The 129208-nt window shown below is 41.2% G+C and overlaps 7 protein-coding genes across 12 annotated transcripts; 3 read left to right on the top strand and 4 right to left on the bottom strand.

The window, feature by feature from the left end:
* Nucleotides 1–5863: 5863 nt before the first annotated feature.
* LOC117546060 (thrombospondin-4-B-like) lies at nucleotides 5864–40418 on the top strand. Its single transcript, XM_034216143.1, has 22 exons — nucleotides 5864–6107; nucleotides 17920–18117; nucleotides 18627–18874; nucleotides 20923–21025; nucleotides 21163–21245; nucleotides 21351–21402; nucleotides 21917–22068; nucleotides 24308–24445; nucleotides 25233–25310; nucleotides 25405–25557; nucleotides 27547–27651; nucleotides 27782–27889; nucleotides 28410–28569; nucleotides 30867–30985; nucleotides 32037–32089; nucleotides 33895–34088; nucleotides 36052–36230; nucleotides 37075–37123; nucleotides 37212–37408; nucleotides 38697–38869; nucleotides 39444–39583; nucleotides 39823–40418. The coding sequence occupies exons 1-22, from the start codon at nucleotides 6029–6031 to the stop codon at nucleotides 39879–39881; spliced, it is 2820 nt and encodes a 939-aa protein (XP_034072034.1). The 5' UTR covers nucleotides 5864–6028; the 3' UTR covers nucleotides 39882–40418.
* Nucleotides 40419–54034: 13616 nt separating this feature from the next.
* Nucleotides 54035–67008, top strand: LOC117546055. 6 transcript variants are annotated; one of them, XR_004568933.1, is made up of 5 exons: nucleotides 54035–54801; nucleotides 54954–55081; nucleotides 55327–55546; nucleotides 56440–56634; nucleotides 66950–67008. XR_004568933.1 is itself a non-coding variant. In XM_034216137.1 (4 exons), the coding sequence occupies exons 2-4, from the start codon at nucleotides 54978–54980 to the stop codon at nucleotides 56524–56526; spliced, it is 411 nt and encodes a 136-aa protein (XP_034072028.1). In that variant the 5' UTR covers nucleotides 54035–54801; nucleotides 54954–54977; the 3' UTR covers nucleotides 56527–59095. The 6 variants fall into 5 exon arrangements, 3 of the variants coding, with proteins under 3 accessions (XP_034072028.1, XP_034072029.1, XP_034072027.1); XR_004568932.1 differs by having other exon boundaries at nucleotides 66947–67006; XM_034216137.1 differs by lacking the exon at nucleotides 66950–67008 and having other exon boundaries at nucleotides 56440–59095.
* Nucleotides 67009–71310: 4302 nt separating this feature from the next.
* On the bottom strand, nucleotides 71311–73845 carry LOC117546059 (tripartite motif-containing protein 16-like). Its single transcript, XM_034216142.1, has one exon. The coding sequence runs from the start codon at nucleotides 73545–73547 to the stop codon at nucleotides 71799–71801; it is 1749 nt and encodes a 582-aa protein (XP_034072033.1). The 5' UTR covers nucleotides 73548–73845; the 3' UTR covers nucleotides 71311–71798.
* A 3294-nt stretch (nucleotides 73846–77139) lies between these two features.
* Nucleotides 77140–80762, bottom strand: LOC117546061 (serine/threonine-protein kinase Nek7-like). Its single transcript, XM_034216144.1, has 4 exons — nucleotides 80732–80762; nucleotides 77920–78027; nucleotides 77635–77729; nucleotides 77140–77265 (listed from the first exon to the last, which is right to left on the bottom strand). Exons 1-4 carry the CDS (start codon nucleotides 80760–80762, stop codon nucleotides 77140–77142), a joined length of 360 nt encoding a protein of 119 aa, XP_034072035.1.
* A 12252-nt stretch (nucleotides 80763–93014) lies between these two features.
* On the bottom strand, nucleotides 93015–100975 carry LOC117546056 (serine/threonine-protein kinase Nek6-like). Its single transcript, XM_034216139.1, has 5 exons — nucleotides 100917–100975; nucleotides 98434–98597; nucleotides 98148–98242; nucleotides 97665–97778; nucleotides 93015–93540 (listed from the first exon to the last, which is right to left on the bottom strand). The coding sequence occupies exons 1-5, from the start codon at nucleotides 100973–100975 to the stop codon at nucleotides 93430–93432; spliced, it is 543 nt and encodes a 180-aa protein (XP_034072030.1). The 3' UTR covers nucleotides 93015–93429.
* Nucleotides 100976–105198: 4223 nt separating this feature from the next.
* LOC117546057 (tripartite motif-containing protein 16-like) lies at nucleotides 105199–107881 on the bottom strand. The gene has a single exon (XM_034216140.1). The coding sequence runs from the start codon at nucleotides 107432–107434 to the stop codon at nucleotides 105686–105688; it is 1749 nt and encodes a 582-aa protein (XP_034072031.1). The 5' UTR covers nucleotides 107435–107881; the 3' UTR covers nucleotides 105199–105685.
* A 9448-nt stretch (nucleotides 107882–117329) lies between these two features.
* Nucleotides 117330–127291, top strand: LOC117546058 (urea transporter 1-like). The gene is made up of 6 exons (XM_034216141.1): nucleotides 117330–117443; nucleotides 123532–123721; nucleotides 124101–124229; nucleotides 124790–124919; nucleotides 126504–126572; nucleotides 127039–127291. The coding sequence occupies exons 1-6, from the start codon at nucleotides 117332–117334 to the stop codon at nucleotides 127225–127227; spliced, it is 819 nt and encodes a 272-aa protein (XP_034072032.1). The 5' UTR covers nucleotides 117330–117331; the 3' UTR covers nucleotides 127228–127291.
* Nucleotides 127292–129208: the final 1917 nt, after the last annotated feature.

The following is a 129208-nucleotide window of genomic DNA, read 5'->3' on the forward strand; positions in this document are numbered from 1 at the left end:
TGGGATGGAAACAGTGAGTCATGTAACGGGTAATCAAATCAAAGCTAACTTTATTTATAAAGCACTTCTCAAACACAAAGGTGACTCAAAGTGCTGCACAAACACATGGTGGAGAATTCACCAAATACAACACAGAGCTATGGGGATAAAAAATGACTTTGAATAAAACAATTAATTAAAATAATAATAAAAAATAATTACAAAATAAATACAATTAATTAAATTTAAATATATACAAATTAAAAATAATAACAGGAATAAAATAAAACACAATTTAAATAAAAGCCAAATTAAAAACATTGGGTCTAGAGGTTACCGTATTCTCTTACAGTTACATAAAAACAGTTGCTATAGATACTTGTGTTTTTCCTTCTAAGTGGGATCTTGCAGCCACTGACATTAAGCTTTTACTGAATTGCACCCAATGGCAGAATAAGGCTCTGTTAACTTTAAAAATAGGATGCAGCACTCGTGGAAAAACAAACATCATTAAGGCTTCCTCATCTCTTCCAAATGTGGCAGCTCGCGTGGTGCCAGACTTGCTGACGACCTGAAGCTCCGCTGGCCGGTTGTTAAGGCGGGGGAAATGTGCAGGACGTTCATTTCCTTAATTTGCACCAAGACGGCCGGGGGGAAACGAGGGCAACTGGGAAAGGTGTCACAGATGGCAAAAGTACACACATCCTTCACTCAAGTAGAAGTACAGATACTCGTGTTTAAAAATACAGTAGAAGTACTGACTAAACTTCTTTACTCAAGTCAAAGTAAAGAGGCTTTGAAATGTACTTCAGTAAAAAGTACCCATAACTAGCAGCTGTTTTAAAGAGTACCTGACCTCCCTTTATATTAATAGAACAATAATGTCATTGTTAGCTAATGAATGTTTCCATGCTGAACAACGGCAACATGACAACGTTTCCATTGGTCCCTCTTCTTTAGAGAAGACCAGGAAATGATGGATACACGGATCGTGTTCAAATCAATAGGCACGCAATGACTCTAAAGAATAATGATCACGCATCAAACACACATTCAGACTAAAGGAACCAGCTGTTTGGGAAATGAGAGAAGTAGAAAGTACAGGTATTTGAGTTCAACATGTAAGAAGTAGAAAGTACAGGTATTTGAGTTCAACATGAGAGAAGTAGAAAGTACAGGTATTTGAGTTCAACATGAGAGAAGTAGAAAGTACAGGTATTTGAGTTCAACATTTGAGAAGTAGAAAGTACAGGTATTTGAGTTCAACATTTGAGAAGTAGAAAGTACAGGTATTTGAGTTCAACATGTGAGAAGTAGAAAGTACAGGTATTTGAGTTCAACATTTGAGAAGTAGAAAATACAGGTATTTGAGTTCAACATGTGAGAAGTAGAAAGTACAGGTATTTGAGTTCAACATGTGAGAAGTAGAAAGTACAGGTATTTGAGTTCAACATGAGAGAAGTAGAAAGTACAGGTATTTGAGTTCAACATGAGAGAAGTAGAAAGTACAGGTATTTGAGTTCAACATGTAAGAAGTAGAAAGTACAGGTATTTGAGTTCAACATGAGAGAAGTAGAAAGTACAGGTATTTGGGTTCAAAATGTAAGAAGTAGAAAGTACAGGTATTTGTGTTCAACATGTGAGAAGTAGAAAGTACAGGTATTTGTGTTCAACATGTAAGAATAGAAAAGTACAAAGGTATTTGTGTTCAACATGTAAGAAGTGAAAGTACAGGTATTTGGGTTCAACATGTAAGAAGTAGAAAGTACAGGTATTTGGGTTCAACATGTAAGGAAGTAGAAAGTACAGGTATTTGAGTTTCAACATGTAAGAAGTAGAAAGTACAGGTATTTGGGTTCAACATGTGAGAAGTAGAAAGTACAGGTATTTGAGTTCAACATGTAGAAGTAGAAAGTACAGGTATTTGAGTTCAAACATGTAAGAAGTAGAAAGTACAGTTATTTGAGTTTCAACATGTAAGAAGCAGAAGTACAGGTCTTTGAGTTCAACATGTAAGAAGTAGAAAGTACAGGTATTTGGGTTCAACATGTGAGAAGTAGAAAGTACAGGTATTTGAGTTCAACATGTAAGAAGTAGAAAGTACAGGTATTTGAGTTCAACATGTAAGAAGTAGAAAGTACAGGTATTTGGGTTCAACATGAGAGAAGTAGAAAGTACAGGTATTTGAGTTCAACATGTAGAAGTAGAAAGTACAGGTATTTGAGTTCAACATGTAAGTAGAAAGTACAGGTATTTGAGTTCAACATGTAAGAAGTAGAAAGTCAGGTATTTGTGTTCAACATGTAAGAAGTAGAAAGTACAGGTATTATGTGTTCAACATGTAAGAAGTAGAAAGTACAGGTATTTGAGTTCAACATGTAAGAAGTAGAAACGTACAGGTATTTGAGTTCAACATGTTAAGAAGTAGAAAGTACAGGTATTTGAGTTTCAACATGTAAGAAGTAGAAAAGTACAGGTATTTGAGTTCAACATGTAAGAAGTAGAAAGTACAGGTATTTTGTTCAACATGTAAGAAGTAGAGTACAGGTATGTAAGAAGTAGAAAGTACAGGTATTTGGTGTTCAACATGTAAGAAGTAGAAAGTACAGGTATTTGAGTTCATTCAAAACATGTTAAGAAGTAGAAAGTACAGGTATTGAGTTCAACATGTAAGAAGTAGAAAGTACAGTTATTTGGTTCAACATGTAAGAAGTAGAAAGTTACAGGTATTTGTGGTTCAACATGTAAGAAGTAGAAAGTACAGGGTATTTGTGTTCAACATGTAAGAAGTAGAAAGTACAGGTATTTGTGTCAACATGTAAGAAGTAGAAAGTACAGGTATTTGGGTTCAACATGTAAGAAGTAAGAAAGTACAGGTATTTGTGTTCAACATGTAAGAAGTAGAAAGTACAGGTATTTGAGTTCAACATGTAAGAAGTAGAAAGTACAGGTATTTGAGGTTCAACATGTAAGAAGTAGAAAGTACAGGTATTTTGTGTTTCAACATGTAAGAAGTAGAAAGTACAGGTCTTTGGTTCAACATGTAAGAAGTAGGAAAGTACAGGTATTTGAGTTCAACATGTGAGAAGTAGAAAGTACAGGTATTTGAGTTCAACATGTAAGAAGTAGAAAGTACAGGTATTTGGGTTCAACATGTAAGAAGTAGAAAGTACAGGTATTTGTGTTCAACATGTAAGAAGTAGAAAGTACAGGTATTTGAGTTCAACATGTAAGAAGTAGAAAGTACAGGTATTTGAGTTCAACATGTAAGAAGTAGAAAGTACAGGTATTTGAGTTCAACATGTAAGAAGTAGAAAGTACAGGTATTTGGGTTAAAAATGTAAGGAGTCAAAGTAAAAAGTCATCAGGAAAATAAGTCGTGGAGTAAAGTACTGATACCAGAAAAATGTACAGTAACGAAGTATTTGTACTCCACTACTTCCCACCTCTGGTGCTACCTAGGAGGAAAGAGAAAACATCCCCCTTTTAAATGTGTCATGAAAGAACGCCTTTGGTCTGCGTAATGGTCTGCAAAGCCAAGAGGACTCTTTAAAGTAGAGACACTACATACTGATATACACCTGAACATCATCAGGAGAGGACTCTTTAAAGTAGAGACACTACATACTGATATACACCTGAACATCAGCAGGAGAGGACTCTTTAATGTAGAGACACTACATACTGATATACACCTGAACATCAGCAGGAGAGGGACTCTTTAAAGTAGAGACACTACATACTGATATACACCTGAACATCAGCAGGAGAGGACTCTTTAAAGTAGAGACACTACATACTGATATACACCTGAACATCAGCAGGAGAGGACTCTAATGTAGAGACACTACATACTGATATACACCTGAACATCAGCAGGAGGAGGACTCTTTAAAGTAGAGACACTACATACTGATATACACCTGAACATCAGCAGGAGAGGACTCTTTAAAGTAGAGACACTACATACTGATATACACCTGAACATCAGCAGGAGAGGACTCTTTAAAGTAGAGACCACTACATACTGATATACACCTGAACATCAGCTGGAGAGGACTCTTAAAGTAGAGACACGACATACTGATATACACCTGAACATCAGCAGGAGAGGACTCTTTAAAGTTAGAAAACACTACATACTGATATACAACCTGAACATCAGCAGGAGAGCACTCTTTAAAGTAGAAACACTACATACTGATATACACCTGAACATCATCAGGAGAGGACTCTTTAAAGTAGAGACACTACATACTGATATACACCTGAACATCAGCAGGAGAGAGGACTCTTTAAAGTAGAGACACTACATACTGATATACACCTGAACATCAGCAGGAGAGCACTCTTTTAAAGTAGAAACACTACATACTGATATACACCTGAACATCATCAGGAGAGGACTCTTTAAAGTAGAGACACTACATACTGATATACACCTGAACATCAGCAGGAGAGGACTCTTTAAAGTAGAGACACTACATACTGATATACACCTGAACATCAGCAGGAGAGGACTCTTTAATGTAGAGACACTACATACTGATATACACCTGAACATCATCAGGAGAGGACTCTTTAAAGTAGAGGCACTACATACTGATATACACCTGAACATCATCAGGAGAGGACTCTTTAAAGTAGAGACACTACATACTGATATACACCTGAACATCAGCAGGAGAGGACTCTTTAAAGTAGAGACACTACATACTGATATACACCTGAACATCAGCAGGAGAGGACTCTTTAAAGTAGAGACACTACATACTGATATACACCTGACCATCAGCAGGAGAGGACTCTTTAAAGTAGAGACACTACAAACTGATATACACCTGAACATCAGCAGGAGATGACTCTTTAAAGTAGAGACACTACATACTGATATACACCTGAACATCAGCAGGAGAGGACTCTTTAAAGTAGAGACACTACATACTGATATACACCTGAACATCAGCAAGAGAGGACTCTTTAAAGTAGAGACACTACAAACTGATATACACCTGAACATCAGCAGGAGAGGACTCTTTAAAGTAGAGGCACTCCATACTGATATACACCTGAACATCAGCAGGAGAGGACTCTTTAAAGTAGAGACACTACATACTGATATACACCTGAACATCAACAGGAGAGGACTCTTTAAAGTAGAGACACTACAAACTGATATACACCTGATCATCAGCAGGAGAGGACTCTTTAAAGTAGAGACACTACAAACTGATATACACCTGAACATGCTTATAAAATGAGGATGATAATTATAAAATTCCATCATCATTACTCATTAAGTGGTTTCTTAAGTACTTTCAGATTGATTTAAACTAAGTATTTTCCGTAAGTACTTCTACTTTTGCTTGATTCCTGCATCAACAATTATATCCACGATATAATTTACTTTTTTTCTGAGTTCTACACATGGTAAGAATTAGAATTGCATGCTAACACTTTTCTCCTTCAGTGCATTTAAGATTACAGAAATGTTACTGAGTATTTCTTTCCGGGGGGATTTCTACTCAATCTCTTAGCACTACTGCGGGAACGAGGTCACATGTTATAAAAGTTAAACAATCTCCCTGTGTCTCAGACATTCTCAAAGAAATACTCAACGACGTCTCATTTTTCTAAAGTGGGGAATTCACCTCAAGCGTGAACTCAAGGGTCTAAAAATATTCATGACTTCAGTTGCCAAACATGAGTTCCTACTCTGCATCATTAGCTTCTCACGTCCAGCACATTTGTGTTAGAGCCTGTGGGAATGGTAGCAGCAGAAGGAGCCAATGCAAAGACTTTCTGCAGGTCACTCCTTCTCTGCATGGGGCCGTCTGAGGAAGCAGGTTGTGGCCCTCATGCTCCGCCCTCAGAAAGACTCCTGTGATCCTAACATCCTCACACACTATTCAGACCAAGACAGACAGCAGCAGTAGCAGCCATGTCTCACGTCTGAGTCAAGAAGGAGGAAAACGCAGACATACAGGAAACTGTGTGATCAGTTACTACAGAGAAACTGCTGATCTGGGACCAGCTAAAAAGGGACAAAATGGGTGTTTGGACAGCCCTGATTCTGGCCTCACATCTGCTGTTAAATCTCAGCCTACGTGTGGAAGCCCAGGCTTTAGGTAAGTTGCATAAATGCTTCTTAACAAAACGTGTCATTGATTGGTGATTGCTACGGATGACAAGTCAAGAATCTTCTTTAAAGGTTGTCTGTTTGAGTTTCAACACACGCACAAGGAGGAAGATGTCTTTGATTTAATTTGCACTTTTTCTTACAACCTGCCTGTGATGTAATCCTCCATTTTCCTTATCTGTCAAATAAGACTTAATGGCTCCACTCCACTGGGGATTTGAACACACTATGAGTTGTGATGCATAATGGATCAAGCAGAGCACTGAAAGAGAATATCATGCAGAGGCACACAAAGGATTAGACATGGTGTGATACTCACTGAACAAAATGCTAAATATCCCGTCAGTTCGGGGAGATATGAAGCAGTTTAATACATATTTTCTGAAGTAAAGCCACCCTGCTTTACAGACAGATCTGTGTGATTACTGCAGCGTCAGGAGGCCCAGCTTTCTGGCTCGCATTAGTTCAAACTATTGTCCCAGCTGGGTCACACATGGGAACCATCACAGATGATCTGGGGGCAATATTGCACTTGAAGTCACACAAAGTGTATGCACAAACTCTCCTACAGTCTCACGCACATCTGTTCAAGGTCACACACACATTGGAGCTGCAGACGACATGGAGACACATTGTGGTGTGGTGAGAGTTTATCAGCTCCTTTGATAAATGGAATACCTTCACGCAGCCATTAATCTCTGCAAACTCTGGGCTGCGGACGCCTGATGGTATTTATAAAACAAGTCCAGAGTAATGGATTTCATCATCTATCATTTCCCTTGCAAATGACTCGTTGTATGCACGACTCAAACGGAGCGGGAACGATGTAAAACAGCAGGACGTTGGACAGCAGAAAGCAATATAAATGGCTTTACCTGGAGTTGAAATTAAAGGAATTCAAAAACTCATTCTTATTCTGGGCACAAAGATAAGACAGGGCCACCCTTTGAATCAGATATAATCCATATCTCTATCCAGTGTGAAAGGAGTTGCATTTAGTGATAAGCCTGCAGAGGATTATCAGCTTTTCACTGTAAGAAGCTCTTTAGTTTCAGCTCTTTGTTAAGCATTGCAACATCACTGTTTTCCGCTCTTATGGCATCTGTTGGCAGTGAGAAAGCTTTAAAAAGTGACTACACTACCCGGTGATCACTATACAGCAGACAGACACAGTTATAGTGAACATAGTGAAGCATTTAGAGCACATGTGTCAAACTCAAGGCCCGGGGGCCAAATCAAGCCCGTGGTGGATTTAATTTCGGCCCGCAGGATAATGTCTAATTCCTATTAGATCTGGCCCTCCGGTATATTGCACGCACACCTTCACTCCATCCTGAGGGTCTCCTCAGCTCAGAGCCTGAGCCCAAACATTGATGACCTTGCACCCGAGATGAGATGCCAAGTATCTGAGCTAGCATCACAGAGCAGCACACTGAGTTCAATGGATGCTTCCTTCTGCACTTTCTCTCAGGACAACAGGGCATGTTTGGTTTTCTCTTTGAGGGAATAGTTTTGTTGAAGCTGTTGTTGGCCTGTGGGAAAATGTACTCATAAGAAATCACTCTGGAAAAGCTGCAGATAGAGCCATAAGAAATGAATGCAGCTGATTATTTAATGTTGTTTTTATAGGCAATCATTGAAGCTTCGTTAGTTCCAGGTTTAATATGTGCAATAAGTTCATTTCAATACGTTCTGCAATAAACATTGAACCAGTCCGGCCCTCCACTAGCACCCATTTTTTAATGTTGGCCCACTGTGTGTTTGAGTTGGACCCCCCTGCTTTAGAGGCTAAAGAGACACATGTTTCCCTAAGGTGGTGGTGGAGACCAAAAACTGAGCAAAAATGGGGGAGACCCTAAAACTCTAAATAAATGGAAATGTCTCTTTAATTATTGGAGATTTAATTTAGCAACTGTTTGTCAACAAGGTGGGCGTGTTGACTTTAAAGAAAAGATGATCACAACTCGTTCTGCTTTCACCGAATGGCTAAAACTAAACGGTTATTTGAGATGTTTTTGATTTTACATCTTGAACTTTAATGGATGTTTGCTCCTGATTGGCAGATTAGTTATTAATTAATGTCAACATGTGACTTCCTGTTGTGATTAATTGGCTGCTGATGATCATTACTGGTTGAGGTTTAATTAAGTACGTCAAGTGATGGGAAGAAACTGAGAAGCAAGAACTGCACAATTGTGAGTTTTCCTGAGTATTTCCATACCTTTATAATTCTGTTTTACTTCAACTTCGAGGCAAATACCTTGGACTGCACTTCATGTATTTGCTTCCTTTAGTGGCTTGTCACCTTTCAGATTCAACTAAATATTCTTAAAACATAAAATAGGATGTAGATATTTTTTTCGTTATTGTATTGTAAGTTACGGCCAGATTGTTATTGATCTCCAACAGAAAATGTCCATGCTACCCATCAAGGGATAAGTATGAATAAATAATTATAATCCAATAGTATGATATACTTTATTCTGGAGTGGGCCGTTCTGCATATTGAACACTTAAGCTTTTGGTACTTCTCAATGTTCTAATAGTAATAATGTTGTTCTTATGGAGAAAAGTTTAGATTGCATACCTTTTCGTGTCAATTATTTACACTGGTGTGCCTCGATTTTCGATAAAGATCTGAGTACTTTTTCCACCACTGGGTACTTCTAAACATGAAAGGTATGAGATATATCAACTTGACCGTGTTGGATTTATATTCAGGAGTTAAGAAGAGGACAAGACACAGCAGTATGGCTTCAGCTGAACTTTATGAAGCTTGAAATGGAGGTTAATCAGGGGCTGAAATGAGGCGTTTTCTCAGGATCTCTGGGGTGAGAGGACCCTGACCCCCACAAAGCTCTCAGTCCTCAAGATGTATGATCTGCAGGACCCAGTGTGTCCGCCTCATTTGTTCTCCTGATGATCTGCTCAGTTTTGGAGTTTTATCAAATGAATGGACTGATGAGTTAAAGGTCCCATGACATGTTTTCCGGTTATCACCCGTCCCCTTGTGTTATGAAGGTTGTTCTGCATGTAAACGGTCTGCAGAGTCACAAACCCTCAAAGTACACCCTGTAGCGAGTAAAGCTCTAACACAGAGAAGACCTGTCTGTGCTGCCCCAGAACGGCTCGCTGGAGATTTCTCTTTTCCCATTGTTTTCTTCCTGGTCACAGTGACGTAACGACGACCAAATGGACCCAAATGGATCAATCCGTGGTGGAGCTCCTCACACTCACATAGTCACTCAGCCGTATATTTTCTCAGCCGCGCTACTCCGCGGAGTTTCGCCGGCACACACACTCACTCAGCCTTATGTTTTCTCAGGCTGTGAGTGTGTGTGTGTGCTCAGGCTGAGTTCTGAGGTGTCTCGCTGTCTCGCAGACCCCACGCAGCAACCAGGAAACGACACCAGGGTTGCGTTCCAATAGTCCATTTATCTTAGGAACCTTCCTAACCGAGTGAAATTACCCGGAAGTCCCTCAGTGGCAGCTGTAGAGGAAACTTCTGTGTAGCTATGCAGTGGGAGTCACCGACTCAGGAAGGAGACACGGGAAGAGCAGTAGCTTTGATGTCAAACACATGATGGTTTATTTGGAGTTAACGGCCGGAGGATTCACATCACAAGTCCAAGAGTCAGAGGTTCTGACTTCACGGTAGAGTTGCCACGTCAATTCTGAAGAACTCTACCCCAGACCCATGTATTTAGCTAGTTCAGAGAGCATCATCAACATGCTGCATAACAAGATAGAATGATAACACCTCTATCAGCTGACGCCAACAGGCAGGAACAGGGAGACAAAACACTGAGAGCACAGCAGCCAAGGTTACAGGTGCCTGTGCTCAGTCAGGACAGTTTGAACTGATACACTGGGTCAAAGTTATGGGCCTTGGAAAATATTTCCACAACAGCAGCCATGATAAGTGCCGTTCCAATTCTCTCGAGATGATAGGAAAGGAGGTTTCAAACTTCCTTTATAACCTCCTTTAGCTTAGGAACCACTGGACCTCCCTAACCGAAAGGAGAGGAGAAAATGCTGCCCCACAATGCATTGCAGCCGCAGCATTTGCCGTCACACAACAGTCAACAAACGATTATGACGGAGAAATGATATCATGAAAGTTACGGTGCTTATTAAGCATTTTAAAACGTATGTGGTAAGTTGCCAAAGTGCTTTGTTTTGAACGTTCATCAGTATTATAATCAAAGAGAGAAATATGAACGTTAGTTTTTACTGAAATGATCAAATAAAGTCAACATCTCACAGTCTTTACTGAGCTGTGTGGGGTTTGTTCAACTTTTAAAAGATGTTTGACTGGTGATATACACAGTGATAGATGTTAAGGACTAACGTTTATAATAAATACATTTGTGTTGATTTTAAGATCTTTTCATCAATCATACGTATTGGGATCATTTGTATTCGTGACGAGCAGAAGCTTCACTTTCCTTTTTTATTTCAATTCCAACTTTGGTCCTGAAGAATATGTTTCTCTGTTGTCCCCGTTCATAAAGCATAAAGCAGCAGCTTCAGAGCAGAGTCTCTAGATGAGTTTACAGTAGTCCCTCGTTCTTATTAAACATCCATGTTGTAGTCCGCTGTATAGAAACTAGTTTCCATAGTTTCCCCACAGCAGCAGACGCACATTCATGACGTCCGCTGGCGCATCATAAACACTCAGATAGTGAAAGTGCATTCGATTCTCTAAAGTACCGCGGTCTCTTCTCCTAAGTCCTTTTGAATTCTCCTATCCACTATCCCTTAACCCCGTGACGTTTCACTCAGAGGTCAAGAAATAGACGATAGGGTTAGAATTTAGGAGCTGATTTTTGGATTATCGGAACACAACCCAGTAATGTAGCTCACACTGTCCGCTCCTCGATCCTCAAAGGGCGGAGCAGCGAGCCCCGCAACGTCCCGCCTACACGGCACCCAGACCCCACGCAGCATTCTCATCTGTTTGTCATTACTGGTGTCATTTTCTGGTTGCTAACAAACGCCATGGTAACACATAATCACTGATGTTCCGCTGTAACGGTGGTGGACTCATCAGAACAGAGTGGGCGAGCTGACCAATCAGAGCACAGTGGGCTCACAGGGAGGGAGGGGGGGAGGGGCAGGAGCTCCAACAAGCCGTGTACAGAGTGAATACACACACTATACAGAGATGCTGTATGAGAAAGTTTGTGAGTTTGGAAAATTGCACAATATACATTTATTTTAGTAGACCTCAACAATGGAATTATGATCAGTAGAAATGGCCATGACATGGGACCTTTAAAAGGAAGTATTCAGACCCTTAACTTAAAGGTCTCCTATCATGCAAAATGCACTTTTTGATGTCTTGTATACATAACTATGCGTCCCCGGTGAGTCAGGGAACTCACGCAGCGTCAGGAAATAAAACCCTCTCTTTTCCTCCGTACCCAAATCTCTAAAAACGGGGAACAACGGAGCTGATCCAGATTTGCGTCCGATATGACGTAATATCTGAAATGTGGACCCACGGCCCAATCAGAAACGTTGCTATCAGAAACAATGCCCGACTGGTTTGGACGTAATATGGTCAGTGTTTACATTAGCATCGCTAACACTCAGAGCTAACCTGTACTGGAGAGCATGTGTGTGAAGAAGCAGGAAGTAAAAAGGAACTCACCTTGTGGTATAACCGGCAAGAGAGAAAGCCTTTGAGCTCCAAACTGTTTCAGAGAGAATCCTTGATAATCCATGATATGGCGTTTCATCACGGCAGCATTTAGTTTAGACGGTAGCTGCCGGGTCCCGCATGAGCTCAGACCCCTCCTCTTTAAAGCTTTATACCCGAATCAGCACTTTAGAAACAGGAAGTGAAATAGAGGGGTATGAGGCATGGCTAGAATGATCTGTTTGGTATTTGGAGCAAAACACTTCATAGACATGTTTTTTATATATTTGTATACATCTGAGACCCAGTGGCAGAGCCAGGATATTTTCAGTGGGGTGGCCAGGATGGAACCAGTGATCATTTTGGGGTGGCATTGAAATCACTATTATATGAACATAAAAATACATCGCACTATAAAATAAGGGGTTATTTAAGGCACCTACAACACACCTCTATATTATTTGGGATTAAGCTAGTGGTGGAATAGATCAAATAATATTCAGTATATCTAACTATTTTTTTCGTATTCCCGCAGGCAAAGTATCAACGAAGCTTACATTATACAAATGTAATGCAATATACAGACTGTTTAGCTTATGGTGATCAGCAGCACTATGAGCTCATTCTCTCAGTGTATCATCAGGAATACAGAGACACACACACACATCATTTAAATAAGAGTTTTTAAATCAAATGATTGGTTAAGAATAAACATCTTAAAGTAAATAACAATAAACAATAGCGGGTTGTAATTTTACAACATTACTTTAAGCTATCCAAAAAAGTCAGTAAATGTTTTTGTTTTTTTAAAAGACTACATTTACATAGTCAACAGGTCCTTTTGTTCAGCCTCAGCATGCTATTGGGTAGTAAATGTGTTTATAGGTCCTGCCCTCTGGCCATACATATAAGACTAACATTCCAGACAATAGATTTCAATAGTCATCTTTTATGGTGTAAATGCCTTTTTAATAATAACATTTTTGAATGGAACATTCTCAACACAAATTCATCAATCCAAATAAATATAACTTAAATATGTGGGAAAATACAGTATATATATATATTGTATTCCAGTCTCCCTTCAGATATGTTAAGTGGCATGCAATTCAACACAATGCAGCTCACCTCCTTCAAAGTGAAATTAAAAACCTCTGCATTTTCTTTATAGATATTAACAGTACTTAGTAAAAAAAAAAACATAACAATTATTATTTACAATGGACTACGCTTAGCTAACAGACTAATTTCCACCACTCATGGACCACACTCACCTTTTCTCTTGAAATACTGGGTGACATACTGTCGCCCTTTAGTTCCTCTCTCTTTTCTTTCTCTCCTTTCTTTTCTTTTTCAAAGCATGGCTTTGTGAGTCGTTCAGACATGGTGTTGTACCCTTAAAAAGGGAAATAGTGAGTGAGAGAAGTGAAGACATACAATCACGCAGCTCCCGCCTTCACTCGTCTGAATCGAGCCATCTTTATAATGAAGCTTGTACATTTACAATGAATACCTGGCATGAAAACGGGTCAGGGGTGAAAAAGGTGAGAAGGATATTATCCCTCTAGGGGGGTCCGGGGGCATGCTCCCCCGGAAGAACATTTTGAATATTCCATATTTTAAAGCATTGAGATGCATTTTTTTGCCAACCTGGGGAGAGCTGGAGAAACTTAACTTCAGCCATGAGTCAAAAATATGATGGCCTCCTTACTAAGTATTATCAGGGATGCAAACTCATCAGGTATGGAAAAGGTGACAAGGACCCGAGCCCCCCGACCCCACGGAATATCGGCTTTAAAATGAGGAATAACAGGATGTTATCAGTCAGAACAACTAAAGCAGCAGTGGTAATAATAACAGAAACGCCAAAGAGTCACATCTAATAGAAATATATAAAAGCATTTATTTTAATTGTGTAGCAGTCAGTTTATAATTTTGGCAACACTGTTGAGCATTTTGAAAATCTATTTTCATGCCTCTTTTCAAGGCTTAGTCTTTCTATCTGTATAGCCACTGGTGTAAAGTAACTAAGTTAATAAACTCAAGTACTATACTTGGGTAAAATGTTGAGATACTTGTACTTTATTTAAGTATTTCAATGTTTTGCTACTTTGTTCTTCTTCTCCTCTACAGTTCAGAGGTAAATGGTGTACTTTGAGCCACTACATGTATTTATACCTTTAGTTACTTCACAGATGTGGATGAATGATGTGAAATATAATCAAGTGTTAAATCAGACTTTAGTTCCACCTGGAGTAAATCCACCAGCTACCCTGCAGTATACAAAGTCATTCAGACTAGCTGCACCTTTACCAGCTTTGAGAACACTTTAATGATCAATCATTATAAAACATATCATATATATTATTCTGAAATGGACCAATCTGCACAACGACTACTTTCACTGTCGCTACTTTCACTATATTTTGATGAGAATACTTTTCTACTTTTACTTGAGGAACATTTTGAATGCAGTACTTTTACTAACAGAGTATTCACACTCTGGTACTTCTACTTTTACTCAAGTACAACATCTGAGTACTTCTACTTTTACTCAAGTACAAGATCTGAGTATTTCTGCTTTTAATCAAGTACAAGATCTGAGTGCTTCTACTTTTACTCTAGTACAAGATCTGAGTGCTTCTACTTTTACTCAAGTACAAGATCTATACTTATACCACCTCCGTTTATAGCCTATGAAAAACTATTAGAAAACGAAGGCTAAAGCTAACGTTAGCAGATAGTGACAATGTATGCTAGCTAGCTAGCTCAACGATAATATTGCGACAGAAAAACTTTTCAGTGCACATCACACTCTGCGCTCCGACAGGGAGCTCTGCTCTGAACACCTGAACGGCCCGTTCTAACAGCTGTTCACCAGCGGTCCAGTCTGTGCCACAGTGACTCCGGACCGCACAGTTAATATTAACGAACGCACCCGTAGGTAATGTGGCTGCTGAAGCTAGAGTATCATCGCGGAGCAGCAGAGCCGACAGGCAGGAAGACTCGAGCACACAGCTCGCGCTGCATTATAATATATAAAAAAAGAACACCATGCGTGTCATGATGGCACATAACAGCTCGCGGCCGCAGATTACTCCGGGTCCCAGACCCCCTCATACCCCAAACATATTTGTATTGCAGATCTACATGAATCACACAAACGACCTATTTTGGATTCAAAACGGCGAATTTCGCCGAAAGGTGAGTGATTTTCATGCCTGGCAATACACTCAAATTTTAGGACCAATAATTATGACTAAATTCTCCTTTATCTTTAGCTCTTTAACAGTGGTAAAACAACATATGTATGGACATGTAAATGCAACAGTGCCTAGCTTAGCTGCTAACAACATGACAAACGACCAGATTCAGCGGCACCACGAGGTATACAGCAGCTAGCTTCAATGACCACAAAGTTAGCCAGAATTAGCAAGAACCTTCAAACAATACAACAAAGTGCAAAATACACACTTTCCTCTGACAACGAACCACGGTGATGTAATACGGATTATATATAACATGGGTTGATAGATTTATAGTGCTTTGTATACTGGAATTACCTTAAAAAAGGGAAATAGTGAGTGAGAGAAGTGAAGACATACAATCACGCAGCTCCCGCCTTCACTCGTCTGAATCGAGCGAGGAAGAGCGCAGTGATCCCTCCCACTGGAACCCCAAGGCATTACCAACAGATTAACCCACAATCAGCCCATACAGTAGGATACATCTATCTCTCAGGATTGACTATTCTTGTCTGTCACAATGGCACACACGTAAATACTAGCATCCCTGCTCACATGCTCTCACTCTCTGCTAGAAAGTGCTGTTTGGAGGCGGAGGCGGGACCAAACCATTACATGTAAATAGAAGGGGGTGTACAGAGGCTTTGGATAATTAACTTTTGGAAGAAAATAAGTTAAATGAATTGTAAGTTTAGTGAGTACATTATCAATATAACGTTATATTTATGTTAATTATTGATGAAAGGTTACTTAAACATTTTGTTCTTAATGTTCTAAAATTGTTTGGGCCCCCGTGGTGAGGGTGTTTGGGGTGGCCAATAGGGTGGCCAGGATTCAGCTGGGGGGTGGCCACGGCCACTCCCAGCCACCCCCCAGCTCCGCCACTGCTGAGACCTATGCTATTGCCTAAAAATAGCATGATAGGTCCACTTTAAAGTAGAGACACTACATACTGATATACACCTGAACATCAGCAGGAGATGACTCTTTAAAGTAGAGACACTACATACTGATATACACCTGAACATCAGCAGGAGAGGACTCTTTAAAGTAGAGACACTACATACTGATATACACCTGAACATCAGCAGGAGAGGACTCTTTAAAGTAGAGACACTACATACTGATATACACCTGAACATCAGCAGGAGAGGACTCTTTAAAGTAGAGACATTACATACTGATATACACCTGATCATCAGCAGGAGAGGACTCTTTAAAATAGAGACACTACATACTGATATACACCTGAACATCAGCAGGAGAGGACTCTTTAAAGTAGAGACACTACATACTGATATACACCTGAACATCAGCAGGAGAGGACTCTTTAAAGTAGAGACATTACATACTGATATACACCTGATCATCAGCAGGAGAGGACTCTTTAAAATAGAGACACTACATACTGATATACACCTGAACATCAGCAGGAGAGGACTCTTTAAAGTAGAGACACTACATACTGATATACACCTGAACATCAGCAGGAGAGGACTCTTTAAAGTAGAGACACTACATACTGATATACACCTGAACATCAGCAGGAGAGGACTCTTTAAAGTAGAGACACTACATACTGATATACACCTGAACATCAGCAGGAGAGGACTCTTTAAAGTAGAGACACTACATACTGATAAAAACCTGAACATCAGCAGGAGAGGACTCTTTAAAGTAGAGACACTACATACTGATATACACCTGAACATCAGCAGGAGAGGACTCTTTAAAGTAGAGACACTACATACTGATATACACCTGAACATCAGCAGGACTCTTTAACTTCCACATTTCAAGGACACAGCTCGTGTCAGAAACACGAGGACAGAGTTAAAAGAAGAAACTCATGCTTTGCAGTCTTGGCTGACACCGGACAGTCTCTGGCAGCATTTGGGAACAATGCGAGTCCCTCCTGACTGAAGGCCCGGCAGACTGCTTGTGTATTCATGCTGTGTGCAGATGGTGGACGACACATTCCCTGCACATCCTCTCCTGGTCTGCACAGATCCCAAGTCACTTTATTAAAGCAGGAGGACTCTCCAGCAATGAGTGCAGCGTCCCTCTGGCTTTAACTCGGTCAAACCTCCGCCTGTGAGAAGAATGGAGGAACTGTGAAACAGCTAAGCAGATTTGGAGAGGATACAAAAATAAATACATCATGCAACTAACTAGGGAAAATATATCGGTATCGTCAAAATGTACTTAAAGTACAAAAAGTACTTATTCTGCACAGTGGCTCATTTCAGAATAATATAAAGTTAAGAAGTATAATCAGATCAATATACTTTAAGTATTACAATTAAAACGTGTTATGCAGAATGGATCTTTTCACAGTATTACATTATTATGGTTGTAATATTATCCTTTTTGTGTTCATGGGGGCATTTAAGTGTTGCAGTTTGTCAATGTGGACCAGATGTAGATACTAGAAGTACTGTGTGTGTTTTAGTAGTAAAGTACTGCATTATACAATATCAGCATATCATGTGTTTTTATATGTACAAACTAACTGTGAGGCAATATTTGAGTCGAAGTATGACGTAGCTTTAAATGGAAATAATCAAGTACAAATGTTTTTTTTAAGTATAGTGTAATTACTCATATTCCACCACTAGCCTTTGCCCACTTAGCTGATATATCTTCATAACTGATGATTATTGATCAAAAATGTCATTTGTAAAAACATCAGTAGTCAACCAAACAATGTATTCCTTGATATATGATTTGTCTCTGTATAACCCAGCGTGATTGTCTTAGAAATCCACATTTCACTGAGTAAATGCAGGGTCTCAAAAGATCAACAAACACTGGGTCAACATCATCTCCTCATGTCGACTCAGGATGTGTTTGGGTCATAAATATTCATACATCTGATCCTCCATTGTGCTTTTCTCCCTTCTCCTCCACAGTGTATGATCTGCTCACCTCACCGGACTGCCTGCCGGACCTTCTGCAGGGCGGCCTGGTGGAGCAGGGCGTGAACGAGGCTTTCATCCTGACCTCCTTCAAGCTTCAGCCCAAAACAGGAACCAGCATCTTCGCCCTGTTCAACCCGCGGGACAACAGCAAGTACTTCGAGTTCACCGTCATGGGGAAGCTCAACAGAGGTAAGAAGCTACGAGAGAAGAGGCTCTGCTTTCTCTGGAGGACATTCTTAAGAGAAACTGATAAATGATTCATGGACAAAGTTTTCTTTGTTATATTTAATAAAGTAATAAAGAAAGTCAATATACAAGTGAAATATCTCAAATGTAGGAACAGAGCAACTTGGTGGTGTTCTGCTTACAGTCACACTATATATTCAACTGGTCCCACCCTTAAATTCCCTTCGGCATCTAAAGACCCCCATCATTAAACCATAAGTCCTTAACCATTTGCCAATCAACCTTTTGCCCTCCTGAAATGTAAATCCTAAACATATGTCTCTGTTAAACACATATAGGATTCAAAATACTATTTAAACGAGTAAAAGGCAATCAGAGTAAAAGACATAATCTATACATATTATTTAAATGATTATATGAACATTTGACAAAACACTTTCCTATCATCTAAACCAAACAACACGACACTATAAACAAATAAACTAAACTAAATCTCTTCCTCATCCTCTCAGCTGTGTTGCGTTACCTGCGGAGCGACAAGAGGATGACCTCGGTGACCTTCAACAACCTGGTGCTGGCGGACGGCCAACAGCACCGGCTGCTGTTCCACCTGAAGGGCATGCAGCAGGGTCCGGGGGGCGTGGAGCTGCATCTGGACTGCAGGCTGGTGGAGACCATCAGGGACTTACCTGCCGCCTTCCAGGGTTTACCTGCAGGATACGGCACCGTGGACCTGAAGACCATGCAGGCCCGAGACCAGGTGGGCCGTCACTCACAGTAGAGAGTGGTGCAGGAGTGAGTCCTAAACCCAGGAAATAACTCAGCATTTTAGATCTTTATAAGGTCTGAGGTTAATGCAATTACAAGATTTTCATATTTTGTTCTATGAAGTAAAATACTTCAATGAATTTTAAAACAGCGGTTGCTAACAAGTGTCTATAAAGTGGCAAGCCCAACATTAGCCGCCTTTAGCTTAGCGGTGGTGGCTTGAAGTCATGTGACCGTGCTGTAGTTCCTTTATAGCCCAACATTAGCCTTCTTTAGCTTAGCGGTGGTGACGTGAAGTCATGTGACCGTGCTGTAGTTCCTTTATAGCCCAACATTAGCCTTCTTTAGCTTAGCGGTGGTGACGTGAAGTCATGTGACCGTGCTGTAGTTCCTTTATAGCCCAACATTAGCCACCTTTAGCTTAGCGGTGGTGACGTGAAGTCATGTGACCGTGCTGAAGTTCCTTTATAGCCCAACATTAGCCACATTTAGCTTAGCGGTGGTGATGAGAAGTCATGTGACCGTGCTGAAGTTCCTTTATAGCCCAACATTAGCCTTCTTTAGCTTAGCGGTGGTGATGTGAAGTCATGTGACCGTGCTGAAGTTCCTTTATAGCCCAACATTAGCCTTCTTTAGCTTAGCGGTGGTAATGAGAAGTCATGTGACCGTGCTGAAGTTCCTTTATAGCCCAACATTAGCCTTCTTTAGCTTAGCGGTGGTGATGAGAAGTCATGTGACCGTGCTGAAGTTCCTTTATAGCCCAACATTAGCCTCCTTTAGCTTAGCGGTGGTGATGAGAAGTCATGTGACCGTGCTTAAGTTCCTTTATAGCCCAACATTAGCCTTCTTTAGCTTAGCGGTGGTGATGTGAAGTCATGTGACCGTGCTGAAGTTCCTTTATAGCCCAACATTAGCCTTCTTTAGCTTAGCGGTGGTGACGTGAAGTCATGTGACCGTGCTGTAGTTCCTTTATAGCCCAACATTAGCCGCCTTTAGCTTAGCGGTGTTGACGTGAAGTCATGTGACCGTGCTGTAGTTCCTTTTTAGCCCAACATTAGCCGCCTTTAGCTTAGCGGTGGTGATGAGAAGTCATGTGACCGTGCTGTAGTTCCTTTATAGCCCAACATTAGCCACATTTAGCTTAGCGGTGGTGACGTAAAGTCATGTGACCGTGCTGTAGTTCCTTTATAGCCCAACATTAGCCACCTTTAGCTTAGCAGTGGTGACGTGAAGTCATGTGACTGTGCTGTAGTTCCTTTATAGCCCAACATTAGCCACCTTTAGCTTAGCGGTGGTGACGTGAAGTCATGTGACCGTGCTGTAGTTCCTTTATAGCCCAACATTAGCCACCTTTAGCTTAGGTGTGGTGACGTGAAGTCAAGCGCTATATAAATAGAATGCATTATTATTATTATTATGTGACCGTGCTGTAGTTCCTGTATAGCCCAACATTAGCCACCTTTAGCTTAGCAGTGGTGATGAGAAGTCATGTGACCGTGCTGTAGTTCCTTTATAGCCCAACATTAGCCTCCTTTAGCTTAGCAGTGGTGATGAGAAGTCATGTGACCGTGCTGTAGTTCCTTTATAGCCCAACATTAGCCTCCTTTAGCTTAGCAGTGGTGATGAGAAGTCATGTGACTGTGCTGTAGTTCCTTTATAGCCCAACATTAGCCACCTTAAGCTTAGCGGTGGTGACGTGAAGTCATGTGACCGTGCTGTAGTTCCTTTATAGCCCAACACTAGCCACCTTTAGCTTAGCGGTGGTGACGTAAAGTCATGTGACCGTGCTGTAGTTCTTTTACAACATTAGCCACCTTAAGCTTAGCAGTGGTGAGGTGAAGTCATGTGACCGTGCTGTAGTTCCTTTATAGCCCAACATTAGCCTCCTTTAGCTTAGCGGTGGTGACGTGAAGTCATGTGTAACGTGAAAAAATACATCCCTGCGCCACTCTATTTCCATACAATAATGGAAATCTTTCCGTCCCATAAATGGATCCAAATTGGCTAAGCTGTCCTCTTTGTGTTGTTTTATTCCAACAGGAGAGTTTAGACGAGCTCAAGCTGGTGGTCGGGGACACGTTTGAGAACGTTGCTTCAATACAAGACTGCCATTTCCAACAAAAAGACTCCGTCCAAACTCTGGGTAAGAATATATCTATTAAAGCGGGAAGTCTACAGAGACACCCGAGTGTGTTCTCAGTTTGTCACTTGAGAACAGGCTCAGGAACCCCCTTCTCACCTTTCTTCAGTTTCACAAAGTAAACAGTGCCTTTCTCTCAGGGGTCAACACGAAGCAGCTGTCCAACCAGATGCTGGACCTAACGAAGGTGATAAATGAGCTGAAAGACGTCCTCATTCAGCAGGTGAGTTACACTAACAGCCCCACTGAGACCACTTCATCCCTGCTTCCTCACCCCCCCCGACAGCTTTACTGCATACAGACTTATTTATGCTTCACCTTTTCACAGGTCAAAGAGACTTCATTCCTCAGAAACACCATCTCAGAGTGTCAGGCCTGCGGTAAGACAACTTCTATTAAACAGCAATTTCTTTAACAAACAAAATATCAGATGATGATGGTTTAAATGTGTTAGAAAAATATCACTCGTCACCGGCTTGAGCTTCAACATCAGGATCCATGTATCTGTGATCCTCTCCAGAATGGAAGGAGTCATCACATACAGAGCATCAACTAGTTCCTGAACAGTGTCCTTCACATGCTGATATCCAAGAGAGGGAGTTACACAGTCACAAGATGGAGGAATAGAAAGCAGTATTCAATGTTTACTTCAGATTAGCTCCACGTCAGAAATGAGCATGCTTGATGTCTCTCTCCATAGAGGCTGAATCATGATGTTAATCACATAGCTATCATCTGCATCCAACAGTCCTGATGCTCTTCTAGGTAATCACACATCCTGTCATGTGCACAGCTACAGTTGGGATACCTTTGTTATCATGTGTACTTTGATAGTGGAAGAGTACATTCAGTATTTTCACAACAAAATGTGTTTTTTTTGTCTTTGCTTCAAAGGTCTGGGGGGGACTGAGGTGGTGAAACCCAGGTGTGGTGCAGGTGTGTGTTTCCGTGATGTACGGTGCATAGAGACGGCCGACGGGGTGGAGTGCGGGCCGTGTCCAGACGGATACACCGGGGACGGATTCAACTGTGATGATGTGGACGAGGTAAGGCTCAGGGAGTGTGTGTGTGTGTGTGTGTGTGTGTGTGTGTGTGTGTGTGTGTGTGTGTGTGTGTGTGTGTGTGGTGTGTGTGTGTGTGTGTGTGTGTGTGTGTGTGTGTGTGTGTGTGTGTGTGTGTGTGTGTGTGTGTGTGTGTGTGTGTGTGTGTGTGTGTGTGTGTGTGTGTGTGTGTGTCATATTGTGCTAAATCTGGCAGCACCAACACCCATCTGCCACATGTGGAAGCCCCTCTTTAGTTTCTCACCTGCTGAGCCCAGAGTAAAATGCTTTTGTGTGCACACACTAGAGGGGGGCAGGAGTACGACCACCCTTGACAAAGTTAGAGTGGGGGTGCCAAACCAGGCAGCTGCACCACCACCTGGTCTGCTGAACAAGGGTTGTAGAGAAACCGTGCAGATCTTGACACCAGGATTGTCTAAAAAAAAAAAAGAACATTGTGTGAGAGAGGCACAGATACAATAACAATAATACATTTAATTTGAGGGCACCTTTCACAACATTCAATGTCACCTTACAAATTAATAACATACGAGTGGCATTACAATACAAAAATGTGTTGCATAGAAAACCACAGAGGAAAATTGCATTCAAAGGAGCCATTCAAGTGAACTAATTATTCGTTAGGCTTGATTTGAAATAACACAGTGTCTGACTATATCATATATGTGATATCATTACTTTTATTATTTGTTAGGTATTTTGTATTCGTGGTTAACAAGTATCAGACACTTTGAATGATTGATTGAATAATTAAACGATAAGTTGTCCACCGCGACTATGGCAACACCGGCGGATCTAAACTAATCATTTTAAAACGTGGGGCGGACTTGTCCCACCCTCAAATAATGGATATTTTTAGGATACGATTTGTAAAGTTGGCTGACAATGAATCTTATGAACTGTTAATCCCAGCGCATAGCAAGAAACAGTATATTCAAATTCTTATTTTGGATTCAAACGACATTGTAAAAGGCACTCAAGAGAGCGCAGATCTCAACCAAGGCCATGCACTATCCAACATTAATATTAAAAACACATTTGTGTATCTACCCTGTGATTCAGATCTGCTTCAAAATGTAATGGGTCATTCCTTGGCCCATACCTTTCCCCCAAGTTTCATTACAACCAGGCCCAAAGCCTTTCTGTAATCCTGCTGACAAACAAACCGATACCAGAACATGACCTTCTTTGTGGAGAATAATAGCAGCTTGTTATTCTCACCCTTACCTCTGGTGTTAGCTTCAAGGTCAGGAGCAGAGGGGGTCCAACACCCTCTTTCCATTGTCCAATCCCCCAATTTGATGACTAAAAGAAGATAATTAGCCGTATAATAGGAGGGTTGGTAAAGTGCAAATATCTTTCTAATCACATGACGTCACTGTCGGTCTGAGGCTGTCTGCAAAATGTGTTTATATTTCCACACAGAAGCTGCCATTGTAGACAAACTAAACCAGCCGTGATTATTTTGGATCTTTTTTTATATTAAAGTATTTTGCCTCTAAAACAAGCGTTGGCAGCAGAGAGGTGACAATAAACCAGGTGAGACAACGGGAACAAAACTTCACAGGAGCTGCAGAAATGACAGCAACGGGAAAAAGTTAAAGTTTGGAAATGACGTCAAAGTCTGTTAATTAGGAAGTACAGGAATGTGTGTGTGTGTGTGTGTGTGGTCTAGCATTACTATACTTGTGGGGAACTAAATCTGTTTACACAGTCACGGGTGGGGACTCGCCTCCCTTATGGGGACAAATTGGAGGTCCCCATAAGGGGGATCATTAATTTTAGGGTGAAGACTTGGTTAGGATTAGGGTTAGGGTTAGGCATGTGTTGGTTATGGTTCAGGTTAGGATAAGTCTCCAGGTAATGCATGTAAGTCAATGTCATGTCCCCTGAAGTGATGTATACATGGTATGTGTGTGTGTGTGTGTGTGTGTGTGTGTGTGTCTGTCTGCCTGTCTGTCTCGGTGTGTGTGTGTGTGTCTGTCTGTCTCGGTGTGTGTGTGTGTGTGTGTGTGTGTGTGTGTGTGTGTGTGTGTGTGTCTTCTCCTCTTTGCTCTCATCCCTCTTCATAAGGCCTGACCCCTTTAGCATTATGTATTTTGCATGAGTCAAAGTGTCATCAGCCTTAAAAGCTTTTTTCGGTAAGCAGCCCTGAGAGACACACGGATTTTGCAGATTTTTTTTAACAGTCCTCGTGTCCTCCTTCCTTCCTTCCTTCCTGCAGTGCCAGTTTAACCCTTGCTTCCCTGGAGTGAAGTGTGTGAACACCGCCCCGGGGTTCAGATGTGACGCGTGTCCTCTGGGATACTCCGGCCTGGCGATAGAGGGTGTGGGCATCATATATGCACAGACCAACAAACAGGTAAAACACTGGATCAAATATGGAGGATCTTACCAACTTTCAAACCCCTACTTTTCGTGCTGTAACTCAGAACACACCCAGCTTCAAAATCTGACTTTATTTGGATCTTAGCGACACACCTGAAAGGTATAGAGCAGGGGAGGGCGACATACAGAGAAATATACGAAGGGCTGGGCCGCTCACTAGAGGTATACTGCCTCATCAGTTCAGTTATAAGTTAGCGAAATCAATCAAAAGTAGGTACATGATGCTCGTGAGTGTTGGCAGCTCAGCCCTTAAAACAGACGCCTCCGTTTGATTATAATAAGAGGAAATATGAAGGGTTTATTTCAAGCTTGTTATGGAAATAAGTCATTGGGCTTTTTTCTTATCAACTAAGATACGTTAGAAAATGTTTCCAACTTGAATTGACTGAATTTATTTGAAAAGTGATCTTATTAACACATGAATACTACTGTGTAATATATGTTTACATTTATATTTAAGAAGTACAATATTGGTAGTAGCTGTAGCTATAAAGACAGTGTATGTAAAAATGCTATAAAATACTTTGGCAAAAAGTGTGGGATCCTTCTGGTGATCTAAACTGATATAAAGGAGAACCTGGAACACTAATTCTATCATCAGATAGTAAACGAGAGTGGATTATGTACAACATTTTTGAACAAAAGAACATTACTGTAGCCAATATAATCACTTTGCACCGCTGTTTGTTGTATTTTATGTGGTGGAACTGTCAAATCTGAACATCAACGGAGAAAGACTCATCTTATATTCTCTAATTTAGGTCTGTGACGACGTTGACGAATGCAAAGCAACGGACAACGGAGGTTGCGCCGCAAACTCAGCCTGTCAAAACTCTGAGGTAGGAAAACCATCCCCAACACTTCCCTTTAACAGAAGATGATCTCAATGATGTGGCGATGAAAAGACACCTGCTGTCCTTGTCTCTTGCTCAGGGCTCGTATCACTGCGGCAGCTGTAAGACGGGTTTCTCCGGAGACCAGGTGAAGGGCTGCAAGCCGGAGGTCAGCTGTGGGAACAGCCTCACAAACCCCTGTGATCTGAACTCTCTGTGCACCATGGAGAGGGACGGCACGGCCACCTGTGAGGTGGGTTCCTGCTCTTTAAACTCATATACAGAGACGGCAAAATAACACACATCTTTTACTCAAGTAGAAGTACAGAGGCTTTGAAATGTACTTCAGTAAAAAGTACCCATAACTAGCAGCTGTTTTAAAGAGTACCTGATCTCCCTTTATATTAATAGAACAATAATGTCATTGTTAGCTAATGAATGTTTCCATGCTGAACAACGGCAACATGACAACGTTTCCATTGGTCCCTCTTCTTTAGAGAAGACCAGGAAATGATGGATACACGGATCGTGTTCAAATCAATAGGCAATGACTCTAAAGAATAATGATCACGCACCAAACACACATTCAGACTAAAGGAACCAGCTGTTTGGAAAATGTGAGAAGTAGAAAGTACAGGTATTTGAGTTCAACATGTAAGAAGTAGAAAGTACAGGTATTTGAGTTCAACATGTAAGAAGTAGAAAGTACAGGTATTTGAGTTCAACATGTAAGAAGTAGAAAGTACAGGTATTTGAGTTCAACATGTAAGAAGTAGAAAGTACAGGTATTTGAGTTCAACATGTAAGAAGTAGAAAGTACAGGTATTTGTGTTCAACATGTAAGAAGTAGAAAGTACGTATTTGAGTTCAACATGTGAGAAGTAGAAAGTACAGGTATTTGTGTTCAACATGTAAGAAGTAGAAAGTACGTATTTGAGTTCAACATGTAAGAAGTAGAAAGTACAGGTATTTGAGTTCAACATGTGAGAAGTAGAAAGTACAGGTATTTGAGTTCAACATGTGAGAAGTAGAAAGTACGTATTTGAGTTCAACATGTAAGAAGTAGAAAGTACAGGTATTTGAGTTCAACATGTGAGAAGTAGAAAGTACAGGTATTTGAGTTCAACATGTGAGAAGTAGAAAGTACAGGTATTTGAGTTCAACATGTAAGAAGTAGAAAGTACAGGTATTTGAGTTCAACATGTAAGAAGTAGAAAGTACAGGTATTTGTGTTCAACATGTAAGAAGTAGAAAGTACAGGTATTTGAGTTCAACATGTAAGAAGTAGAAAGTACAGGTATTTGTGTTCAACATGTAAGAAGTAGAAAGTACAGGTATTTGTGTTCAACATGTAAGAAGTAGAAAGTACAGGTATTTGTGTTCAACATGTAAGAAGTAGAAAGTACAGGTATTTGTGTTCAACATGTAAGAAGTAGAAAGTACAGGTATTTGAGTTCAACATGTAAGAAGTAGAAAGTACAGGTATTTGTGTTCAACATGTAAGAAGTAGAAAGTACAGGTATTTGAGTTCAACATGTAAGAAGTAGAAAGTACAGGTATTTGAGTTCAACATGTAAGAAGTAGAAAGTTCAGGTATTTGTGTTCAACATGTAAGAAGTAGAAAGTACGTATTTGAGTTCAACATGTGAGAAGTAGAAAGTACAGGTATTTGAGTTCAACATGTGAGAAGTAGAAAGTACAGGTATTTGAGTTCAACATGTAAGAAGTAGAAAGTACAGGTATTTGAGTTCAACATGTAAGAAGTAGAAAGTACAGGTATTTGTGTTCAACATGTAAGAAGTAGAAAGTACAGGTATTTGAGTTCAACATGTAAGAAGTAGAAAGTACAGGTATTTGTGTTCAACATGTAAGAAGTAGAAAGTACAGGTATTTGAGTTCAACATGTGAGAAGTAGAAAGTACAGGTATTTGAGTTCAACATGTAAGAAGTAGAAAGTTCAGGTATTTGTGTTCAACATGTAAGAAGTAGAAAGTACATGTATTTGAGTTCAACATGTGAGAAGTAGAAAGTACAGGTATTTGAGTTCAACATGTAAGAAGTAGAAAGTACAAGTATTTGGGTTCAACATGTAAGAAGTAGAAAGTAAGAAGTCGTCAGAAAAATGTCTATCTATCATCTTAATATCTCTCCTTGTTGATGTTGCAAATGGAGCTGCTGGGATGCATGAAACATGACTTTGTATTGCACTGTGATGAAAGAGTTTCTATGTCTCTTTGCTCAGTGTGGAATTGGCTGGGCCGGTAATGGATACCTGTGTGGGAAGGACACAGATATCGACGGATACCCGGATGACAAACTCAAATGTAAAGACTCCAGCTGCAAAAAGGCAAGTGCAAACTACACCAAGATTTTATAAAAAGTGATGTCTATTGTCTTGGTTATGTGTAATGCATAAAGACTTTTCTGCAGTTGTTATCTCTTATTTTAACTTGTTTTCCCATCACATCCCTTCACAGGATAACTGCGTGTTCGTCCCTAACTCGGGTCAGGAGGACGCCGACAGGGACGGACACGGAGACACCTGTGATGACGACGCAGACGGTGACGGTATACCCAACGAACAGGTAGGTTTTAAAGGTCACCTATCATGCAAAACACAACAACTTTTTCTAGGTTAATAGTTGAGTTTAAAGGTCAGGAAATAATGAAATATACACATAAAAGTTTCCGTAAAGGTGTTTGCACGTCTTTTGCTTTAAAATGTCATAAAATAACTTGAGCTCTTTGTTGTTTATCTTAAAAGTCTCAAAGAAATGTCAAACCTGAAATCCACAGGTTGAGTCACACTTCCTTTAGGCCTCGTCTGCCAGGAGCCGTCAGTCTTAAATGGACTTTTAATCCAGTTTAAGCCCCATCATCTCACAGGTTCAAACCTCCTGTACGTTGAACAGTAACAGACTCCAAACTGGGAGAAGTGTAAAGCAATGACGACCAAACACTAAATCACACTAAATTACTTCTATTCTAAAGCTTTGGACATCTTATCTGGTTTTCACATTTCTCATATCTCCATTCGGTTCTTTGACCTTGTATTTCTAACTGTTTGATGCAGTGAATGAAACCTTTGTGTCCTCTGTGCTTCAGGATAACTGTCCTCTGAAGCCCAACGTGGACCAGAGGAACAGCGATAAGGACAGCCACGGAGACGCCTGTGATAACTGCCGCATCGTGGAGAACCCGGACCAGAGGGACACGGACAGTGACGGCCGGGGGGACGCCTGCGACGACGACATGGACGGAGACGGTACGGACAGTTACTGAGTCTGACTAAAGATTATGTAACCAGCAGTGAATGCACCCTCTGTTATAACTCCCCTGCACGAGTGTTGCAGAGATGGCAAAGTACACACATCCTGTACTCAAGTAGAAGTACAGATACTGTGTTTAAAAATACTCTGGTGAAAGTAGAAGTACTGATTAAACTTCTTTACTCAAGTCAAAGTAAAGAGGCTTGAAATGTACTTGAGTAAAAAGTACCCATAACTACCAGCTGCTTTAAAGAGTACCTGACCTCCCTTTATATTAATAGAACAATAATGTCATTGTTAGCTAATGAATGTTTCCATGCTGAACAACGGCAACATGACAACGTTTCCATTGGTCCCTCTTCTTTAGAGAAGACCAGGAAATGATGGATACACGGATCGTGTTCAAATCAATAGGCACGCAATGACTCTAAAGAATAATGATCACGCATCAAACACACATTCAGACTAAAGGAACCAGCTGTTTGGAAAATGAGAGAAGTAGAAAGTACAGGTATTTGAGTTCAACATGTAAGAAGTAGAAAGTACAGGTATTTGAGTTCAACATGTAAGAAGTAGAAAGTACAAGTATTTGAGTTCAACATGTGAGAAGTAGAAAGTACAAGTATTTGTGTTCAACATGTAAGAAGTAGAAAGTACAGGTATTTGAGTTCAACATGTAAGAAGTAGAAAGTACAGGTATTTGTGTTCAACATGTAAGAAGTAGAAAGTACAGGTATTTGTGTTCAACATGTAAGAAGTAGAAAGTACAGGTATTTGTGTTCAACATGTAAGAAGTAGAAAGTACAGGTATTTGTGTTCAACATGTAAGAAGTAGAAAGTACAGGTATTTGTGTTCAACATGTGAGAAGTAGAAAGTACAGGTATTTGAGTTCAACATGTAAGAAGTAGAAAGTACAGGTATTTGGGTTCAAAATGTAAGAAGCCAAAGTAAAAAGTCGTCAGAAAAATAAGTAGTGGAGTAAAGTACTGATACCAGAAAAGTGTATTTAAGTACAGTAACGAAGTATTAGTACTCAACTACTTCCCACCTCTGAGTGTATATATCATGGTATAGAACCAGGGGTAGGGAAAGTACTCTTGTAGTAAAAGTAGAATTTGAATTTGAAGCCAAAAGTTAAGTCTTTAATTGCTTGTTTTGTCCAAAAACCAAATATATTTCGATGAAAATCATAGCAGCACAGTAAATATTACAAAACTGGGACTGATAGCTTAGCATAGTATCTGTAAAGGGAAAACATATTTATATAGCAAGACTGTGATTGTTAGAAATACAAGTAACTTTACTCTAAAATGCATTTAATATATACTATTATGTTCCCTTTTTCCTATATATCTGTTATTATATCCTACCTATTTTGGAAAGAAAGCAAAGTGATCCCCTACATCCACTCCCTGTTGGCCTCATACACACGAATATTCACCAGAAATGTGATGAAATTAATATCCAGTGGATTTCAAAAACAAGCCCAGGCTTCTGCTAAATAAAAAATATAAAGTCCAAGTCCTACCTTTCGGCCTCTGAGGGTCTGCTGCTGCCCCCCTGCGGTGGATAAAAGCAGCATCTGAACACAGAGGAGGTTTAACTGCATGGGAAATACAACAGTGCAACCAAGTGGTGGAAGTTCAGATTACACGCTGTTATCTGTCGAGGAGAATGAGTGTTAAACATATCTATGTGCATTATTATTCAATTAAATACAATTCAGTGATTGAGACTTTGAAAATTAAAAAAAGTAGGAATGTATTTCTTATAATCGATTTATTTTTTAAATGTATTAGAGCCTTTTCAATGTAATTGATTAAGAGTATATTAGAGATTAGATATTGACCTGCAACACTTCTAAAAATGCCCCTAAAAAATCAATTTAAGAAAAAAAACGTAAATACAAGAAAATCTAGATTAATTTTAAAAGCTATAATAAAAATCTAAAAAAGTATTGAAATCTAGATTATTATTATTAGATATCATTGGAAGTACTATGTATTAATACAAATTAAGTTTGTTGTGCATCACGTCAAGGTCTGACTGTAACTCATCTGATTTAAAAAAAAAGTCGTTCTTGTATTTCTTTTCGCACCATTTATAGGAACAAGTAATCATAAAAATGCTCATAAATCTTTCCTAAGAGTCTCAAATAAGTGACAATGATAACAGATAATACCCTCCATCTCTCCCTTTCACCTCTGTTAAACCTGACAGTTCTCTAACCCCCTGCTGTCACACTGACTGTTTAATAACTCTCTCTCTCTCCTCTTGTTTCTCCGGCACCAGGCCTGAAGAACTTCCTGGATAACTGCCAGCTCGTCCAGAACCGAGACCAGCTGGACCGAGACGGAGACGGAGTGGGAGACGCCTGCGACAGCTGCCCCGACACGCCCAACCCAAACCAGGTAGGACTCATCATGTAACCGGTGTCGATTCGCGGTGTCTGCGTTGTGTTTATGTCGTTGAAGGATGAGACCCGAGTCAGCATACATTTGAGCCGATCTCCGTTTATTCACTGACTGACAACAGATATATATACAACAACTCAGTCGTTATTAAATTAGTTTTCCCCTCACACCGATTCTTCTCACGTGGAACATATTCACCAAAAGGGAAGAGGAAAACATGAGGGACACAATATGAAGAGGGGAAGTCCACACAAAAATTATCTTCTGAGTACAGTGACTGAATTTTGGAGGTTTCGCCCACTGATTTCAGACCTCGTCAGGTATTTAACGTTTAATAAATGAAGAACACAGAATTATTAAATACAGAACACAGAATTTGTGTGATTATACTATACAAATACATCTAACACTAAACACCACTGCATATTTACAACTGTTACACTCAGACACAGATGGGCCGACACATCTTTAGAAATACAAATAAATAAACCAACCAGTGCTGAAAAACATTGTTGGCTTGTGTGCCTTAAAAATATCACATCTCATCTATCAGACCGAGGAAGTTAGTAGTTGCTTTTTAGATTCAGTATTTACACAAAAACTTAGAAAACCTTACAAACTACCTCCAAATAAAAACCTTGCTCCTGGTTGTGATGGAAAATATTTCCCCAACACTGGTGACATTCCAGACACTAAACTTTAAGAAGCTTCACAAATTGATATCAAAACGTCTCAGCTAGTTTTAATGTAATGATATTTTGTAGACACAAATAGGTACAAGTCTACAAATATTCGACCCTAATAGAGTATGTTCACGTTACATTACATTACATGTCACTTACATACATTCAATACTGTGAACATTCCCCAAAAGTGTCTCTCCCAGGGACACAACGACATGCTGAATGCAGTGGGGACTGAACCAAAGATCAACGCATTACCCCACTGAGCCACAGCTGTAGTGATACTTTTATAAAATGAATGGATAATCAAAGTACTTCATGTGTGAGAAAAATGCTTTTAGTAAAAATCTCTGCTCTTGTTTCAGTCTGACATTGACAACGACTTGGTGGGAGACTCCTGTGACACGAACCAGGACAGGTAATAATACTCTCTATTCCTGCAGATATATAAACTTATTTCCACCTTTACTGACTACATGTGATTGTGTTTCCTCCCCTCAGAGATGTACACACATCCTTTACTCAAGTAGAAGTACAGATACTCGTGTTTAAAAATACTCTGGTGAAAGTAGAAGTACTGACTAAACTTATTTACTCAAGTCAAAGTAAAGAGGCTTTGAAATGTACTTCAGTAAAAAGTACCCATAACTAGCAGCTGTTTTAAAGAGTACCTGACCTCCCTTTATATTAATAGAACATGTCATTGTTAGCTAATGAATGTTTCCATGCTGAACAACGGCAACATGACAACGTTTCCATTGGTCCCTCTTCTTTAGAGAAGACCAGGAAATGATGGATACACGGATCGTGTTCAAATCAATAGGCACGCAATGACTCTAAAGAATAATGATCACGCATCAAACACACATTCAGACTAAAGGAACCAGCTGTTTGGAAAATGAGAGAAGTAGAAAGTACAGGTATTTGAGTTCAACATGTAAGAAGTAGAAAGTACAGGTATTTGAGTTCAACATGTAAGAAGTAGAAAGTACAGGTATTTGAGTTCAACATGTAAGAAGTAGAAAGTACAGGTATTTGAGTTCAACATGTAAGAAGTAGAAAGTACAGGTATTTGAGATCAACATGTAAGAAGTAGAAAGTACAGGTATTTGTGTTCAACATGTAAGAAGTAGAAAGTACAGGTATTTGGGTTCAACATGTAAGAAGTAGAAAGTACAGGTATTTGTGTTCAACATGTAAGAAGTAGAAAGTACAGGTATTTGAGTTCAACATGTAAGAAGTAGAAAGTACAGGTATTTGTGTTCAACATGTGAGAAGTAGAAAGTACAGGTATTTGAGTTCAACATGTAAGAAGTAGAAAGTACAGGTATTTGAGTTCAACATGTGAGAAGTAGAAAGTACAGGTATTTGTGTTCAACATGTAAGAAGTAGAAAGTACAGGTATTTGAGTTCACCATGTAAGAAGTAGAAAGTACAGGTATTTGTGTTCAACATGTAAGAAGTAGAAAGTACAGGTATTTGTGTTCAACATGTAAGAAGTAGAAAGTACAGGTATTTGGGTTCAACATGTAAGAAGTAGAAAGTACAGGTATTTGGGTTCAACATGTAAGAAGTAGAAAGTACAGGTATTTGAGTTCACCATGTAAGAAGTAGAAAGTACAGGTATTTAGGTTCAACATGTAAGAAGTAGAAAGTACAGGTATTTGTGTTCAACATGTAAGAAGTAGAAAGTACAGGTATTTGAGTTCAACATGTAAGAAGTAGAAAGTACAGGTATTTGAGTTCAACATGTAAGAAGTAGAAAGTACAGGTATTTGTGTTCAACATGTAAGAAGTAGAAAGTACAGGTATTTGTGTTCAACATGTAAGAAGTAGAAAGTACAGGTATTTGTGTTCAACATGTAAGAAGTAGAAAGTACAGGTATTTGTGTTCAACATGTAAGAAGTAGAAAGTACAGGTATTTGAGTTCAACATGTAAGAAGTAGAAAGTACAGGTATTTGTGTTCAACATGTAAGAAGTAGAAAGTACAGGTATTTGTGTTCAACATGTAAGAAGTAGAAAGTACAGGTATTTGAGTTCAACATGTAAGAAGTAGCTGGTACAGGTATTTGGTTTCAACATGTAAGAAGTCAAAGTAAAAAGTACAGTAACGAAGTATTTGTACTCTACACCTATTCCTGCAGATATATAAACTTATTTCCACTAGTTTCTCTCCTACATTCTTTAATGTCGTCATGTGATCATTTCTCTTCCCCCACAGTGATGGCGACGGTCACCAGGACACGAAGGATAACTGCCCCTTCGTGATAAACAGCTCTCAGGTCGACACCGATAAAGACGGGCTCGGAGACGAGTGTGATGATGACGATGATAATGACGGGATCCCAGACAGCATCCCCCCGGGACCCGATAACTGCCGGCTGGTGCCCAACCCCGACCAGATCGACGACAACGGTGAGTCTCAAACACACTGAAATGTGCTCTTAAAAGGTGGGGTAGGTAATTCACTTCAGAAACACTTTTTGTTATATTCCATGGAATGCTCTTAACATCCCGATAGCAATGAATATTATCTTAAATACTTTGACAATAAATATATAAAAAAATGTCATCTGTGGAAGCCGTGGTACTGTAACGGCCCGTCCACACAGCGGCGTGCGTTGAAGCTTCCAACGCTTCTGCCCATTCACTTTGAATGGGGTGACGTCACTTTTAGCAGAACTGCATTTTGGGAAGCGACGTGGAGCGTTGCTGGCGTCAGCCAATGAAATCCCGTTTATGCAAATCTGCCAGTACAAGCGCTAGCCAATCAAACCGCGTGTATGCTGGGAGAGACTACGCAGGTCATTTCCTCATATTCAAAAAAATGGAGGGAAATTCATTATAGCGGTAGTGAATCACCCGGTGCTGTATGATCAGTCTCTGTTCATCTACCGGGATACAAACCGGAGGAGCGAGGCATGGAGGGAGGTGGCAGAGACAGTGGGTGAAACTGGTAGGTTTTCGCCTGTTTGGGGATTTTATATCCAGTTTACTTCGTTTTAACATTGCTATTGCTTTGTATGTCGGGGGCGGGAGATTCATGTGATTGGTTGTTGGTCGCGTTGCTCGCAAAAAATCCCCAAGCTTCAGACACGCCCACCTCCAAGCGTCAACGCACGCTGCTGTGTGGACGCTCCGTAAAAAGCACGACCAATCATCTGAGCCGGCTAAAGTAACTGGATGGCCTACCTGCCTGTCAGCCTTCCATCTGGGCACAGCTTTGATCGTGCCCTCATTGGTCATGTGCGCGTTCGTGTGTGTTGGAGGAGGGGCTCTGTGAGGCAGTCTGAAGGAAGGGGCAGATTTTTCTCGGCTGCGTACTTTCAAATTCTAGCGCACTCGAGCTGGTTTCTCCATTCCTACCTACCCTACCTTTAATGTCTTTCATTTTTGTAAAGCACTTTGAATTGCCTTGCCTTGAAAACCCCCCAGGGAAAACAATCTGGTGATCCATCTACTAAATCTGATATAAAAGTACATTTGTGTTTTTAATATCGGTAAAAAATGTGAAAAATATATTTGACCAGGATAATCTTTCTTAATCCCTTTAGAAAATATGATTATATTTATTATATATTATTATAATAATGCCTACTAGTACCAAAAAAAAGTGTTGACATGTGAAAAAATCAATAGTTTTGCCAGGAAAATATTTCAAAATCCCTAAAAAAAGGATAATAATCCCTAAAACATATGGTTTGAAAAGTGACAGGTTGAAAAACTAAAGTGTTTGACAGGATAATATCACTGAGCAACAATTTTCCACCCCTGCAAATACTTTTAAAAGAAGGTTTCGGCCTTTTGTATTTGGTCAAGATGCCACCAGACATTCACACAGTGGCCAATCAGAGCATCAGCTTCTATTCGTAAAAACATGTTTGAGTTTTCAATGAAGCTCATTCACAGCATTCTGCAGCGTATCATAACCCCGGTGTAGAGGAACACAAATATTTTCTTTTTCATGTAATAATCCAAAACATCAGACGAATCAAACACCAAAGGAGTGCTTCAGAAACTCCAGGGTGTATTTTTCACAAGCAGCATTTCTATTCTGAAAGCACACTCACACAGCAGGGTGCCAACGAGAGGCAGCTTCAATAAAACCTCTCATATAAACAAATGCAACACCGGGCTTTGTAGTTTTTACCAAAGAGAGAACCTTTGAGGCACTTTTTGGCAGCGTAGTTTGGATATGTTTGCCCTTTTTGACATTTGCATGGAAGCCAGTCTGAATCCTCCTGACAGGATAACAAACACACTTATTTTAACGCATAACGATATTTGTTAGTTCCTTTTTACTGAAGCTAAGACATGAATCGTCTTTCTTACTTTAAGATCATTTTAATTCAACCCTAAACCCTCTGTTCTCCCGCAGGTGATGGCGTTGGAGACGTGTGTGAGTCGGACTTCGATCAGGACAAAGTGATCGACAGGATTGATAACTGTCCTGAGAACGCGGAGGTGACGCTGACCGACTTCAGGGCGTATCAGACGGTGGTGCTGGACCCCGAGGGCGACGCTCAGATAGACCCCAACTGGGTGGTGTTGAACCAGGTGTGACTCCTCTCTGTATATACAGTGGCTACAAGTTACAGCAGCTATAAGCTATACTTTTAACAAGGTTCTTTATTGTCAAACTAACATAGCTACAGAGTAATTATGTCGTTGAAAACCTTAGGTCACAGGCTTCTCCAACAATGCAACACAATAACACAGATAAGCAGGCAATAGATTAAGAAACAGCCAATGTGAGAGGCTTTTTTTTGTACGGAGAATAATTACTTGAATTAGTTTTGGATCATTGTTCATCCGTCCATCACGCAATAGCCCTTTTGCTTCTCTACTCTCGTCGCTCTTAAAGTGATTTAAGCTCAAATTCTCTCGCGTTGTGCACGACCTGCTCGGCAGCCAGCAGAAGACGGTTAGAGATGGTTTCAACACAGTGGAGAAAATTGAAGAAAAGCCACTATTTTGACAGATATTTAAATCAGGCGTTTGTGGAGAACTAAAACGGACCTAAAAGAGAGTGCACTAACTTCATTAAGGGCCATAAAAATGACTAAGTAAATATAAATGTTGTTATATAACTTGTAAATGGAAAGGTAATTGAAAGGTATATGGCAATGGTGTATTTACAGATAGTTTTGCTGCCAAAAGTTGCCCAAAAATAATCAGTTATTATTACAGATTTCAGAGCTGAAGAGCAATGAATTTCAGTAAACTGCATAAAAAAAACGCTATCTCCGACTTCCCGCTGAATAAAAGCAGTTCCGTGCTACTTGCGTTTTCAACCTACAGAACATGCTCGTCTAAATGGAGCTTTCATCTATCGCTCAAACCTAAATGTGCAATGCATGGCAAAGACCTCCTCATCAACAACTCTCTTTTCCTCACCCAGGGAATGGAGATCGTGCAGACCATGAACAGTGACCCAGGACTTGCTGTTGGTAAGACATACAGTATATCCTCCCATTCGTCACTGAAATCACAACGTCTCAACACAAACACTAAACTGATTCCACTTCCTGTCGCCAGGTTACACTGCGTTCAGCGGCGTGGACTTCGAGGGGACCTTCCACGTGAACACGGTGACCGACGACGACTACGCCGGCTTCATCTTCGGCTACCAGGACTCCTCCTCGTTCTACGTGGTGATGTGGAAGCAGACGGAGCAGACGTACTGGCAGGCGACGCCCTTCAGAGCCGTGGCCGAGCCCGGCATCCAGCTCAAGGTGAAAGATAACATGAGATAAGATAAGAAGTATTTATTGATCCCAATTTGGGGAAATGTTGCGTTGCAGCACCATTAAGGGAACTCAGAACTTCCGTGTGCAATATAAATACCCCATGCCACAGGACACATTTAAAGGTCTCCTATCATGCTATGTTTCATCAATATATTATAGATCTCAGATATATACAATCATCTCTATGAAGTGTTTTGCTCAAAAAACAGATCACCCATTCTCAGTGCAGATTCTAGAGTCTGTGGGGGCCCTAGGCAAACATTCACTGGGGACCCCTCAAACCCCCCCCCCCCGGAGCAGAAGAAGCAGCATTTGACGGCGCGCTGTGCATGGGGCCACCTTGAGGGGGTTTCCCGACATGTCGTTGCAGTAAATTAAAGGGTGTTTCATGTTGTCGTTGCTGTGGACCTTCTTAATCTACCTTCTTTGGGGGCCCCCTTCTGGTCCGGGCCCCCAAGCAGCTGCCTGCCTTGGCGGCCCTGCCCATTCTAGCCTCATATCCCTCTATTTCAGCCCTGTTACTAAAGTGCTGATTATGGGTCCGTAGCAGAGGTCGAGTTAACCGAATTTTGATGACGGATTTTTTTTAACAATGACGAAAAAATCTGAAAGCAGTCCGTCATTTTGACAGATTAGAACAAACTCGGAAAAGCGCCAAAGTTTCCCCGCAGCGAGGCTCCGGTGTTATGCCGTGTTATGCATGCCCTCCAAAAAGGAAATGATACCGTTTCCAAACCTAAGTAATGCCTGCTCAGAATTCTACTGAGATACTCAGCTAAATGCTGCCGTGATTAAACGCCACATCAAGGATTCTCTCTGAAACAGTCTGGAGCTCAACTTGTTTACCACAAGTTGAGTTCCTTTGTACTTCCTGCTTCTTCACACACATGCTCTCCAGTACAGGTTAGCTCTGAGTGTTAGCGATGCTAATGTAAACACCGACCATATTACGTCCAAAACAGTCAGGCATTGTTTCTGATAGCAACGTTTCTGATTGGGCCGTGGGTCCACATTTCAGATATTACGTCATATCGGACGCAAATCTGGATCAGCTCCGTTGTTCCCCGTTTTTAGAGATTTGGGTACGGAGGAAAAGAGAGAGGGTTTTATTTCCTGACGCTGCGTGAGTTCCCTGACACACCGGGGACACATGTTGATGGAGAGAAGACATCACAAAGTGCATTTTGCTTGATAGGTCCCCTTTAACACACACTGTATGCCTCTCTCCTGACTGTCTGCCCCCTCCTCCGTTATCTCTCTCTCTCTTCATCAGGCGGTGAAGTCTCGCTCGGGCCCTGGAGAGCACCTGAGGAACTCTCTGTGGCACACCGGAGACACCAACGATCAGGTGCGTCTGCTGTGGAAAGACCCCAGGAACGTGGGCTGGAAGGACAAGGTGTCGTACAGATGGTACCTGCAGCACCGCCCGCAGGTCGGATACATCAGGTACGAGAAAACACGTGCTAGATACTCGACGTATAGCACATATCAGAACTAGATGTCCAGGGGATGTCCATAGCAGAAGTGTAGTAGACATTACCAATACTGGTGAAATCTCAAGATGCCTTTTTGTGGTTTTACAATTAAACTATGGAGTCTTAAAGTAAAAGCAGGGTTGGAGTTATGTGGGAGCCAATAAGGAGGGTCTGAGCTCCCATAAGGAGGGGTCTGAGCTCCTATGAAAGTGGGGGTCTGTGGGGGTTGCTATACATTACCAACAACCATTATTTTAATCACAAATAACGCATTTTTCAATGTAATGAGTATTATTTACGTTAACGAGGTAAATCGGCTAAAAGAAAAACATGTTTTCCAAAAGAACTACACATCGTATTCTCTCTTGAATGACAATATGCCTGCACTTCACCTCCAAGGTATATACATATCCCCCGTTATCTACGTTATTACCCGGCTGTTATTGATATATTGATCTCCGCCCCTTAGTTTTAAAGACCCCCATGAAGCTCAGATTATAACTAGAACCCTGGGTAAAAGGTAAACATGTTGTGTTTTTGTTTAGGGTGCGGTTTTATGAAGGAACCCAGCTGGTGGCGGACTCTGGCGTAACGATCGACACGACCATGAGAGGAGGGCGACTCGGAGTGTTCTGTTTCTCTCAGGAAAATATCATCTGGTCCAATCTGAAATACCGCTGCAATGGTAATAAACAGATCCACATATTTGATTACTTTCTCACCTTTTGAATGCCTGTGATTGCATGCTATGGAGCACTCGTCTCTGTTTAAATATATATCTTCTGAAACTCCTACATATCTTGTGTCTGAAAAGTAGGACAGCATTTTAATGACGATGCATAAAAAGACGACAGGTGTGAGTATTATTAGTTCGTCCTCGGTCGACTTCATCTCGTCTCGTTAAACTTTCTCTCACTTCTGCAGACACAATCCCCGAGGACTTCCAGGAGTTCAGCACTCAGCACGGCGGAGACGCGCACTGAAGACACAACAGATCTCTAAAGACTGCTCCTCAGTGTGAATGTGAGAGAGGGTTTGAGTGTGTGTGTGTGTTTGTAGATGTGTGTGAGAGTGTGTACAGTTCAGTGCATACATGACCAAACTTTTTGAGCATATTACCTTCTTTTTTATCGACTGTTTACTCATCTCTTCCTCCAGCTGAGCTTGGTATGCTGAACATTGTAAGTTATAATGGTGTTTAATGAACATAATGCAGCATATCACATGGATATATTTTCAAAATAAAAGGTTACTTCTTTATAAAAACAGTATTTTCTCACACAGATGTGTTTAGCTTAATTTTGGGAGCATTATAAACTTGTTCAAACAGCTGGAAAGAAACGTTTTGTAACATTTTGATTGCAAACAGGTTGTTTTTGTTTTGTACAATTCAAATTACAGACTGTTCCTTGTCTCACTTCCTGTAGAAGATGAACCTAAAGCTCATGTTTTCTCTTTCCAACATCATTTCATGTCTATGTTCTCATGAACCTGGTCAAAATAAAGTGATTTAAAGAGTCCTCTCCTCTGATGTTCAGGTGTATATCAGTATGTGGTGTCTCTACTTTAAAGAGTCCTCTCCTGCTCATGTTCAGGTGTATATCAGTATGTAGTGTCTCTACTTTAAAGAGTCCTCTCCTGCTGATGTTCAGGTGTATATCAGTATGTAGTGTCTCTACTTTAAAGAGTCCTCTCCTGCTGATGTTCAGGTGTATATCAGTATGTAGTGTCTCTACTTTAAAGGGTCCTCTCCTGCTGATGTTCAGGTGTATGTCAGTATGTAGTGTCTCTACTTTAAAGAGTCCTCTCCTGCTGATGTTCAGGTGTATATCAGCATGTAGTGTCTCTACTTTAAAGAGTCCTCTTCTGCTGATGTTCAGGTGTATATCAGCATGTAGTGTCTCTACTTTAAAGAGTCCTCTCCTGCTGATGTTCAGGTGTATATCAGTATGTAGTGTCTCTACTTTAAAGAGTCCTCTCCTGCTGATGTTCAGGTGTATATCAGTATGTAGTGTCTCTACTTTAAAGAGTCCTCTCCTGCTAATGTTCAGGTGTATATCAGCATGTAGTGTCTCTACTTTAAAGAGTCCTCTCCTGCTGATGTTCAGGTGTATATCAGTATGTAGTGTCTCTACTTTAAAGAGTCCTCTCCTGCTGATGTTCAGGTGTATATCAGCATGTAGTGTCTCTACTTTAAAGAGTCCTCTCCTGCTGATGTTCAGGTGTATATCAGTATGTAGTGTCTCTACTTTAAAGAGTCCTCTCCTGCTGATGTTCAGGTGTATATCAGTATGTAGTGTCTCTACTTTAAAGAGTCCTCTCCTGCTGATGTTCAGGTGTATATCAGCATGTAGTGTCTCTACTTTAAAGAGTCCTCTCCTGCTGATGTTCAGGTGTATATCAGTATGTAGTGTCTCTACTTTAAAGAGTCCTCTCCTGCTGATGTCCAGGTGTATATCAGCATGTAGTGTCTCTACTTTAAAGGGTCCTCTCCTGCTGATGTCCAGGTGTATATCAGCATGTAGTGTCTCTACTTTAAAGAGTCCTCTCCTGCTGATGTTCAGGTGTATATCAGTGTGTAGTGTCTCTACTATAAAGAGTCCTCTCCTGCTGATGTTCAGGTGTATGTCAGTATGTAGTGTCTCTACTTTAAAGAGTCCTCTCCTGCTGATGTTCAGGTGTATATCAGCATGTAGTGTCTCTACTTTAAAGAGTCCTCTCCTGCTGATGTTCAGGTGTATATCAGCATGTAGTGTCTCTACTTTAAAGAGTCCTCTCCTGCTGATGTTCAGGTGTATATCAGTATGTAGTGTCTCTACTTTAAAGAGTCCTCTCCTGCTGATGTTCAGGTGTATATCAGCATGTAGTGTCTCTACTTTAAAGAGTCCTCTCCAGCTGATGTTCAGGTGTATATCAGCATGTAGTGTCTCTACTTTAAAGAGTCCTCTCCAGCTGATGTTCAGGTGTATATCAGTATGTAGTGTCTCTACTTTAAAGAGTCCTCTCCTGCTGATGTGCAGGTGTATATCAGTATGTAGTGTCTCTACTTTAAAGAGTCCTCTCCTGCTGATGTGCAGGTGTATATCAGTATGTAGTGTCTCTACTTTAAAGAGTCCTCTCCTGCTGATGTTCAGGTGTATATCAGCATGTAGTGTCTCTACTTTAAAGAGTCCTCTCCTGCTGATGTTCAGGTGTATATCAGTATGTAGTGTCTCTACTTTAAAGAGTCCTCTCCTGCTGATGTTCAGGTGTATATCAGCATGTAGTGTCTCTACTTTAAAGGGTCCTCTCCTGCTGATGTTCAGGTGTATATCAGTATGTAGTGTCTCTACTTTAAAGAGTCCTCTCCTGCTGATGTTCAGGTGTATATCAGTATGTAGTGTCTCTACTTTAAAGAGTCCTCTCCTGCTGATGTTCAGGTGTATATCAGTATGTAGTGTCTCTACTTTAAAGAGTCCTCTCCTGCTGATGTTCAGGTGTATATCAGTATGTAGTGTCTCTACTTTAAAGAGTCCTCTCCTGCTGATGTTCAGGTGTATATCAGTATGTAGTATCTCTACTTTAAAGAGTCCTCTCCTGCTGATGTTCAGGTGTATATCAGCATGTAGTGTCTCTACTTTAAAGGGTCCTCTCCTGCTGATGTTCAGGTGTATGTCAGTATGTAGTGTCTCTACTTTAAAGAGTCCTCTCCTGCTGATGTTCAGGTGTATATCAGCATGTAGTGTCTCTACTTTAAAGAGTCCTCTCCTGCTGATGTTCAGGTGTATATCAGCATGTAGTGTCTCTACTTTAAAGAGTCCTCTCCTGCTGATGTTCAGGTGTATATCAGTATGTAGTGTCTCTACTTTAAAGAGTCCTCTCCTGCTGATGTTCAGGTGTATATCAGCATGTAGTGTCTCTACTTTAAAGAGTCCTCTCCAGCTGATGTTCAGGTGTATATCAGCATGTAGTGTCTCTACTTTAAAGAGTCCTCTCCAGCTGATGTTCAGGTGTATATCAGTATGTAGTGTCTCTACTTTAAAGAGTCCTCTCCTGCTGATGTGCAGGTGTATATCAGTATGTAGTGTCTCTACTTTAAAGAGTCCTCTCCTGCTGATGTGCAGGTGTATATCAGTATGTAGTGTCTCTACTTTAAAGAGTCCTCTCCTGCTGATGTTCAGGTGTATATCAGTATGTAGTGTCTCTACTTTAAAGAGTCCTCTCCTGCTGATGTGCAGGTGTATATCAGTATGTAGTGTCTCTACTTTAAAGGGTCCTCTCCTGCTGATGTTCAGGTGTATGTCAGTATGTAGTGTCTCTACTTTAAAGAGTCCTCTCCTGCTGATGTTCATGTAGTATATCAGCATGTAGTGTCTCTACTTTAAAGAGTCCTCTCCTGCTGATGTTCAGGTGTATATCAGCATGTAGTGTCTCTACTTTAAAGAGTCCTCTCCTGCTGATGTTCAGGTGTATATCAGTATGTAGTGTCTCTACTTTAAAGAGTCCTCTCCTGCTGATGTTCAGGTGTATATCAGCATGTAGTGTCTCTACTTTAAAGAGTCCTCTCCAGCTGATGTTCAGGTGTATATCAGCATGTAGTGTCTCTACTTTAAAGAGTCCTCTCCAGCTGATGTTCAGGTGTATATCAGTATGTAGTGTCTCTACTTTAAAGAGTCCTCTCCTGCTGATGTGCAGGTGTATATCAGTATGTAGTGTCTCTACTTTAAAGAGTCCTCTCCTGCTGATGTGCAGGTGTATATCAGTATGTAGTGTCTCTACTTTAAAGAGTCCTCTCCTGCTGATGTTCAGGTGTATATCAGTATGTAGTGTCTCTACTTTAAAGAGTCCTCTCCTGCTGATGTTCAGGTGTATATCAGCATGTAGTGTCTCTACTTTAAAGGGTCCTCTCCTGCTGATGTTCAGGTGTATGTCAGTATGTAGTGTCTCTACTTTAAAGAGTCCTCTCCTGCTGATGTTCAGGTGTATATCAGCATGTAGTGTCTCTACTTTAAAGAGTCCTCTCCTGCTGATGTTCAGGTGTATATCAGTATGTAGTGTCTCTACTTTAAAGAAACCCCATAGCCCCCCTGCCATTCTTAAAAGGTAATAAACTATGAATATGTCATACTCACTTAACGGGAAGAAACTCAGCTAACGGACGATATTAACCATTTTTACCGAAACAAAACACAAGTCTCACAAGAAGCATCTAAATGAGCCCTGAGCGAAAAAATGCTTACGCAGTTAGCACAGAACTCTAGGTATAAATACGTTATTACTTATCGGATCTGCACAAGCACAAGCTTTGCTAGCAAGCTGAGATTCCACAGATTCCAGACATATAAGTATCATCACTGAGCGATCAGAACTCACGACAGGGGAAGCAAAACCAGACAACACACGACGTAGCTTTAGGTAGCAAAACACGGAGATATGCTCACCTTTTGCTGTTATTCTGATCAAAAGTCGTGTTCAATGGCATTAAAACGAGATAAACGCGGCTGAAGGTTAATCCAATGTGTCCGTCACTTTGAAAAAGTTACTGATAATCCATCATTCCAATTTTATGTCAAAAACTGAGTTTTCATATTAGCTGCTACCAGAGTGTATGACAGCTTCCTGTTTTGGGGGAAAACGCATCACTCTCACTCCTCAATGAAAATGTTTAGATGGATTTAGGAACCTCCCCTCGATTCCATTGGCTCTAACGGTTAAAAACAGATGTCAATCATCAAAATCGACCGAGGGGGGCCAGAGAGAGGTCAAATCCACCCAAATTACCCCAGAAGTGTTTTGCTAAATCTCTCTAAAAAGGTCAAATTTCACTTATTTTGCATCAATCTTTATACAGAGTACTTATTATATGTTATAGTTTGGATTCCTAAAGCTTTTAGTCGACTATCCCATCATTCAAGGGGGGTTTTCACTATAAGTCATGTCTTTTTTTTAGACGGACACTATAATTTAAATTTTTTCAATATGTTCAATCTGAATTTACTTTAAAATAAAAAAATGCTATATTGATTCTGACTCTTCTACATCCAACTCACAGGTTTATCATTGCTTTGAGAAAAAAGATTATTAATTTACCCCTTTTAGAAGGGAAGATATAGTCATTTGTTCTGGGAATGTCATTTTCGAGCCTGAGGCCTGGAAAACAGGCTCAGGGCTCAACGGGTTAAACCAGATCATGTAGCCACACATACTGGTCAATCAAACCACTTTAATGCATGAACTGATCCCCCACAACAAACTAAAGCTACCTTCATGAAATTGGCACATTTCATTCAGCTCAGAGAGTGATTCTCCAGAAACAAAGGCCTCTGTTTTGCTGCAGCAGGAAATACTTTGCTCATAAGAAGTCTTATCCCTGATTAGCTGCACAGATGAAAGGAGAGACTTCTCTCCGCGCTGCAGGCAGGGGTTCCTCTGGAAAACAGACCATGATTTTTTTAATATAGACAGGAAGAGGCTGCGTCACATCATTCCTTTATAGCTGGAGGTTATGTGCGTGTTCATTAACTCAGCTGGTGGAAATCAGAACGGTGATTAATCCTCCACTCAGAGGTAAGAAAAACAACTTTAACTTGCATTATTTGAGACGTTAAGTCTAAAATCAGATGCTCTTTGACAACATTTAGCTATTCTTTTGGTCACAAATGATAAAAATGTAACTGATAAAGTCAATAACAGCATATTTGCACACTCTGTACTGTTTGACTGTATGCTGGGAATATTTAAAGATCAATAATCAAATGGCCATAAATCAGAATGATATAGTTTGCATCGCTAATTTCTTTACAGATTAATATTTTTGACATATATTTCTTATAATGCATTTGACTCTTAAATGTTATTCTGTTACCTATTGACTGATTGATTTACGGCTTGATTGGATATGAAGAGTTTTTATCTTTTAAAAAGGAGAATCACATTTGCATAGAATCTGACAATCAAACAAGGTGCTGCCCCCACTTAATAAAAGCTATATTTATCCGAGAGATAATCACAAACCCTGCATGTGTTATTTCCACGAGGAATAAGTGCACACGGCAGCAAATCTGCAGAAGTGTGAGGAGAAAGCAAAACCCTGAGGGCCCTTTCAAAGTCCTCAAACAGAGGAGTCAAGAAGTCAGGGTTTGCAGAGGCAAAGCAGCGTGTTGGTTTTTAAATAAAACAGTGAGAAGTTGACGTTACCTCAGGGCACCTACATGGCTGGGTAATAAGGCACTGTTTTATCACACATTCAATCAAAAAAAGTTCCTGCAGAGTTGAGTTCAGCTGCTTCTATGTGTTGCAGTCAGAAGAAGAGAGGCTGCAGACAGGGCCGAGGGATCAGAGATAAGATCCAGGCTGCTTCTCAGGTCGACTATTTTCATTTCCTCGCTCCTCGGTCCTCGGTCTCACCGGAAGTTGATTTGCCTGCGCCATCTTGAGTACCGTCTCACTGCTCTTATTTCTGCCGGAGGACCGAGGATCGAGGAGCGAGGAGCGATCATGGAGGAGCGATAACTGAGGAACCACCAGACCATCCTCCGATGAAATCCTCAGATACTCACCCCGCCCCCTTACTGTGTATCGCTCACTGATTGGACGAGGCAGTGCATGCACTGATCTGATGCTTCTTGACATGAGAGCAGAGTGAAGAAAATACATGAACCTCACGGGACTCACTCCTCAGTTTATACCGTGTTTTGTTTCAATTCATGTTTCATTTAGTTACAAATATGTGATATATCTGAACAACAAAGTGGACACAAATCATTTAATTCATTTTTTGGAAACATTTTCATGATCGCTTTTTTCGTTTTACATTTTCATTTATTGTCATTTCCATTCAGTCATTAAGTGCTATTGAAATGTTAATGTACTACATATCCACACAAACACACAAAGTGTGCAATCCAATGAATGTTAATCTAACTGGGTTTTGATAGATAACATATCTCTTTTTCTTCTCTCAATTATTTTATTTCTATTGTGCACTCTAATCAATATTAATCAAACTATTGTTCGTTTATAAATTTTAAGAATGGCGTTTATCTTTTTTGAGAATGAGTTCTTATTTTATTTTATTTATTTGGGTCTACAACAGATGATACAAATCTTTGTGTCAGTAAATGTGCACTAACAGAGGCGGGGGGGTGTGTGGAAATAACGGGGACAGAGCTGCTGTCAGACGATCAGCTGTGCAGCGTCATCACAAACGGACGTCGCTTCACGTGACGCTCCGGAGGAAAGGACGTCCCATTGCTCTTAAAACTCATTTCCCTGCTTCTCGTGGTTTCCTTGCGTCCCTCCATGCTTCCCTGGTGGGAGGGACTAAACGCAGGGAAACGACGCAAGTGAGGGAAGCAAGGAATTCATTTAATCGACCTGAGAAGCAGCCCCAATCTTCCTATAGATGAGAGTAACACCTACGTCACTTCCGGGCAAAAATTACGGCCCCGCCCACTTTTGGGGGAAAACAACGCTGTCATTTGAGTGGCGGTCAATACAAATTCTGAAGTTTTACACACTTTCTGCAGCTCCTTCAAAATGAAACGAGAATCTATGCAGTTTTTCCTCTTCTGTGTTCTGAGGTTATCAGCCGACCATTAGTCAAGTTTGTTTTCATAATGTTCTGTATGCTAATTTAAAAAAAAGGGTAACCAGGGCTGAACGATATACCGTGTCATGGCGATAACCGCGGTATGCGCATGCGCGGTATTCACACCGCAGGGACGTGCGGTTTTATTCATTTAAAAAAAAAATGCTAACGCACTTTAGCACAGAATTCAAAATAAAGATACCCTTATTATTTATCGAAACTGCACATACAATATATCCGATTAAAGCTGAGACTCCACAGATGATTTAAGTATAGTATCTAAGCGATCCGATCTCGCAACAGGGGAAGCAAACACAGACATCACAACACGTACCTTTTACGGAGCTTTTACGGGAGATCGTCTCACCGTAGCTGTCAATCTGATCAAAAGACGTGTTCAATGGCATAAAACGAGAAAGAAAAAACGCGGCTGAATCGGTTGATCCATAGGTTGATAATGTATCTGTGGCTTTGAAGCAATTGTTTATAATCCATAATTTCATTTTTATGTAAAAATCGGAGCACAAAAGTTAGCTGCTAATGGTAGCCACCACCAGAGTGTATGCAGCTTCCGGTTTTGGCTACGCGTCACTCTCACTCCTTATTTGTTCATGTGCTGGTGTGTGTAGAACTTCCCCTGCATGCACAGCAAACCACCAATCACAATCATTCTTGATCAGATCACAGCAGGCCCCGCCCCGCTAGTTTGCAGACCATCAAAAAACACTGGTAAAAAATGAGCGAGGCACAGGAGGACAATACCGGAGAGAATGAAGATTTACTTCCAAGAAGAAAAGCAACATCTGCCATCTGGAACTATTTTGGCCTATGGAAAAAACCTATGGATTAACCGATTCAGCCGCGTTTTTTCTTTCTCGTTTTAGTGCCATTGAACACGTCTTTTGATCAGATTGACAGCTACGGTGAGACATCTCCCCTAGAAGCTACGTAAAGGTACGTGTTGTGATGTCTGTGTTTGCTTCCCCTGTCCGAGTTCAGATCACTCAGTGATGATACTATATACCTAAATAATCTGTGGAACCTCAGCTTTAATCGGATATCTTGTAAGTGCAGCTACGATAAGTAATAAGGGTACTTTTATCTTGAGTTCTGTGCCAAAGTGCGTTAGCATTTTTCGCTCAGGGGTCATTTAGATGCTTCTTATGAGACTTAGGTTTTGTTTTGGTAAAAATGGTTTGTATCGTCAGTTAGCTGAGATTATTTCTGTTAATCTGGTATAACACATTAATAGGTTCTTAAATATTACGATCCCCTGAGACACTGTCGTGAAAAAAAAAAGCAAAGTACCCCGCCGAGACTTTGGGGTTTAACAGGTTAAAAAACCGCAATATATACCGCAGGGGGGGGGGGGGAAATCGCGGTGTCAGTTTTTTTCAATACCGTGCAGCCCTAGTAACCAGTTTGTTTATAAAATATAGATATACATATACAAAACAAATGGAATACAAGCTATATGTATATATGCCACCACAGTGGCTCATCTAAAAAAATAGAAATATGTCTCGTCACCTATTTTCTGTCTAATACTAAAAGGTGGTGTTTTGTATCATTTATAATGTTTTGAATTTGCTATAAGGTCAATAATAGATGGTGTTTTTGTGTTCAATCACAGTATGTATTTACCATGTTATACCCCTTGTGTTTTTGGGTCCTGTTGAAATAAAATAGTCATGTTTTAAAACTTGATTCAATAAAGTCATGTCAATCATCTTTGATCCCAGTGTGACACAAACATCTTTGTTCAGTCTAAAACAAGTTATAACCTAGAGACATAATATAACTGAAGAACATGTTGTGTTGCTGTTGTGTATTGTATGTGTTGAGAATGCTGAACATTTTGTGCCTTACAATAAAGGAACTTATTTAAATTAAGCTGTATTTGTCTTTTTAAAAGGAAAGAACTATATAAAAAACGAAACAATAAATCACCAACACATGTATACATAACACAAAACAAGGTTCTTTTAAATGTTGTTTGAAGTAAAATGTTAATATCCGTATTATATTCACTTCAGATGAATAGTATCAGAAAATGTAAAATAAGAAAACAAAGTATATCAGTAGGTGATTCTCTTTGCCATTGTTTTCATCTAGTCTATACTTTTACAACAATTAAATGCTTGGTTTTGGTGGGCCACCCCAAGATTTTCAGTGGCCCCATTTGGCCACCCCTATGAAACATTTCTGGAGGCGCCACTGCTTGCCCGTGGCTTGGACTGCACAGCGCTGCACACGGAGGCAAATGTCCGTGATCGCTGCGATCTCGTCCCACACGGCAGGCTCAGGTTTGCTCGACATGTCTTCGCAGAGCTCCGCCTGGTAGGCGGTCAGCAGCGAGAATACGTTGAGTGCCCTGGCGGACAAAGCTGTGGCTTTATAGGCCCGTTCGGTCATCGCTGACTGGAACCGGTCTGCCTTTGCCTGTAGCATGGGGTTCCTGCTCGGTGTCGAAGCCAGCCTCGGTTGGAGGTGGGCTGCCACCAGCGGTTCCATGGGCGGCATGCGGAGCAGGCCGAGCCTCTCCATACCGTCACAGTCCAGGGAGGAGGCACCCTGGATTGGGGCCTTGCTGCTAAAGGGACGGTCTCTCCACGAGACCGACACCTCGTCCAGCATATCCGGGAAGACTGGAAGGAGCTGCCTCTTCGTCCTCGCTGCTTGGGGCAAGTTCTTCCCCTCGTAGCGAGATCTGGAGGTCTCCTTGGCCACTTCAGGCCATGGGATGTCCAGCCTGGACGCAGCAAGTCCATGCTTAGGATGGGCGAAGCTTGCGTGCTCTCGCCTGGGGGAGCGGACATCGCTCCCGGCTTTGCAACCTGAGCCGATGAAACGAAGATGTCATCCTCATCTGAGTCAGACAGGAGGAACTCAGAGGTATCCTCTTCGTCCTCCATATAGTCCAACTCCAGGACATCCTCCGCGGGTGGAACCATGGTGAGGTCCAATTGGGAGCCCCAGCTTGACACAGCGCGGGGCTCCGCTCTCGCGGCTCTTGCCGCCACCGTGTCCCAGCCTGAAACGGCGTGGGGCTCCGGTTCAGCGGCTGTCGCTGTTGTTGAGCCCCAGTCTGACACAGCACGGGGCTCAATCTCTGCGGCGGACGCCACCATGTCTTGATTGCTGGCCGGCAAATCAGCGGACATGAGGGGGTCCTGTCCCGACAAGCTAGCTTGGCGCGCTAACCGTCGGCGGAGGCTCTTAATGGTGAAGCGGGTACAATGCCCGCACGAGATGCTGACTCCTCTGGTGTGAGGGAGAGAAGGGTCCATCTTCGATCGCCGGGGTGTCGGCGTGGAGTGGACACGCTAGTAACAGGTACGTTACTGAGAAAAAAATCCAACCTTGCCGTTAGTCCGAAAGGAAAAAAGGCGACGGTGTAGATTTTATTCTTTAAAGAATATTAACTGGTGTGTTAATACCTTTTTTTTTATCTCTGTGTCCTCTGGTGTGAGAGAGAAAAGAGAACGTCCTCTTTGCCGTGGTGTTGGTGTGGAGGGAAGAACAAACTAGCGACAGGTATGTTACTAGCTTGAAGAAAAAATCAAACCTTACCGTTATTTCGACAGAAAGAACGGCGAGGCAGATTACAATATTAACTGGTGTGTTAATATTGCTCAGTCTTCTTGCAAAGCAAAAAAGTAACCGGCAAGCGCCCGTCGACCGAATGATAGCTTTGGGTTCAGTCTGTGGACCGTTAAGCTAGCCCGGTTACTGATAAGTCGAGATGTGCTCTGAAGCGAGAAGAGGTGTTTGAATGACGCTGCGTCGTAGCGCAAGCTACTTAAAGGGTGGGTGGATTCCCTGACGTTGACGTCAAGATCACCAGCCAATCAGGATTGGCGTAATGAGATTGATGCTTCTGTTTGCATGCGCGTTGAGGCGCATCCCATAGTGAGACATCGAACGGAGTGTTATGAATGAGAACGTGGAGTTTCGCCGTCTCATGGAGCACTTGGAGCCACGTTATGAGTTGCCTTCTCGTCACTACTTTACAGAGAAAGTATGGAGTCAGATTTGGGTCAATATTCTAGCGCGTAAAACAAGCTACTCACGAGCGGAAAATGTGCTTTTACACGCACAAAAAATGACCCTTGCGCGCAGATTAAACCCCCGTGAGTGGCTCTGCGCCCGCGAGCGGCTCTGCGCTCTCTCGCGAGAGGCTCTACAGCTAATATATATATATATATATAAATTAATTTGATATAAAACAATATATTTTTGAGTGGGCTGTATCAGTCGAAAATTGCATATATATATATAAATTAATTTTATATAAAACAATATATTTTTGAGTGGGCTGTATCTGTCGAAAATTGCTAGCTACTGTCTGCTGTACACTCTTTTAGAAGGGATGTGTCAAAAATGACACACGTGTTGAATTTCAACACACCTACAGAGTGTGCTCAGGGACAACACGTGTTGTGTTTATTTATGTGTAAATCATTTTTACACACAAAATGTGTTTCATGCCCCTAACACACAATGTGCACATTTTACACATTGTGTGTCATAAATGTGTAACCAAGATGAACACACTCATTTGTTATTTCTGCACATTTTGTGTTATACTTTAACCAGAATTAACATTTGATTGTGTTATATCTGCACATTGTGTGTCAATGACGATTACTGGAAGTACCAGGTGGTGGATATGGTTTTTATTAAAAAAATCGAATGCAAGAATACATTCATTGGACATTTATTTACAAGGATTTCATTAGCACAATATGTCATTAAGAAAATAATTGTTAACATTTAAAAATATTAATATTTTTCTAATTCATCAAATGTTGACAGAATAGATAATTCATAAAATCACACCTAAAAAACCTTATACCTTGGTTAAAACAAACTTAATCTTCAGCAAACTATTGTTGTAAATGACTTTCAGCTGAGGGAATATAGTGATGAGATTCTTCACAAGGACCACCTTTTCAGTGTTGGACAGATAATTAAGGATAAAAATGAATGTCAAGTGAGCTATTTATTTTTTATTTTTCAAAAATAATACAACAGTTCTAGCATACAAATATTACAAATGCGTGATAATAAAGCAATTGGTTATAAAGAATGTCCATTTGTATCAAGCAAATAAAAAAACAATTTTTACAACCAATTATATTTATATTTATATATATATGCAATTTTCGACAGATACAGCCCACTCAAAAATATATTGTTTTATATCAAATTAATTAATATATATATATATATATATATTAGTGCTGTCAAAATTATCGCGTTAACGGCGGTAGTTAATTTTTTGAATTAATTGCGTTAAAATATTTAACGCATTTAACGCATGTGCAGAATGGCCCGCCCCATACGTGCCACCAGTGGCAGCGCCAGGGTATGGCTGGGGTAGGCTACACCCATACCAAGAAATGGCTTAGCCCCACCATGAAAAATGATGTTAAAGGAAGCAAAATAAAGTCTGCCAACTCGCGCGGAGTAAATTGCACAGACAGCAGTTAGTAAGATTGATTTCAGTAGCCACGGTTTTGAAAACTTTTGTCACGTAGTGATCGTCTTCTCAATAGAACATCTTTGATAACGGCGTGGTGTTGTTGCAGGAAGTCCCGACGGAGAATACTTTTGCTGTAGTACAGGGGTGCACATAACTGGTACGCAGGTTATGTGCGTAATCTGAAATGCGTACCGTCACTTGTGTCACAAAGCGCATTTGCGTACCAACGTACTTGTGAAGCTTTTCCAGAAGGCGGTTAGATCACCGGACGACAGAGTCGGTCTCCGTGTGCACAGACAGGGCTGCTGTTAACGTCGGTCTGTACAACGGAATTGTGCCAAAACTACGCCAATCGGCTGCGGAGGGAGACTCTCTCCCCCCCCCTTCACTTCACAACGTTCACACTCTGTGGTCACGAAGTACTCCACTAGCCGCCGCCGCCCCCCCCCCCCCCTCTGTCGACTTTCCTGAAGTACTCCCCCGTTGATAGAAATCAACACGTAATGAATTCAGACCCCACGGTTTGATGATTGATAGGTGTGTGGGTTGTCTTTCATTTTGACACGCAGAAAAATGTTATAATAAACATAGATACTGTATGTTAAATGGATATATCCGCCTTCTTTCATTTATCTTTCCATTCCCACAACAATATACATAAGAAATGGCATATTTTGGACATAGTTCGAATGGTGATTAATCATGATTAATTAATTTTTAAGCTGTGATTAATCTGATTAAAAATTGTAATCGTTTGAGAGCCCTAATATATATATATATATATATATATATTAGCTGTACACTTTACGAATATAATAGTTTTGTATGGACAACTTTACCATTCAATCTCGTCCAACTGATTTTGCTGCCGTCACTCCTCGGCTCTTGGCAGTTCAGGCATTTATCAAACCTGGCAACTCCGGGTTTCCTGGCAGCTGTCAATCAAAGTCCAGTGGCTCCGCCCCAAAGTGCCAGAAACTTTTCACGCGCGCGTAGACAGACTCCGCGAGCCTGATACTCCCGCGAGCGAGCAAGAGGGCTGTCTCTTTTATGCGCGTGTAAAAGCACATTTTCCGCTCGTGAGTAGCTTGTTTTACGCGCTAGAATATTGACCCAAATCTGACTCCATAGGAAGCTCTGCCTGCCCTTCACAACAAGCTTCGTGGTCACCTGCAAGCCCTGTTAACAGACGTGCCTGCTTTCGGATTTACCACAGACATATGGAGTTCTTCTGTGTGTCCAATGTCACTCCTTAGCTTCACTGCACAGTGGATCGACTCCCAGTTTAATTTGCAACATGCGACCTTGCAAGCTCAGAACTTTCGCGGATCTCACACAGCAGATCGTGTGAGAGAGGCGATCGAGGGGATGCTTAACAGTTGGGGAATAGATAAGCCACGGGTCCATGTCATTTTGCGGGACAACGCGCAAAATATGGTGAAAGCCATGGATGATTTGGAAGTAACGAGTGTGGGCTGTGTCGCACACACGCTCCAACTTGCTGTGCATGAGGGTCTGCTGTCTCAGCGCAGCGTCATAGACGCACTGGCCACCGCGAGGAAAATTATTGGACATTTCAAACATTCCCCGTTGGCCTATTCCCGGCTGAAAGATATCCAGAAGGATCTGAAGATGGACGTCAAGCGTCTACAGCAGGACGTGCAAGTGAGATGTGACAGCAGCCTCTACATGCTGCAGAGCATCTACAGCCTGCCAGCCACACTGACAGCCAACCAGTGGACCCTGATGGAGAAGACAGCTGAGGTGTTAGCTCCATTTGAGGAACTCATGAGGGATGTGAGCAATCCCAATGCATCTGCAGCTGATGTCATCCCTGCAATAACAGGTAGTTATTATAATAATAATATTCTATATTTTTAAATAAAAGAATAGAAATGTTTTTATTTTACTATAATTATTTTATATTCTACATAAACCATTCATCCATTCATTTAATTCATTCAAACAGCCCTCAAACGTGTACTCTCTCGGGAGAAGACCACTGACCAGGGGGTCAGAACGATGAAGAGCACGCTCCTAGAGGCAGTGGAGACCCGCTTTGCTGAGGTAGAGGAGGAGCCACTGTACAGCATTGCCACTCTAGTGGATCCAAGATACAAAGACAGGCAAGTACAGTCAATTAATGTACCATTTGAATGCTATTATAATCGTATCTATTACGTTATGAATTATGTATATCAAACCAACCACCAGTATTCATTATTCAAGCCAATTTCTATTTGTCTTTCCTTTTAAATGTAGGTCTGTTAGATTTGTATAGAAGTAAGGCAGTTGCCTGACTTCACTGTTGTGGTGTCTTGTCTTATGTTTTTCTTTGTTGTGGGTAATTGTTACATTTATCTATTTTCAGATTCTTCACAAAGTCAGACAATCTGAGGCTTGCCACGGATAACCTCATCCTGGAGGTGGCGAAGATAGAGAGGGCTGCCAGTGAAGAGCCAGAGGCAGCAGAGCCTATGCGCAACACACCACGCCAAGAAGCAAGCAGCAGCCTGGGCAGCGTCTTGGACGAGATCTTGGAAGAGAATCAGCTCGAGGCCCGGTCCGTGAGTACATCAGCTGATGTCCAGGTACAGACCTATCTCTCAGAGCAAACCAGCCCTAGGAAAAGCAATCCTCTACACTACTGGAAAGATAATGCTTCACGGTTCCCCTCACTGGCTGCTGTTGCAACCAGGTTTCTCTGTGGACAGTAAAGCACCCAGATATTGTTCTAAACTGTATTAAAGTAAACAGGTATTATCTTGAACTGTATTGAAGTGAACATGTATTATTTGGGACTGTTTAAAGTAATCCTATATATATAAACCTTCTTACTTACACTCCATGACCCAGAGACCCTGACACACACACATACACCCCCTCCTGTCTTCATGCAGCACACACACACATAAACTCCTCAACCCAGATATCAGCAACACACACACATATGCCTCTGCTTATCAGCACACTCACACACACATACACTTTCCCTCACTAACACACACACATGTTCTTTTTCTTTGGTCCTTGCTGGGAATAATCCGAAGCACCAATATTTCTGTGTACAATGTTTGATTGTTTTAAAAGAATAGTTTGTGTGAAATCTTCCCTGGGAAAGTAAAGGAGTTAACCCAGGTATAAGATACAAAGTGATTCTGACCTTGTATAGTTCCGATGCTGTCACGCTCTGTTCAGAAGAAAGATACTTTTTCCCAGAACTCTAATTTGCTTAGGAGTCAAATGGGACGGAAGAGCCGACACATCTCCACCTCCAAATATATCCATATATACTGTTGTTTCTTCATGCAAAAGGCCCCCTGTTTCTGACTGGCTGGTCCCGATACCTGCATCGCACAGCAGTAGAACTGGGAGTCCGGAGTACTCTGTAAACTTGTATTGGTGTTTTTTACCATTAAAATCAGATTATTGTTATAACTTTTATGCCGGTGTGTTGAACTCCCTCTTTTATCAATCTGACCAGGCTCATCTAACGGACGGCGCGGAGCAGAGGTGGGCTTTGAGCCACCACTATTGTGTCTGCTCCTACAATCTGGTGACCCCGACGTGATGAGTGCTGGTCTCTAGGAGTACCACCGACAGCCAGCGGACGAATTTCAGTCCAGGGGAGGACACCTGCACACCATTGACAACTAAATCAGGACGTCCAGATACAAAGGTGAGCAGACACCTGTTGATTGTCAAAGTCTGTGATTGGCTATACTACAAAACATTTAGAGTTGTCAGCGGCGTTCTCAGTGTCCTTAGTCATGGTAAAAAATACAATACTGAACACAGTGTTTGTAGAGTCAGGTAGATGAGTCCTGTACCTAAGGCACTAAGTGTTGGTGAAGAGTCTGGTATTACAGTCCAGTACCTTTAACTCACTAAAGTAAGAAGGGGCTTAGAGTCAGGTAGAACAGTCCGGACCTAAGGCACCGAGTTAAAGTGCTTAGTCAGGTATAGAGTTCTGCAGCTAAGACACTGAGTGTTTGTAAGACTCGGGTAAATAGCTATAAGTCCCGTTCCTTAATTCACTAAAAAGAAGAAGAAAAAGAAAAAAAAAGTGAACCAGCGAGAGCGTGAGGTAGTTTAGTCCGGCACGGCTGACTCGCTGGGAACATTATGTAGACTATAGACTGAATATTATATGTGGGTTTTCAAGAGGAGATACGCAACTTTCAAAATCAATTTGAAACGACCGGATCTCGCAAACTCTTGCTGTGGGGGTGATCTGAACGGCTAAACGTGACGATAAAGGATTTGTTTTGGTTTGGGTTAATCTCCTTGTGTCGGTCGCATCTCTATATAGGGGTGTCGAAGCACCGGCAAAGACCAGAATTATCTGTTGAAATATACATCGCACAAAAAAAAAGCCGGACAGAATGTATAAGGGAATAAACTCTGTGTGAACTTTTTACGTCGAATCTGTGTAATAATTGAGAAAATAGAGCATAGCAGGAGATACACAAGACAATTGCAGAGCTGAGAGCTTCATCAAGACAGAGGAAGCTCATTTGTGGTCAGCTGCTCCCTCTGGTGGCGAACAGGGTGTAACAATATTCTGGGATTGGAACTCTGAATTCAGAATAGAATATAGGACGACAAGATTTGTCCAGTGTATTAATAAATACAAGTAATTTAGTCAGATAATAGATACGAAGTCAATTATGGAAGAAAAGTAAAAGAAAAAGAGCAAGCTATTCATCACAATTGTATTTTTATGTTATGAATAAAACAAAAAGAAGTAGCCTAAGTGATAAGCAGAAGGGTTTTTGAACGCTTGTCAGTCAGAAGGAATCTATTAATGTGTAAGACAGGGGTGCTTATGCCCGCTTCGGTTTTCAATGTCCGCCATCACGTTAAAACAGAGGATTGGTGGCATTTTCAGTTCATTGCTTGCTTCCACACGCCTTTTCCCCTCCTTGTCTCTTTCATGACTTTAGTTCATGCATTAGAACGATTGCTATAGTAACTTTCCGTGTTTCTGGAAGTCAAACTCACTGTTCACATTACGGAGTATATTTCCGGAGCGGCCTTTCAAAATAAAAGCCACAGACCGCTGTTCACCAGAGATGCCTTCACAATAAAACGGTAATTAGCTTAACAATATATTTAACTTATATTACGTCCTTAAACATTGATTTTAATTCATTACAGTTTTCAAATACGGCGCGGATTGAATACAGTTATTTGTGTATTCTGTTACAACCTCACCATGCTTGTAACACCACTTAGATACACAATTTGAAAATGAATAGCATTAACCAAGTAGATAAAAGATTAGTAGCCTTTAGTGGTTAAGGAGGGTGTCCTTGTTTTGCCTATTAACTAAGAACTGAAGTAATAAAGAATAGGCAGACTACTACCATTAGTTTGTTTTAACATTCACATGTTTCAGCATTCCTGACCTCAGCCGTTTTATTTTGTAACCCGTTGGGAGAGAGATTTAAATTGAGTTTTTCTCAGTAGCTGAATGTGATTACAGCAGCATTGGATAGTTCTGCACCACCTTTTGGGTTCTCTGAATCAGTGTGTTGGTGAGGAGTTGCTCACTGCAAACAGAAGAAGTGTGCAAAGAACGCATCTCTGAGGAGATATTGACATGTTGCTTGTGCCTCGTTGTCAAGGCAACAGTGGTGTGAAGAGGTACTGCGGTTTTGGGGGGATTTCTGCTGTACAGAGGACAACGTGTGTCTGCCAAGTGATTCCTTCCCTCATCCCAATGCCAGGGAGAGTTTCCTTGGAGCCCACTGACCAGGGCCGGTCCTAGCTTTTTTGGGGACCCTGCCCCTGACTACAGCTGCATCACTGACTGTGCTCATTATGACAAGGTCTTGAGACATGCTTGCCTCAGATGGTTCAGACTCTGAAGGAATGATGCAATGATTTTACAGCATAATTGTGCAAGAGTTTCCCGGGGGGGGGGTGTAGAAACCTTAATGCTTAATGTTTAGATAAGAGGCTGCTGGTTTAAATGATGGTCTGGAATACTGAAAAGATTAAAGTTTAATATTCTTGGTTAGCAAACAAGACATCTGATTATTATGTCACACATAATAATCTTGTTATAGAAACTAGCTATGGGTAAAACGTGTGGTTGTTATACCATTGTTATCATGAACAAAAGATAAATAAGGAAATAGTAGTCCAGTGTGCATCTGGACCCGGTGACAACATTACCTATTGACGCAGCAACCACTGTAAGTTATATTCTTGTTTAATTAGACTTCTCGGTTTCATTTATTCGACTCTGTATAATTGTTACTGTAGCTAAAACGGCTAAATCGCTTTTGAGAGATTTTAAATCTCAGATCTGCTCAGGCGAAACCTGCTTTACAGCTCTCAGCACTCAAGCCTGCATTATTAACATAGGCAGGGCCAGTCTATTGATTGCGTGAAGTAGAACCGCGTGACTCAGTCATCCTTAGCTCAAAAAGCATTTAAATACCGCATTTAGAAACTGATGAACTCAGTGTGCATCTGGACCCGGTGACAACATTACCTATTGACGCAGCAACCACTGTAAGTTATATTCTTGTTTAATTAGACTTCTCGGTTTCATTTATTCGACTCTGTATAATTGTTACTGTAGCTAAAACGGCTAAATCGCTTTTGAGAGATTTTAAATCTCAGATCTGCTCAGGCGAAACCTGCTTTACAGCTCTCAGCACTCAAGCCTGCATTATTAACATAGGCAGGGCCAGTCTATTGTCGCCCATCAGCTGTAGATAGTTAACTAATTAACTTCAGCTGTGAGAACTGAGCAATCAGGCGTCCATTTCGGGTAGCTCTTTCCTGGAGCGGCAGCTTCAGCGGCAGACAGGCTAAGACTGACAAAGACATTAGAGTCCTACGGGAGTAAGACTGACAAAGACATTAGAGTCCTACGGGAGTCACGAGGGAGGCAAAGAGGAGGCAAATCCTACTTTGATTGAGCTAAGTATCGTTGGCGTTTTTAATTTTTACTTTTGTTGTTTAGCCCCTCATGCTATAATCATGTGTATTTTCTCCATTCCTGTTCATGTGTCTTCTCGCAATTATCACTGGCCCCGTGTATCTCCTAATCGATATAACCGGCCTGCTCTCGTCTATCCCACGTGCTCCACTGAGATCCAACATCTAGTTTCAGGTGGCCTGTGGAACTGCCAGTCAGCTGTTCCTAAGGCTGACTTCATCTCTGGCTACACCTCCCTGCAGTCTCTGGATTTCCTTGCTCTCACTGAGACCTGGATTACTCCATCCAACACATCCACCCCAGCAGCTCTCTCCACTGCATATTCCTTCTCCCATACACCCAGACCCACTGGCAGAGGAGGTGGCACTGGTCTCCTGCTCTCTCCCAAATGGAGCTTTTCCCTCTTCAAGCTACCTAACTTTACTCCTTCCACCTTGAGTTCCATGCCGTCACAGTAACCCATCCTATACAGTTAACCATTGTTGTTCTCTACCGTCCACCAGGCGCCTTGGGGGACTTCTTGGAGGAATTAGATCATCTCCTCTCACACATCCCTGAAACTGGCCCTCCCGCTGTACTTCTCGGAGACTTCAACCTCCAGACGGGGAAGATAGACGAACTAATATCTCTGTTAACCGCCTTTGCTTTCTCACTGTCTCCGTCCCCACCGACTCATAAAGCTGGCAATGTCCTTGATCTCATATTCTCAAGGAACTGCGCTACTTCTAACCTCTCTGTAAACCCGCTCCACACATCCGATCACTTCTTCATTTCATTCTCTCTATCCCTTTCCAAACATAACAAACTAATCTCTTCCCATCCTACACTTGTCCGCCGTAACCTTCGCTCCCTCTCTCCCTCTACCTTTGCCTCGTCGGTGCTCTCAGCCCTCCCTTCCTCTGATTCGTTCCAACTACTGCCTCCAAACTCTGCTGCAGAAACTCTCCTCTCTACTCTCTCATCCACTCTGGACTCGCTCTGTCCTCTGACATCTCGGCAGGCTCGTCAGTCCCCTCCGGCTCCCTGGCTAAATGATGCACTGCGTGCTAATAGAACCGTCCTTAGGGCAGCAGAGCGGAAATGGTGGAAATCCAAACACCGTGACGACCTCCTAACCTATCAAGCTCTCCTCTCCTCTTTCTCTGCTTCGATCTCTCAGGCAAAAAGCACTTTCTTTCAAGATAAGATCCAATCTTCCTATTCCAATCCTAAAAAACTATTTTCCATCTTCTCCACCCTCTTGGACCCTCCAAAAGCTCCTCCCCCCTCCTCACTTCTGTCAAGCGACTTTGTTACCCACTTTGAAAAAAAGGTTAATGATATTCGCTCTTCTTTTTCTGACTCACCTTTACTCACCGCTGGGTCACCAGACCCTCCTTTCACCCACACACTAACCTCCTTTTCCCCTCTCTCTCCAAGTGAGGTTCTTACCCTCATTACCTCTGCCCGCCCTACCACCTGTCCTCTGGACCCTATCCCTTCAAACCTCCTTCAGACTATCGCTCCTGATATTCTACCGTTTCTCACCCATTTCATCAACACTTCTCTAACTTCTGGTCACTTTCCAAACAGTCTCAAGGAGGCAAGAGTAAACCCTCTCCTAAAGAAACCCACTCTCAACCCGTCTGATGTTATATACTACAGGCCTGTCTCTCTCCTCCCGTTCCTGTCTAAATCACTTGAACGCGCTGTCTTTAAACAACTCTCCTGTTATCTCAATCAGAACAACCTTCTGGATCCGCACCAGTCTGGTTTCAAGGCAGGTCACTCCACAGAAACTGCTCTCATTGCTGTCACGGAGGAACTGCACACTGCCAAAACTGCATCCCTCTCCTCTGTCATCATCCTGTTGGACCTGTCTGCTGCATTCGACACGGTGAATCATCAGATCCTCCTTTGCACTCTCCAAAAACTTGGAGTTTCAGGCTCTGCACTTTCCCTCCTCACCTCATACCTGAAAGACCGTACCTACAGGGTGACTTGGAGAGGGTCTGAGTCCGACCCTTGTCAATTAACTACGGGGGTCCCTCAGGGCTCTGTTCTTGGTCCCCTCCTCTTCTCCTTGTACACAAACTCGCTCGGATCAGTCATTAGCCCGCATGGTTTTTCTTACCACTGCTACGCTGACGACACCCAATTAATTCTGTCCTTTCCCCGCTCAGAGACCCAGGTCGTCGCACGCATCTCTGCTTGTCTAGCTGACATCTCTCAGTGGATGTCTGCTCACCACCTCAAACTCAACCTTGACAAGACTGAGCTGCTCTTCCTCCCGGGAAAAGATTGTCCAACTCTTGACCTGACAATCAACATCGGCACCTCAGTTGTTTCCCCGACTCAGACTGCAAGGAATCTGGGTGTGACCCTAGATAACAACCTGTCCTTCACTGCAAACATCGCTGCTACAACCCGCTGCTGCAGATACACGCTTTACAACATCAGGAAGATATGTCCCCAGCTGACTCAGAAAGCGACTCAGGTTCTGGTCCAGGCTCTCGTCATCTCACGCCTAGACTACTGCAACTCCCTCCTGGCTGGTCTACCTGCATGTGCCATCCGACCTCTGCAGCTCATCCAGAATGCAGCGGCTCGTCTGGTTTTCAACCTTCCTAAATTCTCCCACACCACTCCGCTCCTCCGCTCCCTTCACTGGCTTCCGGTAACTGCTAGAATCCACTTCAAGACACTGGTACTTGCTTACCGTGCTGCGAATGGATCTGGCCCTTCCTACATCCAGGACATGGTTAAACCGTACACCCCAGCGCGTGCACTACGCTCTGCATCAGCCAAACGACTCGTTGCGCCCTCGCTGCGAGGGGGACCCAAGTTCCCATCGGCGAAAACACGTGGGTTTGCTATCCTGGCTCCAAGATGGTGGAATGAGCTCCCCATTGACATCAGGACGGCAGATAGCTTGCACATCTTCCGGCGCAAACTGAAAACTCATCTCTTTCGACTCCACTTCGAGCGTTAGAACGATTAACGAAGCACTTTTATACCAATAAAGGACTGGATTACCTAAAGCCAGTTGAGTAGCACTTGAAATGTTTGGCTCTATGAAACCTGATATACTTATATGATTCTGTTTTCTTCAAGGTTGTGTCTTCCTGGTCGAATGTACTTATTGTAAGTCGCTTTGGACAAAAGCGTCAGCTAAATGCAATGTAATGTAATGTAATGTAATGTAAAAATAGTATCTGCTTAAAGATGAACGGATTTCATAGAGAGGGTTAGTTATTGTGAATACTCCACAAGGTATCTACTAATGTATTTTAAAGAACCACATTTAAAGAACTTGAATTGACTTGATAAATAAGTGAAGATAAGAAGATGTATTAACCATGAATTAATCAATTGGTAAATTAAAAATAGCGGTAAAGAGGAAAACTATTGTGAAGTGAAAAATCATCCTAAAACACACTGATGGAAAAGGGGGGGGGGGGCATGATGGAAGTATGCACTAGACTTTAAGTAGTGGGTGTTTGGGAGTTAGGAGTACAGTGTAGAACCATATTCTTCAATCTTTTCATCATATTTACAAATTATTCTTTTAGAGTTTTTATTCATGTGTGCATTTGGTAGTGTTTTAATTTGTTACAGTATTGATCAGTTCAAAGGGAGAGTTTTAGTAACATCTCTATAAGATCAGACAAATATTTATTTATATAGGTCATGTTGAAGGGAAAACTAGTTCTAAACAAAGTATAGTATTTCAATTTGAGGTACTGGTTTCACCATGGTGACATAGTTATTACCATAGGAGGGCTTTCGGATGGACATACGAAATGACTTCTGTTTTTAAATCCTTGATAAAGTAGGGAGTAATTGTTGCATGTTCGGACACCCAGGGTTCCACGCACTGTTATAGAGGGTAACATTGTTCTTTAAGTGCACCAGAATTGAAGATAAATTAATATAATGAGTTATGAAATACATAGCAGAGCTTTACAGATCCTAATAATGTTTTGACTCAAGAAAATAATTATATGCACAAGTTTCTGATCTATTAGACATGTTAATATAGATTAGGTCAGGGGTACTCAAATACAAATCTTAAAGGTCCAAAATAAATGTTTCAATAAGACAAAGGTCCGTTTATTACGGTCATTCAAACTTTTAAATAATTGCAACAAGATTCTTAACATGAGGTTGCAAAAACAAAAATAATCTGTATGCAGCAGTTTTCATTGTTATTGTGTCTGTGCTTGACCCCTCAGAGTCGCAGTGTAAGAGCTGCACAGTTATGAATAAAGGCAGCTGCACCCTCTTTCATTCAGCATTCCCATTATTGCTTTATAAATGTCTTGCCCCCCTGTGTGTCCACTGAGGTTCGTCAGGCCCAACACATCTTCAACAAACTCCCCCTTTGCCTCATCATAAAAACTCACAAACACCAGCAACTGAGCATTGTCAGTGGTGTCAGTGGACTCACCCACAGCTAAGGAAATGCACTGTGCATTTTTTATTCCATCACAAAGCTGATGAATCAAATCACCAGCCAGTATTTATGTTCTTCTGGTTGCTGTGCAATCTGAGAGGGGATTTGCTTGATTTGACCTGTTATTTCCTCTTTTTGTTTGCCTTCAACATGGTCTCCATCACTTCAGTCATGCATTCTTTTATACTGCAGTTATTATCCAGTGGAAAGCCCTTACCTGCTGGCCTAGTTCAATCAAAGTGGTTACTTTTTTTTGGCTGGGCAGTGAAGTTTTACACACCGTCTTATTTGACTTTCTCAGGACTTAAAACTGTTTTTTGGGGGCAGACCCCCTCAAAGAAAAAAATATATTTACACACGTAAGGTCATCATCTTAAAGGTGGGGTAGGTAAGTTTGAGAAACCGGCTCGAGATACACTTTTTGTTATATTCCATGGAATGCTCTTAACATCCCGATAGCAATGAATATCTGAAGTATTTGACAAAAAATCCATTAAAAAATGTCATCTGTGGAAGCCGTGGTACTGTAAAAAGTACAACCAATCCGTTTAGCCGGGCCGGCTAAACGGATTGGATTGCCGCCCTGTCTGTCAGCCTTCCATCTCGTGCACGCACAAATGTATCTCGTGCCCTCATTGGGCGTGCATTGCAGCAGTACTTCAATGACTCGCCAGGCGGCCACTTTCACCAGTCTGCTGACGTCATGTGCGCGTTCATGTGTGTTGGAGGAGGTGCTCTGTAAGGAAGTCTGAAGGAAGGGGCGGATTCTTTTCGGCTGTGTATTTTCACATTTTAGTGCACTCGAGCCGGTTTCTGAAACTTACCTACCCCACCTTTAATAGTTGTGTATGCTCATCCGTGAGCAGAGCATCAAGTTGACATGTCTATTACAGCTGAATGCGGCGATTACCATTTCACAAACGTATTAAGATCAACAGCTTTAGTGCGTTTTGATTCAATGCTGAGTACAGCCAAACTGACAGTCTCTTCTCTGTCATTGTAGACCGCAAATACCTCATTCCTTCAGTGCTTGGGTCCGAATGCTTCTCGTTTTGCGCCGTCCAGTTCAAAATGAAATCGCCGCCAATCGTATGTCCACACTCGCGCCAGGACCGGGGGACGTGCATGACGTGCATCTTGTGCTGCATTCACTTGCACTCGGACATTAGAGACTTTCTCTCATAAATGTCTGATGAGCCACAACTTTTCTTTCAAAACAAAGCTGCCAACTGGGGTGGCAGCTGGGGTGGCAAGGCCTATTTTTAGGGTGTCAGTTGCCACCCCGGTAGGTGAAACTAGGCTACTAGCTACAGTACAGATGGAACTAGATGAGCTGTTAACTCTCGCTCTGAATTTTGTTTTTGTTTTAATTCTCGCTCTGACTTAGACAGGTTGAAAGAGACACACACATTTTTCCCACCCGCATTCCGCGAAGACCCGCCCTACTGTGCCTCTGATTCGCAGATTGTTTGGGGGGAAAAAACGCTGACTGGATGCTGAATGTGATTGGACCAAAGCGTTGACACACACAGGTGGAACACAGTGGAACAGTCAGACATGCAGAGCGCTGTTTGCAGTGGACATAGCGGAGAATTTTGACTCGTTGCGAATGCGTTGTGGCGATGTCTCACATATAATACAGAGAGATAATACATATGAAAACTATAATTTGCTCAGAGTCCGGAGACAGTGGTGGTTCGGTCCGGATCCGGACCGGAGTCCGTAGTTTGAGGATGCCTGGATTAGGTGTTAATGAACTGCAGTAGTAGAACTATAAGGAAGTGAGTTTTGTGCCAAGTTGCAGGAAGTGTGGGAAGTGTGGGAAACAGCTGTCCCAATGAAAAGTTAGAGATATCTGGAAAATTATAGTTGTAATCGTGAATTAATAAATGATGGCGCTCCATATATGACAGATTTTTGTAGACAAAGGATACTGGCCTGCTGAAATATCAAAGTCTCTGCAGAGCACGACACGTGGCCAAAAAGACTGAGACCAAATGACCTTTGACCCTGGACAGTGTGACTTGAGAAGGCACTGTGAATGACTGACTCTGGGGTGAACCTGACCAAACTTGACTTTACAACCTGACAGTGTGAGTGAGTGTATGTCTGCATGTGATCAGTGCAACTGCATGATTTAAAACAATGACTAATCAAGCATGCTTTTGGCCTAACCCATTATTTTGGGGCTCTGTGGGAAATGAGAGGTTTCCTAAAATGTGTGACCCGTTTCTAATCTACTGGATATTTCACTCCCACAGGCAGTGGCTGTTTGCAGAATGTGAACCTCAAACTAAAACATGAAGATTCTGTTTCTTTTAGGACTGAAAGATGGAGAGAAACACTTAATTTCACTGAAGTGTTTACTGTGGAAATGATGGATGTACATTTGGGAATAATGTTTGGTATTTTCTTATAATCAATTATTACCTGAAGGTTTTCTTCCCATACAGGATTTTGTTACACATGAGTTCATGTGTAAAAAAGGGGGAGTGTCTGACCATTGATTGACAGTTTTAGAATTGACCTGCTCCATATCTGGGGATAAGATACTGTTTGGTGAATGTTGACATGTCTCTAATATTGGTTGAGTTATAGCAGGTAACACAGATGCAGAATCAGTGGCCAAGGGGCTACTGATGTAACTCCAGAATGGAATACTGAAGAAGTTGACCTGTGAGTAATGTTTCAACAGGTATAAAAGTAACTGAGGTTTGAAATGTAGAAAGAACATATTACAGTTAAAGCTAAAACATAGTAATGTAATGAGACAGAATTTAATTTAGACAACATCATGTAACTAGCCGGGTAAAGAAGTAAAAGCCATAGACTTTATTGTTTAGGTCATTATGGGGATATACATTTCATCTAAATTCATAATAGAAAGACATTTGATGACAGTTTGTTGGAATTCTGTATTCATTTTTTCAGCGTGATAATATCTAAGCACTGACAGGTTGAAGCAGTATCACCAGGAAATCATTCACTTTGGTAGTATCGTGATTTTAGTTGCTTTTGAATCCATAACATTAGTGTGTTTCTTTACCAGAGACATTAGCAGTTCATATTATATTTAGATTTTAAATAGGATTTCATTTAAAAATAAACACGGATGCTTGTCAGAAATTCAGAGCTATTGAAATATGTTATTTAGTTTACCTAAAGATGTTTTATTTAGGTTTATTTAGTTGGCACAGTCCAAGTATTAAGATTCTGAAGCTGCACTGGCAGATAGGAGGTCTACAATTAATTTAGAAAACCTGTTCCCAGACGGCTGTTGTTTTAAGACACCCCACCAACAGGCTCCAAGCGGCCTACGCAGTGGTGGGTCAAACAGCTGAGGGCCCCGGAGCCCTGAGCGTAGGCTTGAGGGATTTGTATCAGATTTCTCCACACAGGTTGCTGGCGCCAAAAGAGGGACCCAGGAGGCCGACACAGCGGAGTTCGTCTGGCTGAAGGTCATCAGGACAAAGTGGCTCAACCCCAGGCTCTCCGGCCCCGACCGAGTGACCCAGCGGATCTCTGCCGTCCGTCTAGGAGGAAAGGGGGACAGCTGGAGCCAGTGTGCAGCGGGGAAACCACCTGCTAGGACCAGGGGACGACATCAGGACGGATCTGGCTCTCGTCAAGGAGGTCGACTCGGAAGCTGTCATCAGCAGACTGGAGGAGAAGGACCTCGAGGCGTCGTCAGCGGGCCGGAGCATCGGGAGAACGTCATCAACGGGCCGGAGCATCGGGAGGACGTCATCGGCGGGCCGGAGCATCGGGAGGACGTCATCGGCGGGCCGGAGCATCGGGAAGACATCTCTCCAGCATCGACCCGGAAGCCGTCATCAGCGGGCCGGAGGAGGAGTAAGACATCGCTCTAGCAGGCAGCCCAGAAGCCGCCGTCAGCGGATCGGGGGGACAAAGACACGGCAAGCCAAGTCGGCACCGGGGACTCCACTCTCCGCTGAAACAGGTTGATATAGCCGGGGTGGACTCTGTTCCAATATCCCATTTTTTGAGGAACTCTGTTTCATTATCCCATTTTTTGAGGGAGAAGCTGCCCCTTCCCCTTCGTACCAAATGCCCTTGCTGGCTTACGCGTCGGAGGAGGACGAGCACGATGACTCAGCCGACAAGGACCATTTTTAACATATTTTGGTCTCCCTCCACTGTCATTAAAAGTTGTTATGATGGACTGTTTCTAAAGGTTTAAAAGTGCTCTAAATCCTAGCTTCTGATGGATTTATATATAAATGTAAATGTTGGGGAACAGACAGTAGAAAGGAATGACAGTAGGTTATGTTTCAAATGCTGTATATAAATTGATCTCTGAAGGTGAGATCAAAAGAGGGGTTAAAGCACCCAGATATTGTTCTAAACTGTATTAAAGTAAACAGGTATTATCTTGAACTGTATTGAAGTGAACATGTATTATTTGGGACTGTTTAAAGTAATCCTATATATATATAAACCTTCTTACTTACACTCCATAACCCAGAGACCCTGACACACACACATACACCCCCTCCTGTCTTCATGCAGCACACACACATAAACTCCTTAACCCAGATATCAGCAACACACACACATACGCCTCTGCTTATCAGCACACACACACACACACATACACTTTCCCTCACTAACACACACACATGTTCTTTTTCTTTGGTCCTTGCTGGGAATAATCCGAAGCACCAATATTTCTGTGTACAATGTTTGATTGTTTTAAAAGAATAGTTTGTGTGAAATCTTCCCTGGGAAAGTAAAGGAGTTAACCCAGGTATAAGATACAAAGTGATTCTGACCTTGTATAGTTCCGATGCTGTCACGCTCTGTTCAGAAGAAAGATACTTTTTCCCAGAACTCTAATTCGCTTAGGAGTAAAATGGGACGGAAGAGCCGACACATCTCCACCTCCAAATATATCCATATATACTGTTGTTTCTTCATGCAAAGGCCCCCTGTTTCTGACTGGCTGGTCCCGATACCTGCATCGCACAGCAGTAGAACTGGGAGTCCGGAGTACTCTGTAAACTTGTATTGGTGTTTTTTACCATTAAAATCAGATTATTGTTATAACTTTATGCCGGTGTGTTGAACTCCCTCTTTTATCAATCTGACCAGGCTCATCTAACGGACGGCGCGGAGCACAGTTGGGCTTTGAGCCACCACTATTGTGTCTGCTCCTACAACAGTGAGCGACTCTTTCGTGCAGTGTCCAGCGTCCTTGATGAGAAAAGGAACCGGCTCTCACCTGACAGGGTAGAGATGCTGATTTTCCTTAAAAAAAACCTCCACTTAATTGTGAAGCCGGAGAGTGAGAGTGAGTAAGAAGTAAGAGTGCAGCTCACATTCAAGAGCTGACCGTCCCTTGATTTAAAAAACAAACAAAAAAAACCAGTGCCTTGCAATTGTATATCCATGTTTTTGTTTACATTTTATATTTGAATTGTGTTACTCCAGTAAGATGGAAATATAATACTTTGTTTATTCATGTTATGTGAAGCTGCTGTTGTTCATTGCATTAATACTAGACTAGTTAGTCTTAAGGCTAGAATTCTGCACTAAGCCACATTTGTATTTTATTATTTGTGACTGAATGTGAACTTGTGAAGCTCGTCAAGCTACCTCTTTCCAATACAGTTATTTTTGTTTTCTTACTGCACTCAATTTGTTTACATGGTTATTTTGTGGTGGACCACTGATAAGCTTTATTTAGTTTTTGATCCAATGCTGCTGTGAAGCTATCCATGTTGGATAGAATGGGTCATTTCAATACAAAAATAACCTTAAGGGACAACTTGAATGCCTATCGGCCACTAGAGGAACTGCAGTGTGTGGCACTTCCGTATTGGCGTCCCGGCTCTTCCCCAGAGTTTGCCGCTTGGTTTGGACACACCTTCTCATTCAATGGTTTTGGTTCATGTTTATTGATTTCTACTTTGAAGATTAATACTGAAGACATCAAAACTATGAACGAACACATATGGAATTAACAAAAAACAACAACAAAAAGTGTTAAAAAAATCCAGAATATTATTTGTATGTTCTATTCTTCAAAGTAGCCCCTTTTGCCTCGATGAACGCTTTGCACACTCTTGGCTTCTCTCAGTCAGCTTCATGAGGTCGTCCCCGGTTTTCAATTAACACGTGTGCCTTGTCAAGAGTCAATTTGTGGAATTATTTGCCTTCTTAATGTGTTTTGAAATGTGTTTATATTTCTGCAGAAACAAATCTGCCCCAATTAGAGTGAGTGGTACAAAGTCACTTTTCTACAAATAATGCATCCACCTATTAAGTTCCTTTACATACACTGTCTGTAGGATTCAACTATTTTACCAGCTGATTTGTTGTAGTGTTTTGAGTGTAGCTAAGGTGTTAAGGGGAGTTTCTCACACACACACACACACACACACACACACACACACACACACACACACACACACACACACACACACACACAGCTCTAATTTCTCTCACAAAGACTCACCCTTTTTTTATCTCTCACACCTGCTGTCTTTCTGCTGACACAATCTCAATCTCATACCTGAGTTCTGTTGTGTTGTCTCACACACACACACACACGCACACGCACACACACACACCTCGCTTTATGCTCTTACATTAGACTCAAAACAAACCCACAGAAGAACAGAAGCTCAATGTTCCCTGTGTGACTTTAACGCAACGTGACGCAGGAGTTCCTTCCTGTTCCGCTCAGACCGGTCTGACATCAAACTGCTGCTGCTGGAGAAACGGCTCACGCCTCAGGCTCCATTATTTATCTGAGCAAGAGATGCCTTTTTCAGATTGTACAAGTACCTTTTTCAGCTCTGGTTTCATCAGATTTGTCTTAATCCTACAAATAAATACAATATATATAAAAACAGGAAAATATCTTGTTTCAGAAAAATAATTGATATATATATTTATAATTAAAAAAAAAAGCAAAAGACAGAGATTTTCACTTTTTTCCTCTTAGTTCTTTTATTAACAAGAAAAACCCAAACATTATAAAATATACAGATATATATATATAGAATATTTTTTATGACATTTCTTTTAATTTGTTTTGTTGCATTATTCAAACTTTCATTGATGCATTCAATACATTGAGACTTAGTTACAAATTAAAACAGAGAAACAACAACATACAAATACATCAATATCGATATTCAACAAGTATTTAGAGCAAAGTTGACATTTCCATGCAGAGAGATATGAGTTGAGGTGAACAGAAGTGCTCCTGAGCAGTGACAGCCTCCATGGCTCAACAGACACAGGAAGGAGCGCCGCCTAAAGGAACTCCAACATCTGCAGAACAACTCATGAGAAGATGTTAAAGCACATCCCATCATGTTTGATTGACAGCTGATCTCTGTGCAGTGAAGACATGAGCCATCAGCTCTGATGGACACACGGTGAGTTTAAGAAGTACAAGAGTTCCTCAAGTGACTTCAGGCTATTTCAGTTTACAAAACTCAGCTGTGGCTCCATAATAAAAAAGCCGAACTCCAGCATGTAGCGGCTGAGTGAATGTGGTCTGCACTCTGTGGAGGAGAGTCATGGTTTCAGAGACGCTGTAGAAGGACAGAATACCTGCTCTGTGATCCAGGTACACTCCTACTCTGGAGGACGGAGGACCTGAGACGGGAGTGTTGATACTGTTGTAACGAAATAAATAACTGTTTTGGTAACAATCTAAGGACCAAGATTTGTCATTGAATCCAAATCCACTTTCATTCCCTGCTCTGCTGATATTCTTGTATGCGACTGCTACATAAACTCTTCTCCCTCTCCACTCCACCTCCCAGTAACACCGTCCACTCAGACTCTCTCTACTCAGGACCTGATGATAATAAGTGAATCTGTCTGGGTGACTGGAATAAGACTGTGGTTGTTGCATGTATGTTGCTTTTCTGCTCCCCTCAGATAATAACAGATGTGTGTTTGCTGTGTTTGGATCCAGAGTGACTTCCTGTGAATATTGTAAGAACCCAGCTCTGGTGGTGGGCTCTGCTGCTGACAGTAAAACATCCACTTCAGTCGATGAGACGTTTGTCCATTCCTCTCTCAGGGCGTCCTGTAGTTTGTCTCTGAGTGCTGACAGGGCCGCCGTCACGTCCTCAAAGTAGCTCAGAGGACGGATGTTGATGCTGGAGGAGTGTGTAGCTTCACTGAGGGCTGGCAGTGAGGGGTAGCTGAGCAGGAACTGGTTGTGATCCTCTATGTGAGACAGCAGCTTCAGCTCAGCGTCTCTCCTCTTCAGCTCAGAGATCTCCTGCTCCAGCTTCTCCTGGAGCTCTCTGACTCGACTCACTTCTCTCTCCTGCTGGGATCTGAGCTGCTGCTTCACATCAGAGCTTCTCTTCTCCATGAGACGGATCAGCTCAGTGAACGTCTTCTCACTGTCCTCCACTGCTTTATCAGCAGAGCCATTGACGGCCTCCACCTCCTGCTGAAGCAGCTTCACCTCCTTCTCTCCGTCCTGGATCCTCTGCTGGATGTTGAGTCGACTCCCCTCCAGCTCTCTCTGCCTCTCAGTCCTCTCTGCTGCAGCTGACACCGTGTCGTGGCCTTTGTGTTCGTCCACAGAGCAGAGATAACAGATACTCTGCTGATCAGTGCGGCAGAATATCTTCATCACCTCGTCGTGACGAGGGCAGATGTTCTCCTGGAGCATCTTGGAGGGCTCCACCAGCTTGTGTTTCTTTAATTGAGCGACGTCATAATGAAGCTGGAGGTGTTGCTCGCAGTAAGATACAAGACACACGAGGCAGGACTTACAGGCTCTCAGCTTCCTCCCAGTGCAGACATCACAGGCCACATCTTCAGCTCCAGCATAGCAGAGATCAGCAGGAGCAGCTTGGAGTCCAGTCTTCTTCAGCTCCTCCACTAAAGCTGCTAACATGGTGTTCTTCAGCAGGACAGGCCTCGGTGTGAAGCTCTGCCTGCACTGAGGGCAGCTGTGGATTAGCTCTCCATCCCAGTGGTGTTTGATACAGTCCTTGCAGTAGCTGTGTCCACAGGGAATAGTGACCGGATCCTTCAGTAGATCCAGACAGATCGAACAAGAGAAGGTTTCCCGGTCCAGCTGAACTCCTTTCTGCGCCATCTCACCTCTCAGTGTCAGCGAGTGTCTGAGTTTCACTTCCTGAGAGCTGAAACTATGTGAGCTGTGATCTGAACAGCATGTGTGTGAGCAGTGCATGTGGCCTATCAGCTCTTGTACTTTACCCACATGTTGGTTACACCCATCCCCCTCAGTGTGGATCTGAAGGGGAGGAACCAGGAAATACAGAGTGGAGCTGGCTGTGTCTGAGAGCAGGAAGAAGAGGGAGGGCTCATCAAACTCTGACTCGTTCCAGGAGGAGGAGCAGACACTCTGAACTGTTTCCTCATTTACAAACGGAGCCTCGCTCACAACCTGCTTATAATAACAACATTCGTTTTAAAGTCAGGCTTTTGTAGCACACAGATCCACACTCATGGTGGCAGTGGTGTAAGAAGTACTCAGATATTCTACCAAAGCAAAAGTAGAAATACTACGGGGTAAAAATACTCTGTTACAAGTAAAAGTACAAAAGCATTGGTATCAAAATATACTTAAAGTACCAAAAGTAAAAGTACTCCTTATGCATTATGGCCCTTTTCAGAATCCTATATATATATATATATATTGAGTTACTATAATGATTATTGATGTGTGTTATCACAGTTAGTAAATGAAGAGCTGATTTGAATACCTTGATGTCTTGCTGCTCGATATCTTATCCTATAAATATCTGTCAAAGTGTATTTAATAATTGATTTATATTTTTGAATTATTTACTAATCTATATCTAACTAGTAAAAGCTGTGAAATGAATGCAGTGGATTCAAAAGAACAATACTGTCTTTTAAAATGTAGCGCAGTGGAAGTATAAAGCAGCATACAGGGCCGGCCCTAGACATTTTGGTGCCCTAGGCCAGATTATGATTTGGTGCCCCCCCCCCCCCCCCTCCAAGCAATACACAATAGAATATATAAAGAATAAATGAAAAATCTCTACAAAAGACAAATACACTACAACAACTGAAACGTATTGACATGTTGGTTATATACAGAAAGAAGGTTTCAAATGTATTCATTATTGTATGAACATGTTTTAATTGGGGGGTGCACGTCACATCCTCCAGGGGGGTCCAGGGGTATGCCCCCCTGGAAACATTTGTTTTAACATTTTAAAGTAAAATGCTTCAATCTGGTGCACTTTGAGCAGAATTATTAGAGACTAGATCTAGGGGGTACAACTCTAAAGCACCCATATGAAAAAGATCGGTTTACATTTTAATAATCAAATAAGGATGTGAACATAACCAATAACATACCATAGCCAATAACAAATAAATGTAACGTATTTTATTTTTGTTGTTCATTCATATCTTATTTTACCAGTTAACATTTATTTATTTATGCGTATTTTTTAATATCTCCAGTTTTAAACGATATGTTTGGTTACTGGCCTATAGTATATTGGAATGATTTCAAACCTGTTTTTATTTATCCTAATAATTATAAAGGTGTTCCTTGTAAATATTTGTTTACATAAATTGTGATCAAACCGTTTGAGACCCACTGAGATAACTAGACTAAAGTGAACTATCTAAACACTCAGAGAGTCCTTTACCTCACTGAGCTGTAGTTGTCAGCCTCAATCCAACAACAATCCGCGGTACCGATGCGCGCCCTAGGCGACCGCCTAGTTCGCCAGTGCCAAGGGCCGGCCCTGGCAGCATAAACTGAGACGTATTGACTACTCACTACTTACTGTGCGTATTGTCCCATTTTAAGATTATTTCATTTCGATATATTCATGTGTTTGTTACATCCCTAATAAAGTGTAGGGGAAATGGAGACAGTAACAAACAACAGCCAATAACAGTCAGGGTGAAAGTGCACTGTTGCTCGCTTTTTGTTACCAAACCTTTTTGTATTTTGAACTGCACCTGGGTCCTATTTTCCCCAAACCTGACATATGGAGGTCTTTAAAACTCTCAAACACACACACACACACAATGTTTACATTACTTCAGGGGATATTACTTAACATTGACTTTGACTTAAATGCATTTCCTGGAGACTTATCCTAACCTTAACCATAACCAACACATGACTTACCCTAAACCTAACCTTAATCCTAACCAAGTCTTCACCCTAAAATTAATGATACCCCTTATGGGGACCTCCATTTAGTCCCCCCATAAGGCAATGTTTCTCAAACTTTTTCATACCAAGGTCCACTTAACCAATAAAAAAACACTCTCGGACCACCTAACTCCACAAATATCCAAAATCACATCGTTTTTCTAGAACAGATTACAAATCGCCTGAAAATGGTACAAACAAGTGGCAACATTTGTGATGAAGGTGTTGCGCTGGGCTATATCATGCAATTGAATGTGAAACTTAAACTCGCTCCATTGCGGAGATATTCCCGCAATACGAGCGAGTGCGGAAAACTCTAATTAATTAATTAATTTCAAATGTGAAAATTTACCAATATACTCAAGGCAGGGGTGGATCTAGCGGGGTGTTAACTGCCACCCTAAACAATAGCCTTGCCACCCCAGCTGCCACCCCAGTTGGCATCTTTGTTTTGAAAGAAAAGTTGTGGCTCATCGGACATTTATGAGAGAAAGTCTCTAATGTCCGAGTTCAAGTGAATGCAGCACAATATGCACGTCATGTAACCCCTCCCCCGGTCCGGCCGCGAGAGTGGAAATATGATTGGTGGCAAATTCACTTGAACGGGGGGACGGCGGAAAACGAGAAGCATTTCGGACCCAAGCACTGAAGGAATGAGGTAGTTGCGGTCTACAATGAGAGAAGAGACTGTCAGTGTGGCTGTACTCAGCATTGAATCAAAACGCACTACAGCTGTTGATCTTAATAAGTTTGTGAGGCGTTTTGCTGAACAAAATGGTAATCTCCGCATTCAGCTGTAATAGACAACTTGATGCTCTGCTCACGGATGACTCGATGAGAATAACAAACTAACCAACAAAAAGTAACCACTTTGATTTAACTAGGCCAGCAGGTAAGGACTTTCCACTGGATCATAACTGCAGCGATGTATATGTTTGAGCTGAATACACGTTTTTTAACCCTAACTGATGCAGTTAGTCACTTCTTTAATGTTTGTTCTCTCTGATGTAAAGTCCAGGTTGTAACTGTTTGCAATGAAGTCGTGGGGCGCTGAACTGTTCCTTTGAATCCTGTGAATTTTGATACATGATATAATTACTTGTCTTTCAAATTTGAAGGAGGGTGAGCAAGCATCTTGAGGAACATTCATCATTAACTCCTCCAAAAAATATAGTTTATTCAATCATAAATAATAAAAAATACAGTGATTGACAGCTGATAGGAATAATATGATTTTTAATAGTATCATATTCATTCAGACAAACATCGACGAGACAGTTAATTAATGTACTTATTGCAGCAGTCTGCATAGATTTGGTTCCCCTGCTGGTCTAAGAGTGAAACTCATTCAGTTATTGTTCAGTTAAAATTCATTAAATGATGTCTGCCACCTTATATATTTATATTTAAGGCTTTACTGATGTGCCACAATAATGTCACCTAATGTTATTGAGTTAAAATATCAATATTATGGCTTTCCAAGTGAACATTGATTGATAGACTGCGATTAAATTAGCATATACTTCTGCCAGGGGATGCCACCCCTCAAACCTCCTGCCACCCCATGAATATTTGTCTAGATCCGCCCCTGCAACAACAGCATTTGTTGTCTGTATTAATGATCTACCTTCTCAGAGTGATGGTCCGGAGGGAGGGGGGGGTAATCACACTTCTCGATCTTCTGGCAGAGGGAGAGCAGGTTCATCTTGTCCCCATAAAAGGGACTCTGCAGCGCTGCCATCTGCAGAATAAAGTGGAAGACAGGCTGGATGAGAGACATTCCTGGTGAAGACTGAAAACCAGCACGATGCAGAAGAGGTGATAGATCAGTCGCTGCTGACAGAGCGCAGACGTCCACTCTTTGGAGGATTGAAAAGGAGCTTGAAGACTTATTGTGACTTCCCAGTGACGGATGCTAGGGCCCGCTACATTTCATTATACCTGAAGAGCTCCCTTTCCATCCTCATCTAAAGCAGGCTATACGTACTATATGTGAATATTTATTAACCTCAGCTGTAGTGTAAAAGGGTTAGGGTCCAAAGTGCTTGAATTTCACTTTGGAAAAGGTGTACAAACCTTGAAAAAACAAGTACAGTGTATGTGAGCTTACCTCATACAGAAGACATCCCAGAGACCAGATATCAGACTTAAAATTGTATCCGTTCTCGTGGATCCTCTCCGGCGACATGTAGTAAGGAGTCCCCACTGGGAGAGAGAGAGTTAAGATGTTCAGAAAAACAATTGATCCTTGCTGTAAGACGATCACAGAAAACACACAGATCTAATGCTGTTTTTTAAATGTATACTTAGTTATTATTGTAACATCGAATCCATGTATATGATATATGTGTATCCATGTTCTGTATTATTAACATACGTTCTGTCCGTTCCTTACCTAAGGAGTGTGCCGCCGTGGTTTTGGAGCTGAAGAAGCGTCCTAATCCCAGGTCACCCAGCTTCACCTCACCTGTGGCTGTGATGAACACGTTGGCTGGCTTTATATCTGACAAACCACACACACACACACACACACACACACACACACACCACACACACACACACACACACACACACACACACACACACACACACATACACACACACAGACAGAAATGTTATGGCAAAGCTGATCAAATCATTGCAGGCTGTAGAGAAATGTACACTGGGTCAGGTTCAAATACCTTCCGTGTTTAAATATCGACTACAATAAGATTAAAAGAATACAAGATGTTCTTGCTGCTGATACCAATATGAAATTGCTGATGATCCATAGTGAGGTTTTTCAGCTTGTACTTTTATAACAGTAAATATAAGTCTGACCCCTCAGTGTCTAAGGCTCTCCACCAGGGGGCCGCGTAACAAAGGAGATAAATGCAAGTACGTTTAAAGAACCACAAATAGTGGAGTTGGTTTCTTCTGCTTTCAGAAACATACTAAAGTGTGTTTGTTACCCTGGTTGCTGATTGGCTAATGGTTACACAACCCAACAAAACGTTATGACATCATAAAGTGGCCAAAATCTGATCAGCTCATTTTCAGACAGGTTTTTATAGAAATGGATCAAAAAGAGAGAGAATCTTTGTTCCTGAAACTTTCAGAGTCTCTTTCCACAGAGGGGACACATGTTGATGTAGAAGAGACATGAAGAAGAGGGGACACATGTTGATGTAGAAGAGACATGAAGAAGAGGGGACACATGTTGATGTAGAAGAGACATGAAGAAGAGGGGACACATGTTGATGTAGAAGAGACATGAAGAAGAGGGGACACATGTTGATGTAGAAGAGACATGAAGAAGAGGGGACATGTTGATGTAGAAGAGACATGAAGAAGAGGGGACACATGTTGATGTAGAAGAGACATGAAGAAGAGGGGACACATGTTGATGAAGAAGGTGAAGAAGAGACAGAGACAGAAGAAGAGGGGACACATGTTGATGTAGAAGAGACATGAAGAAGAGGGGACACATGTTGATGAAGAAGAGACATGAAGAAGAGGGGACACATGTTGATGTAGAAGAGACATGAAGAAGAGGGGACACATGTGATGTAGAAGAGACATGAAGAAGAGGGGACACATGTTGATGTAGAAGAGACATGAAGAAGAGGGGACACATGTTGATGTAGAAGAGACATGAAGAAGAGGGGACACATGTTGATGTAGAAGAGACATGAGAAGAGGGACACATGTTGATGTAGAAGAGACATGAAGAAGAGGGGACACATGTTGATGTAGAAGAGACATGAAGAAGAGGGGACACATGTTGATGAGAAGAGACATGAAGAGAGGGACACATGTTGATGTAGAAGAGACAGAAGAAGAAGAGAGGGGACACATGTTGATGTAGAGACATGAAGAAGGGGACATGTTGATGTAAAGAGACATGAAGAAGAGGGGACACATGTTGATGTAGAAGAGGAGAAGAGGGGACACATGTTGATGTAGAAGAGACATGAGAAGAGGGGACACTGGTAAGGACATGAAGAGGGGACCAATGTTGATGTAGAAGAGACATGAAGAAGAGGGGACACATGTTGATGTAGAAGAGACATGAAGAAGAGGGGACACATGTTGATGTAGAAGAGACATGAAGAAGAGGGGACACATGTTGATGTAGAAGAGACATGAAGAAGAGGGGACACATGTTGATGTAGAAGAGACATGAAGAAGAGGGGACACATGTTGATGTAAAGAGACATGAAGAAGAGGGGACACATGTTGATGTAGAAAGACATGGAAGAGGGGACACATGTTGATGTAGAGAGACATGAAGAAGAGGGGACACATGTTGATGTAGAGACATGAAGAGAGGGACACATGTTGATGTAAAGAGACATGAAGAAGAGGGGACACATGTTGATGTAGAAGAGACATGAAGAAGAGGGGACACATGTTGATGTAAAGAGACATGAAGAAGAGGGGACACATGTTGATGTAAAGAGACATGAAAGAAGAGGGACACATGTTGATGTAGAAAGACATGAAGAAGAGGGGACACATGTTGATGTAGAAGAGACATGAAGAAGAGGGGACACATGTTGATGGAAGAGACATGAAGAAGAGGGGACACATGTTGATGTAGAAGAGACATGGAGAAGAGGGGACACATGTTGATGTAGAAGAGACATGAGAAGAGGGGACACATGTTGATGTAGAAGAGACATGAAAAGAGGGGACACATGTTGATGTAGAAGAGACATGAAGAAGAGGGGACACATGTTGATGTAAAAGACATGAAGAAGAGGGGACACATGTTGATGTAGAAGAGACATGAAGAGAGGGGACACATGTTGATGTAGAAGAGACATGAAGAAGAGGGGACACATGTTGATGTAGAAGAGTAACGAAGAAGGGGACACATGTTGATGTAAAGAGACATGAGAAGAGGGGACACATGTTGATGTAGAAGAGACATGAAGAAGAGGGGACACATGTTGATGTAGAAGAGACATGAAGAAGAGGGGACACATGTTTATGTAGAAGAGACATGAAGAAGAGGGGACACATGTTGATGTAGACCTGATCCACCACTACACCCCCTCCCGCAGCCTTCGTTCATCAGAAGCGAACCTCCTCTCTATCCCCACACGAACCAAGCTCCGAACCTGGGGGGACAGAGCCTTCTCCATCGCTGCCCCCACCCTCTGGAACTCCCTTCCACAACACATCAGAGACCGCACCGACCCCCCCACTTTCAAAACACTGACCAAAACACACCTCTTCAGACTGGCTTTTCATTTGTGAATTATGCTGTGTTGCTGTTTTAATATATATATATATATTTTTTTTTTCTATTTTATCATGTTTTATCAAACCACTGTAAAGCGTCTTTGAGCACCTGGAAAAGCGCTTTGAAATTAAATGTATTATTATTATTATAGAAGAGACATGAAGAAGTGGGTTTTGCCTAAGAGAGGCGAAGTCCCTCCCCTTCCGGTCGTCCCTCCTTGGGACCTTATTTCGGAAAAAGTATGTATTGAAGTCAATGAGAGAGAAAAGCTATCTTTCGATCCCGTTTGAATTGTGCAATGAATTACACACATGATGTTTGTCAATTTAAAAGATAATTTTGCAAGTCAAAAAAATCAATATGTGTCGTAAAACTGTGAATTAACACTTTTGTTTGTGTGAAACGCTCAATGAACTACATCTCCCGTCTCGCTCCACACACCAAGACGGCCGTCACGTTGAAACATTTCACTTCTTTCTTTCAGAATGAAGCGGAAAGTATTAAAAGGTGAAAATCACTCCAAGTCTGGGCGCGTTGAGAGCTGTGCACACACACAAGGGGAGTTAGTCGGTTCCAGCATGCGGGACCGGCTTTACAAGGTTTCGGTGAGTAACACGAGTGTAATGTGTAACGTTAATGTCAGCTGCTAAATTCACTTACGAGACTCTGGGATTTGTATATATTGTAATATTCTATATTTTTAAATAAAAGAATAGAAATGTTTTTATTTTACTATAATTATTTTATATTCTACATAAACCATTCATCCATTCATTTAATTCATTCAAACAGCCCTCAAACGTGTACTCTCTCGGGAGAAGACCACTGACCAGGGGGTCAGAACGATGAAGAGCACGCTCCTAGAGGCAGTGGAGACCCGCTTTGCTGAGGTAGAGGAGGAGCCACTGTACAGCATTGCCACTCTAGTGGATCCAAGATACAAAGACAGGCAAGTACAGTCAATTAATGTACCATTTGAATGCTATTATAATCGTATCTATTACGTTATGAATTATGTATATCAAACCAACCACCAGTATTCATTATTCAAGCCAATTTCTATTTTTCTTTCCTTTTAAATGTAGGTCTGTTAGATTTGTATAGAAGTAAGGCAGTTGCCTGACCTCACTGTTGTGCTGTGTGGTGTCTTGTCTTATGTTTTTCTTTGTTGTGGGTAATTGTTACATTTATCTATTTTCAGATTCTTCACAAAGTCAGACAATCTGAGGCTTGCCACGGATAACCTCATCCTGGAGGGGGCGAAGATAGAGAGGGCTGCCAGTGAAGAGCCAGAGGCAGCAGAGCCTATGCGCAACACACCACGCCAAGAAGCAAGCAGCAGCCTGGGCAGCGTCTTGGACGAGATCTTGGAAGAGAATCAGCTCGAGGCCCGGTCCGTGAGTACATCAGCTGATGTCCAGGTACAGACCTATCTCTCAGAGCAAGCCAGCGTTCAAGGGTACTATGACTATGCTTGCACGTCATGGTACCATAGCACCTCCAAGGCGCTAAAAAAAAAACTTCAAACATCGCAAAATAAACTGGTCAGACTACTGCTTGACCTTTCATCTAGAACCCACCTCACCTCTGCCCACTTTGACAACCTAGGATGGCTTAGAGTAGACGACAGAGTACAGCTACTTGCAATGGGCCTGGTCTACAAGATCCACTACACCTCTATGGTACCCATGTACATGTCAAAATGCTTCCCAAAGGTCAAGGAATACCATGATCATAACACCAGAGGGAGCTCCACAAATTATGTGAAACCCAGATTTGGCACAAAAAAGGGGGAATACACGTTTCGCAATGATGCCACATCAAGGTGGAACGCTCTTCCCACAACTGTAAAAGGAAAGTAAAACTATACTTACCTTCAAAACCTCTCTTAAAGAGCACCTTCGGGGGAGAGCATTGTAAAACTGGCCCCGGTAATGGTACAAAATCTCAACCTGTCGTTCAATGGACAGCTTCCCCCCCCCCCCATCTATGTATATACTCGCATTTTAGACTCTGTTACTAACTGTATATCTGTAGACTTGGTATGTCTTAAATGTCCGGTTAGGATGTATTAGAACGAAATCTAAAATATAAATTGTAAATAAGCCATCTGTATGTAAAAAACCACCTGTATGTAAATTGTAAATAAGCCATCTGTATGACAAATATGTCTTATATGATATGATGAATTGGAAATGGGGGACCTTGATGTAAACAAGACGAAAGTCTTTCTCTGGTCTGCATCCCCTTAACAATTGTATGTTTTGAGCTGTACTGTACTGTACCCAATAAACAAGCTGTTAATACACTTTTCAATCAATCAATCAATCAAGCCCTAGGAAAAGCAATCCTCTACACTACTGGAAAGATAATGCTTCACGGTTCCCCTCACTGGCTGCTGTTGCAACCAGGTTTCTCTGTGGACAGTAAAGCACCCAGATATTGTTCTAAACTGTATTAAAGTAAACAGGTATTATCTTGAACTGTATTGAAGTGAACATGTATTATTTGGGACTGTTTAAAGTAATCCTATATATATAAACCTTCTTACCTACACTCCATGACCCAGAGACCCTGACACACACACATACACCCCCTCCTGTCTTCATGCAGCACACACACATAAACTCCTCAACCCAGATATCAGCAACACACACACATATGCCTCTGCTTATCAGCACACACACACACACACACACACACTTTCCCTCACTAACACACACACATGTTCTTTTTCTTTGGTCCTTGCTGAGAATAATCCGAAGCACCAATATTTCTGTGTACAATGTTTGATTGTTTTAAAAGAATAGTTTGTGTGAAATCTTCCCTGGGAAAGTAAAGGAGTTAACCCAGGTATAAGATACAAAGTGATTCTGACCTTGTATAGTTCCGATGCTGTCACGCTCTGTTCAGAAGAAAGATACTTTTTCCCAGAACTCTAATTCGCTTAGGAGTCAAATGGGACGGAAGAGCCGACACATCTCCACCTCCAAATATATCCATATATACTGTTGTTTCTTCATGCAAAAGGCCCCCTGTTTCTGACTGGCTGGTCCCGATACCTGCATCTCACAGCAGTAGAACTGGGAGTCCGGAGTACTCTGTAAACTTGTATTGGTGTTTTTTACCATTAAAATCAGATTATTGTTATAACTTTTATGCCGGTGTGTTGAACTCCCTCTTTTATCAATCTGACCAGGCTCATCTAACGGACGGCGCGGAGCAGAGGTGGGCTTTGAGCCACCACTATTGTGTCTGCTCCTACAATCTGGTGACCCCGACGTGATGAGTGCTGGTCTCCAGGAGTAACACCGACAGCCAGCGGACGAATTTCAGTCCAGGGGAGGACACCTGCACACCATTGACAACTAAATCAGGACGTCCAGATACAAAGGTGAGCAGACACCTGTTGATTGTCAAAGTCTGTAATTGGCTATACTACAAAACATTTAGAGTTGTCAGCGGCGTTCTCAGTGTCCTTAGTCATGGTAAAAAATACAATACTGAACACAGTGTTTGTAGAGTCAGGTAGATGAGTCCTGTACCTAAGGCACTAAGTGTTGGTGAAGAGTCTGGTATTGCAGTCCAGTACCTTTAACTCACTAAAGTAAGAAGGGGCTTAGAGTCAGGTAGAACAGTCTGGACCTAAGGCACCGAGTTAAAGTGCTTAGTCAGGTATAGAGTTCTGCAGCTAAGGCACTGAGTGTTTGTAAGACTCGGGTAAATAGCTATAAGTCCAGTTCCTTAATTCACTAAAAAGAAGAAGAAAAAAAGAAAAAAGAAAGAAAAGTGAACCAGCGAGAGCGTGAGGTAGTTTAGTCCGGCACGGCTGACTCGCTGGGAACATTCTGTAGACTATAGACTGAATATTATATGTGGGTTTTCAAGAGGAGATACGCAACTTTCAAAATCAATTTGAAACGACCGGATCTCGCAAACTCTTGCTGTGGGGGTGATCTGAACGGCTAAACGTGACGATAAAGGATTTTTTTGGTTTGGGTTAATCTCCTTGTGTCGGTCGCATCTCTATATAGGGGTGTCGAAGCACCGGCAAAGACCAGAATTATCTGTTGAAATATACATCGCACAAAAAAAGCCGGACAGAATGTATAAGGGAATAAACTCTGTGTGAACTTTTTACGTCGAATCTGTGTAATAATTGAGAAAATAGAGCATAGCAGGAGATACACAAGACAATTGCAGAGCTGAGAGATTCATCAAGACAGAGGAAGCTCATTTGTGGTCAGCTGCTGCCCACTGGTGGGGAACAGGGTGTAACAATATTCTGGGATTGGAACTCTGAATTCAGAATAGAATATAGGACGACAAGATTTGTCCAGTGTATTAATAAATACAAGTAATTTAGTCAGATAATAGATACGAAGTCAATTATGGAAGAAAAGTAAAAGAAAAAGAGCAAGCTATTCATCACAATTGTATTTTTATGTTATGAATAAAACAAAAAGAAGTAGCCTAAGTGATAAGCAGAAGGGTTTTTGAACGCTTGTCAGTCAGAAGGAATCTATTAATGTGTAAGACAGGGGTGCTTATGCCCGCTTCGGTTTTCAATGTCCGCCATCACGTTAAAACAGAGGATTGGTGGCATTTTCAGTTCATTGCTTGCTTCCACACGCCTTTTCCCCTCCTTGTCTCTTTCATGACTTTAGTTCATGCATTAGAACGATTGCTATAGTAACTTTCCGTGTTTCTGGAAGTCAAACTCACTGTTCACATTACGGAGTATATTTCCGGAACGGCCTTTCAAAATAAAAGCCACAGGCCGCTGTTCACCAGAGATGCCTTCACAATAAAACAGTAATTAGCTTAACAATATATTTAACTTATATTACGTCCTTAAACATTGATTTTAATTCATTATAGTTTTCAAATACGGCGCGGATTGAATACAGTTATTTGTGTATTCTGTTACAACCTCACCATGCTTGTAACACCACTTAGATACACAATTTGAAAATGAATAGCATTAACCAAGTAGATAAAAGATTAGTAGCCTTTAGTGGTTAAGGAGGGTGTCCTTGTTTTGCCTATTAACTAAGAACTGAAGTAATAAAGAATGGGCAGACTACTACCATTAGTTTGTTTTAACATTCACATGTTTCAGCATTCCTGACCTCAGCCGTTTTATTTTGTAACCCGTTGGGAGAGAGATTTAAATTGAGTTTTTCTCAGTAGCTGAATGTGATTACAGCAGCATTGGATAGTTCTGCACCACCTTTTGGGTTCTCTGAATCAGTGTGTTGGTGAGGAGTTGCTCACTGCAAACAGAAGAAGTTTGCAAAGAACGCATCTCTGAGGAGATATTGACATGTTGCTTGTGCCTCGTTGTCAAGGCAACAGTGGTGTGAAGAGGTACTGCGGTTTTGGGGGATTTCTGCTGTACAGAGGACAACGTGTGTCTGCCAAGTGATTCCTTCCCTCATCCCAATGCCAGGGAGAGTTTCCGTGGAGCCCACTGACCAGGGCCGGTCCTAGCTTTTTTGGGGACCCTGCCCTGACTACAGCTGCATCACTGACTGTGCTCATTATGACAAGGTCTTGAGACATGCTTGCCTCAGATGGTTCAGACTCTGAAGGAATGATGCAATGATTTTACAGCATAATTGTGCAAGAGTTTCCCGGGGGGTGGTGTAGAAACCTTAATGCTTAATGTTTAGATAAGAGGCTGCTGGTTTAAATGATGGTCTGGAATACTGAAAAGATTAAAGTTTAATATTCTTGGTTAGCAAACAAGACATCTGATTATTATGTCACACATAATAATCTTGTTATAGAAACTAGCTATGGGTAAAACGTGTGGTTGTTTATACCATTGTTATCATGAACAAAAGATAAATAAGGAAATAGTATCTGCTTAAAGATGAACGGATTTCATAGAGAGGGTTAGTTATTGTGAATACTCCACAAGGTATCTACTAATGTATTTTAAAGAACCACATTTAAAGAACTTGAATTGACTTGATAAATAAGTGAAGATAAGAAGATGTATTAACCATGAATTAATCAATTGGTAAATTAAAAATAGCGGTAAAGAGGAAAACTATTAGAGTGAAGTGAAAAATCCTCCTAAAACACACTGATGGAAAAGGGGGGGGGGGGGCATGATGGAAGTATGCACTAGACTTTAAGTAGTGGGTGTTTGGGAGTTAGGAGTACAGTGTAGAACCATATTCTTCAATCTTTCATCATATTTACAAATGATTCTTTTAGAGTTTTATTCATGTGTGAATTTGGTAGTGTTTTAATTTGTTACAGTATTGATCAGTTCAAAGGGAGAGTTTTAGTAACATCTCTATAAGATCAGACAAATATTTATTTATATAGGCCATGTTGAAGGGAAAGCTAGTTCTAAACAAAATATAGTATTTCAATTTGAGGTACTGGTTTCACCATGGTGACATAGTTATTACCATAGGAGGGCTTTCGGATGGACATACGAAATGACTTCTGTTTTTAAATCCTTGATAAAGGAAGGAGTAATTGTTGCATGTTCGGACACCCAGGGTTCCACGCACTGTTATAGAGGGTAACATTGTTCTTTAAGTGCACCAGAATTGAAGATAAATTAATATAATGAGTTATGAAATACATAGCAGAGCTTTACAGATCCTAATAATGTTTTGACTCAAGAAAATAATTATATGCACAAGTTTCTGATCTATTAGACATGTTAATATAGATTAGGTGTTAATGAACTGCAGTAGTAGAACTATAAGGAAGTGAGTTTTGTACCAAGTTGCAGGAAGTGTGGGAAGTGTGGGAAACAGCTGTCCCAATGAAAAGTTAGAGATATCTGGAAAATTATAGTTGTAATCGTGAATTAATAAATGATGGCGCTCCATATATGACAGATTTTTGTAGACAAAGGATACTGGCCTGCTGAAATATCAAAGTCTCTGCAGAGCACGACACGTGGCCAAAAAGACTGAGACCAAATGACCTTTGACCCTGGACAGTGTGACTTGAGAAGGCACTGTGAATGACTGACTCTGGGGTGAACCTGACCAAACTTGACTTTACAACCTGACAGTGTGAGTGAGTGTATGTCTGCATATGATCAGTGCAACTGCATGATTTAAAACAATGACTAATCAAGCATGCTTTTGGCCTAACACATTATTTTGGGGCTCTGTGGGAAATGAGAGGTTTCCTAAAATGTGTGACCCGTTTCTAATCTACTGGATATTTCACTCCCACAGGCAGTGGGAATGAAGATTCGGTTTCTTCTAGGACTGAAAGATGGAGAGAAACACTTCATTTCACTGAAGTGTTTACTGTGGAAATGATGGATGTACATTTGTGAATAATGTTTGGTATTTTCTTATAATCAATTATTACCTGAAGGTTTTCTTCCCATACAGGATTTTGTTACACATGGGTTCATGTGTAACAAAGGGGGAGTGTCTGACCATTGATTGACAGTTTTAGAATGAACCTGCTCCATATCTGGGGATAAGATACTGTTTGGTGAATGTTGACATGTCTCTAATATTGATTGAGTTATAGCAGGTAACACAGTGGCCAAGGGGCTACTGATGTAACTCCAGAATGGAATACTGAAGAAGTTGACCTGTGAGTAATGTTTCAACAGGTATAAAAGTAACTGAGGTTTGAAATGTAGAAAGAACATATTACAGTTAAAGCTAAAACATAGTAATGTAATGAGACAGAATTTAATTTAGACAACATCATGTAACTAGCCGGGTAAAGAAGTAAAAGCCATAGACTTTATTGTTTAGGTCATTATGGGGATATACATTTCATCTAAATTCATAATAGAAAGACATTTGATGACAGTTTGTTGGAATTCTGTATTCATTTTTTCAGCGTGATAATATCTAAGCACTGACAGGTAGAAGCAGTATCACCAGGAAATCATTCACTTTGGTAGTATCGTGATTTTAGTTGCTTTTGAATCCATAACATTAGTGTGTTTCTTTGCCAGACACATTAGCAGTTCATATTATATTTAGATTTTAAATAGGATCTCAAGGATTTCATTTAAGAAATTCTGAGCTATTGAAATATGTTATTTAGTTCACCTAAAGATGTTTTATTTAGGTTTATTTAGTTGGCACAGTCCAAGTATTAAGATTCTGAAGCTGCACTGGCAGATAAGAGGTCTACAATTAATTTAGAAAACCTGTTCCCAGACGGCTGTTGTTTTAAGACACCCCACCAACAGGCTCCAAGCGGCCTACGCAGTGGTGGGTCAAACAGCTGAGGGCCCCGGAGCCCTGAGCGTAGGCTTGAGGGATTTGTATCAGATTTCTCCACACAGGTTGCTGGCGCCAAAAGAGGGACCCAGGAGGCCGACACAGCGGAGTTCGTCTGGCTGAAGGTCATCAGGACAAAGTGGCTCAACCCCAGGCTCTCCGGCCCCGACCGAGTGACCCAGCGGATCTCTGCCGTCCGTCTAGGAGGAAAGGGGGACAGCTGGAGCCAGTGTGCAGCGGGGAAACCACCTGCTAGGACCAGGGGACGACATCAGGACGGATCTGGCTCTCGTCAAGGAGGTCGACTCGGAAGCTGTCATCAGCAGACTGGAGGAGAAGGACCTCGAGGCGTCGTCAGCGGGCCGGAGCATCGGGAGGACGTCATCAACGGGCCGGAGCATCGGGAGTACGTCATCGGCGGGCCGGAGCATCGGGAGGACGTCATCGGCGGGCCGGAGCATCAGGAAGACATCTCTCCAGCATCGACCCGGAAGCCGTCATCAGCGGGCCGGAGGAGGAGGAAGACATCGCTCTAGCAGGCAGCCCAGAAGCCGCCGTCAGCGGATCGGGGGGACAAAGACACGGCAAGCCAAGACGGCACCGGGGACTCCACTCTCCGCTGAAACAGGTTGATATAGCCGGGGTGGACTCTGTTCCAATATCCCATTTTTTGAGGAACTCTGTTTCATTATCCCATTTTTTGAGGGAGAAGCTGCCCCTTCCCCTTCGTACCAAATGCCCTTGCTGGCTTACGCGTCGGAGGAGGACGAGCACGATGACTCAGCCGACAAGGACCATTTTTAACATATTTTGGTCTCCCTCCACTGTCATTAAAAGTTGTTATGATGGACTGTTTCTAAAGGTTTAAAAGTGCTCTAAATCCTAGCTTCTGATGGATTTATATATAAATGTAAATGTTGGGGAACAGACAGTAGAAAGGAATGACAGTAGGTTATGTTTCAAATGCTGTGTATAAATTGATCTCTGAAGGAGAGATCAAAAGAGGGGTTAAAGCACCCAGATATTGTTCTAAACTGTATTAAAGTAAACAGGTATTATCTTGAACTGTATTGAAGTGAACATGTATTATTTGGGACTGTTTAAAGTAATCCTATATATATATAAACCTTCTTACTTACACTCCATAACCCAGAGACCCTGACACACACACATACACCCTCTCCTGTCTTCATGCAGCACACACACATAAACTCCTTAACCCAGATATCAGCAACACACACACATACGCCTCTGCTTATCAGCACACACACACACACATACACTTTCCCTCACTAACACACACACATGTTCTTTTTCTTTGGTCCTTGCTGGGAATAATCCGAAGCACCAATATTTCTGTGTACAATGTTTGATTGTTTTAAAAGAATAGTTTGTGTGAAACCTTCCCTGGGAAAGTAAAGGAGTTAACCCAGGTATAAGATACAAAGTGATTCTGACCTTGTATAGTTCCGATGCTGTCACGCTCTGTTCAGAAGAAAGATACTTTTTCCCAGAACTCTAATTCGCTTAGGAGTAAAATGGGACGGAAGAGCCGACACATCTCCACCTCCAAATATATCCATATATACTGTTGTTTCTTCATGCAAAAGGCCCCCTGTTTCTGACTGGCTGGTCCCGATACCTGCATCGCACAGCAGTAGAACTGGGAGTCCGGAGTACTCTGTAAACTTGTATTGGTGTTTTTTACCATTAAAATCAGATTATTGTTATAACTTTATGCCGGTGTGTTGAACTCCCTCTTTTATCAATCTGACCAAGCTCGTCTAACGGACGGCGCGGAGCACAGTTGGGCTTTGAGCCACCACTATTGTGTCTGCTCCTACAACAGTGAGAGACTCTTTAGTGCAGTGTCCAGCGTCCTTGATGAGAAAAGGAACCGGCTCTCACCTGACAGGGTAGAGATGCTGATTTTCCTTAAAAAAAACCTCCACTTAATTGTGAAGCCGGAGAGTGAGTAAGAAGTAAGAGTGCAGCTCACATTCAAGAGCTGACCGTCCCTTGATTTAAAAAACAAACAAAAAAAACCAGTGCCTTGCAATTGTATATCCATGTTTTTGTTTACATTTTATATTTGAATTGTGTTACTCCAGTAAGATGGAAATATAATACTTTGTTTATTCATGTTATGTGAAGCTGCTGTTGTTCATTGCATTAATACTAGACTAGTTAGTCTTAAGGCTAGAATTCTGCACTAAGCCACATTTGTATTTTATTATTTGTGACTGAATGTGAACTTGTGAAGCTCGTCAAGCTACCTCTTTCCAATACAGTTATTTTTGTTTTCTTACTGCACTCAATTTGTTTACATGGTTATTTTGTGGTGGACCACTGATAAGCTTTATTTTGTTTTTGATCCAATGCTGCTGTGAAGCTATCCATGTTGGATAGAATGGGTCATTTCAATACAAAAATAACCTTAAGGGACAACTTGAATGCCTATCGGCCACTAGAGGAACTGCAGTGTGTGGCACTTCCGTATTGGCGTCCCGGCTCTTCCCCAGAGTTTGCCGCTTGGTTTGGACACACCTTCTCATTCAATGGTTTTGGTTCATGTTTACTGATTTCTACTTTGAAGATTAATACTGAAGACATCAAAACTATGAAAGACCACATATGGAATTAACAAAAAACAACAACAAAAAGTGTTGAAAAAATCCAGAATATTAGAATTATTAGAGACTAGATCTAGGGGGTACAACTCTAAAGCACCCATATGAAAAAGATCGGTTTACATTTTAATAATCAAATAAGGATGGGAACATAACCAATAACATACCATAGCCAATAACAAATAAATGTAACGTATTTTATTTTTGTTGTTCATTCATATCTTATTTTACCAGTTAACATTTATTTATTTATGCGTATTTTTTAATATCTCCAGTTTTAAACGATATGTTTGGTTACTGTCCTATAGTATATTGGAATGATTTCAAACCTGTTTTTATTTATCCTAATAATTATAAAGGTGTGCCTTGTAAATATTTGTTTACATAAATTGTGATCAAACCGTTTGAGACCCACTGAGATAACTAGACTAAAGTGAACTATCTAAACACTCAGAGAGTCCTTTACCTCACTGAGCTGTAGTTGTCAGCCTCAATCCAACAACAATCCGCGGTACCGATGCGCGCCCTTGGCGACCGCCTAGTTCGCCAGTGCCAAGGGCCGGCCCTGGCAGCATAAACTGAGACGTATTGACTACTCACTACTTACTGTGCGTATTGTCCCATTTTAGGATTATTTCATTTTCGATATATTCATGTGTTTGTTACATCCCTAATAAAGTGTAGGGGAAATGGAGACAGTAACAAACAACAACCAATAACAGTCAGGGTGAAAGTGCACTGTTGCTCGCTTTTTGTTACCAAACCTTTTTGTATTTTGAACTGCACCTGAGTCCTATTTTCCCCAAACCTGACATATGGGGGTCTTTAAAACTCTCAAACACACACACACACACACACACACACACACACACACACACACACACACACACACACACACACACACACACACACACACACACACACACACACAATGTTTACATTACTTCAGGGGATATTACTTAACATTGACATTGACTTAAATGCATTTCCTGGAGACTTATCCTAACCTTAACCATAACCAACACATGACTTACCCTAAACCTAACCTTAATCCTAACCAAGTCTTCACCCTATAAGTAATGACACCCCTTATGGGGACCTCCATTTAGTCCCCATAAGGCAATGTTTCTCAAACTTTTTCATACCAAGGACCACTTAACCAATAAAAAAACACTCTCGGACCACCTAACTCCACAAATATCCAAAATCACATCGTTTTTCTAGAACAGATTACAAATCGCCTGAAAATGGTACAAACAAGTGGCAACATGTGTGACGAAGGTGTTGCGCTGGGCTGTATCATGCAATCGAAAGTGTGTGTGTGTGTGGCAATAGCAGAGAGAGAGAGAGAGAGAGAGAGAGAGAGAGAGAGAGAGAGAGAGAGAGAGAGAGAGAGAGAGAGAGAGAGAGAGAAGGGTGGCAGTCACACTGGGCTAATACACACTGCATGTAAACGACAGATCTGACTCAGTAATTGCTAATACACAGTTACGGATGGCTCATTTGACCCCAACAGAATGTACTTAAATTGACAATATAAAATAGATTACAACGACAGATGATCAATACTCAAAGTCCCAGTCTGTATGGAATGCAGCCTCGAAGAAATCTGATCAGACTGAGACAGCTCTTCATCCTGAGCTGCAGAAAAGTCTCCTTTGCTTTCAGAAAGTCCACTTTGAACGAGTGCTGCACCACTACTGGGCTCTTCACATCCTCCATGACAGGAGAGGAGAGGGGGTGACGCTGCCATGGTGCTCCTGTGCACATGAGACAGTCCCCAGATTGAGAAGAAGGAGGGGGGGGGGGGCTCAGTTGCTGGAGGTCCAAACGTGCATCTGTTTGGCGATCTGCAGCACGAAGACGATGTCCGGCCGCTGGTCTGGCTCCGGGTTGATGCACATGCTGACCAGCTCCCTCAGCTGCAGGAAAGAAGAAGGGCTCCATTAGCTTAAAGCAGACGGATATTCTGCAGTTTTTTGGTCAACAAATCAGGGGCGGATCTACCGGGGTGGATCTACCGGGGTGTTAACTGCCACCCTAAAAAATAGCCTTACCACCCCAGCTGCCACCCCAGTTGGCAGCTTTGTTTTGAGAGTCATTCTACCAGAAACGTATATTTCCACATCTAAATATACTGAAGAAAAATGATTTATTTCTTTCAATTTCAATAACAGGTCATATGGAGAACATGTTAAACTGTTAGGAACACATATTGTCCCATCTCAGCATGTTTTTATTATTGAATAAAATCCATTTTTAAATGAGTTTCACCCTTAAGATGTCAGACCCTGTCACAGACAAATGTGAGTACGGTAGAATGGCTTCCTAATATATTTTTTTAATACAAATAACATTTTCCCATTGATCACATGTCCCTGATTGTATCTAAAATGTTTTTTTAATCCTTTTAAGAATTCTTAGCAACCTATCAGTTAACTGTAGTGGAAGGTCAGGAAAGAATAATCACCAGGTAGTCATATTGTTGTAAAGAAAATACTTTTACACCAATTATTTTTTTAAACAGCTAATGTGGATATGACCCCCCACCTCCAAGCTCACAATTGTAGAGGTTATGTTACTTAAAAAATAAATAAATAGTCAATTTCCTGTATTATAATTTCCTGTGTGACAGGACTGACCCTGTCGTTGACAGGGTTGACAGCCTGTGACAGGGCTGACTTAATAGATTGAATTGATTCAGAACATGTAGTTTTGTATTTTTTAAATCTTGTTTTGGTAAGTTTTCCTTTTTAAAATTATTATCATGATTCATATTAGACTGATGTGGTAATAATCATTTAAGGACACACGATAAGATTTGATAGAAATGTATTGATAAACTGCTCGAGCCATTGTTTTAATAAACACATATTACAACTTAACATGGTAATTTACAATTCATTCATCTATAATGATTTTTGTCAGCTTAAAAACAAGTAATTTAACAGTTCAATACAATTGCAATTTAACAGTCAAAGGACCAGACACAATGAACATTAACCTGAAATAGAAAAGCACTTCTCGTAGACATAGGGGACATTCTACCAGAATCTGTCCTGGGATTGTTACAGCGAATACAAATTATAATACATAACAGATCTTAAAAACTGATGAGATAGTAGTGTTTTGTGAGTTGTTTGTACATAGGTCTGTGATTCACAAGGGTTTCAGGTGTTTTTGGAAAGCGAACAAAACCAAAACACACTGCATGCATGTCATTATTTCAATTGGAGCTAATGACACGTACGAGGAAACATTTTTTCATCTTCTATTTTGCCAATTTGGGCCCAAACTTCTTTTTTTATCTCATGATGACGGCTGGTCACAGGCTGAGGCGGTTGAATGAAACAAAGCACATCCTCAAATAGGTACCAGATCATGTCTTCTCTTGCAGGCCAAAATAACCTGTTTACTCCAGCACTGTGCATGCATTTCACTTGCACTTGAACCTCATCATGGCAGTATGATGCCAGGATAGAAGTCACTGTCATATTTTATTACACACCACTTTTGTATAACATCTGGACCCCACTGTTTATCTCTTCTATTGCTGGTGTGGTCGTTGGTTTGTTGAAGCTGAATGCCTTTGTGTTATAGCATGTGCAATGGTAAATCTTGTCTACAGTGCACATACAGCTCACATCCGGTACAAACATCTGCCAGGAGAGGTTGTGAGAATCTTGTTGTATTCTCATTGTTGAGGGGACTTGGGGGGATGCTTTCTGGCATGTTCTTTATTGCCATGTCAATGGACCTCTTCAGTTACATAGAACAGTTTAATAGTGGTGCCTGTGTTACCAAGGCTTCAAACAGACCCATTGCATTGTTAATGTCACAGCCATGGCTCACCAAACGGTCTGCACGTCCTTTTCGTTATTGTTGCTTTCGCCATAACTTACGCCTGTGTCTTGCTCTCTCTTACTCAACTCGTCAATAGTTTTCCTACTTTCTTTTTTTTCTGCCTCCATCTCTCTTCTCTCCTCTGAGATGTCTTTCCTTTCTATCAGGTTCTGCATTTATGCGTGCCCGACACTGCCTCTGTCTCTCAGCTGCACTGACTGGAGCCATTCAACTGCAATTTCCATGAATTAAAACAAATTACTGCCATTGTTACTTACAGATAATAACCCCCATTACAATATTAACAGGTATTTAAAGGTCCCCTATTATACTGTTTTTCATTCATAGATATACAAAATATGTCTCTGAAGTGTTTGGCTGTTTTGTGACAGTGACAGGGCCTGACGTGACAGGGCCTGACCGTCGGCCATTTTAACTTCCATTACTCAGCATTTCAACATGTTAGCTTAAAAATAGTTAGCTTGCTAGCAAGGGATTTTAGTGAACTTTAATACATTTTTTAAAAACAAAAACAATATAATCCTTTTCAGGGATATTTGAACGTGACAGCACCTGACCCTTTAGCTTGTCCACGTAAAAAAAAAAGGTGTAAAAACAAGATTAAAATATTAAAATTCAAGGACAGAATTTACCCACCTCAAGGACAGCTCCTCCTCAGTCAGATGATGTAACTCCTTCACAATCATGTTCTTAAGGTGTATTACACAATTTTGTAAGGAGTATTTATGAAGCGTGACAGGACTGACCGAAAACATGGGGACTGTTGTAAAACACAATTTTTTGGTCAAATGTAAGCATTATTCAATGTTTTCAATGAACTGTGGTAAAAGATAACAAGTTAAATGTGTTATTAATGACGTTTGTTTTTAAAATAAAAGTTTTAAGTTCATTAAGAAATGTAAACCCCTCGCTCCAATTTGGCTGGGGACAGGCCATTTTTAAGAACTTCTATTTTTCAAAAGTGTTTTTCAATAAATTAAAAAACATCTGAAACCCTAATGAATCACAGACCTATGTACAAACAACTCACAAAACACAACTATCACATCAGTTTTAAGATATTTTATAGATTATAATTTGTATTCACTGTAAAAATCCCAGGACAGATAATATACGTTTCTGGTAGAATGTCCCTTGAAAGAAAAGTTGTGGCTCATCGGACATTTATGAGAGAAAATGTCTAATGTCCGAGTGCAAGTGAATGCAGCACAAGACGCGAGCCTTGTAACCCCTCCCCCGGCTCTCGCGCGAGCTTGGAAATATGATTGATATCATTTGAACGGGGGACGGCGCAAAACGAGAGCATTCGGACCCAAGTAGACGGAAGGAATGAGGTATTTGCGGTCTACAATGACAGAGAAGAGCCTGTCAAGTTTGGCTGCACTCAGCATTGAATCAAAACCTAACCAAAAACAAGTAACCACTTTGATTTAACTAGGCCAGCAGGTAAGGACTTTCCACTGGATCATAACTGCAGCGATGTATATGTTTTAGCTGAATACACGTTTTTTAACCCTAACTGATGCAGTTAGTCACTTCTTTAATGTTTGTTCTTTCTGATGTAAAGTCCAGGTTGTAACTGTTTGCAATGAAGTCGTGGGGCGCTGAACTGTTCCTGTGAATCTTGTGAATTTTGATACATGATATAATTACTTGTTATTCAAATTTGAAGGAGGGTGAGCAAGCATCTTGAGGAACATTCATCATTAACTCCTCCAAAAAATATAGTTTATTCAATCATAAATAATAAAAAATACAGTGATTGACAGCTGATAGGAATAATATGATTTTTAATAGTATCATATTCATTCAGACAAACATCTACGAGACAGTTAATTAATGTACTTATTGCAGCAGTCTGCATAGATTTGGTTCCCCTGCTGGTCTAAGAGTGAAACTCATTCAGTTATTGTTCAGTTAAAATTCATTAAATGATGTCTGCCACCTTATATATTTATATTTAAGGCTTTACTGATGTGCCACAATAATGTCACCTAATGTTATTGAGTTAAAATATCGATATTATGGCTTTCCAAGTTAACATTGATTGATAGACTGCGATTAAATTAGCATATACTTCTGCCAGGGGATGCCACCCCTAAAAACCTCCTGCCACCCCATGAATATTTGTCTAGATCCGCCCCTGCAACAACAGCATTTGTTGTCTGTATTAATGATCTACCTTCTCAGAGTGATGGTCCGGAGGGAGGGGGGGGTAATCACACTTCTCGATCTTCTGGCAGAGGGAGAGCAGGTTCATCTTGTCCCCATAAAACGGACTCTGCAGCGCTGCCATCTGCAGAATAAAGTGGAAGACAGGCTGGATGAGAGACATTCCTGGTGAAGACTGAAAACCAACACGATGCAGAAGAGGTGATAGATCAGTCGCTGCTGACAGAGCGCAGACGTCCACTCTTTGGGGGATTGAAAAGGAGCTTGAAGACTTATTGTGACTTCCCAGTGACGGATGCTAGGCCCGCTACATTTCATTATACCTGAAGAGCTCCCTTTCCATCATCATCTAAAGCAGGCCATACGTACTATATGTGAATATTTATTAACCTCAGCTGTAGTGTAAAAGGGTTAGGGTCCAAAGTGCTTGAATTTCACTTTGGAAAAGGTGTACAAACCTTGAAAAAACAAGTAACAGTGTATGTGAGCTTACCTCATACAGAAGACATCCCAGAGACCAGATATCAGACTTAAAATTGTATCCGTTCTCGTGGATCCTCTCCGGCGACATGTAGTAAGGAGTCCCCACTGGGAGAGAGAGAGTTAAGATGTTCAGAAAAACAATTGATCCTTGCTGTAAGACGATCACAGAAAACACACAGATCTAATGCTGTTTTTTAAATGTATACTTAGTTAATATTGTAACATTGAATCCATGTATATGAATATGTGTGTATCCATGTTCTGTATTATTAACATACGTTCTGTCCGTGCCTTACCTAAGGAGTGTGCCGCCGTGGTTTTGGAGCTGAAGAAGCGTCCTAATCCCAGGTCACCCAGCTTCACCTCACCTGTGGCTGTGATGAACACATTGGCTGGCTTTATATCTGACAAACACACACACACACACACACACACACACACACACACACACACACACACACACACACACACACACACACACACACACACACACACACACACACACACACACACACACACACACACACACACACACACACACACACACACACACACACACACACACACACACACACACACACACAGAAATGTTATGGCAAAGCTGATAAAATCATTGCAGGCTGTAGAGAAATGTACACGGGGTCAGGTTCAAATACCTTCTGTGTTTAAATATCGACTACAATAAGATTAAAGAATACAAGATGTTCTTGCTGCTGATACCAATATGAAATTGCTGATGATCCATAGTGAGGTTTTTCAGCTTGTACTTTTATAACAGTAAATATAAGTCTGACCCCTCAGTGTCTAAGGCTCTCCACCAGGGGGCAGCGTAACAAAGGAGATAAATGCAAGTACGTTTAAAGAACCACAAATAGTGGAGTTGGTTTCTTCTGCTTTCAGAAACATACTAAAGTGTGTTTGTTACCCTGGTTGCTGATTGGCTAATGGTTACACAACCCAACAAAACGTTATGACATAAAGTGGCCAAAATCTGATCAGCTCATTTTCAGACAGGTTTTTATATAAATGGATCAAAAAGAGAGAGAATCTTTGTTCCTGAAACTTTCAGAGTCTCTTTCCACAGAGGAGACACATGTTGATGTAAAAGAGACATGAAGAAGAGGGGACACATGTTGATGTAGAAGAGACATGAAGAAGAGGGGACACATGTTGATGTAGAAGAGACATGAAGAAGAGGGGACACATGTTGATGTAGAAGAGACATGAAGAAGAGGGGACACATGTTGATGTAGAAGAGACATGAAGAAGAGGGGACACATGTTGATGTAGAAGAGACATGAAGAAGAGGGGACCATGTTGATGTAGAAGAGACATGAAGAAGAGGGGACACATGTTGATGTAAGAAGAGACATGAAGAAAAGGGGGACACATGTTGATGTAAAAGAGACATGAAGAAGAGGGGACACATGTTGATGTAGAAGAGACATGAAGAAGAGGGGACACATGTTGATGTAGAAGAGACATGAAGAAGAGGGGACACATGTTGATGTAGAAGAGACATGAAGAAGAGGGGACACATGTTGATGTAGAAGAGACATGAAGAAGTGGGGACACATGTTGATGTAGAAGAGACATGAAGAAGAGGGGATACATGTTGATGTAGAAGAGACATGAGAAGAGGGGACACATGTTGATGTAGAAGAGACATGAAGAAGAGGGGACACTGTTGATGATAGAAGAGACATGAAGAAGAGGGACACATGTTGATGTAAGCAGAGACATGAAGAAGAGGGGACACATGTTGATGTAGAAGAGACATGAAGAAGAGGGGGACACATGTTTATGTAGAAGAGACATGAAGAAGAGGGGACACATGTTGATGATAGAGAGACATGAAGAAGAGGGGACACATGTTGATGTAGAAGAGACATGAGAAGAGGGGACACATGTTGATGTAGAGGAGACATGAAGAAGAGGGGACACATGTTGATGAAGAAGAGACATGAAGAAGAGGGGAACACATGTTGATGTAGAAGAGACATGAAGAAGAGTGGACACATGTTGATGTAGAAGAGACATGAAGAAGAGGGGACACAATGTTGATGAGAAGAGACATGAAGAAGAGGGGACACATGTTGATGTAGAAGAGACATGAAGAAGAGGGGACACATGTTGATGAAGAAGAGACATGAAGAAGAGGGGACACATGTTGATGTAAAGAGACATGAAGAAGAGGGGACACATGTTGATGTAAAGAGACATGAAGAAGAGGGGACACATGTTGATGTAGAAGAGACATGAAGAAGAGGGGACACATGTTGATGTAAAGAGACATGAGAAGAGGGGACACATGTTGATGTAAAAGAGACATGAAGAAGAGGGGACACATGTTGATGTAGAAGAGACATGAAGAAGAGGGGACACATGTTGATGTAGAAGAGACATGAAGAAGAGGGGACACATGTTGATGTAGAAGAGACATGAAGAAGAGGGGACACATGTTGATGTAAAGAGACATGGGAAGAGGGGACACATGTTGATGTAGAGAGACATGAAGAAGAGGGGACACATGTTGATGTAGAAGAGACATGAGAAGAGGGGACACATGTTGATGTAGAAGAGACATGAAGAAGAGGGGACACATGTTGATGTAGAAGAGACATGAAGAAGAGGGGACACATGTTGATGTAGAAGAGACATGAAGAAGAGGGGACACATGTTGATGTAGAAGAGACATGAAGAAGAGGGGACACATGTTGATGTAGACCTGATCCACCACTACACCCCCTCCCGCAGCCTTCGTTCATCAGAAGCGAACCTCCTCTCTATCCCCACACGAACCAAGCTCCGAACCTGGGGGGACATAGCCTTCTCCATCGCTGCCCCCACCCTCTGGAACTCCCTTCCACAACACATCAGAGACCGCACCGACCCCCCCCCCCCCACTTTCACTGACCAAAACACACCTCTTCAGACTGGCTTTTCATTTGTGAATTATGCTGTGTTGCTGTTTTAATATTTATTTATTTATTTTTCTTCTATTTTATCATGTTTTATCAAACCACTGTAAAGCGTCTTTGAGCACCTGGAAAAGCGCTTTGAAATTAAATGTATTATTATTATTATAGAAGAGACATGAAGAAGTGGGTTTTGCCTAAGAGAGGCGAAGTCCCTCCCCTTCCGGTCGTCCCTCCTTGGGACCTTATTTCGGAAAAAGTATGTATTGAAGTCGATGGAGAGAGAAAAGCTATCTTTCGATCCCGTTTGAATTGTGCAACGAATTACACACATGATGTTTGTCAATTTAAAAGATCATTTTGCAAGTCAAAAAAATCAAAATGAGTCGTTAAACTGTGAAGTAACACATTTGTTTGTGTGAAACGCTCAATGAACTACATCTCCCGTCTCGCTCCACACACCAAGACGGCCGTCACGTTGAAACATTTCACTTCTTTCTTTCAGAATGAAGCGGAAAGTATTAAAAGGTGAAAATCACTCCAAGTCTGGGCACGTTGAGAGCTGTGCACACACACAAGGGGAGTTAGTCGGTTCCAGCATGCGGGACCGGCTTTACAAGGTTTCGGTGAGTAACACGAGTGTAATGTGTAACGTTAATGTCAGCTGCTAAATTCACTTACGAGACTCTGGGATTTGTATATATTGTAATATTCTATATTTTTAAATAAAAGAATAGAAATGTTTTTATTTTACTATAATTATTTTATATTCTACATAAACCATTCATCCATTCATTTAATTCATTCAAACGTGTACTCTCTCGGGAGAAGACCACTGACCAGGGGGTCAGAACGATGAAGAGCACGCTCCTAGAGGCAGTGGAGACCCGCTTTGCTGAGGTAGAGGAGGAGCCACTGTACAGCATTGCCACTCTAGTGGATCCAAGATACAAAGACAGGCAAGTACAGTCAATTAATGTACCATTTGAATGCTATTATAATCGTATCTATTACGTTATGAATTATGTATATCAAACCAACCACCAGTATTCATTATTCAAGCCAATTTCTATTTTCTTTCCTTTTAAATGTAGGTCTGTTAGATTTGTATAGAAGTAAGGCAGTTGCCTGACTTCACTGTTGTGCTGTGTGGTGTCTTGTCTTATGTTTTTCTTTGTTGTGGGTAATTGTTACATTTATCTATTTTCAGATTCTTCACAAAGTCAGACAATCTGAGGCTTGCCACGGATAACCTCATCCTGGAGGGGGCGAAGATAGAGAGGGCTGCCAGTGAAGAGCCAGAGGCAGCAGAGCCTATGCGCAACACACCACGCCAAGAAGCAAGCAGCAGCCTGGGCAGCGTCTTGGACGAGATCTTGGAAGAGAATCAGCTCGAGGCCCGGTCCGTGAGTACATCAGCTGATGTCCAGGTACAGACCTATCTCTCAGAGCAAGCCAGCGTTCAAGGGTACTATGACTATGCTTGCACGTCATGGTACCATAGCACCTCCAAGGCGCTAAAAATAAAACTTCAAACATCGCAAAATAAACTGGTCAGACTACTGCTTGACCTTTCATCTAGAACCCACCTCACCTCTGCCCACTTTGACAACCTAGGATGGCTTAGAGTAGACGACAGAGTACAGCTACTTGCAATGGGCCTGGTCTACAAGATCCACTACACCTCTATGGTACCCATGTACATGTCAAAATTCTTCCCAAAGGTCAAGGAATACCATGATCATAACACCAGAGGGAGCTCCACAAATCATGTGAAACCCAGATTTGGCACAAAAAAGGGGGAATACACGTTTCGCAATGATGCCACATCAAGGTGGAACGCTCTTCCCACAACTGTAAAGGAAAGTAAAACTATACTTACCTTCAAAACCTCTCTTAAAGAGCACCTTCGGGGGAGAGCATTGTAAAACTGGCCCCGGTAATGGTACAAATCTCAACCTGTCGTTCAATGGACAGCTTCCCCCCCCATCTATGTAAATACTCGCATTTTAGACTCTGTTACTAACTGTATATCTGTAGACTTGGTATGTCTTAAATGTCCGGTTAGGATGTATTAGAACGAAATCTAAAATGTAAATTGTAAATAAGCCATCTGTATGTCAAATATGTCTTAAATGATATGATGAATTGGAAATGGGGGACCTTGATGTAAACAAGACGAAAGTCTTTCTCTGGTCTGCATCCCCTTAACAATTGTATGTTTTGAGCTGTACTGTACTGTACCCAATATACAAGCTGTTAATACACTTTTCAATCAATCAATCAAGCCCTAGGAAAAGCAATCCTCTACACTACTGGAAAGATAATGCTTCACGGTTCCCCTCACTGGCTGCTGTTGCAACCAGGTTTCTCTGTGGACAGTGAGAGACTCTTTAGTGCAGTGTCCAGCATCCTTGATGAGAAAAGGAACCGGCTCTCACCTGACAGGGTAGAGATGCTGATTTTCCTTAAAAAAAACCTCCACTTAATTGTGAAGCCGGAGAGTGAGAGTGAGTAAGAAGTAAGAGTGCAGCTCACATTCAAGAGCTGACCGTCCCTTGATTTAAAAAACAAACAAAAAAAACCAGTGCCTTGCAATTGTATATCCATGTTTTTGTTTACATTTTATATTTGAATTGTGTTACTCCAGTAAGATGGAAATATAATACTTTGTTTATTCATGTTATGTTAACATGTTATGTGAAGCTGCTGTTGTTCATTGCATTAATACTAGACTAGTTAGTCTTAAGGCTAGAATTCTGCACTAAGCCACATTTGTATTTTATTATTTGTGACTGAATGTGAACTTGTGAAGCTCGTCAAGCTACCTCTTTCCAATACAGTTATTTTTGTTTTCTTACTGCACTCAATTTGTTTACATGGTTATTTTGTGGTGGACCACTGATAAGCTTTATTTAGTTTTTGATCCAATGCTGCTGTGAAGCTATCCATGTTGGATAGAATGGGTCCTTTCAATACAAAAATAACCTTAAGGGACAACTTGAATGCCTATCGGCCACTAGAGGAACTGCAGTGTGTGGCACTTCCGTATTGGCGTCCCGGCTCTTCCCCAGAGTTTGCCGCTTGGTTTGGACACACCTTCTCATTCAATGGTTTTGGTTCATGTTTATTGATTTCTACTTTGAAGATTAATACTGAAGACATCAAAACTATGAAAGAACACATATGGAATTAACAAAAAACAACAACAAAAAGTGTTAAAAAAATCCAGAATATTATTTGTATGTTCTATTCTTCAAAGTAGCCCCTTTTGCCTCGATGAACGCTTTGCACACTCTTGGCTTCTCTCAGTCAGCTTCATGAGGTCGTCCCCGGTTTTCAATTAACACGTGTGCCTTGTCAAGAGTCAATTTGTGGAATTATTTGCCTTCTTAATGTGTTTTGAAATGTGTTTATATTTCTGCAGAAACAAATCTGCCCCAATTAGAGTGAGTGGTACAAAGTCACTATTCTACAAATAATGCATCCACCTATTAAGTTCCTTTACATACACTGTCTGTAGGATTCAACTATTTTACCAGCTGATTTGTTGTAGTGTTTTGAGTGTAGCTAAGGTGTTAAGGTGAGTTTCTCACACACACACACACACACACACACACACACACACACACACACACACACAGCTCTAATTTCTCTCACAAAGACTCACCCTTTTTTATCTCTCACACCTGCTGTCTTTCTGCTGACATAATCTCGATCTCATACCTGAGTTCTGTTGTGTTGTCTCACACACACACACACACACACACACACACCTCGCTTTGTACTCTTACATTAGACTCAAAACAAACCCACAGAAGAACAGAAGCTCAATGTTCCCTGTGTGACTTTAACGCAACGTGACGCAGGAGTTCCTTCCTGTTCCGCTCAGACCGGTCTGACATCAAACTGCTGCTGCTGGAGAAACGGCTCACGCCTCAGGCTCCATTATTTATCTGAGCAAGAGATGCCTTTTTCAGATTGTACAAGTACCTTTTTCAGCTCTGGTTTCATCTGATTTGTCTTAATCCTACAAATAAATACAATATATATAAAAACAGGAAAATATCTTGTTTCAGAAAAATAATTGATATATATATTTATAATTAAAAAAAAGCAAAAGACAGAGATTTTCACTTTTTTCCTCTTAGTTCTTTTATTAACAAGAAAAACCCAAACATTATAAAATATACAGATATATATATATAGAATATTTTTTATGACATTTCTTTTAATTTGTTTTGTTGCATTATTCAAACTTTCATTGATGCATTCAATACATTGAGACTTAGTTACAAATTAAAACAGAGAAACAACAACATACAAATACATCAATATCGATATTCAACAAGTATTTAGAACAAAGTTGACATTTCCATGCAGAGAGATATGAGTTGAGGTGAACAGAAGTGCTCCTGAGCAGTGACAGCCTCCATGGCTCAACAGACACAGGAAGGAGCGCCGCCTAAAGGAACTCCAACATCTGCAGAACAACTCATGAGAAGATGTTAAAGCACATCCCATCATGTTTGATTGAAGCTGATCTCTGTGCAGTGAAGACATGAGCCATCAGCTCTGATGGACACACGGTGAGTTTAAGAAGTACAAGAGTTCCTCAAGTGACTTCAGGCTATTTCAGTTTACAAAACTCAGCTGTGTTTCCATAATCACAAAGCCAAACTCCAGCATGTAGCGGCTGAGTGAATGTGGTCTGCACTCTGTGGAGGAGAGTCATGGTTTCAGAGACGCTGTAGAAGGACAGAATACCTGCTCTGTGATCCAGGTACACTCCTACTCTGGAGGACGGAGGACCTGAGACGGGAGTGTCGATTCTGTTGTAACAAAATAAATAACTGTTTTGGTAACAATCTAAGGACCAAGATTTGTCATTGAATCCAAATCCACTTTCATGCCCTGCTCTGCTGATATTCTTGTATGCGACTGCTACATAAACTCTTCCCTCTCTCCGCTCCACCTCCCAGTAACAACGTCCAGTCAGACTCTCTCTACTCAGGACCTGAGAATAATAAGTGAATCTGTCTGGGTGACTGGAATAAGACTGTTGTTGTTTCATGAGTGTTGCTTTTCTGCTCCCCTCAGATAATAACAGCCGTTTCTCTGCTGTGTTTGGATCCAGAGTGACTTCCTGTGAATATGTTAAGAACCCAGCTCTGGTGGTGGGCTCTGCTGCTGACAGTAAAACATCCACTTCAGTCGATGAGACGTTTGTCCATTCCTCTCTCAGGGCGTCCTGTAGTTTGTCTCTGAGTGCTGACAGGGCCGCCGTCACGTCCTCAAAGTAGCTCAGAGGACGGATGTTGATGCTGGAGGAGTGTGTAGCTTCACTGAGGGCTGGCAGTGAGGGGTAGCTGAGCAGAAACTGGTTGTGATCCTCTGTGTGAGACAGCAGCTTCAGCTCAGCGTCTCTCCTCTTCAGCTCAGAGATCTCCTGCTCCAGCTTCTCCTGGAGCTCTCTGACTCGACTCACTTCTCTCTCCTGCTGGGATCTGAGCTGCTGCTTCACATCAGAGCTTCTCTTCTCCATGAGACGGATCAGCTCAGTGAACGTCTTCTCACTGTCCTCCACTGCTTTATCAGCAGAGCCATTGACGGCCTCCACCTCGTGCTGAAGCAGCTTCACCTCCTTCTCTCCGTCCTGGATCCTCTGCTGGATGTTGAGTCGACTCCCCTCCAGCTCTCTCTGCCTCTCAGTCCTCTCTGCTGCAGCTGACACCGTGTCGTGGCCTTTGTGTTCGTCCATAGTGCAGATATAACAGATACTCTGCTGATCAGTGCGGCAGAACAGCTTCATTACCTCGTCGTGACGAGAGCAGATGTTCTCCTGGAGCTTCTTGGAGGGCTCCACCAGCTTGTGTTTCTCAAAGGCAGGTGATTCATAATGAGGCTGGAGGTGTTTCTCACAGTAAGATATAAGACACACGAGACAGGACTTACAGGCTCTCAGCTTCCTCCCAGTGCAGACATCACAGGCCACATCTTCAGCTCCAGCATAGCAGAGATCAGAAGGAGCAGCTTGGAGTCCAGTCTTCTTCAGCTCCTCCACTAAAGCTGCTAACATGGTGTTCTTCAGCAGGACAGGCCTCGGTGTGAAGCTCTGCCTGCACTGAGGGCAGCTGTGGATTAGCTCTCCATCCCAGTGGTGTTTGATACAGTCCATGCAGTAGCTGTGTCCACAGGGAATAGTGACCGGATCCTTCAGTAGATCCAGACAGATGGAACAAGAGAAGGTTTCCCGGTCCAGCTGAACTCCTCTCTGCGCCATCTCACCTCTCAGTGTCAGCGAGTGTCTGAGTTTCACTTCCTGAGAGCTGAAACTATGTGAGCTGTGATCTGAACAGCATGTGTGTGAGCAGTGCATGTGGCCTATCAGCTCTTGTGCTTTAACCACATGTTGGTTACACCCATCCCCCTCAGTGTGGATCTGAAGGGGAGGAACCAGGAAATACAGAGTGGAGCTGGCTGTGTCTGAGAGCAGGAAGAAGAGGGAGGGCTCATCAAACTCTGACTCGTTCCAGGAGGAGGAGCAGACACTCTGAACTGTTTCCTCATTTACAAACGGAGCCTCGCTCACAACCTGCTTATAATAACAACATTTGTTTTAAAGTCAGGCTTTTGTAGCACACAGCTCCACACTCATGGTGGCAGTGGTGTAAGAAGTACTCAGATATTCTACTAAAGCAAAAGTAGAAATACTACGGGGTAAAAATACTCTGTTACAAGTAAAAGTACAAAAGCATTGGTATCAAAATATACTTAAAGTACCAAAAGTAAAAGTACTCCTTATGCATAATGGCCCTTTTCAGAATCCTATATATATATATTGAGTTACTATAATGATTGTTGATGTGTGTTATCACAGTTAGTAAATTAAGAGCTGATTTGAATAACTTGATGTCTTGCTGCTGGATATCTTATCCTATAAATATCTGTCAAAGTGTATTTAATAATTGATTTATATTTTGAATCTACTAATCTATATCTAACTAGTAAAAGCTGTGAAATGAATGCAGTGGATTCAAAAGAACAATACTGTCTTTTAAAATGTAGTGCAGTGGAAGTATAAAGCAGCATACAGGGCCGGCCCTAGACATTTTGGTGCCCTAGGCCAGATTATGATTTGGTGCCCCCCCCCCCCCCCTCCAAGCAATACACAATAGAATATATAAAGAATAAATGAAAAATCTCTACAAAAGACAAATACACTACAACAACTGAAACGTATTGACATGTTGGTTATATACAGAAAGAAGGTTTCAAATGTATTCATTATTGTATGAACATGTTTTAATTGGGGGGTGCACGTCACATCCTCCAGGGGGGTCCGGGGGTATGCCCCCCTGGAAACATTTGTTTTAACATTTTAAAGTAAAATGCTTCAATCTGGTGCACTTTGAGCAGAATTATTAGAAACTAGATCTAGGGGGTACAACTCTAAAGCACCCATATGAAAAAGATCGGTTTACATTTTAATAATCAAATAAGGATGGGAACATAACCAATAACATACCATAGCCAATAACAAATAAATGTAACGTATTTTATTTTTGTTGTTCATTCATATCTTATTTTACCAGTTAACATTTATTTATTTATGCGTATTTTTTAATATCTCCAGTTTTAAACGATATGTTTGGTTACTGTCCTATAGTATATTGGAATGATTTCAAACCTGTTTTTATTTATCCTAATAATTATAAAGGTGTGCCTTGTAAATATTTGTTTACATAAATTGTGATCAAACCGTTTGAGACCCACTGAGATAACTAGACTAAAGTGAACTATCTAAACACTCAGAGAGTCCTTTACCTCACTGAGCTGTAGTTGTCAGCCTCAATCCAACAACAATCCGCGGTACCGATGCGCGCCCTAGGCGACCGCCTAGTTCGCCAGTGCCAAGGGCCGGCCCTGGCAGCATAAACTGAGACGTATTGACTACTCACTACTTACTGTGCGTATTGTCCCATTTTAAGATTATTTCATTTTCGATATATTCATGTGTTTGTTACATCCCTAATAAAGTGTAGGGGAAATGGAGACAGTAACAAACAACAACCAATAACAGTCAGGGTGAAAGTGCACTGTTGCTCGCTTTTTGTTACCAAACCTTTTTGTATTTTGAACTGCACCTGGGTCCTATTTTCCCCAAACCTGACATATGGGGGTCTTTAAAACTCTCTAACACACACACACACACACACACACACACACACACACACACACACACACACACACACACACACACACACACACACACACACACACACACACACACACACACACAGAAATGTTATGGCAAAGCTGATAAAATCATTGCAGGCTGTAGAGAAATGTACACTGGGTCAGGTTCAAATACCTTCCGTGTTTAAATATCGACTACAATAAGATTAAAGAATACAAGATGTTCTTGCTGCTGATACCAATATGAAATTGCTGATGATCCATAGTGAGGTTTTTCAGCTTGTACTTTTATAACAGTAAATATAAGTCTGACCCCTCAGTGTCTAAGGCTCTCCACCAGGGGGCAGCGTAACAAAGGAGATCAATGCAAGTACGTTTAAAGAACCACAAATAGTGGAGTTGGTTTCTTCTGCTTTCAGAAACATACTAAAGTGTGTTTGTTACCCTGGTTGCTGATTGGCTAATGGTTACACAACCCAACAAAACGTTATGACATCATAAAGTGGCCAAAATCTGATCAGCTCATTTTCAGACAGGTTTTTATAGAAATGGATCAAAAAGAGAGAGAATCTTTGTTCCTGAAACTTTCAGAGTCTCTTTCCACAGAGGGGACACATGTTGATGTAGAAGAGACATGAAGAAGAGGGGACACATGTTGATGTAGAAGAGACATGAAGAAGAGGGGACACATGTTGATGTAGAAGAGACATGAAGAAGAGGGGACACATGTTGATGTAGAAGAGACATGAAGAAGAGGGGACACATGTTGATGAAGAAGAGACATGAAGAAGAGGGGACACATGCTGATGAAGAAGAGACATGAAGAAGAGGGGACACATGTTGATGTAGAAGAGACATGGAGAAGAGGGGACACATGCTGATGAAGAAGAGACATGAAGAAGAGGGGACACATGTTGATGTAGAAGAGACATGAAGAAGAGGGGACACATGTTGATGTAGAAGAGACATGAAGAAGAGGGGACACATGTTGATGTAGAAGAGACATGAAGAAGAGGGGGACACATGTTGATGTAGAAGAGACATGAAGAAGAGGGGACACATGTTGATGTAGAAGAGACATGAAGAAGAGGAGGACACATGTTGATGAAGAAGAGACATGAAGAAGAGGGGACACATGTTGATGTAGAAGAGACAAGGAAGAAGAGGGGACACATGTTGATGTAGAAGAGACATGAAGAAGAGGGGACACATGTTGATGAAGAAGAGACATGAAGAAGAGGGGACACATGTTGATGTAGAAGAGACATGAAGAAGAGGGGACACATGTTGATGTAGAAGAGACATGGAGAAGGGGACACATGTTGATGTAGAAGAGACATGAAGAAGAGGGGACACATGTTGATGTAGAAGAGACATGAAGAAGAGGGGACACATGTTGATGTAGAAGAGACATGAAGAAGAGGGGACACATGTTGATGTAGAAGAGACATGAAGAAGAGGGGACACATGTTGATGTAGAAGAGACATGAAGAAGAGGGGACACATGTTGATGTAGAAGAGACATGAAGAAGAGGGGACACATGTTGATGTAGAAGAGACATGAAGAAGAGGGACACATGTTGATGTAGAAGAGACATGAAGAAGAGGGGACACATGTTGATGTAGAAGAGACATGGAAGAAGAGGGGACACATGTTGATGTAGAAGAGACATGAAGAAGAGGGGACACATGTTGAGTGAAGAGACATGAAGAAGAGAGGACACATGTTGATGAGAAGAGACATGAGAAGAGGGGAACATGTTGACGTAAAAGAGACATGAAGAAGAGGGGACACATGTTGATGTAGAAGAGAATGAAGAAGAGGGGACACATGTTGATGTAGAAGAGACATGAAGAAGAGGGGACACATGTTGATGAAGAAGAGACATGAAGAGAGGGGACACATGTTGATGAGAAGAGACATGAAGAAGAGGGGACACATGTTGATGTAGAAGAGACATGAGAAGAGGGGACACATGTTGATGTAGAAGAGACATGAAGAAGAGGGGGACACATGTTGATGTAGAAGAGACATGAGAGAAGAGGGGACACATGTTGATGTAGAAGAGACATGAAGAAGAGGGGGACACATGTTGATGTAGAAGAGACCATGAAGAAGAGGGGACACATGTTGATGTAGAAGAGACATGAAGAAGAGGGGACACATGTTGATGATAGAAGAGACATGAGAAGAGGGACACATGTTTATGAAGAAGAGACATGAGAAGAGGGGACACATGTTGATGGTAGAAGAGACATGAGAGAGAGGGGACCACATGTTGATGTAGAAGAGACATGAAGAAGAGGGGGACACATGTTGATGTAGAAGAGACATGGAGAAGAGGGGCACATGTTGATGTAGAAGAGACATGAAGAAGAGGGGACACATGTTGATGTAGAAGAGACATGGAAGAAGAGGGGACACATGTTGAATGTAGAAGAGACATGAAGAAGAGGGGACACATGTTGATGAGAAGAGACATGAAGAAGAGGGGACACATGTGATGTAGAAGAGACATGAAGAAGAGGGGGACACATGTTGATGTAGAAGAGACATGAAGAAGAGGGGACACATGTTGATGTAGAAGAGACATGAAGAAGAGGGGACACATGTTGATGTAGAAGAGACATGAAGAAGAGGGGACACATGTTGATGTAGAAGAGACATGAAGAAGAGGGGACACATGTTGATGTAGAAGAGACATGAAGAAGAGGGGACACATGTTGATGTAGAAGAGACATGAAGAAGAGGGGACACATGTTGATGTAGAAGAGACATGAAGAAGAGGAGGACACATGTTGATGTAGAAGAGACATGAAGAAGAGGGAGACACATGTTGATGTAGAAGAGACATGAAGAAGAGGGGACACATGTTGATGTAGAAGAGACATGAAGAAGAGGGACACATGTTGATGTAGAAGAGACATGAAGAAGAGGGGACACATGTTGATGTAGAAGAGACATGAAGAAGAGGGGACACATGTTGATGTAGAAGAGACATGAAGAAGAGGGGACACATGTTGATGTAGAAGAGACATGAAGAAGAGGGGACACATGTTGATGTAGAAGAGACATGAAGAAGAGGGGACACATGTTGATGTAGAAGAGGACATGAAGAAGAGGGGACACATGTTTGACTGATCAGAAGAAGAACATGAAGAAGGGGACACATGTTGATGTAGAAGAGACATGAAGAAGAGGGGACACATGTTGATGTAGAAGAGACATGAGACGAAGAGGGGACACATGTGATTGTAGAAGAGACATGAAGAAGAGGGGACACATGTGATGTAAGAAGGAAGGACATGAAGAAGAGGGGACACATGTTGATGTAGAAGAGACATGAAGAGAGGGGACACATGTGATGAAGAAGAGACATGAAGAAGAGGGACACATGTTGATGTAGAAGAGACATGGAGAAGAGGGGACACATGTTGATGTAGAAGAGACATGAAGAAGAGGGGACACATGTTGATGTAGAAGAAGACATGAAGAAGAGGGGACACATGTTGATGTAGAAGAGACATGAAGAAGAGGGGACACAGTTGATGTAGAAGAGACATGAAGAAGAGGGGACACATGTTGATGTGAAGAGACATGAGAAGAGGAGACACATGTTGATGTGGAAGAGACATGAAGAAGAGGAGACACATGTTGATGTAGAAGAGACATGAAGAAGAGGGGACACATGTTGATGTAGAAGAGACATGAAGAAGAGGGGACACATGTTGATGTAGAAGAGACATGAAGAAGAGGGGACACATGTTGATGTAGAAGAGACATGAAGAAGAGGGGACACATGTTGATGTAGAAGAGACATGAAGAAGAGGGGACACATGTTGATGTAGAAGAGACATGAAGAAGAGGGGACACATGTTGATGTAGAAGAGACATGAAGAAGAGAGGACACATGTTGATGTAGAAGAGACATGAAGAAGAGGGGACACATGTTGACGTAAAAGAGACATGAAGATGAGGGGACACATGTGTGATGTAGAAGAGACATGAAGAAGAGGGGACACATGTTGATGTAAAAGAGACATGAAGAAGAGGGGACACATGTTGATGTAAAAGAGACATGAAGATGAGGGGACACATGTTGATGTTATGTTAACATGTTATGTGAAGCTGCTGTTGTTCATTGCATTAATACTAGTTAGTCTTAAGGCTAGAATTCTGCACTAAGCCAAATTTGTATTTTATTATTTGTGACTGAATGTGAACTTGTGAAGCTCGTCAAGCTACCTCTTTCCAATACAGTTATTTTTGTTTTCTTACTGCACTCAATTTGTTTACATGGTTATTTTGTGGTGGACCACTGATAAGCTTTATTTAGTTTTTGATCCAATGCTGCTGTGAAGCTATCCATGTTGGATAGAATGGGTCATTTCAATAAAAAACTAACCTTAAGGGACAACTTGAATGCTTTTTCCTTTTTTTTCTCTTAATGCATTGCATAAAGATCGGATCGGGAAAAATCGGTATCGGCAGATTGTCAAAATCAAATGATCGGAATCGGATCGGGAGCAAAAAAAGGTGATCGGGACATCCCTAGTTATATATTTTACAGGCCTGTCTCTCTCCTCTTTAAACAACTCTCCTGTTATCTCCATCAGAACAACCTTCTGGATCCACACCAGTCTGGTTTCAAGGCAGGTCACTCCACAGAAACTGCCCTCCTTGCTGTCACTGAGGAACTGCACACTGCTAAAGCAGCCTCCCTCTCCTCCGTCATCATCCTGTTGGACCTGTCTGCTGCATTCGACACGGTGAATCATCAGATCCTCCTTCGCACTCTCCAAGAACTTGGACTTTCAGGCTCTGCTCTTTCCCTCCTCACCTCATACCTCAAAGACCGTACCTACAGGGTGACTTGGAGAGGGTCGGAGTCCGACCCTTGTCAATTAACTACAGGGGTCCCTCAGGGCTCTGTTCTCGGTCTCCTCCTCTTCTCCCTGTACACAAACTCGCTCGGATCAGTCATTAGCCCGCATGGTTTTTCTTACCACTGCTACGCTGACGACACCCAATTAATTCTGTCCTTTCCCCGCTCAGAGACCCAGGTCGTCGCACGCATCTCTGCTTGTCTAGCTGACATCTCTCAGTGGATGTCTGCTCATCACCTCAAGCTCAACCTTGACAAGACTGAACTGCTTTTCCTTCCGGGAAAAGATTGTCCCACTCTTGACCTAACAATCAACATTGGCACCTCAGTTGTTTCCCCGACTCAGACTGCAAGGAATCTGGGTGTGACCCTAGATAACAACCTGTCCTTCACTGCAAACATCGCTGCTACAACCCGTTGCTGCAGATACACGCTTTACAACATCAGGAAGATACGTCCCCAGCTGACCCAGAAAGCCACGCAGGTTCTGGTCCAGGCTCTCGTCATCTCACGCCTAGACTACTGCAACTCCCTCCTGGCTGGTCTACCTGCATGTGCCATCCGACCTCTGCAGCTCATCCAGAATGCAGCGGCTCGTCTGGTCTTCAACCTTCCTAAATGTTCCCACACCACTCCGCTCCTCCGCTCCCTTCACTGGCTTCCGGAAACTGCTAGAATCCACTTAAAAACAATGGTACTTGCTTACCATGCTGCGAATGGATCTGGCCCTTCCTACATCCAGGACATGGTTAAACCGTACACCCCAGCGCGTGCACTACGCTCTGCATCAGCCAAACGACTCGTTGCGCCCTCGCTGCGAGGGGGACCCAAGTTCCCATCAGCAGAAACACGTGGGTTTGCTATCCCTGCTCCAAGATGGTGGAATGAGCTCCCCATTGACATCAGGACAGCAGATAGCTTACACATCTTCCGGCGCAGACTGAAAACTCATCTCTTTCGACTCCACTTCGAGCGATAGAACTATTAACAAAGCACTTATATACTAATAAAGGACTGGCTTACCTAAAGCCAGTTGAGTAGCACTTGAAATGTTTGGCTCTATGAAACCTGATGTACTTATATGATTCTGTTTTCTTCAAGGTTGTGTCTTCCTGGTCGAACGCACTTATTGTAAGTCGCTTTGGATAAAAGCTTCAGCTAAATGTAATGTAATGTAAAAACACAGAAACAACAGATATACTCGAATATTAAGATTAAAAGAGTAGAAAAGGATGCTGCAAACAGACGGAGAAGTTTAGAGTCCTCTGTTGGAGTTGTTTCCAGAAAATGAATCGTCTTCACACTTAGTTGGAGTGCAGGGAGGCGAATATATGTTGTTGAATAGAAAGGAAAGTGTGGAGGATGATACCTGACAACATCAGGGTTTACATTATAATATAAGGGAAAGACACCTAAAGATGTGGATTGCCTAAAGTGTAGAAATAGACTAAGCGCACTATTTAACACCTATGCAAATGTCATGCAAGTAGCTTCCTGCACCCTTTCCTGAACTTATGGATGTGTTATTAAAATACAATTAAGTCAGGTTCATTGCTCTCTTGATGAAGCAGAAATAGGCTGAGCATTCATCAACTAAACCCCTTAAGTGTAAAGTCAATGGTGCAATATGTCTCAGCTTTTAAAAAGGACACATTCACATTACAAAGCGGCCACATAGCAGGTTCACAACACATTCAACTCTTGTGTTGTTGCACAAAACAGCTTGCTTCACCAATTTGCAGAAATCAAAACATAGATGTATGCTTTTAAAGGCAATAGGAGATGACCCTCTTGATGGTTTGATTAAAGGAGACCAAGCACACCCCCTTGCCAGTTGTGTCTTACTTTGCACCCAGATTATCCCCTGCTTTACAAGCAAAGGTGGAGTTGTAAAATTCACCGCTGAAGCCTTAAATCCACACAACCCTATTGCCAGAGTTAGGTGTAATAATAATAATACTTTTGTCGGTAACGGAGTAAAGTAACGCGTTACTTTTATAATTCAGTAATCACACTAGTTACTAACATTGCCCGACACGCGTTACTTCGATAAAATCAGTAATCACACTACAGTTAGCCTACCATAAATAATTAGTAGATTCTCCCTTTGAAAGACAGAGGGATTTCCGCCGCAGGTTTATATTTATGTAGCTATATACAACTGATACTCATAAACACACAAGCACCTCCCTACATATAGGGTTACTATTATCTGAATAGAAAAAATAAATAAACCAAACTGTCCAGCCAATCAAGAATACCACGGCGGGTGCAGGTAAAATAAAAAGAGTCAGACACATCTCATAGAATTAAAAGTAGAATAAAAGTGAAATCAACATGAAAGCAATAACAACACACACACACACTCACACTCATCACTCACCTGTGTGAACGTGTTGCTCCCAGTAAAATAACCCAGTCCTCCTCACTGAAGGGAAAGCACCTGCAGGATCCACTGTTAGAATGTTAGCATCAATTAGCATGTTGGCTAACACGGTGCGCAGCTGTTGGTGACGCAAAAACGTGAGTTTGTTTGAATTGCGACACTTAACGTGCCGCGGTAGCATTATCGTTAGTATTAGATCGCTGCTAATTGAGGAGCTGCACATTATTACTTTATTATGGGAATGTTATTGTCATTCTTTGGCAGAAGCAACTCAGGTAAGTACAATACTTAATTTAAAAAGCATATAATTACAGATTTAAAAAGAAATACTGTCAAAAGTAGAAGTTGGCAACACAATTATGAATTTGTTTATTTATGTATTTAATTACTTACTTGTTTAATCATTATTTATTCATCAATAACGTATTTAATAAGTTCAGGATTTATTAATTAAGTTATTTGTTTGTTTTTCTTGGTTAATTTGTTTGTTTTTACAGTTGGAAAAGAGGCTATTTCACAGGAGCAATGCATTTAAAGCAAACATTACTGTAAATATTTCAGAACCAGGAAGATAGTCTTTTATCTCCAGTCTCTGGTGTGGATATGGCGAGATCAAATCAGGATACAATCAAGAAAATAAACTTTAATAAACAATAATCATGATTGAAAACAAACAAAAACACACATCTGGAGAATCACAGAACGGTCGTCAGGGGCCCTTGACAACCGACAGTCTCAGTCCGCCCCTGTGTAATACTCATGTGTTACTTCCATCCCTGTTAATGACCTGTTAGTGAGTGACATCATGGAGAACAAAGACCCTGCCTCACCTGGAGAAGCTCCGCCTGGCTGCTCTTTCCTTAGTGCTGTGGGGCTGATCACCGGAGACATGAGGCTCTTTGGGGAGTGGGTCAAAAGTAAGTGATTTAGGCAATTTAAACTAAAGAACAAAAACAAAATGTACAGAATTGTATTAAAAGTTCATACAAATTATGGGAAAACTCAGATCTGATGCAATATATCAAATTGCTTGTTCAACACCAACTTCCTGCAGGTATTGCATTCACTAACTGTGTTAATGGGGCAGTTTATCAACTGTTCTGCGCTGTTATTGTCATACAATTAGATATTCATCAGCAATGATAGAAAGGGCAGAGATGGCTGCAGTACACACATCCTTTCCTCAAGTAGAAGTATCGATACTCATGTTTAAAAATACTCTGGTGAAAGTAGAAGTACTGACTAAACTTCTTTACTCAAGTCAAAGTAAAGAGGCTTTGAAATGTACTTCAGTAAAAAGTACCCATAACTAGCAGCTGTTTTAAAGAGTACCTGACCTCCCTTTATATTAATAGAACAATAATGTCATTGTTAGCTAATAAATCAGGTATTTGTGTTCAAAATGAGAGAAGTAGAAAGTCCAGGTATTTGTGTTCAACATGTAAGAAGTAGAAAGTACAGGTATTTGTGTTCAACATGTAAGAAGTAGAAAGTACAGGTATTTGAGTTCAAAATGAGAGAAGTAGAAAGTACAGGTATTTGTGTTCAACATGTAAGAAGTAGAAAGTACAGGTATTTGTGTTCAACATGTAAGAAGTAGAAAGTACAGGTATTTGTGTTCAAAATGAGAGAAGTAGAAAGTACAGGTGTTTGTGTTCAAAATGTCGGGCCGAACCACGCCCCTTAGCTATAAAACGGTTACCAAGTGTGGCAATATGAAATAAAAATACAAACTCTAATTTAAATAGTTTTTATTCGTAAATAATGTTCAAAATAAAATAGTCCCTCCGTAGTGCGAGGTGGTTGCTGCAACAACACTAACAGCTAGCGAACATATTAGACAGAGAGCGTTGATCCATTATTTGGCTATTTATTTACATTCATTTGTATGTTGCCGTTTATTGTGCAGCCACTGAAAAACTGTCCAGCATCAGTAGAAAGGCTTACGAGGTCACTTGTAGGTTGAGGTTGTTCTAGGCCAGGGGTGCCCAACCAGTCGATCGCGATCGACCGGTCGATCGCGGGGAGATTCCCAATCGATCGCGAGATGTGTCTAAAAATAGAACAACAATATTCTGTTTTATCGTTAATGTCCTATAACATAATCTTCCCGTGCCAGAATAATGCACTTGACGCACCAAAGCTTTGTGATTGGCCGGCGTGACCCCATGCGTGGGGGCGTGGCTGGTGGGCAGTGGGCACTATTTCGCTGACGTTGTCCATGTCAACAGGAGTGACAGTCCGCACACACACAATTATGGCAGAAGCAAAAAAGCCCAAAATATATAATTTTCACTCCGAGTGGGAGGATGATTATTTTTGTATCTATTCCAATTAAAAGTCCATCTGTCTCATCTGCAATGCGAGCGTGGCTTTATCGAAGAAGGGTCATTTAGGAGCGGCATTTCAAAACAGTGCACAAACGCTACGAGACGGAACTCCCTCCTAATTCTGCCCTACGCTCCAAAAGGGGAGGGGCCTGAAAGGACAGCTAAATGCACAGCAGTCCATTTTCACCAGGCCCAACAACAAGAGCAAGGCTGCTACCAGAGCATCTTATCGTGTCAGGCACGTTCTTGAGAAACACATGAAGTCTTTCAAAGACGGCGAAGTTGTGAAAGAAGCTTTCCTGGAGGCTGCGACGCGCTTTTGGGGGACAGTAAAAATAACAGAAGCATTTCAACAGGTTTTTGATATAATAAAAACTCAAGTTAGATACCGTTATTAATCAGCTGTAAGTTTGAGTTTGTTTGAACTTATTCATTATAATTATTGTACAAAATGGTATAAGAATGCAAACTTAAATTGATTATAGTCTATTATCAATTCAGGTTAAGAAACTAGTGTTGCTTGCATCCTATTTTAAAGGCATTTATTTTTATAATCTACTAAAATGCAACAAAAAAAGGGTTTGATTCTATTAATGTTGTCTTTTTTATTGCACTTTGGCAGCAGATTCCTGAGTAGCTTCAGATCTGAGTCGTCTTATTAGTAAGCCTCATTTATACTTTTGTAGCAACACTATTTTTATATAATGGCAAAGAAAGGGTTCAGAGTCTTTTCTTTTTTTCCTGTGTCATATGTGGCAGCACTGTTCAATGTTTCTTGAAAACATTACCCACTGTAGTGAAGTGTGAATAAACTCCAACTCTGTATCAACAACACTGTTGTGTAACTTCAGTTAAAACTTGTATGTGTGTAGATTAGAAAGAGGTAAGATAAAGGATCTGCAGTATTTTATGAAGTATTCATCGTACAAAGGTCAGTTAGAGTAGAAGTGTGTATTTTCCTGGTAGGAGGCTGTCAGTAATGGCTACGCCTCTCTATTTGGACTGGTAGATCTCGGCAGACTGGCAACTTTAAAAGTAGCTCTCGGTTCAAAAAAGGTAGGGCACCCCTGTTCTAGGCTGTTGCTTGGCGTGGTCAGAATATTGCTCCACTTTCTCCGGTCCCCGAGATTTGGCTTCCAGCAGCTCTGGAGAGAGCTTTCGCACCTGTGGCCACTAACGCTCATCATCTCTTGGGAGTGGCTATATACAGGACCGTCCTGTACACAACGCCAAATGACTATATACAGGACCGTCCTGTACACAACGCCAAATGACTATATACAGGACCGTCCTGTACACAACCCTCGGAAATGGCCATATACAGGACGGTCCTGCACAGAAGCCCTGAAATGGCTATATACAGGACGGTCCTGTATATAAGGTCTCTGAAATGGCTATATACAGGACGGTCCTGTATATAAGGTCTCTGAAATGGCTATATACAGGACGGTCCTGTATATAAGGTCTCTGAAATGGCTATATACAGGACCGTCCTGTATATAAGGTCTCTGAAATGGCTATATACAGGACGGTCCTGTATATAAGGTCTCTGAAATGGCTATATACAGGACGGTCCTGTATATAAGGTCTCTGAAATGGCTATATACAGGACCGTCCTGTATATAAGGTCTCTGAAATGGCTATATACAGGACGGTCCTGTATATAAGGTCTCTGAAATGGCTATATACAGGACCGTCCTGTATACAAGCTCCGAAATGGCTATATACAGGACCGTCCTAAATTTAATTTAATTTTATTGCCTGGTAAAAATAGATTGTATTGTGGCAAGGGGCCAGCACTTGGATTTACGAAATGACAAGATAAGGTATCAAAGGTGTTCCAGTTTGAAACCAGAGGGTGACCTTCACCAATTTTAGAAATGAAACCTGACATTTCATGGGATTTTCACGTCTTTATCGGCAGAAAAATCGAGTCGCTTTTTATGTAGTCTACAGAAATATGGATATAATTGGTGTACAATTAACGTTTACAGCAGGATAAATTACAAAAATGTACAGCATACTACATACAATTCAAAATACGGTTTCTCCGATTTCTAAAATAAAAATGCCGGCGTAGCCGATAAATTATTTGTGTTGCTTTCAATGCAAAATCACTACACGTCAACGAAATGTCGGCGTATTCTTTAAAAAAAAACCTTCAGTTTTAATAAAACCGAGTAGTCTTTAAAGTATGCAGTGATATCCTTTACAAGTAAAACATTGTGCATTGGAAAATATAAAGTAGAAAATGATTGAAACAACATAAAAAGATAAGCCAAAAAAAAGACTGAAATCAGCATAAAAAGCTAAGCAATTGGCATGGAAAGAGATTTAATTGGCACAATTTTATATTGAGGGGAAACTCATTGAAAATAATGTTGTCGTGAGAATATTTATCTGTGAATCCTATCCCTACATTACCACCCGCGAAACTTGCTTAAGCATGCTATAATAGCCCGGTCTGTATATAGTCATTTGACGTTAGCTGCAGGACGGTCCTGTATATAGCCATTTCAGAGACCTTATATACAGGACCGTCCTGTATATAGCCATTTCAGGGCTTCTGTGCAGGACCGTCCTGTATATAGCCATTTCAGAGACCTTATATACAGGACCGTCCTGTATATAGCCAATTCAGGGCTTCTGTGCAGGACCGTCCTGTACACAGCTCTCTGAAATGGCTATATACAGGACCGTCCTGTATATAGCCATTTCAGGGCTTCTGTGCAGGACCGTCCTGTATATAGCCATTTCAGAGACCTTATATACAGGACCGTCCTGTATATAGCCATTTCAGGGCTTCTGTGCAGGACCGTCCTGTACACAGCTCTCTGAAATGGCTATATACAGGACCGTCCTGTATATAGCCATTTCAGAGAGCTTTGTACAGGACGGTCCTGTATATAGCCTCGGCCTCATCTCTCTGCTTTGTTTCAAGACCCGCATCAGAAAGCTTTTGAATGGTGGCACTTCTCCAGTTGGTCTACCTGCTCTTCACGTAGCTCTGCATGTCGTCATTTAGGTGCTTTTTTTTTCTGGAGATAGGCACTGCTCAATCCACTCCTCCATAGTAAGACCCCCCCGGAGGTCGAAGTTAATCTTAAATCTTTCCATCTTATGCTTTGTAAGTTTGTTTCGTAACGGAAGAAATGTAAATATATTTATAAAACTGACAAGTCAAATCAAGATATCCCTGCCCTAATGCCAAAGGAACTGCACACTGAATATGTTTTGCCGTTTGATGTCTATGTCTGGACCGCTGCGTAAAAAGGAGGTTTTCTGCTCCGTTAATTCTCCGCTGCTTTCTTGTTCCAGTTTGAAAAGCAACAGTTTGCTTTTCAGCCCAACGGTATACTGTTTTTCTCAGACGCGGAGGGATACTGACTTGTTGTGAAAAGTCAATTACAATTCTACCCGTGGTATACGCTCAGTATATCACGGCTAAGAACCAATCAGATTGCTTGATTTGACTTGTCCGTTTTATAAAGTACGCTACAGGTATTTGAGTTCAACATGTAAGAAGTAGAAAGTACAGGTATTTGAGTTCAACATGTAAGAAGTAGAAAGTACAGGTATTTGTGTTCAACATGTAAGAAGTAGAAAGTACAGGTATTTGAGTTCAACATGTAAGAAGTAGAAAGTACAGGTATTTGGGTTCAACATGAGAGAAGTAGAAAGTACAGGTATTTGAGTTCAACATGTGAGAAGTAGAAAGTACAGGTATTTGAGTTCAACATGTAAGAAGTAGAAAGTACAGGTATTTGAGTTCAACATGTGAGAAGTAGAAAGTACAGGTATTTGTGTTCAACATGTAAGAAGTAGAAAGTACAGGTATTTGAGTTCAACATGTAAGAAGTAGAAAGTACAGGTATTTGGGTTCAACATGAGAGAAGTAGAAAGTACAGGTATTTGAGTTCAACATGTGAGAAGTAGAAAGTACAGGTATTTGAGTTCAACATGTAAGAAGTAGAAAGTACAGGTATTTGTGTTCAACATGTAAGAAGTAGAAAGTACAGGTATTTGAGTTCAACATGTAAGAAGTAGAAAGTACAGGTATTTGAGTTCAACATGTAAGAAGTAGAAAGTACAGGTATTTGAGTTCAACATGTAAGAAGTAGAAAGTACAGGTATTTGAGTTCAACATGTAAGAAGTAGAAAGTTCAGGTATTTGTGTTCAACATGTAAGAAGTAGAAAGTACAGGTATTTGAGTTCAACATGTAAGAAGTAGAAAGTACAGGTATTTGAGTTCAACATGTAAGAAGTAGAAAGTTCAGGTATTTGTGTTCAACATGTAAGAAGTAGAAAGTTCAGGTATTTGAGTTCAACATGTAAGAAGTAGAAAGTACAGGTATTTGAGTTCAACATGTAAGAAGTAGAAAGTACAGGTATTTGAGTTCAACATGTAAGAAGTAGAAAGTACAGGTATTTGTGTTCAACATGTAAGAAGTAGAAAGTACAGGTATTTGTGTTCAACATGTAAGAAGTAGAAAGTACAGGTATTTGTGTTCAACATGTAAGAAGTTAAAGTAAAAAGTCGTCAGAAAAACAAGTAGTGGAGTAAAGTACTGATACCAGAAAAATGTACTTAAGTACAGTAACTAAATATTTGCACTCCACTACTTCCCACTGTAGACACTGATGAAATGATCTCCTCCTCCTCCTCCTCCTCAGGACAGGTGCTCGTGGTCCAGCTGCTGGACTGGGTTCTGAGAGGCGTGGCTCAGGTGATGCTTTTGAACAACCCGGTCAGCGGACTCCTCATCGTGGGCGGACTCTTCCTGCAGAACCCGTGGTGGGCTCTGAACGCTCTGATCGGCACCTTCATCTCCACAGTGTCTGCTCTGCTGCTGGGACAAAACAGGTCCGAATGCATCATCTTACCCTCAACTTCATAAAACAGTACAATTCAGAATCAGGTTTATTTCCAGGTCGGTTGACACATAAGAGGAATTTGACTTGATGTCATGGTGCATACATAAAAGTAAAACAAAAATTAAAAAACACAGATAGAGAACTAGAAAAATATTTAAAATATAGTAAAATATAACAGTATTTACATAGAAATGGAATATGGAATAAAAATCGGCAGTAAGAAAAAAAAAAAAGGAACAGATATTGTCGTGTGTGTGTGTGTGTGTGTGTGTGTGTGTGTGTGTGTGTGTGTGTGTGTGTGTGTGTGTGTGTGTGTGCACTTCTAACAGCTTTGTATTGAAGTGTGTTATGTTTTCACGTCACCACAGGGGGGCCGTCTCCGCAGGTCTGCACGGCTACAGTGGCACGTTGGTGGGCATGCTGATGGCTGTTTTCTCTGCAAAGGGAAGCTGGTACTGGTGGCTTCTGCTGCCCAATGTGTTCATGTCCATGTTGTGGTAAGGGTCCTCTTTAAAATTCATCTCATGCATTTAATTGAACACATGAATTATTAATGTTTTTGAAACATCGGGTGCTTGATTGCAGACACAGATGAATTCTGATTTGAGTAAATTGGTTATTTAAGGTGGAATTGACACGTTATATTAAAACTGATATATTCAGTGCATATTGAAGTATGAATGCTTGTTGTTTGTATGTTGTCTCTTCCTGAATATTGTACGTCTCTTGTTTGTTTTTTTGTATTTTTGATGGCACCTTAAAAAAGGAGTAGCTCTACTCATCTCATTGTACCTGTATAATGACGATAAAGGATTCTATTCGATTCAATACAAGAATCCTGAAATTCTAGTCATTTTTTCTGCAAAATAGATGATTTTCCTCCAGTTTAAAACAGTCCTTCACAGATGTTCTTATCCTCCAGCTGTTCACGTGATCAAATCCTTACAAAAGGCTCCACCCTAACGTAAACACACTCACTTCTAGGTGGGGTTTTAATGTCAGATTGTAATGATAGTTCTCCTTCCCGCCCAATCAGTAATCCACTTCCTGTTTACAGCCCGGTGGTCTCCAGTGCTTTGTCCTCAGTGGTCGGTATATGGGACCTCCCAATCTTGACACTGCCCTTCAACATCCTGCTGTGTGTCCATGTGGCAGCGACAGGAGGAAATCACCCCTACTTCCCTCAGGTACAGTACCACCCCGCTCTAAGAGGCAGAGGTGGGAAGTAGTGGAGTACAAATACTTTGTTACTGTACTTAAGTACTGTACATTCTTCTGGTATCAGTACTTTACTCCACTACTTATTTTTCTGACAACTTTTTACTTTGACTTCTTACATTTTGACCTCAAATACCTGTACTTTCTACTTCTTACACGTTGAACTCAAATACCTGTACTTTCTACTTCTTACATGTTGAACACAAATACCTGTACTTTCTACTTCTTACATGTTGAACTCAAATACCTGTACTTTCTACTTCTTACATGTTGAACACAAATACCTGTACTTTCTACTTCTTACACGTTGAACTCAAATACCTGTACTTTCTACTTCTTACACGTTGAACTCAAATACCTGTACTTTCTACTTCTTACATGTTGAACACAAATACCTGTACTTTCTACTTCTTACACGTTGAACTCAAATACCTGTACTTTCTACTTCTCACATGTTGAACACAAATACCTGTACTTTCTACTTCTTACATGTTGAACTCAAATACCTGTACTTTCTACTTCTTACATGTTGAACACAAATACCTGTACTTTCTACTTCTTACATGTTGAACACAAATACCTGTACTTTCTACTTCTTACATGTTGAACACAAATACCTGTACTTTCTACTTCTCACATGTTGAACCCAAATACCTGTACTTTCTACTTCTTACATGTTGAACTCAAATACCTGTACTTTCTACTTCTCACATGTTGAACTCAAATACCTGTACTTTCTACTTCTTACATGTTGAACTCAAATACCTGTACTTTCTACTTCTTACATGTTGAACCCAAATACCTGTACTTTCTACTTCTCACATGTTGAACTCAAATACCTGTACTTTCTACTTCTCACATGTTGAACTCAAATACCTGTACTTTCTACTTCTCTCATGTTGAACTCAAATACCTGTACTTTCTACTTCTTACATGTTGAACTCAAATACCTGTACTTTCTACTTCTCACATGTTGAACTAAAATACCTGTACTTTCTACTTCTCACATGTTGAACACAAATACCTGTACTTTCTACTTCTTACATGTTGAACTCAAATACCTGTACTTTCTACTTCTCTCATTTTCCAAACAGCTGGTTCCTTTAGTCTGAATGTGTGTTTGATGCGTGATCATTATTCTTTAGAGTCATTGCGTGCCTATTGATTTGAACACGATCCGTGTATCCATCATTTCCTGGTCTTCTCTAAAGAAGAGGGACCAATGGAAACGTTGTCATGTTGCCGTTGTTCAGCATGGAAACATTCATTAGCTAACAATGACATTATTGTTCTATTAATATAAAGGGAGGTCAGGTACTCTTTAAAGCAGCTGCTAGTTATGGGTACTTTTTACTGAAGTACATTTCAAAGCCTCTTTACTTTCACTTGAGTAAAGAAGTTTAGTCAGTACTTCTACTTTCACCAGAGTATCTTTAAACACAGTATCTGTACTTCTACTTGAGGAAAGGATGTGTGTACTTATACCCTCTCTGCTGAGATGCACGTACACAGAGCTTAGAAGCAGATTCAAGGTCTTTTTTTCTGCCGTTCAGGTGGATTTCAAGCCAAATGACCATCTGCTCGCTCTGAATGAGTCCGTGCAGAGCCTGGATATCTCTAAGGTAAAGTGTAACACATCCTGTAGCTCTTTGTTCTATATCATATTAAAATGAATATCTTTGCACGCTTTTAGTGACTCCTAGATAACCTAGATACTAAAAATCGTATTAGGTCAGATAAGATAGCACTTTATTGATCCAAATTTGGGAAATGTTTGTGTTGCAGCAGCATAAAAAGACATGGCATTGTACAATAACAATACCATGATAAACAAGAAAGTAGAAAATATACATGTTGAATTATACATTTACAGTAACAAAATATAAAGCAAGTTATTATATAGACATAAGTATGCGAGGCAGGTATGTATGATTGTTAAAAACAAGACAGAGACAAGACATGCAAAGCCTAGATATCTCTCTGGAGCAGTTTGAAATATCCTCTAGCTCTAAGAAACCCACACAATCCGGTGGCCATTTTGCACACATGTTGTATAATATGTACTAAGTGTAGGCTATGCTCTCACAGCTCTTCCTCTCGGTGCCGGTGGGAGTGAGCCAGGTGTACGGCTGCAGCAGTCCGTGGACAGGAGGTGTGTTCCTGCTGGCTCTGCTGCTCTGCTCTCCAAGAATCTGCCTCCACGCTGTGTGCGGCTCTGCTGCCGGCATGCTGTCCGGTAAAACTCATTCACCCATTTGCATGAAAGGAAATGCATAATTCACGCTGAGGCTCCAGCAGGGGCTAACAAACCGTGACGTGTTTCCTCCAAATACCCAGTTATCTTGACCCACTTTTCCACTCTGACTTGTGTGTGATTATTTGCTTTGAAATAATGAATTTCACGGTGAATATTGAGCTTTTTATGGTGTGTGGTCAGAGGTGGGAAGTAGTGGAGTACAAATACTTTGTTACTGTACTTAAGTACATGTTTCTGGTATCAGTACTTCACTCCACTACTTATTTTTCTGACAACTTTTTACTTTGACTTCTTACTTTTTGAACACAAATACCTGTACTTTCTACTTCTTACATGTTGAACACAAATACCTGTACTTTCTACTTCTTACATGTTGAACTCAAATACCTGTACTTTCTACTTCTTACATGTTGAACCCAAATACCTGTACTTTCTACTTCTTACATGTTGAACTCAAATACCTGTACTTTCTACTTCTTACATGTTGAACTCAAATACCTGTACTTTCTACTTCTTACATGTTGAACTCAAATACCTGTACTTTCTACTTCTTACATGTTGAACCCAAATACCTGTACTTTCTACTTCTTACATGTTGAACCCAAATACCTGTACTTTCTACTTCTCACATGTTGAACTCAAATACCTGTACTTTCTACTTCTCACATGTTGAACTCAAATACCTGTACTTTCTACTTCTTACATGTTGAACCCAAATACCTGTACTTTCTACTTCTCACATGTTGAACTCAAATACCTGTACTTTCTACTTCTTACATGTTGAACTCAAATACCTGTACTTTCTACTTCTTACATGTTGAACACAAATACCTGTACTTTCTACTTCTTACATGTTGAACTCAAATACCTGTACTTTCTACTTCTTACATGTTGAACACAATACCTGTACTTTCTACTTCTTACATGTTGAACTCAAATACCTGTACTTTCTACTTCTTACATGTTGAACCCAAATACCTGTACTTCTACTTCTTACATGTTGAACTCAATACCTGTACTTTCTACTTCTTACATGTTGAACTCAAATACCTGTACTTTCTACTTCTTACATGTTGAACTCAAATACCTGTACTTTCTACTTCTTACATGTTGAACCCAAATACCTGTACTTTCTACTTCTTACATGTTGAACTCAAATACCTGTACTTTCTACTTCTTACATGTTGAACTCAAATACCTGTACTTTCTACTTCTTACATGTTGAACTCAAATACCTGTACTTTTCTACTTCTTACATGTTGAACACAAATACCTGTACTTTCTACTTCTTACATGTTGAACTCAAATACCTGTACTTTCTACTTCTTACATGTTGAACTCAAATACCTGTACTTTCTACTTCTTACATGTTGAACACAAATACCTGTACTTTCTACTTCTTACATGTTGAACTCAAAATACCTGTACTTTCTACTTCTTACATGTTGAACTCAAATACCTGTACTTTCTACTTCTTACATGTTGACTCAAATACCTGTACTTTTCTACTTCTCACATGTTGAACTCAAATACCTGTACTTTCTACTTCTTACATGTTGAACTCAAATACCTGTACTTTCTACTTCTTACATGTTGAACTCAAATACCTGTACTTTCTACTTCTTACATGTTGAACTCAAATACCTGTACTTTCTACTTCTTACATGTTGAACCCAAATACCTGTACTTTCTACTTCTTACATGTTGAACACAAATACCTGTACTTTCTACTTCTTACATGTTGAACTCAAATACCTGTACTTTCTACTTCTCTCATTTTCCAAACAAGCTGGTTCCTTAGTCTGAATGTGTGTTTGATGCGTGATCATTATTCTTTAGAGTCATTGCGTGCCTATTGATTTGAACACGATCCGTGTATCCATCATTTCCTGGTCTTCTCTAAAGAAGAGGGACCAATGGAAACGTTGTCATGTTGCCGTTGTTCAGCATGGAACATTCATTAGCTAACAATGACATTATTGTTCTATTAATATAAAGGGA

Source organism: Gymnodraco acuticeps, unplaced genomic scaffold, assembly GCF_902827175.1.
Source record: "Gymnodraco acuticeps unplaced genomic scaffold, fGymAcu1.1, whole genome shotgun sequence".
In the NCBI taxonomy this organism is placed as follows: domain Eukaryota; kingdom Metazoa; phylum Chordata; class Actinopteri; order Perciformes; family Bathydraconidae; genus Gymnodraco; species Gymnodraco acuticeps.

Bases quoted from the DNA above. Each gene is read 5' to 3' on its own strand.
- LOC117546058 (XM_034216141.1), top strand. From the start codon at position 117,332: ATGGAGAACAAAGACCCTGCCTCACCTGGAGAAGCTCCGCCTGGCTGC. The intron at 123,722-124,100 runs GTCCGAATGCAT...ACGTCACCACAG, and splicing joins CTGCTGCTGGGACAAAACAG to GGGGGCCGTCTCCGCAGGTC. The intron at 124,230-124,789 runs GTAAGGGTCCTC...TCCTGTTTACAG, and splicing joins GTGTTCATGTCCATGTTGTG to CCCGGTGGTCTCCAGTGCTT.
- LOC117546061 (XM_034216144.1), bottom strand. From the start codon at position 80,762: ATGAAAAGCCAGTCTGAAGAGGTGTGTTTTG. The intron at 78,028-80,731 runs GTCAGTGTTTTG...GTGGTTTGTCAG, and splicing joins GTCTGAAGAGGTGTGTTTTG to ATATAAAGCCAGCCAACGTG. The intron at 77,730-77,919 runs GTAAGGAACGGA...TCTCTCTCCCAG, and splicing joins CACGGCGGCACACTCCTTAG to TGGGGACTCCTTACTACATG.
- LOC117546055 (XM_034216136.1), top strand. From the start codon at position 54,978: ATGAAGAGCACGCTCCTAGAGGCAGTGGAGACCCGCTTTGCTGAGGTA. The intron at 55,082-55,326 runs GCAAGTACAGTC...ATCTATTTTCAG, and splicing joins GATCCAAGATACAAAGACAG to ATTCTTCACAAAGTCAGACA.
- LOC117546059 (XM_034216142.1), bottom strand. From the start codon at position 73,547: ATGCACTGCTCACACACATGCTGTTCAGATCACAGCTCACATAGTTTC.
- LOC117546057 (XM_034216140.1), bottom strand. From the start codon at position 107,434: ATGCACTGCTCACACACATGCTGTTCAGATCACAGCTCACATAGTTTC.
- LOC117546056 (XM_034216139.1), bottom strand. From the start codon at position 100,975: ATGGAGAAGGCTATGTCCCCCCAGGTTCGGAGCTTGGTTCGTGTGGGG. The intron at 98,243-98,433 runs GTAAGGCACGGA...TCTCTCTCCCAG, and splicing joins CACGGCGGCACACTCCTTAG to TGGGGACTCCTTACTACATG. The intron at 93,541-97,664 runs GTAGATCATTAA...TCTTTCCTGCAG, and splicing joins CGGACCATCACTCTGAGAAG to CTGAGGGAGCTGGTCAGCAT.
- LOC117546060 (XM_034216143.1), top strand. From the start codon at position 6,029: ATGGGTGTTTGGACAGCCCTGATTCTGGCCTCACATCTGCTGTTAAAT. The intron at 25,558-27,546 runs GTGGGTTCCTGC...CTCTTTGCTCAG, and splicing joins ACGGCACGGCCACCTGTGAG to TGTGGAATTGGCTGGGCCGG. The intron at 27,652-27,781 runs GCAAGTGCAAAC...ATCCCTTCACAG, and splicing joins AAGACTCCAGCTGCAAAAAG to GATAACTGCGTGTTCGTCCC.